This window comes from Solanum dulcamara, chromosome 11 (genome assembly GCF_947179165.1).
Source record: "Solanum dulcamara chromosome 11, daSolDulc1.2, whole genome shotgun sequence".
Lineage (NCBI taxonomy): Eukaryota > Viridiplantae > Streptophyta > Magnoliopsida > Solanales > Solanaceae > Solanum > Solanum dulcamara.
This window is the reverse complement of record NC_077247.1, coordinates 62,300,650-62,409,680: the sequence shown is the minus strand read 5'-3', so window position 1 is coordinate 62,409,680 and position 109,031 is coordinate 62,300,650. Positions and strand designations below refer to the sequence as shown.

General features: G+C 34.7%; 19 protein-coding genes across 24 annotated transcripts; 11 read left to right on the top strand and 8 right to left on the bottom strand.

Moving 5' to 3' along the window:
• Positions 1–2,431: 2,431 nt before the first annotated feature.
• LOC129873033 (AUGMIN subunit 6-like) lies at positions 2,432–12,248 on the top strand. Of its 2 annotated transcripts, XR_008762641.1 has the most exons (14): positions 2,432–3,028; positions 3,149–3,205; positions 3,359–3,453; positions 4,032–4,182; positions 4,730–4,855; positions 4,970–5,126; positions 5,278–5,338; positions 5,418–5,715; positions 6,119–6,244; positions 9,727–9,888; positions 9,973–10,219; positions 10,297–10,758; positions 11,565–11,697; positions 11,797–12,248. XR_008762641.1 is itself a non-coding variant. In XM_055948022.1 (13 exons), the coding sequence occupies exons 1-13, from the start codon at positions 2,813–2,815 to the stop codon at positions 11,603–11,605; spliced, it is 2,199 nt and encodes a 732-aa protein (XP_055803997.1). In that variant the 5' UTR covers positions 2,432–2,812; the 3' UTR covers positions 11,606–12,248. The 2 variants fall into 2 exon arrangements, 1 of the variants encoding a protein (XP_055803997.1); XM_055948022.1 differs by having other exon boundaries at positions 11,565–12,248.
• Positions 12,249–14,020: 1,772 nt separating this feature from the next.
• LOC129872896 (serine/threonine protein phosphatase 2A 57 kDa regulatory subunit B' theta isoform-like) lies at positions 14,021–20,789 on the top strand. The gene is made up of 3 exons (XM_055947846.1): positions 14,021–14,389; positions 14,783–16,218; positions 19,984–20,789. Exons 2-3 carry the CDS (start codon positions 15,007–15,009, stop codon positions 20,341–20,343), a joined length of 1,572 nt encoding a protein of 523 aa, XP_055803821.1. The 5' UTR covers positions 14,021–14,389; positions 14,783–15,006; the 3' UTR covers positions 20,344–20,789.
• Positions 20,790–21,468: 679 nt separating this feature from the next.
• LOC129873771 (probable carboxylesterase 16) lies at positions 21,469–25,806 on the top strand. Of its 2 annotated transcripts, none has more exons than XM_055948944.1 (2): positions 21,469–22,619; positions 25,020–25,806. In XM_055948944.1, the coding sequence occupies exons 1-2, from the start codon at positions 21,772–21,774 to the stop codon at positions 25,561–25,563; spliced, it is 1,392 nt and encodes a 463-aa protein (XP_055804919.1). In that variant the 5' UTR covers positions 21,469–21,771; the 3' UTR covers positions 25,564–25,806. The 2 variants fall into 2 exon arrangements, with proteins under 2 accessions (XP_055804919.1, XP_055804921.1); XM_055948946.1 differs by having other exon boundaries at positions 21,471–22,619; positions 25,023–25,806.
• A 1,047-nt stretch (positions 25,807–26,853) lies between these two features.
• On the top strand, positions 26,854–41,983 carry LOC129872064 (uncharacterized). Of its 3 annotated transcripts, XM_055946918.1 has the most exons (19): positions 26,854–27,293; positions 27,490–27,834; positions 29,456–29,701; positions 31,285–31,475; positions 31,557–31,728; positions 32,365–32,502; positions 32,581–32,758; positions 32,869–33,014; positions 33,266–33,442; positions 33,547–33,657; positions 35,404–35,523; positions 35,606–35,762; positions 36,277–36,440; positions 36,545–36,631; positions 38,593–38,921; positions 39,291–39,348; positions 39,551–39,690; positions 40,897–41,170; positions 41,410–41,983. In XM_055946918.1, the coding sequence occupies exons 2-19, from the start codon at positions 27,511–27,513 to the stop codon at positions 41,740–41,742; spliced, it is 3,345 nt and encodes a 1,114-aa protein (XP_055802893.1). In that variant the 5' UTR covers positions 26,854–27,293; positions 27,490–27,510; the 3' UTR covers positions 41,743–41,983. The 3 variants fall into 3 exon arrangements, with proteins under 3 accessions (XP_055802893.1, XP_055802894.1, XP_055802892.1); XM_055946919.1 differs by having other exon boundaries at positions 26,854–27,834; positions 40,921–41,170; XM_055946917.1 differs by having other exon boundaries at positions 26,854–27,834.
• Positions 41,984–42,487: 504 nt separating this feature from the next.
• Positions 42,488–44,627, top strand: LOC129874225 (putative E3 ubiquitin-protein ligase RING1a). The gene is made up of 6 exons (XM_055949483.1): positions 42,488–42,871; positions 42,999–43,081; positions 43,154–43,398; positions 43,482–43,531; positions 43,625–43,699; positions 44,042–44,627. Exons 1-6 carry the CDS (start codon positions 42,663–42,665, stop codon positions 44,538–44,540), a joined length of 1,161 nt encoding a protein of 386 aa, XP_055805458.1. The 5' UTR covers positions 42,488–42,662; the 3' UTR covers positions 44,541–44,627.
• A 553-nt stretch (positions 44,628–45,180) lies between these two features.
• Positions 45,181–47,493, bottom strand: LOC129874224 (glycosyltransferase family 92 protein RCOM_0530710-like). Its single transcript, XM_055949482.1, has 2 exons — positions 47,060–47,493; positions 45,181–46,869 (listed from the first exon to the last, which is right to left on the bottom strand). Exons 1-2 carry the CDS (start codon positions 47,214–47,216, stop codon positions 45,368–45,370), a joined length of 1,659 nt encoding a protein of 552 aa, XP_055805457.1. The 5' UTR covers positions 47,217–47,493; the 3' UTR covers positions 45,181–45,367.
• Positions 47,494–56,358: 8,865 nt separating this feature from the next.
• Positions 56,359–57,877, top strand: LOC129874066 (transcription factor MYB20-like). The gene is made up of 3 exons (XM_055949293.1): positions 56,359–56,768; positions 56,972–57,101; positions 57,201–57,877. Exons 1-3 carry the CDS (start codon positions 56,636–56,638, stop codon positions 57,721–57,723), a joined length of 786 nt encoding a protein of 261 aa, XP_055805268.1. The 5' UTR covers positions 56,359–56,635; the 3' UTR covers positions 57,724–57,877.
• Positions 57,878–58,687: 810 nt separating this feature from the next.
• On the top strand, positions 58,688–61,472 carry LOC129875043 (uncharacterized). Its single transcript, XM_055950475.1, has 4 exons — positions 58,688–59,004; positions 60,321–60,428; positions 60,626–60,690; positions 60,781–61,472. Exons 1-4 carry the CDS (start codon positions 58,915–58,917, stop codon positions 60,926–60,928), a joined length of 411 nt encoding a protein of 136 aa, XP_055806450.1. The 5' UTR covers positions 58,688–58,914; the 3' UTR covers positions 60,929–61,472.
• Positions 61,473–62,549: 1,077 nt separating this feature from the next.
• On the top strand, positions 62,550–66,527 carry LOC129874485 (uncharacterized). Of its 2 annotated transcripts, none has more exons than XM_055949775.1 (9): positions 62,550–62,833; positions 62,929–63,456; positions 63,781–64,152; positions 64,239–64,297; positions 64,437–64,511; positions 64,914–65,013; positions 65,105–65,167; positions 65,959–66,069; positions 66,226–66,527. In XM_055949775.1, the coding sequence occupies exons 1-9, from the start codon at positions 62,765–62,767 to the stop codon at positions 66,385–66,387; spliced, it is 1,539 nt and encodes a 512-aa protein (XP_055805750.1). In that variant the 5' UTR covers positions 62,550–62,764; the 3' UTR covers positions 66,388–66,527. The 2 variants fall into 2 exon arrangements, with proteins under 2 accessions (XP_055805750.1, XP_055805749.1); XM_055949774.1 differs by having other exon boundaries at positions 63,778–64,152.
• Positions 66,528–67,067: 540 nt separating this feature from the next.
• On the bottom strand, positions 67,068–67,912 carry LOC129873531 (uncharacterized). The gene has a single exon (XM_055948645.1). It carries the CDS (start codon positions 67,743–67,745, stop codon positions 67,149–67,151), a length of 597 nt encoding a protein of 198 aa, XP_055804620.1. The 5' UTR covers positions 67,746–67,912; the 3' UTR covers positions 67,068–67,148.
• A 2,647-nt stretch (positions 67,913–70,559) lies between these two features.
• LOC129874029 (cystinosin homolog) lies at positions 70,560–73,182 on the bottom strand. The gene is made up of 9 exons (XM_055949248.1): positions 72,844–73,182; positions 72,627–72,759; positions 72,186–72,275; positions 71,980–72,104; positions 71,663–71,705; positions 71,334–71,451; positions 71,165–71,214; positions 71,004–71,093; positions 70,560–70,893 (listed from the first exon to the last, which is right to left on the bottom strand). Exons 1-9 carry the CDS (start codon positions 72,960–72,962, stop codon positions 70,864–70,866), a joined length of 798 nt encoding a protein of 265 aa, XP_055805223.1. The 5' UTR covers positions 72,963–73,182; the 3' UTR covers positions 70,560–70,863.
• Positions 73,183–73,805: 623 nt separating this feature from the next.
• LOC129874987 (uncharacterized) lies at positions 73,806–77,291 on the top strand. Its single transcript, XM_055950403.1, has 4 exons — positions 73,806–74,347; positions 74,483–74,657; positions 76,399–76,676; positions 76,849–77,291. Exons 1-4 carry the CDS (start codon positions 73,841–73,843, stop codon positions 76,954–76,956), a joined length of 1,068 nt encoding a protein of 355 aa, XP_055806378.1. The 5' UTR covers positions 73,806–73,840; the 3' UTR covers positions 76,957–77,291.
• A 1,341-nt stretch (positions 77,292–78,632) lies between these two features.
• Positions 78,633–82,018, bottom strand: LOC129874988 (succinate dehydrogenase [ubiquinone] iron-sulfur subunit 2, mitochondrial-like). The gene is made up of 2 exons (XM_055950404.1): positions 81,239–82,018; positions 78,633–78,984 (listed from the first exon to the last, which is right to left on the bottom strand). The coding sequence occupies exons 1-2, from the start codon at positions 81,889–81,891 to the stop codon at positions 78,813–78,815; spliced, it is 825 nt and encodes a 274-aa protein (XP_055806379.1). The 5' UTR covers positions 81,892–82,018; the 3' UTR covers positions 78,633–78,812.
• Positions 82,019–83,717: 1,699 nt separating this feature from the next.
• Positions 83,718–85,747, bottom strand: LOC129874989 (protein NOI4). The gene is made up of 3 exons (XM_055950405.1): positions 85,602–85,747; positions 84,709–84,900; positions 83,718–84,014 (listed from the first exon to the last, which is right to left on the bottom strand). The coding sequence occupies exons 1-3, from the start codon at positions 85,608–85,610 to the stop codon at positions 83,991–83,993; spliced, it is 225 nt and encodes a 74-aa protein (XP_055806380.1). The 5' UTR covers positions 85,611–85,747; the 3' UTR covers positions 83,718–83,990.
• A 1,644-nt stretch (positions 85,748–87,391) lies between these two features.
• On the top strand, positions 87,392–88,932 carry LOC129872795 (uncharacterized). The gene is made up of 2 exons (XM_055947677.1): positions 87,392–87,567; positions 87,904–88,932. Exons 1-2 carry the CDS (start codon positions 87,392–87,394, stop codon positions 88,904–88,906), a joined length of 1,179 nt encoding a protein of 392 aa, XP_055803652.1. The 3' UTR covers positions 88,907–88,932.
• A 632-nt stretch (positions 88,933–89,564) lies between these two features.
• On the bottom strand, positions 89,565–90,383 carry LOC129874750 (mavicyanin-like). The gene is made up of 2 exons (XM_055950099.1): positions 90,089–90,383; positions 89,565–89,994 (listed from the first exon to the last, which is right to left on the bottom strand). Exons 1-2 carry the CDS (start codon positions 90,285–90,287, stop codon positions 89,684–89,686), a joined length of 510 nt encoding a protein of 169 aa, XP_055806074.1. The 5' UTR covers positions 90,288–90,383; the 3' UTR covers positions 89,565–89,683.
• A 1,913-nt stretch (positions 90,384–92,296) lies between these two features.
• Positions 92,297–95,651, top strand: LOC129874099 (very-long-chain 3-oxoacyl-CoA reductase 1). Its single transcript, XM_055949326.1, has 3 exons — positions 92,297–93,247; positions 94,313–94,382; positions 95,023–95,651. The coding sequence occupies exons 1-3, from the start codon at positions 92,610–92,612 to the stop codon at positions 95,275–95,277; spliced, it is 963 nt and encodes a 320-aa protein (XP_055805301.1). The 5' UTR covers positions 92,297–92,609; the 3' UTR covers positions 95,278–95,651.
• A 345-nt stretch (positions 95,652–95,996) lies between these two features.
• Positions 95,997–100,429, bottom strand: LOC129874098 (uncharacterized membrane protein At3g27390). Its single transcript, XM_055949324.1, has 10 exons — positions 100,019–100,429; positions 99,514–99,622; positions 99,233–99,425; positions 99,003–99,139; positions 97,562–97,850; positions 97,345–97,451; positions 97,101–97,236; positions 96,806–97,004; positions 96,476–96,719; positions 95,997–96,377 (listed from the first exon to the last, which is right to left on the bottom strand). The coding sequence occupies exons 1-10, from the start codon at positions 100,110–100,112 to the stop codon at positions 96,116–96,118; spliced, it is 1,770 nt and encodes a 589-aa protein (XP_055805299.1). The 5' UTR covers positions 100,113–100,429; the 3' UTR covers positions 95,997–96,115.
• Positions 100,430–104,904: 4,475 nt separating this feature from the next.
• Positions 104,905–108,120, bottom strand: LOC129873382 (protein LOW PHOTOSYNTHETIC EFFICIENCY 1, chloroplastic-like). Its single transcript, XM_055948465.1, has one exon. It carries the CDS (start codon positions 107,751–107,753, stop codon positions 105,525–105,527), a length of 2,229 nt encoding a protein of 742 aa, XP_055804440.1. The 5' UTR covers positions 107,754–108,120; the 3' UTR covers positions 104,905–105,524.
• Between the last annotated feature and the right edge of the window lie 911 nt (positions 108,121–109,031).

Here is a 109,031-nt window from a genome sequence, read left to right as displayed (position 1 = left end):
TTTCACAATGGAAAAAGTAATGGTCCACAAATAGTTTTTGTGTCGTTGTTTAAAAAATTCCCCATTTAAGAAATTTACACGAAAAATAATTGGATTTACATAATTGGAATAATAGAAAATTATTTTTTCATAAATTATGTTGGACAGACGTCATTTAAGTACAATATTCATTCTACATATTTTGTTAACATTTGTTGACCTTTTTTATGCTTCTATTGAGTCGAGGGTCTTTCGAAAACAGCCGTCCTACATTGGTAGGAGTCAGATCTGCGTACACTCTACTCTCTCCAGACCCCACGATGTGGGATTTCACTGGGTTGTTGTTGTTTGTTGTTGTATATTTTGTTAACATTTGTGTGTGTCTTGTCAAAATGATAAATACTACATTATTTTTCAAGTTACGTTGATAGCTGTAAATTTCGATCTCGTGCATTATAATACTTTTTATGCAATAAATTAAGTGCAAAGAGAAAAATTATCTCAAGAAGTTGAAAATAAACGAGGTGAAATGACCTCGGAGACTTTAGTATTTTGTTTATATTGTCAAGTAGACTATTTTATTCGTGACTTTGTCAATTGAATACTTAAATATTTTAAAATTCAATATTTAAAACTCTTTTCTCATTCGATCAGTGTACGTGTAATACGATTGATTACACATGAAATTTCACGTCATTTTTTAATGACACATAAAAAATTAAGTATTATAGAATAAATTAAATTAAAAATAGGTTGCTTCTAACTTTTTTTTTTAAAAAAAAACAATAATTATTCTCCATGTTTGCTCTAAAAATTTGAGCACCTATTTCATTCCAAATAACTAAAATTCTTTCCCATTTAACTTGAATTTTCAACTACAAGTTAACAAACACAAAACCAACAAAACCTAATCACAATTTCAAAGCAGAAGAGTGGTGGTGCCGGGGTGGGGTGGGGTTGGCATTGAAGAAGAAGAGGGGATTTGGGATTATTTTTTCCCCTCGTGTTTTAAAATCTATTATTGAAACTCTTCCAATTGTAATTGTATTCACATGCTTTTGAACACATGCAATTACACACTTTGTACAATTCATTCATTTTAATGCCACATAAGTTTGTAAATGGCCATAAGGATTTAAAAAGTTGAGTTTCATCGAAGTTAAGTGTTCAACTAGTAGTCTGAGTCAACTACAAGAGTCTTCCAAATTGAGTAAATAGTTATTTCAATACTATGTCATAATAAGTTGGAAAAAGCTAAATCACTATAGGTTTCTTTACCATTTGTTGGTAATAGAAAATTTATAATGTAAGGGAATTAAGTTATTTAAGATTTGAATGATTTAGATCCAAATAAAGTAAATTAATTATTAAAAAATTACAGAATTAAGTCAACTACAATTTGTTTAGGCAAACGAATTTATCCAGGTGCTAAACAAAAGTCATGGGGCTACATTGTTGTTCTATGAGTATTTTTCTTCTTTTTTGTACTTAGTTTTTTTTTGGTAGGGTTTATTTGGTTTGAAGGGAGAAGAAAAACATTTCAACACATATATCTACACATAAAATAACACATTGTTTGATATAAAGGATTATGAAAAGTAATTCATGTAAATTTAATGCAGTATTTGATTGATTGTTATAAAAAAACTAATCTATGCATTTTTCAATGCAATATTTGGTGAGGAATAATCCACACTACCACACATTAAGTTCTTATGTAAGTATTTATCTATTATGCCATGCAAAATAAAATATGAAATAAAAAGATATGTATCATTAATAGGATCAGTATTCGTATTCAGTAGGGGGTGGGATCAGTATTGTTTTTGAGGGGTGGGACATGGTATGGTACGGTATTTAAAATTTTGATATTTGATTTTTCAAATTATATCATTATCATATTAATATATTCGGTATGATTCGGTATTTTGAAGTTCGATCTTGATATTTTGCGGTATGATAAATCGGTAATCATAGTTTATTCAATTTTGATTAATTTATACTCGTACAATAGAGTATTATGACTTCGATAATTTAATAAAAGATCATCAATTGTATCGTACTAACACATTAGACATGTAAAAATATATATTCAAAAGAAAGTACAAATAACTCTTTTTTGTTAATCAATTACATTGAATATATATTTCAATCAAAATAGAATAGTCAAAATTTTCTATTTCTAAACATTTAGTTTATACTAATACTAGGTTGCATATTTGTTAATATTTTAATAATATATATATATATATATATATATATGTTATTTATGTAACTATATATTTCGATATGTTATTTCTAAATACTAAATATCGTATCAAATACCAAAAATATTTAAAATATATACATATATTATACCAAAATCATAATATCAAAATTTTTAAAATAATATGATAATTCAATATATATCATACCATACTCGCCCCTAATATTGGTTAGGCAAAACCAAAAATGGGGGAAGCAGAGATGACGAAATCGCATTGGCCGGCAAGCGCAGAATAATTGCTCATGATTTTAGCGGTGCTCGTTAGAGACATCCCTCCCACGAATTTCAAAATTTTCTTCAATCGGCAAAAAATGTGAGTACTTCCCTTTTTATCCAACCCGACCCCACCACAAAAGAAGCAGAAATTTAAAAATGTACCCCAAAATTTTAAATCCAACTCTTCCTTGTGATCCAACAACCAGGCCCTTATGTTAAATTGACTAATCTAGAAGGGCTTCTCGTTTGAAAGTTTACATAATTATTATACATTCAAATCGGAAATCCAAAAGACAGAGACGAGACGGAGAGTTGAAGCAAAATTGGGTGAGGAAAATTGCGAAGAGTGGAATGACGATGGACCGAGAGAAGGAGAGAGAGGTAGAGTTGGAAAGTGCAATGTACACCAACTGTTTGTTACTAGGGTTGGATCCATCCATCATCGGAATCGGAGCCGGTAACGGCACACCTCGCGTCGGACTTTTTCGTCATTCTAACCCTAAATTGGGCGAACAGCTTCTCTACTTTATATTATCTTCTCTTAGAGGTCCTACTCAATCCGCTAAGGTAATTGCTGCTTTTTGACCTATCAAAATGAACTTCTTAGCACACCCGTGATTCAGGCTTATACTTTCTATGTTTTTTTGGATGCTGTTGTTGTGTTTTCTTACTGCAAGATCTTTTCAGGATTTCGATAAGGTCTGGCCAATTTTTGACTCCGCACAATCTCGCGATTTTCGCAAGGTAATTATGTACATGATTCTCCTAAGCGGATAGGTCTTTTCAGTCTAAATAAATTGAATTGGATACACACAATTTGTATAGATTTGTTCAGAGTAGGTCTTCTTCTAGTGAAAGCTTGCTTATTTTATTTTATTTTATTTTTGGAAAGCTTAGGTCGTACAGGGGATTATAAGTGAGCTGGAATCACAAGGGGCACTGCCTAGAAGTAATTCGAGGGTCTCATCGCTTGCCACATGCTGTGGACCAAGGTTGGCTCATTGATGGCAGTTCAATTGATATACCACTCTGGTTGTGGTTCATTTTAATTATTTGAAGCTATCATTTGATTTTTCTGTATCCTGGTATTATTTATTCTCTGCGTTGTGTGTTGCAAACGGTAGTCCAGTTCAAGTTGATTCAACTCGGCAAGTAATTCGATCAGTGGTTAGTTATTACAATATTGAAAATAGTTGTCCTACAGATACCATAGCTTCTGTAAGGGAGTAGATAAAATTTTTGAAGTTTGAATTGCGCAAGGGTCATAAGAAAGTTCTTGCACCTGTGTAGCACTGAAATGCCCTCATTCCAGCCCGTCCTAATTAATTCCATTAATGAATGAATACTAATGAGTTTTCTGGTGCCTTTATCTAATTATTGAATTTCACAATACTTTTGGAGTGGGAAATGATTCCTCTTGTAAGTGGCAGAGCTAGATAGTAGTTAACATACTCGTATAAGTTTGATTAATACCCTTTAAAGTGAAGTTTGCATGCTGATGTGTCAAGAGTAAATATTATAGCCACTATATTACTTAATATTCATTATATATTTCACATGTTTACTGCAGGTTTGTTGAACTTCTATGGCAACTTTCATTGCATGCTTTGAGGGAGGTTCACAGGCGAATGTTTGCTGCTGATGTTGTGTCTAACCCCTTGCCTGCATCATTAACAGATGTAGCTTTCTCACATGCTGCCACACTACTTCCTGTAACCAAGGTCTCTCTTCTGATCCCTTCCATCCGCTAGGCTTCTAAACAGATCCATTTTTGATATCAGGGGTTCTTGTGACCTTGAAATCTAACAGCTTAATCACTTGAAGCCAAGGTTTTAGTTTTCTGCATATTTTAGATGCAAGGCAGCATATGATGTGACACATATGATATGACTAGATTTTCTTTCCTAATGTGGAAGCTATTTACTTGTATCACATTGGCAAAAGAGCTTACCAGTAGTCTGTGCTTAGCACTGATTGTTATTATGCTTGTAACTGGTAGAGTTGCTGCCATGTGACCAGGAGGTCATGGGTTCAAGTCTTTGAAACAACCTATTGCAGATATGCAAAGTAAGATTGCGTACAATAGACCCTTGTGGTCGGACCCTTCCCCGGATCCTGCGCACAGCGGGAGCTTTTGTGCACCGGGCTGCCCTTTTTTTTCTTTGCTAGTCTTGAAGCTTCAATTCATATGTATTGCAGACACTATCACGATTCATATGAGAAATTATTTCTAGTGGATGGATCTAATTGCTGTCTCTATGTGAATAGGCTAGGATTGCTCTTGAAAGAAGAAGGTTTTTGAGTAATGCAGAAACAGCAGTTCGTAGACAGGCCATGTGGTCTAATTTGGCTCATGAATTGACAGCTGAATTTCGAGGCCTTTGTGCTGAAGAGGTGAAAGAAAATCTTGTTACCTTTCTTTGAGGACTTGGAGTTGAATTTTTAGCCCCTTATTCACTGCAGTAAATAATTGTTTCTGAGGATCATCTTTGATCTCCTTTGTCTCAGGCTTATTTGCAGCAAGAACTGGAAAAGCTGCAGGATGTGAGGAATAAAGTAAAGCTGGAAGGTGAACTGTGGGATGAACTTGTATCAAGCTCAAGTCAGAACTCACATATGGTTCAAAGAGCTACCCGTTTGTGGGACTCTTTGCTGTCTCGCAAGAGTGCGTTCAATCAGTATCTCACTTGTCAATTATAGCCTAATAATACTATGCTATTAGCGTGCTATTGCAGAGTGCTTCTCTCAGTGATCTTGCAATGTACTAGAGTTTTGTACACCTGGCACTTAATTGTATTATGTATATATTTATACAGATCAACATGAAGTTCTTGCCTCTGGTCCGATAGAAGATCTTATTGCTCATCGTGAGCATAGGTAAGATCACTTCCATTTTCTCTTGGGTTTTAAAACCTGGCTTTGCCTTCATAGTGTTTTATTATTTCTTATCATTTAGGTATCGTATCTCTGGTTCAGCTGTGCTCACAGCTATGGATCAAAGCTCTGTAGCTCCACCACCCGATTTAGCTTCTTCACATCCAGCTAATAAAGACCAAGCTGAAAGATCACAAGCAGATGTGAATAGAGAAAAGCATGCAAAGAGTTCAGATTATTCTCATATTCAAGCAGACGATAATGCATTTTCTCGAGTTGATGAGAGAATTGCAAAAGGCCAACCTACTGTTGATATAGCAGAAGTTTTGAGGCGTTGGACACATGCTCTACAACGTGTTCATAAGCAATCCCTTCAACTGGTATGCTGATTCTTTTGACTTGAGATTCTATAAGCCCTGTCAAGCTCTTTTTTTTCTCTCCATAAATTTCAAGCTTAAAACATCGCCTGGCAGTTTACATAAATGTTTGGAACAATTTTCTTGTTATGTGGATTCAAGTGGTCCAGGTGAAGCAAAACCTTTTTTTGGGTGGGCCTAAATACGGTGCAAGAGCTTTCAACATCTACTGTTTTGCGATGTCATCGAGCACCATGTCTGCTCCTATTTTGGATTTTACAAGTAGTTAACAGGAGAATCTCAATGTATTAAACAAGAGATTAAAAGGGTTTAAACCTGTTTTTACACTTTGGAATTCATTTAACAGTTTGAATCTGTATTTGATTTTAATTTCATGCTTTCTTTCTGGTACCACCACTATTTGCAGGCAAAAGCAAATGATGGAGAGGGTCCAGAGCTTTTGAGGAGTTCACATGATGGTGGTTCTGGTGCTCATGCAGAGTCCTTGGCTGCAACTCTTGCCGAACATAAGCAGCACCTTGCAAGCATACAGGTCTGATATTCAGTCTAATTTGGTTGCACTTATGTACTATTATACATGGACTCCGGTGAGAGTATTATTATCGATGCATATAATTCAATGAAAGCAAGGTGGTTGGTAAGCATCCAAGGTGTGACCTAGTGGTCAATGAAGTAGGTTGAGAACCATGAGGTCTCATGTTCAAATCCCCAAAAAGGACAAAAAACATGATGTGATTTCTTTCCAGTTGTCCTAGCCTTAGTGGACAAAGTTAATTGGTACCTGTTGTTGGTGGGAGGTGGTAGTGTCACGACCCAAAAACTGAGGTCATGATGGCACACATCTCAAAACCCAATCTGATGTGTAACCCTAAAAATAAAACTCATACAAGACTCCCAAAGGGGAAAGTGATGCCACGATTTAAATAAAAAGAAGAAAAAAAAACAATGAAGAAATTATCCCAAAACCTGGTGTCATAAGTATAAAGAGCATCTAATACAAGGTTCGAATCTGAAGATACAACATAAGTCTCTGAATGATACAAAAGACTGAAAAATAAAGATAGACTAGTGACGATCCGAATTCTGGGACCTCACCACTAATCTGAGAATACACAATCCGCTAGAATATTAACTGCCACGTGGGGTACCCCGACTAGTATCTGCATCAAAAAGGGACACAGAAGTAGGGGTGAGTACAATTCACATGTACTCAGTAGGTTTTAGTTGACTGAGTATAAGGAATTAATCAAACCTATGAAATAAACTAAGGAACGCATCCACCTGCATACAGAAAAGTCCCACTCCGGCATCGGTGCCGCCAATTTATATATATATTGACGCGAGTAAAGTAAACCCATAATAACAGCTCATAATCACAATTAACCAGATAATTCAAGCAGCACAAATATCAATGCAATGCAATGCAATATGATGATGCAATGATGTGGTGGTACGGTGGAATCAAGACTGTCGCACAGACTGTCGTATACACCTGCTGAGCTGTGCTACCAAGCAAGGCACATGGGGGTCTTGCAGACCATATAACTCAATCACAATATCTCATTATCCTTGCCACCTCCTCGTGGTCAAGGGATCACAATGCATCCACTACCCTGCCGGAAAACTGCCTCGGTCAGGGACTCAAGATACAAAGGTTAGGATCACAATGCATCCACTACCCTGCCGGAAAACTGCCTCGGTCAGGGACTCAAGATACAAAGGTTGGGATCACAATGCATCCACTACCCTGCCGGAAAACTGCCTCGGTCAGGGACTCAAGATACAAAGGTTTAAAGGTGTTTTATTTTCTTTCTCAAAAGGAATTTCCATATTTCTCAACTTCCCATGTTTCATGATATGATGAATGAGGATGAATGCATCAAAACACATATGCATGGAAGTAATAATCAACTCACATGTGGTATAAGGTTCAAAGTTCTCAAAACTTAACCTACACATGATATTCACCCTCAATAAATAGTAACGGGAAGAACACACTTTCATTTAAATATTCACCCCTTTCTCAACAATATTTCAATACTCAAGTATGCTCAAAACCCCAACTCAATCTCTCAGGCGGCATCACAAGTCAAATAATATACTCAAGCCTCTCTCTTAGGCAAATCATAATTCACATGCTCTCAAAGCAAATAAGATAACAAATAAGGCCCCCACACGGGCTATGTAATACAAATAAACCCCGTCACGGCAACACATTAATAAATAAGCCTCCACACAAACATCACAATATATATAACATTCTCAACTCATACTACAACCCCATCCCAAAGTCTATAACATATGAATGACTAATTACCCCATCTCAATCTCAAAGAAAGATAGCCAAACCTACCTCAATTGCCGAAACCGCACTCGAATACCTCCACCGGACAAGCAACTCTCGAATTCAGCGCCCGGAATGACAACCCACTATCAACAATGAAACATACACGTCACAAGGAGTCCAATGACACCCATATTGATAGGTTTCGGAACCGGGGGTAAAATAGTCCAAAAATTAACTATTTTCGAAAAGGGTCAAATCTGGAAATTTATTGAACAATCCCATTCTATTGGTAATAAGGAACTCATGGTTGAAAAACCCATAAAAATAGAGCTCAAAACGAGTTGAAAATCACAATTTTTCCTTAAATTCGGATTAGGGAAGAAACAAGAATTTTTGGGGTTTGAAACTAAAATTTAAGAGTTAAAATCGTCAAAAACTTAATGAAAAAGGAAGGTTTTAGGTCAAAAATCACTTACCCAACACTTTGCCTCGAAAATCTCTTCTCAAATCACCTCAAGGAGTTCAAGAACTCAAACAAATGATGAAAACTATTGAAATGGGAAGAAAGGGGCATTTTCTGCCCAAAAAGTTACTGTTCACGCGTGTTACTGTTCACACGTTTTGTACAAATTTTTGAAAATCACCCTCAAGATCATTACAGGTAGGTATCCCGTGATATTTGTCGAGGAAAGCTGGCCCGGACATCAAGATTATTAAAAAAAAGGTGGTTGGTATAGTTGGGTATTGTGATTTGTCACATTTCTCTACTTTAAGTACCCCTCTAATCACCCCACAAACAAGAAAAATGAAAGTGAAGTAAATGATTCATTTTATTTCCAGAAAACTGTTTGAATAGCTCAATATTTATCTTGACCTAGCAGTATTTTGCAAGTCAAGCTTGAAATATATAATTGCTAGTATTGCTATGTCTCAATTTAAGTCCTTCTAGCTTCCACATTTTTTATTGAATATATTCTTCTCCTTTTGTGGTGGGAAGCATCTTTCCTTAAGTATCATTGTTTTTTCATAAGGAAAATAAATTCCACATTCCATATTGGTACAAAATTACAAATAAACTGGGTTACATGTTTGTTCCAGTGGGGTCATTTTGTGGGTTGGGTGGTTATTCTCTTCAAAGTGTACCTAGTTGTCAGTGTCCCTGTCCTATCTTCTTTTTTTTCAAACTTTATTCCTCAAGTTATGTTGATTTTGTCACTCTTTACTATATTATCCACAGACAGGTGTATACCCCCGTCTTTATTGGTTATGTACTGTACATTTCTGTCAAATCTGGAAAGTGGTCTTTCTCTCATTCACACCTGCATGAGGTGCTGAAAATATTCAATTTTTTTCTTTGAAGTTGTAAACCTTGCAAAGCTTGAGCTTCAACTTGAACAATTATTTCAAGCTGAAGTTGTGCTCTGGATATTCCACGTGAAGGTGTTCAAAGCTTTAACATTCACACAAATTTTCATCTTCGGGAAGCTTGTTTTTAAAAATGTACAACTATTCAAAATCAACTTTAACTTCCATTTCTTAACAACTTCAAGTTCAAACAATGTTTTTCCAACTTCAGCTTCAAATGTTGTTGAACAACTCCTATACGACTTCAGTTGATTACTTGACGAATTTAAATAATTCTTCCTGTCATTCTCATGTAACTAAATTATTGATAATATTACAATTATACTGTTGAAAGTTTATGATGTAAATTCATTGATCTCTAGGTGCTCATAAATCAACTGAAGGAAGTTGCTCCATCCATTCAGAATTCAATTTTAGAACTTGCAGAAGAAGTTAGTAGTATTTCATCCAATTCTTCTAGAACGGCCAATTTTCAGGGCAGATCTCATTCACCGGTCCAAGCACAGAGCAGTGGGAGGACGTTGGTAATGTTTTGTGAAGCATTTTGTGGGACTTCCTATTACCTTCGTGAAACAAAAGAAAAACCTAAACTACATTGATTCTAACAGGAACACAGCGATGATGAGGTATCTGACATGAGCTCAAGATTGTCATCCATGCAATTTGAAAAGACATCAGCCAGTCCCACTACTTTGAAGCTCCCACCTTTGTTTAGTGTAACACCAAATTCTTCAGGAAAAGGTGGTGCACAGAAGCGACAGATCTCAGCCCAAACCAGCCAAATTGAAAATATGCCTGAGAGGAAGTCTCTGGATCAGCAATTTTTAAATAATTCCTTCGATAATCGTCCACAAGGTTTTTGTTCTGCCTTCTGAATGCGTACATTGATTTCTTAATTGCTAGACTTAAAAATTTATTATGTATTTTTGCAGATAATGATACAAGCTTTGTTCAAAATCTGAAGAGATCTGTCAGAGAAGCTGCACTTTGCTCCCAATCTTACCATCAGGGATCATCTCAAGACAATCGTTCTGATGATAGTTCTGAGCACTACTTTGAGCCTGTCCCAGGCTTAGGGTTTTCTCAGCATGGAGATAGGGCAAACTTGTTGAGCAGAAAAAAATTGTTTGTGTCAGAACCAGATTCATCATTTTTAGGGACTGCTGCACCAGATAGTCATATGAACATCAAATTTGATGGAATACCTGACTTATTAAATGATCTGCAGTCTGTGGATGACTATGATGGTTTTCTTTCAACTATGGGTTCAAACTCTTCATTTTCTGATGCACATAGGTCATTTCATGATATGGAGGAGGCTCAGGATCAAGTATTTTCACCTCCTCTGCTTATGGATGCATCATTGTTGGCAGATTCATATGAGGATTTACTTGGTATGTTTGTTGCAATCTTTTACCTAGTAGATCCATTTTTCCACAGTTTCCCATGCTGATTCTCTGATGCTTAAACCTTCACGCTATATCCCTGAGTCCCTGAACGGTGGTTCCATGCCGTAACTGATAACATGGAATGATGATGTTTTGAAATCATTTCCTTTGCGTGATGTTAAACTCTTTCTGGATAAATAACCCTCTTTGGTCACTTCCCTTTGAGAGATAGCTTTGTCTAGAATGAGTCGCGTTTTATTGCTCTCTTCCCAGTGCATATTTATTTAGGCTGTTCTTCTTATTTGTGTGGAAGTTTCAAATCTTTGTTCTTCTTGGAGATCCATGAGCTGTTCTTTGCTCTTGATCCACAAAGGCAACCTGTTTGTCAAAGTAGAAAAAATTCATTAGCAATACCACATGCATTTTTGACAAACTTCCCATTCCTCATTGATACTTGTGAGAAATATTATTGAATTGTGTCTCTACATTATTACATTGAGACCCTATTTATAGACATTACATTAGACTCCTTTCCCAAATAGGATCCTACATTATAATTTTTTTTCCAAGTAGGATTCTATATATTATTCCTATTTCCATTCTAAGTAGGATTGTATATACTATTCTTGTTTCTATTCCTATTCTAACAATACTTACTATTGAAATGGAACTGGTTTGTTTTTGCACCTGTTAGTAAAAGCCCTTTCTGGGACCCATCACCATTTGCCTATGATATCTTCCGCAATGTCTTCTTTATTGCTCTACCAGGATATCGATAATGTAATGTTTTAATAGAAGTCGTACTGTTGCAGCACCATTGTCAGAAACTGAAACTGCTTTGATGGAGCATTGAGATCAAACATTGGGTGATGTTGCTGCTCAGCTTTGAAGAGATTGCTTGGAAGCTTGTACTGCCAGCCTTTCTGTTGTTGGAATACCCTCCTCGTACTAACTTCCGTCTGATTGTGTGATTTCTTGTATTTTTCATTGCTTCAAGTGTCTCAGCCTTTTATCTTTTGCATTTCATTTGACTTGGAGGAGCAGAGGGAACTGAAAATCAGAACATTGCTCAGTAAGCGTGACCACAGCCGAGAGAAGATTTTGATGTGCTTACCCTGGTCCTGTCAACGTGAGCTTGTTCTTCTGCAGGAGATCGGCAGGACTGCTTCAGACAGTTGTGGGCTGTATGTATATTGATGGGTAAAGAAATTTTATCTTGCTCCTGATTGATTTCTTTTTTTGTTTACTCTGTAACAATTCGATCTAAGGGGAGCCTTGGAGTAACGGTATAGTTGGTTCCATGCTGGTTCAAGCCCATTGATGCTTGCGTCAGGATAGACTGCATACATTATATTCCCTTGGATCCCTGAATCATGTGTGACCACGGAATCCTTTGTACACTAGGCTGTCCTTTCTTTTGTAACAATTCAATAGATACTGTTGAAGAAGTAATTTATCTGTTCGTTTGTTCTATAATATGGTATATATTTATTCAATTGCTGTTTGATGAAATATCTGACTGAATTTTTTGTACTTATTTTACCTAAATGTTTTTTACTAAAGGAATCTCTCCTTGTTTCCTGTTTATTTAACTTAAATATGTTTGTCCATACGAATCTCTCTACAGAGTGATATGTTTTGGATATTGACATGTTGATTTTGAGAGCTTGGGGCCGGTATAGTCGGTCAGTAATTTTGTGGATAATAAGGCCAATGACAGTAACTTCCACCGACTTTCCATGTGTAGATCCCTTTCTCTATCTGGTTTACTCTAATAGTCATTATCTTCAATGAATGCTCCTTTGCTTAATTGCTTCTGATAGGTTGAGTGTGACCCACTTTCATTTCTTACAGTTTTACATATTAGCACAAAGTCAGTCTGATATGATAACATTATGGGAAGAAATAGAATGCCAAATGATTGAAAGCAAGAAACATATTGTGCTGAATTACTGATATAGTAACAGTTAAAGCCCATGGAGGAAAGTCTTCAAGCGTGAACGAAGTAACAGTTGGATGTTATAACTGAATAAAATATGGACCATTCAGATTTTATCTTTGGGAGGATATAACCTTTGAATGCCCTTTTATTTGATTCTGATTGGATGATTAATTTCTGACCCATATTCTTCCCATATCTCCAAGTAATATTGCGAGCACTTATGCCTCTTGTTTTTTACACACGGGCGTACGTGAAATTTGAACACTTAAAAGGGGAGTAGTTGGAGTAGGGTGTTTAAAACTGAATCATAAACCGACAATTCAAATTGAATTAATGATTTGGGAGTGATTTAGAATTTATAAATAACAAGTTATTGATTCAAGAATGGATTGCTTAACATATTTTACTTGTGCAATTCTCCTCTCCCCCTCACACAAATAAATAAATAATACCACTTTTCACCCAACTACCATTGCCACCACTGTCTACCAAATTGTATTCTCCGGTGGCAGCAACGATGACATCTTATGAGTTTAGGACTTTCTATGAAAAGTCACTGATGGAATGCATTCTATAATCGATTCAGTTAGATAGGTAAAAAACACCGATCTATTTTACTCACTTTTTAAGTCAAATTGTGCAAAAGCCGAATCAAATCACATGATGAGCTAGTTTGGAGCTTAACTGTATTAGTTTCTAACCCTAATTAGAATACAAAGCTTGTTATAATTGAGATTTTGATAATATTACTCGCTTTTTTACCTAATAAGTTTCTCATTTTTCCTTTATTTTTGTTTTACTTTTAAGTGGGATAAACGCAGAATTTTCCGTATACGCAATCCATCCACTTTCTTCTTGTTCTTCCAAAATGTCCTATTTAACCCTGACTTCTATGCGAGTTTGTCAAAATTCAAAAATGTCAAAATCCAAAGGTGAGAATAATTACGGCAAATGGTTTTGAGGTTGAAATGACTAAATAAGAATATGGCAGTAAAATAACTCTTCTAATTTGAAATTATCTCGGAGAATCTAACTAGTGTTGGTTGGCTATTAGAATTTTTCCCTAGTTGGTGAGAGTTATTTTGTCATAATTTAATTTTTATAATTATTAGAGTTTTAATAATAAAAAATATATGTAAATTATCTTAATTTTTTAATTTTATAAAGAATATTGAGTTGAAGTGTTATTTTGATAATTAGTTGGTGATAATTCATATAGAAAATACGCACATAATTTGAAATGAGACTAAAAAAATAATAATATTTAAGTATGTTTTTCAACCTTGCTCTAATTATTATAAATCTAAGAAGAAAAGAAAAGGAGGTAAAAAAATTAGAGAGAAAAGCAAATATCATAGGAAAAAAAAGAAGAGAGAATAATTGTAGCTAACCAAACACATCCTCAGCATCATAAACAACAACCAGAAATTGCTTTTGTCTAATCCCATCACACACCCCTTTCCCTATCTTTCCTCAGTTGGGGCTGTTTTTAGATTTCGATCACTAACCCCAACTCTGTAAAGTTCCAATCTTTTCATTAACAACTCATTTTTATATCTGAGTGCTGCTTTTTGATCTTTATTGACCTACTTTTTTGTGATTCTTGGAAGGGTTCCGTACATCATTTGCCCAGATCTTAATATTCTTTGACCTAGCTGAACAGCCCCAAGTCTTCAGCTAAAAAGAAGAACAAAGGTTTAATGCACCTCACCCATTCTTTTTCTGGTTGACAGCTAGCTAGCATGGATAGCTAAGATTTTTCAGTTTTTGATTCAGATTATTGATGCTTGTTTGTGAATTAAAATAATTTCCTGCATCTGGGTTTTGCCTTTTACACTTTTTAGTTCACCAAGAATACATCTTTTGTATTGTTAAATGGAAGTGCACATCATATTTTCTCCAGAAAAGATGGATTTATAGGCTTCCTGAAAATTTCGTATTTCACAGAACTTTCGTAGTGTGGAGTTGTTTACTTACTTTATCAAGAGAAAATAAGTAAAGGGATTAGGTGACAAGTGTTGATGTTTTTAGCTCTTTTCTACATGAGATTTCTTCATTTAACTTCCTTTTTTGTTATTTTTTTTTCAGATGAAAAGGAGTTTTATTCGTCTAGCCAGACGCGTCTGTGGTTTCATGTAGAGCTTGTATATTGGTTTTGGGTGGTGGAAGATAAGGATTTGGGGTGGATGAGATCTGCACTGGCTTGCTAACAATTGGTTTTGCTGCTTAGACCTTTCAGATTGATGAAAGTTCTGTTTCGAGAGTGTTTCAATCAGTAAAACATTACGACCAGAAGATCATATTTTCAAGTGATGATCAAACAGATACTCAATAGGCTGCCTAGAAAGCCTTCCAAGTCAGCAGAAAATCGTGATGGAGGAAGCTCTGCATCACCGTCAAATGCTTCAACTAGTTCTAGAAGCAGTGATTTGTCTAGTGCGCGGTCAGGAAATTCAAGTACCACTACTGTTTCAGGAGTCACTTCTTCGACTTTAGGACCGAATCATGGAGATAGGCCACCACAGGCTGCAAATGCTAAGGTGAATGGAAGTGCAACAGTTTTTCCGTATGAGACCTTGCCTAGTTTTAAAGATGTACCAAGTGCTGAGAAGCAAAACTTGTTCATCAAAAAACTGAACTTGTGCTGTGTGTTATTTGACTTTACTGACCCAACAAAACACTTGAAAGAAAAAGACATCAAGCGGCAGACATTAGTGGAGCTTGTTGATTATATTAGTTCTGCGAATGGAAAATTCACAGAAACTGTCATTCAAGAAATAATTAAAATGGTGTATTTAAATCTGTTCAGGCCTCTTACTCCTCAACCTCGTGAAAACAAAGTATTGGAAGCTTTTGACTTAGAAGAAGACGAACCCTTGATGGATCCTGCATGGCCACATCTGCAAATTGTGTATGAGTTCTTTCTCAGATTTGTGGCATCGCCGGAGACAGATGCAAAATTGGCTAAGCGATACGTTGATCACTCTTTTGTTCTAAGGTTATTAGATCTCTTTGATTCAGAAGATCCAAGAGAAAGGGAGTTCTTGAAGACGGTTCTGCACCGCATATATGGAAAATTCATGGTGCACCGCCCTTTCATTAGGAAATCAATCAACAATATATTTTACCGGTTTATCTTTGAAACTGAGAAGCATAATGGAATAGCAGAACTTTTAGAAATTTTGGGCAGTATAATCAATGGATTTGCACTTCCACTGAAGGAAGAGCACAAGTTGTTCCTTGTTCGAGCTCTTATTCCACTTCATAAACCGAAGTGTGTATACATGTATCATCAGCAGTTATCTTACTGCATAACACAATTTGTGGAGAAGGATTGCAAGCTCGCTGACACTGTCATAAGAGGTTTGTTGAAATATTGGCCTATCACAAACAGTTCCAAGGAAGTAATGTTCTTAGGTGAGCTGGAGGAGGTTCTAGAAGCAACTCAGCCTCCAGAATTCCAGCGCTGTATGGTGCCTTTGTTTCATCAGATCAGTCGTTGTTTAAGCAGCTCACACTTTCAGGTGAGTAGTTCCAGTTATTTGGTATTTTATTTCTTTTCCTTCGCTCTTTGCCTGAAATAAATCATGGTTTGCCTGACTGAACCTTGATATGCTTTCTGAATATGATATTGAATAAACTGTTCATTAGTACAACACCTTTTATGCAAGGTATATGTTTAACTAAAATAGATGTCAGGTGCCGGTATTGCACATCTATCATGGTTGTTGCCAATCATCTATGATCAAGTTTAGGTTGAAATTGGAATATGGTGTAAAGTCCATTCTCTGTTTCAAGCATTTTTGTTATTTTGGGACAATGTAATAAGTTAGTTAATGTTAGCTGGAAAACTTGGATATACGAAGTGGCATACAAAAGAGTAGAGGACCCGTAGAAAAACATGGTTCTCTAAGAATTGCAGCCAATCATCTACACTAACAGGGACACGATAAGTGCACCAAAAATTCACCTAGAACAAAAGCCAAGCCCTTAACTTCACAAATTCATTTTAAATACCTTCAAATGTTCTTCCATTCTTCTTTCTCCAAAGTATTATTGCAAGGTCCAAAGGAGCTGCATCCCAAGCTCAGCATCTTCTTCTCTTTCTTCTGAAGTCCGTTGTGCATTTCACCATTAACTGTAATCAGCATTGACGACTATATTCCAAGCTGATTTTGCATGGCAGTGCACCAGTGAGTGATATACATCCTTTATTGACCATGCGCACAAAGTACTAGTTTAAATAATACGATTTCCTTTTTTCTCGGTTTTTTTCAGCCATTACCTTACTTCTAACTAAGTGAACTGAGTATCTTTTCTGACACACTGAGAATCTAAAATGACAGGTGAACCCCTGCATCGTCTCTTTTTAAGTAACCTGCAGTAGTAGGACTTCATACAGAACAATTCATTCCCTCTTCACTTCCATTTCCACGTGGCCTGTTCCTACCGTTTCATGTTTTTGCTTTTGTAGTATGCCATTATGTTTTGGAATATCCTATCTCCATATCATGTAGAGTTATCCTGAGCCTCTTATGCTGATAAGCTCCGCTCTTGTGTCCTGTAAACACGATGAATCGTCATATCCTTCTAACTCAATGTATTATACATGATCTGGAAAGCAACTGTCAAAGTATCATTGCATACTACTTGTGCTTCTAAAAACTGATCCTATTTTCGTTCCCAACAGTAAAAATGATGTTGTTGCTAAACTCTTCTCTCCCTTTATGATGTTCCACATTCATAGGGTAATGAGATGTTTCTGGTCCTCCATCCCCCTTTATGCGTGCCACTCTTGAATGCGATCACTCTCCTACAAAGCTTGTACCTCACTGTCTAACCTCCAAGGCCACCTTATTGGAGATGTGACCACCTTCCAGTTCATTAGCCTTTCCAACTTTTTGGTGACATTAGCCCGCACATGCATGTGAGACATGTTATATGTATGGATGCTTGATTGTTGATCAATGCCTCCTTGAATCAAAAGCAATGATATTGTTATCTTCCATCATTGAACCTTGACGTCTTTGGCATTTTCTTCCTTCCCATTTTAGGGTCAAAGAAAAATCACTATACCCATTTTGGCTGTTCCTACCATCGGTTATTCCTGGCATCAGTTAGATACACATCAAGATATGTAATTTCAGCGGACAGATTTTTCATTAGAGTGACTGAGTATATCATCCTTTGGTCTTTAACTGATTTACTCCATTCATTATTATAGATCAAACTTACAAACAGTTGTGGATATTTTTAAGCTGTGTTGAGAACAGCTCAGATGCCAAAAGATCAATGAGAAATATCAAGTTGGAGATGAATGATTCACCCTTCATTAAATCTAGTGCAAACTTTATTTTGCATCAAGTTTGTACTTTGAATGAAGCTTGTTGAGGTTTGGGATTGATGTAAAAAATTGCCATAATCCTGGTTTTTGAAACAACTTGCTTTGTTTTGAGGAATCTTATTGTTGAAATTTGCTTTTAGTTACTGCAGTAAATTTTAGCATAATGAGTTGCTTTGATTTAGGATGAATTTGAAATTTGAATTTCTATTAGGTTGTTTTAGTTGTTGAGATTATTTAGCCTTTTTGAATTTTTGTTATGCAGATTATGTTTTCAAGTTGGCTAATTAAAGCCCTTCTATGCTTAATAGAATCATTGAGAGACATTTTAAACGCTTTTTTGCTGCCCATCTTTTAAAAAAACCAACAGTAGTATCAAGAGCCTCATTGATTTACAGGATCGGTGAGTTCTTCTCAAGAACTATTTTCAACCAATTTTAACCCGTCCGGGCTATTTTTAGCGCACAAACTACCGGTACCATTTTTTAACCTATTTTCAACCATGACAAACAAATTTTCACCGACGAAAATTATCTAATTTGCCCAGTAAGAATGAAACCATATTTTGAAACCTATGTTTTGGGATGTTGTGGTGGAGGAAAAATCCTTGCAACAACTCATTGCAAATCCTATCATTGTCCAAACACTTTCAGAAAAGCTAACAAACAAGACAATATTATTGAGAGTGTTTTTTAAGCACAAAACCAAAAGAAGAAAAAGAAAGATAGAAAATTTTACAAGTTAAAAAAAATCAAAATAATTAAGCACCAACAACCAAAGCAAAAATTGAGGAGGAACATTTTTTAAGTTGCAGTAACTAAAGCAAAGGAGTGTTGAAATTTGCCTACAGTTACTGCAGAAATATTTAGCATAATAAGTTGCCTAGGTTTAGGATGAATTTGAAAATTGAATTTTCTGCAGATAATGTTTTCAAGTTGGCTATTTAAAGCTCTTCTATGCTTTAATTTTTTGCTGCTTTATCTTTTAAAAAACCAACACTTACCCTGGTTATTTGAAATTTTTTTAGTCTCCCGCTTTCAGCACTTTAAAAATATTCTGTCTGCATACCAGCTCTACGGCAAGGTATTAGTGCACCAGCAATAAAGTATGTGATCATGCAACCTTTGATAATTGTCACGATCCTAAGCCTGACTTTTGCAATGCAATCATGTTCGTAAAAGCAATAAAGTTTTACTAATGACGAATTTTATCATTGTTGGCTCACAAAAAGAACAGTGATCATAAGGTAAATGCTAGAGGAAGAATGATTATGCACTAGTTTTATTTTTTAAGTAATAAGCACCAGATTTCACATACCTTTTGGAGAGTTTGGGTATGTTGGTGCATAGTCTACATGGGCAATTCGTCAGAAAAGTTTGAAACCTAATCCAGTTGAACTTTGCTCATACAAAATCCATGGAGAATGTGAAAGGAGAAGTGAGGTTCTTCAGAATCCCTTAAGTTCTTGAGCAGGAGAAAATATGCTGCTCCTTATCAGCCTAGTAGGAATGAATAAGAGACTCTTTTTTCTGTTGAATTGTATTTTCCTTCCTGCGTTTGCTACTCCCTCTTTCCAAACATACTAAAAATGAGAAGGGGAAAGTCTGGATTGCCACAGAGAGAGAGTTGCTTTTCAGAAGTTCACTTCTATTTATGTGGGTCAACAAGCAGACTAAATTTGCTGCATCTTGATGGCTTTTCCTCCTGCTGGATATAACTCTAGTTTGCTGTTTTTCAGTTGTGCCTAATGAAACAACTTGATATTAAATAACCGTACAACTTGTGAAGGGACATATTGGCTTTCATGGCTGTGAATCAAATAGAAAAATGATCAATCAACTGAAAAAATAGTGTGCTTGTTTAATGGAATGAGATGGACTGGATTAATTTGGTGATGTAACATCCGCCAATGCCTTTTTTCTAACCCTCTTTAACTTTGCATCTTCAGGTGGCTGAGAGGGCCTTGTTCCTATGGAATAATGATCATGTTGAGAACCTAATCAAACAGAATTCTAAAGTTATACTGCCGATAATCTTCCCTTCATTGGAGAAGAATGCTAGAGTCCACTGGAATCAGGCGGTGCAAAGCTTGACATTAAATGTCCGCAAGATCTTCTCTGATATTGATTCTGAACTCTTTGAAGAGTGTTTGCAGAAATTTGAAGAAGACGAGGCCCAAGAAGAGGAGGTAAAGATGAAACGTGAAATGACTTGGAAACGGTTAGAGGAGCTTGCTGGAATGAAAGCTGCAAGCAATGAGCCAGTGCTAGTTTCTCGTAGGACAACACCTCATTCACCATCTGGCTAGAGATTGAATCTTACTGTTGCTTTTCCCTTGATCAGCTGACCAGTATGCTAATTGAGGAAGGAAACTGTGAATGCGTCTCCTCGTTTGTTCATACACCGAGACTTCCTGAAATTTTTGCTTTCCCAGGTCTCACTTTATGGTAACACAAATCGAGTTGGATACCAACTCTATGCTCATATAGAGGCAAGGACTGTACATATGGAATGGTGACACCGGAGAACCTCAAGATTTTATAGTCTGCAGTCCACGTGTGGCTGGAGTTAATTTGGTGTTTGCTTTGTTGTTCAGTATGATGAGATTAGAAAAACATCATACTTCAGGTATATGTCGTAAGTTCCTTTAGGCTGCACTTGAATCTCTGTACTGTCAAAATATATGCTTTGACATTGCAGCTTGGCATGAAATATGTAGATAATTTTGATAATATTCAAATCAAGTTGACATAATTAAGTTGCAACGTTTAAGTAGTAGTAGTAATTCTTTTGAATTCACACACTGCTTGCAATGATTATTTTAGAAGTTTCCTTTTCATTCGTTGTAATGAAAAGAGTGCATATGATCAATGTATGAATGATAGCTGATGGTTTTGAAAGATTTTGACTTTCAATTCCTCTTATGCTTTCTGTCGCCAAACCCAGCAAGAGAGTTCAATATTTACTCTCTCTCTGCATAAATAATATACGTAATTTTTTTTTATAGAAAGAAGTTCGAATGAACCGTTAGCCCTTCTAACTCTGAGAACAACACGCAACATAATCAAAAGAACAATACTAACTAATTATTTATAGGCGCCGGCAATCTTCTTAGGGACAATACAAATAATCAGCCTATTAATATTTGAGTTCAATAAATGTTGTGGAAGCAATACAAAGAGACGGATACAACTTTTGAGACTCGTAGGGTTAACATGTCACAATATGTATGTGATTATAAAAATTAAAATAATTTAGACATGCATTATTAATGAATATTTATATCAAATCCTTGATCAAGTAAAAATTTAAAGATAGAAAGTGTATTTTTATAGTAGTAAAAATTTAAATTAAGAATTGAGTTGGTAACTTGTTATAAATATTGATGCAATAATGTATTATCCGAGTATTAATTAATTAATTATGAGACAAATCTACCGCAGACGCCGCAATTAATTAGTCCCAATTTTCTAGAAATGCTGTTTTTCCAACACGCATAATTTTACTGCTACTGCTAGCAATCCATCCTTGCTCCTCCCTTTTCCTCAATCTCAATCCATTCCCCAAAACCCTAAAACTAAAATCAATTCAATTCAATTCATATTCAATTTACACAAGGAATTGTTAGATTATTAATCACGTGTGTGTGGGGTTCGGGGGAAGGAGGCGGGAACTCTTACGGGGGCCTGGGGAGAGTGATAGCGAGAGCGGTGGAGCTAGAGGGAGGAGGAGGGAAATGCCAAGCGTGGCCGTGAAATTATACAGTGTTTTCTTCAAGTTTATGTTAAAGCATCGGTTGCAGAACCGAACCCAAATCCCCGCCGCGGGAACTTCTTTCGGCGTTACGTCACGTCCCGATGAGGAATCTACTGCAGCTTCAAATCCTCTTTTCACCGACGGCGTTGCCACCAAGGATATACATATAGATCCCACCACCTCTGTTTCTATCAGAATCTTTCTTCCAGAGACCTCTCTTGGATCTCCAGATTCTGATTTAAGGGCACAATCTAAATCTAGGGCTAAGGCTTCGACCCGATTACCCGATTCTCTCTCAGGATCGGATCTACGTAGAAACAGCTATGGGGCTGCTACCACTGATAATGTCGCCGACAATCATAAAAGAAATAGTTTCAATCATAGGAGAAATAGCTACGGAGGCAATGTGGATGATCTTGCTTTGAAATCTGAAAATGGGGTTTATAGAGGATATGCTCCCGCGGGTAAAAATTGCAGGAAGTTGCCGGTGATGTTACAGTTCCATGGTGGGGGATTTGTGAGTGGGAGCAATGATTCGGTTTCGAATGATTTCTTCTGTAGAAGAATTGCAAAGCTTTGTGATGTCATTGTTTTAGCAGTTGGATACAGGTTATCTCCTGAGAATAGATACCCAGCTGCATTTGAGGATGGGCTGAAAGCTCTGCATTGGCTGGCGAAGCAGGCCAATTTGGCTGAATGTAGCAAGTCATTGGGGAACAGACGTGGAGAAGCAGATATGAAAAAATCTGATTCTCACGGGCACATAGCGGATGCCTTTGGAGCATCAATGGCGGAGCCATGGTTGGCTGCTCATGGAGATCCGTCGAGGTTAGTTTGGCCCTATTGTCTTATTCAATACTTGTTGCCTTAGTTTTAGTTTTTGACGTGGAAGCATTAGATGTGATCTTTTTATCTGTTTCAGTAATTGGTTCAATGAGCAATTTTATTTTAGATTTGATCAGAAATGTGGGCACATGTATAGCTGTGAAGAATGAAAAGGTAATATAGCATAATCTAATTTTGAATAATGGGGTGGAATCCATATTATTAGGTTGGACATTGCAAAACTATCCATTCAAAGTAGGTGCAGTGACTAGAAAGGGCCAAGCAATATTTGAGACACAAATGCTTACTTTTGGGCCTCATGGCTAGTGGAATTTCACCTGCCAATTTTCTAGCTTTTTCTTATGATATCATGTGGTTACGAGTTGAATTCCATATTGAAACAAGTGCATTTTGTCTTGTAAATGGGTCATTGTTCTTGTAGTCCTTTGAGCAATATTAGGAGTTATAATGTTAAATAGCTACTCTATCCATTTCCTGGAAGGGAGGGAGTTTTTCCATGTGCTGATTTTCCTGTAATCTACTGATTTTTTTAGGTATGACTGGCAAATTCAGTTTCTGAATATAAGTGTTCTTTTTCTTCTTTTTCTTTTTTTGGGTAAAAATAGAAATGTTTTTGATGCAGGTTTTGGTTGTCTTTCAGTACTTGTTTTGAATGTTTTGGGAACTTTTATCAGTTTGTTTCTCATAAAGATGATTTATTTAAAATTGTTGCATGATTTGATTCTATTGTGTGTTATTTCTAAATCTATGACATTGATGAAGTAAGCTTATCATGGTCCTATTCTTTTGTCATACTATCTTGGATCCTACTATAAATGACCAATTTTTCTCTTGGTTGTCCTAAAATTATAAGTTTAGATTGGATTATGCTTATACTGTATATATTATGTCGAATTTGATGTAACATCTTTTTTGGAAGAATTTGATTATCCAATTTAAGATTTAATGCAACATGTGGCAGTAACCCAAGTATAAACTCATTTAGAACCATTACACAATCCATGTGGGACAATTATACAACTAAACACCTCCTCTCTCATGTAACTGATTTGTTGGTTCAAACATGGACTTGAAAAGTAAAGTCGCTGATCTGTGAAATCAGAAATGTAACGACTAAAAAACATTACTCCCCCGTTTCAATTTGTTTGTCCTACTTTCCATTTTAGTCCGTTTAAAAAAGAATGACTCTTTTCTTTTTGAGCAACTCTTTAGTTTCAATTTTCCACATAGCATGTTTAAGACCACAAGATTAAATGACGTTTTGGTACATTTGGCATATTTTTAATTTAAGACCACAAGATTCAAAAGTTTTCTTTACTTTCTTAAACTCCGTGTCAAGTCAAAATTGGACAAACAAATTGAAACTGAGGGAGTATTAATTGGAGGAATGACCTTTACCAAATGCTGGCTCTATTATCATGTAAAAAAAAATTGAGCATCCAACCTAGAACCCCAAGGCAGTGGGTGGAGTAGCTCAAGACCTTTATAAGCCGCTTGAAATCCCTTAAATTACCCATGCGGGACAACTGTATAACTAAATTCTTTCAAATTGACTTCTTTACTTTCTTTCATTTGAAAATAAAGAGCTTCACTCCAGCTTTCCTACAAAAATGAGCTGTCTCCATGAGTATACCATGAAGTTTACATGTGAGCCAACCCGATAAAGTGAAACGTAAGGATGAATAAACCACAGCATTTTATACGAAAATTCTGCAATCCTTTCACGAAAATGAAATGGTGGAATGATGTTCCCCAACTTGACACACTTCTTTACAAAATTTTCAATATACTATGCATATCATTTTGTTCTTAAGCACACAAGAAAATTGGGTTATTTTTATAGTACCGAGGGGTTAATAATTGATGCTTTTTACAATTTAGGAATAATTGCGTTTTTGATCATTAATTATTAGAAAATCCTAAATTTGGTCATTGTGATATCCGATTGAACATGTTTAACCTCCAATTAATATAGTTGTACCCTTTTGGTACACATTTTGGAGATTTTTAATAAACTTCCTAATATAAAATCATGTGGCCAAGAATTAATTCTCTAGGACAAGGCTCTCAGTTACGTGGTGATTAAGTTCCTTGTGTCACGAAATGAGGAGTATACACTGGTAGATTTGTGTTTGCTTGATGAGTAACTCGTGCTGATGTCATCTGTAGTTGAATGAAGCAGCTTTCTCATGTTCAGGTTTTCTAAAGTTTCTGTACACACCTAAATAATACTCTTTTTTTTTTGAGTCAAACCTAAATAATACTTTCTTGTGCTATTACCATGACAAATTAAATATCCTCCTTTTTGTTTCTGCGTGATAATGTTAAATATAATTATTAACTTTCTATTCTTGTGTGTCTTTTTCTCTCCATATTTTCAAGTAGGTGTGTTCTCCTTGGAGTGAGTTGTGGGGGAAATATAGCTAATTATGTGGCCCGGAAGGCAGTAGAAGCAGGCAACCTTTTGGACCCAGTCAAGGTGGTGGCACAGGTCTTGATGTATCCATTTTTCATTGGCAATGTTCCAACTCATTCTGAGATAAAGCTAGCTAATTCCTATTTCTATGACAAGGCGATGTGCGTACTTGCCTGGAAATTATTTTTACCTGAAGGAGAGTTTGACTTGGATCACCCTGCTGCTAACCCACTCGTCGCTGGGAGAGGAGGACCTCCATTAAAACGAATGCCCCCAACATTGACAATTATAGCAGAGCATGACTGGATGAGAGATCGGGCTATTGCTTATTCAGAGGAACTCCGGAAAGTAAATGTTGATGCTCCTGTTCTTGAATATAAGGATGCTGTTCACGAGTTTGCAACTCTTGACATGCTTCTCAAGACCCCTCAGGCTCAGGCTTGTGCTGAGGATATTGCCATCTGGGTAAAGAAGCACATTTCACTTCGAGGTCATGAGTTCTCATATTGAGTTGGATAGATGGTCTTGTATAGCAGCATCTTTGTGACAAATGCTACTCGCGATTTGAGGTTTACCATATATTCCTTGGGATGTTTCTTTTGTAGTATAGATGTGATTGCCAGAAAATAGGGTTTAGCTGAGTTTTGACTTTTGAGCCACGAATTCCACCTGTACGTGTTATCCTTGTAAACATTTTACCTGTATCAAGAGATTTCTTTCCTTAACAGATAATGGAAGAATGTATTCTGCTTAGTGTTTACGGCTTATATTTTATGGCTGGATTACAGCAATACTTGACTTTAAAGAACTTTTGACAGTACTTTGTATATAAAAGTTCTTCATGAGTCTGTATTGTCAAGGAGATAGTTCTGAAGGCAAGAGTTTTACATTGTCTTTGACCTGTGACAGTTGAGTGATTGTGTCCCAAATTAGTGTTTAAGAATTGGTTTCTGTTGGAGCGAACAAAAGGGCTCGATGTTTCTAATGTTGTCTTTGTCAAATTGCCACATGCGTAACACCTGATTTTGTCATTTTCAATGTCGAATTGATTAACTTCCAAGCAATTAAGTAGGTAAAAAGAACGAAACAAATGAATGTCTGCATTCATTGGGGATAACGCTGCACTAAATTTAGTACACTTCTTTTTTTAAAAAATATATATTTTCTATATTTCGAGAATATTTGAAACCATATTATTTCATTCACCAATTTGGTACGAGAAAAATATTCTCCCATTCATTTTTATTTATTCAGTTTTAAAAATCAAGAAGTAATTTTTATCATTTTTATTTATTTTAATTTTACTATTAAATATTATATTTTTTATTTCTTAAGAAATATGTCAAGTAAAACATGAATCAATAAAGATGAATGAAGGGAGTAATAATTAATGGGGATAGTACTTTTTCCGTTAAACTTTCTTTTAACTAAGAAAAGTGAATTTATCCGATTTATTTTAGTGGCATAAAAATAATTAAGTTTATATTCAATTCTTTAAAAGTGTCGAACAAACTAAATAACAAATATAGATTTTAAATATTTTTTATTTTATTTGAAATTGTTAATTATATATTTTTTGAAATCATGTTCATACTTAAATGTAAGTTTAAAAGCAGAAAATGAATTGAAAAATATGTTATAAACTATTTTTTTTCAAATTAAATTTGATTTACAATTTTAATGGCTAAAGAGAGTAATGACGACACTAAATGAAGTGTAGGACGAAAATGGTAAAACATCAGAAACTAATGATAATGATTTGAAGTGCTAATAATAATGTCTTTAAAATCGCTAGTGTATCTACTCTTTCACAAATGCGTAAATCTCCAAATCGCCGGTAGTTTCTGAAATTATAATCATTCGATTCCTTTCCCTTTCTAATTTGATCTCCACTTCTTTTCTTCCCCTTTCCATTTTTTCCTTTCTGTGTTTTAAATCTTTTTCCTTCTCTCCGGATCTGACAAGATCCTATTGATGAGCTGATCTTGTTGTACATGAAATAAATGGGAGAGTACAATTAAATTCCTTATTGCCTTGAGTTTTATCATAAATCTGATTTCAGACATTGCAAAGTTTATGTTTGTACACTGAGACGTCTCACAACGCCTTTCCTAAAATTGGGCTTCATTCCCTTTTCTGGAAAGGCACAGACTTTCTTGTTTACTTTACATTCTTTCTGTACCTCGTGTTGTCAAGATTATGAAAAATCCAATTCTTGTTGCTACTAGATCTCCAATCAGGTACACCTTTATGGTCCTCCTTTCCAACTAAAGAATGGATTTTTTCTTCATTGCACTATAGGAAGCTTCAGTGCACATATCCTGTTTGTAGATTGTTCCTAAAAGACAAAAAGGCCCAGGACCCAAATTCCATTTTTCACTTTTTTGGGGGTGAAAGATCTATGTACTGAGCGTTACATCTCGTGTAATTTATTAGGTAGGTAATTGAAGGATCAAGATGAAGTGGATGGGTGGTAGCGTGAGCCAAAACATGGAAGGTTGTAAAGCGAAATTCAGAGTGGTTGCGTTGGTTCTACTTGCTATATGCATAGGTCTAGGAGGTCTTTATAGCATGATAAAACCCATATCTAATGGTTGTACCATGACATACATGTATCCTACTTACATCCCTGTACCTACACGGAAGAATGTGTCGTCCACGAAGTACGGATTACATCTATACCATGAAGGATGGAGAAAGATTGATTTCAACGATCATCTTAAAACGCTTAGTGGGGTTCCTGTTCTTTTTATCCCTGGCAATGGTGGAAGCTACAAACAGGCAAGTTTCTTATTTATGTCCGCAAATCTTGAACAGTATTGCCATCATATATCTCTTTAATTGTCTGAAATCTTCCACCTGGGAATGTATCAATGCATTACTAATTCCAATTATATCGAACGAGCATATGTGTGCATTTAGTCATGACAGCTGAGCAGATACAGAATATACGATGTTGATGAATGTTCAGAAAAAGTCTTATATCCTTGAAACTGTTTTTATATTATTTTGGCTCTCTGAAAGCATAACACAAGTTTTTTCTGGTTAATTTATGCTAAAACTATTGTTTACTCCGTGACTGCATGAAATTAAACCGTCAGAGGTGGTAATTAATGAAGTCTAAGTAAATGGTATTTATGTGTGAACCAATTAAGCATTCTTGGTTTCACGGACATTGGTACAAGTAAAAGATTGTAATAGTGGAAAAACCTACAAGTTATGGATCTCCCCTTTTTGTTGGGGCTTTACATCAATCAATTGATTCTAAGGTAAGCACAAAAAGTGCTTAATAGCCAAAATCAACGTGGCGTTTCTGCTTCTAAGCACTTTTGGGTTGACCATTTTTTATACTATTTTAACCAACATGGGTTTTGGTGAAGTGGTGAAGTGGTGAGACTGCTCGAACCCTTAACCAGAGGTCTCTGGTTCGAGCCTCGGGTATGAACAAAATCCTATTGGGAGCGCCCTTTAGTGCGCCATTCGAATTTAGTTGGGACTCCTATGCGGTTTCCGGACACCGGGTGTGAAACCAAAAAAAATAAAAAATTATACTTTTTTTTATTATCAAGTTATTTCTTTTTTTGGGTTGACCTACAATTCGTAATTTATTTGTTATTCTGGAATTATCCTTTCCGAAACAAAGCCCCTAACACGCTCTCTGTTCATTTCCGCCTTTCGTCTTTCTCTCGACTGTGCATACTGCCTAGCCATTTTTCATCTGCCACTCTAGTTATGATAAAATAATTTATAATTATTCAAATAGTCTTATCTAATCAATTTAAAACTTAAAGTGAATTCAGGCATAAATTAATTCGTATTTGAATCAAGTTGGAATTAAGAATCTTGCAATAATCAATTTCTTTCAAGTGTGAACAGATTTAAAGGCATTCAAGTTACTTTAACCGAAAAAGTGTTTGATACCAAACATATCAACGATTTACTATCAGTTTTCAGCACTTCTACCCAAAAATGTTACTGCATATTATACCAACTTTAGCACTTAGAAGTGTTTTTTAACACTTGATACTTATCGGCTACTTTCGATCAACTAAGCCAAACGGGTTCCAAGCCAAGAGCTTTTCAAAGAGTGTATTTTGGAAATCGAGTTGCTTCAATCAGACAACTTGCTTTTTCCTATCCATTTTAGACAAACCTGGTTCGGAACCATCTCTTTTACTAACATATTAAAAAAAAAGTTTACTTGCCGCGACAGCTGTTGATTGATAGACTTATTCTAGAGAAAGTGGTGTGAAGGTTGCACTCGTGCTTTTAGCTAGATATTGTTTATTAACTGCTTGTTATGTGAATATATAAACATTATAATATGTGTGCAAGACATGTTACTGAATTAATTGTTCTTGCTTTTGGCTTTGTTCCTGATGCTTTTCAAATGCTTTAACAGGTGAGATCTGTGGCTGCAGAATCTGATAGGGCTTATCAAGGAGGTCCTCTTGAACGTAGCTTTTACCAAGAAGCCTCTTTAAGTCTCGGAGAGGGAGTAGATTTTGATGTCACCAGCACTCCTTTACCCTTTCAATACACATCCATGCTTGACTGGTTTGCCGTGGATCTTGAAGGTGAACATTCTGCAATGGATGGTAGAATTCTTGAAGAACACACAGATTATGTTGTATATGCCATTCACAGGGTATAGCTTTTCTTACTCAAGTAAAATATCTTATTATTGACATTTGACTTATGCAACATGATGTCAATCTTTATTGCGTGATTCCATAGCTTGTCCAATATAACACAGAGATGAATACATGATGTTTTCCCGTTGAAGGGAGAAGGTAAAAAGTAAAAGATGAAAGTAAAATTTCAAGTTGATTAAATTAATACGGTTCACCTTAAAAAATTCTGTAGACAATAGACTGGACTATTTGATGTTATGACAGTGACATACTTCTAGAACTTTTTAATGGATATCTGCAAGTCTGAGGGTTCTGATAGGTTGATGATGCATGGTTATTTTCCCACACATTAAGAGAGGAAAGATCCAATATTACATGTTTATTCTAACTAGTAAGCATGTATGATGATACTCACATTTTCTAATAAGCAAAGTCTGGAGATCAAGGACATAACTTACTGGGAACACATTAATGAAAATATACCTTTTTTCAGATCCGAAGTGCTGATGCAATATACTTGTTAAGAATAATAAGGGTTTTCTTTAATTTGCGAGTCTATAAGTTATTATTCAAGTTTGCTTCCATTGAGAAAGAGAAACCATTAGTTTTATAGGTTGGTAAATAACTATGTGGCTGGGGAAATTTAGAAAAAAAAAGAGGAGAGGAACTATTATAAGAATCTAGAAATGCCATTTTCAGGAACGGTTGCCAAGGTAAATCTGCATAGAGCATCAACAACAACAACATACCTACTGAAATCTCACAAACAAGGTCGTGAGAAAGCTGTATAAAGCATCAAAAATGAAAATTGAGGGATATATCAATACCTATGAACTTTATACTTTTCCTATCCTTATAGAATAATGACGAGATGATAAGCAATGATAAACATAAACGTTTTAACTTTAGTGACTCTGCCAATGGAAACCCCAATAGCAGCTTATAGATCAAACTTGATTGGAGACCGATAAACAGGTTTGGAAATGTTGTTCAGATGAAAGTTATTTTTTTGGAAAATATTTGTGTCAGGATACCTGACTTGGTTTTATCATCATTTACTGATTTCTTTGCCAGTAATGTAGATTAATCTAGTCTTGGAGAATTTGACATCTCTGGTACTCCAGTATTACAGCAAGTAGGGGTTATGTTACACATAGACCACCAGAGAGTAATGCAAGAAAACAAGAAGAATTTTAAGTGATGGAGAGTTTTATTTGAGTTTATTCTTTTATTTATTCAAAGTTTAAAACTCGCTCATTTTTGCCAACTTTCGGAAAGCGTTCAACATTTTCTACTCTTTTGGATGCAATCTAGACCTTTCATATGCATGGTTAAAAAAAAAGGCCAGCCCAGTGCACAAAGCATCCCATGTTAGCAGGGTTCGGGGATGGGACACACCCCAAGGAGTTTGATGTAAACCTACCCTTTCATATACATGGTTATTGTCATTAAATAAATTCAGTCCCAGGTGAAGGTTGAACACTTACTGTTCTACATTTTATATTCCTCTCTTCTTCCTTCCCACTCCTCTCTTTGTCCCATTTTATGCCATGTAATTTTCATGTCTGTGTTTTTATTTACATCTTCCTGCTCTTAGATTTTGGATCATTATAAAGAGTCCCACGATGCACGAGTTAAGGAAGGTGCGGCTGTGTCTAGGAGTCCTCCGAGAAGTGTGATATTAGTTGGTCATTCCATGGGTGGTTTTGTTGCTAGAGCTGCGATTGTCCACCCACATTTGAGGAAATCTGCTGTTGAAACTGTTCTGACACTTTCTTCTCCACACCAGTAAGTTGCTCTACTCGTGGAAGCTATTATGTGGTTAGACTGATGCTATAAAGTAACAATTCTTTGTGGTGCCTTCCCCAGGTCGCCTCCTCTGGCTCTGCAGCCATCACTTGGTCAGTATTATGCACGAGTAAATTATGCATGGAGGAAAGGATATGAGGTCCAAACTTCTCGATCAGGGCATTATCTGTCTGATCCACCACTCTCTCATGTTGTTGTTGTCTCCATTTCTGGTGGTTATCATGATTACCAGGTACTTGTTCTATTTGCTTTTACGTGTTCAAGGTTGGAAATATGAATTATAGTTGGCAACTACAAATGTAAGCCTTATAACCAGTATCATTTCTTTTCCTGATGATTCCAGTAGGAAACCTCAACTCTCCTCTTCAATCAAAATATCTTCTTGAAGTGAATGATTATTAGTTACTTTTAGAGGAAACTCGATAAACATAATATATTTATGTTCATGGGTTTTACTTAGTAACTGTCATGCTATTTCTGTTGAATGCACTGCTCTATTAGCTAGAAGAGGGAAGTAGCTCTACAACTTATTCTCTATCTTGCATACTGTTATTTCATAATAGATCTTATTCTTTAACTTTAAGTTATCCTTTACCTTTCTCTATATAATTGAATTATACTTATTTCAATAATCAGGCCCTAATATAATGATTTGAAGTATACTTTATTTCAATGGTCAGGCCCTTATATTATGATTTAAGTATTCTTTATTTCAACGAGCCACATTTTATCCCCTACTGCTGTCTGTGTACTTTGTTCTTTGGCTGTCGTTCTTTCCCTTGCCCCATCAGTTCCCTTCATGTCAGCTAACAGCTACGCATTGCTTCACTAAATATTTAATATTAGCTTCTATAACTTTTCATTTTAGGTCCGATCAAATTTACAATCCCTTGATGGTATTGTGCCTCCTACCCATGGCTTTATGATTAGTAGCACAGGCATGAAAAATGTGTGGTTGTCAATGGAGCATCAAGTTATCTTGTGGTGTAATCAGCTCGTTGTCCAAGTAAGTCAATTTTTTCCTGGGAGTCTCCAGTTGAATTTGTAGTCAAATAGCTTTGAGTTTCAATATCAACTTTTTCAGGTATCACATACTCTTCTTAGTCTGATAGACCAGGAGACTGGTCAACCTATATCTGATGTTCGAAAAAGGCTGGCAATCTTCACAAAAATGCTTCACAGTGGGATACCTCCAAATTTTAATTGGTTAAAGCAGCCACAGCTGCCTCATATACCAATTGAAGAAGGAGAAGCTGAATCTGGTATTCTCATCCCCAACAATGTTTAAAGTATACGAAAATGCATTTTCATGCTAAATGTATTCTTGTATATGGCACCAATTTGGTGTTCTAAAAGGTGAATTGTGGTGCAGGATCTCAAGCACACAAAGTATATTCTTGCCCTAATAACATCCATTGGAGTGATGATGCACTTGAAAGAGATTTATACATTGAGACAACCACAGTTACAGTTTTAGCAATGGACGGGAGAAGGCGGTGGTTGGACATTGAGAATTTGGTCAGCTTCCTTTTATGTTTATAAAAAGTTAACAATGTTCATAGCACGCTTGGTTGCTTTGTTGTTCCCCCTCTATTTTCAAGAAACAAATGCTTGCACTCTTCTGCGAAAAAGGTCACAATATTTGAGGGATTCCTTAACTTTGCCCTAAGGACTAAGAGTTTGAATGCCAGCAACCTAGAATGTGTAGTATAAAATAATGCTATTTGTCCAGTTTATAACTTATCTTACAATCTTACTTGCATACTCAGGGGTCTAATGGCAAAAACCATTTTGTTTTTGTCACAAATCTTTCTCCATGTTCCGGTGTACGACTGCACCTTTGGCCCGAGAAAGGAACTTCAGTTTCCACTTTGCCGATTAATAAACGGGTTTTAGAAGTTACATCAAAGATGGTGCAAATTCCATCTGGACCAGCTCCAAGGCAGGTACTTAGTCGTGTGCACTGTCTGCCAAATGTTCTAAAATAAGATGTTATATGAGCTAGTTTGATTATTTTGAAATTTTTTAAAAGGTGCTGCGTTTGCAATAGGTTGAACCAGGCACTCAGACTGAGCAGGCACCTCCTTCTGCTGTATTTTGGCTGCACCCAGAGGATATGCGTGGCTTCAGATATCTGACCATCTCAGTGGCACCTCGCCTGGTACTTGTTAAACAGGATTTTCAAACATGCTTTAGCTTCTGTTTAGTCATGATACCTGGTTTCTTGGGAGTTATTTGTAATAGTTCTATCTGTTAGATGTTATTACCCATTAAATCTTTTATAATAGGAGATAGGACTTTAGTTTCTGTACTTTATCAATAAAAGATAAAAGATCTTCACTTGCTTATGCCATGTTAAGCAACCTAAGATTTCAGCTTCCAATGTTCTCTCCGAATTGCTTTATGTATTTACCTTTCGTCTTCCTCTGCTGAAATGTCTTATTCAGTATCTTCTTTTCCTTTCCTGATCACATTCATACGTCCTGTTTTTCCATCTGTCTACACAGCATGGAATTCTATCCTTACATTAAAAATAGTAAAGAAAGATCTTAAAAGCTTTCTGGTTGTTCTCACTATTTTGAAACAAATTTCTATTGCATTCATTCCGTATGCACACAAATAGAGATAACAGTGATGTATACAAGGTACCTTTCTTTCAGTTCAACTCCTCTATATTCTCCAACTCGTGGTTTCTTCCTTCATTGTTCTTGATGGCATAGATGAGACATTAAACAATATGAAAACAAGTGGCCAGAGCTGTGAAGCCAACCTGCAATGCAATAAGAGATGATCAGTATTCTTTTCAAAGTCTTTGCACATGCAACCCCATCAACATATATCCTTCTTTTCTTTAAATATCTGCCTTTGTAGATAGCATTCGCCATTCAGCGTTGCACACTAAGTGGAAAAAAACTAATTTTTTAGATGCTTGTTGTTCCAAAATTGTTTGCAGACCTCTCTCTTATCTTCTCTTTCTGATAGCTCCATGTAGTAGGATCTTGCTGTGAGCAAAGTTTCTTTTTAAGATGCACGGTCTATAGTCAATGAGCTAGCCTATACGTGATTACATCTTCAGAGAGTCAATGTTGTTGCAGTTCGTATGTTTCCTTCTTCCTGTTTGTTGTTGAGCCCCTGGAATTCATATTTTGTTGTTTTCTGAATTTTAAACCAGTCTTCTAGTTTTAATGATGCTTGTTACATCATTTAGCAAGGTAAAAAGAAACTAGAAGGTTCTGTGTACAGAAACCAAATTTTAATTGGGATCACCACATCGAACAAATATTTGGTGTATAATCTTCTATGAGAGGTTTGACGAAACATTGACTTCAGACCTGTATAGCTCATATGGATTCAAAGATATTTGTTTGAGTAATTGCTTTTCGCTAGAGGTACTCATTGAAATGTTTTTTGTGCATCATTTTTTAATCACTTTCTTGAAAAATGTATTTATGTAAAAAGCCATTCATTATTGTTTTCTGTCTGTGGTCATGACTCATAAGTCATTACTATCCATCTTTATCCTCACTAGTCTATCGATTTCAATATTTTTGACCGACATTTTCTAATTAGGTAGGTAGCGGGGAAGTCACTGCAGAGAGCAGCATATTGAAAATTTGAAATGGATGTAGAGTAAGGGGTTGAGGCTGTTAGGATCTGTGGGGAGGACCATTTCTTTCTCAATGTGTTTTAAATAGAAAATCACACCTTTCCTCTGCCTTTGACGGAAGAGTTGCCGACAGATCCTCATTGCAGTACTTTATATATATTCATGAGCTTTTGTAGTGCCACAGTGCAAATTTGGTCTTGGAATAACATTTCAGATGGAAACTTCTGTTTCTCATTGTGTTGATTGTTAAATGTGGTTAGATCCTGGCTTTTCATCTCATGATGACTTTATGATTTTCAGGCTGTTTCAGGAAGACCTCCACCAGCCACTTCCATGGGAGTTGGGCAATTTTTCAAACCAGAGGATGGGGAAACAGCCTTATCTTCTGGGTCATTGATTCGGTCTATGTTATCTCTAAAGGTTTGTGTTGGGTGGAGAGGGTGAAAAAAAGTTTTGAACTATAACTACCTTTTAATACATTATTTTTGGTTCAAATTTGCAGGAGATGATGTTGATTGAGGATCATCCTCTTGCACTCAATCTGTCTTTCTCTGTTAGCTTGGGTCTCATGCCTGTGACATTGTCTGTCAAAACAACTGGTTGTGGAATAAGAAAGTCAGAGTTCACTGCTGATGAAGCTGGAGAGATGGAAATTGACAGTAAGGGTTTCTCCTATTCAACAAATAAGGCATCTTATACTGTTTCTGTTAATTAGTAAAGCATTTTGTACTATTTTACTTGGTATTGTGTTACTTTCCAGCATCTTCCACCAATCCCTCCAAATTCCATAAATTTTGGTGGTATCGACGTTTGAGGAATTTCTTGGAGGGAATTTGAAGTGTTAGTTCCACATTCCTTTTGCTAAGTAAATGCAATAAGGTTTATGTTTTCTCACCTCCCTTTAACTGCTATTCAATCTGCTCCATCAAAGGGATCTTTAAATAGAAGTAGTTGTATAATAGCAATAACAGGTAAATCACATGTATCATGCACACTTTCAACTTGCCACCTTTGTATGTAATTGAAGGAAACGTAACCAGGTCAAAAGTAATTTTTTTATTTCATTCAGCTGAGTCTTAATCTTACCAAATAAATGTTCCATATATAAGATTGAATGTCTCAGTTTTTGTTATTTATTTATGCTGCTAATGTAAATTCTTCTTTTGGATGTAGGGCTGTGTAAACTTCGCTGTTTCCCTCCTGTAGCACTTGCTTGGGATGTCACATCTGGTCTTCATATTTTCCCTAATCTGTTCTCAGAAACAATTCTTGTGGATTCCTCTCCAGCACTCTGGACTTCCAGCCTAGAGTCAGAAAAGACCAATGTTATGTTGCTGGTATTATAACAGACCCGTTAGTTTCTTGTTCGGTTAGAAAGTTGAAAGACTGCTGCTCTGTTTCTTTACTCTTACATGACTTTGTTTTTCCAACTTATGTGCAGATTGATCCACATTGTTCGTACAAAACAAGTATTGGTGTTAATGTAACTGCTGCAGCTAAAAGATTTTCGCTTTTATATTTCCCACAGGTGAATGCAATTTTAAACCCATCTCATAGCTGGAAGTTTTGTATACCATGCAGTCTGAGACTTTGCTTTTCATGTGTATATTTCTTACATTTCATTCGCAGCTTAAGCATCAAACTGTTATAGGATACTGATGGTGGCATAGAATCTCCCATTTGATTTTGATTCCCAACTATTCAAATATTTCATGTTTAAGAGATTCTTCCATGTTCCATTCAGTTGGGATACATTCTAACATTATACCTCAGAACACTAGTCTTCAGCATTTCACAATTCCTGCTGTCTGAGCTTATATATAACTCCTTATCTGTCCGATTTTTAGTGAATACCTTCATGCGGGACTTACTGATGAAATGTTCTGTAAACCTTTAGCAAGTTCAAGATTTCAGATTTTGGTTGTCAGGTTGTGACATGACCTTTCCGTATCAATCTAATATTTACCTCAGACATCCAGTGATAAATTTAATACTCACAACACTGCAAATCATTTTTGTGGCCTGTCACTCTCAATACAATTTAAAGGCTGAAGGTATAGTATACTTGAAATGACAAGTTTACATACTTTTAATGGCAAACTTGGAAGAGGAAACCCGTACACACTACGAAAAATTGTATCCCTTGTTTCATTCATAATAAAATTTGTTACAGTTATTTTCTTAGTCGAGGCCCAGTTCAGTTGATGTCTAAGCAATCTGCAATCAAGTTGTTACGAATCATGTAAAGCTTCACAGAGTTTAGGATGCCTTTGATATCTCATTCAACAGTGGTTTCTTTCCCGACCTTTTAAGCACTTTGTTGCATTCTAATTCCTTTATGAAGAAAGAATGAAATATGGTATTGTTGTAGGATCGGTTATCAAAAAAAGTATTGTTGTAGGATCCTTCATCAAGCTTCATAGTCAAGCATGTAGCAAAAAATTATTCTCAGTGATTAAATGGTGTATCGAGTCATATATTCCTTTTCTTTGTATAAGTAAAGTTCTATGATCATCCGAAGTCTGTTCCATGCATGTTTCTGGACTTACAACAACTACGCCTCAATTCCAAACAAGTTGGGGTCGGCTATATGAATTCTCAACTATTACATTTAAGTTCAACTCATGTCATCATCATACAAATAAAAACAAATATAAATTTAATACATATAAATAATAGTGATAATAGTAATAATATTAGAAACTCTCTAACAAGAATCTGTTTATCCACTAGTAGATATCACCCATATGGATATTTTTATTCCATTGTGCCCTATCTTTTAGCTAAGTCTGTGTTGTCTTTCGATACAACTTCCTTTGATGTGATTTAAGGTCTAACTCATCCCCTTTTTAACACCATCTCTCACCATGGCTTCACACCTATGGATTGGTGCATCTGTAGGTCGATGCAGGACATGACCAAACCACCTCAAGCGACCTTGTCTTATTTTATCCTCAATCCGTGCTACTTGCACCTTCTGACAAATATGGTCAATTGTAATTTTGTCTAATCATGTATGATCACACATCCATTTTAGCATCCACATCTCTCCAATACTCAACTTGTGGATGTGTTGGACTTTAGTGAACCAACATTTACTACCATATAACATTGCCGGTCTTATAACTGTACTGTAGAACTTACCTCTTACTTTAGTAGGCATCCTTCTAGCACATAACACCCGGTAGCACTTCTCCTCTTCACCATTCAATTTTAATTCAAGAAATTACATCTTTCATCTATCATTGCATAGCCTAAATATCTAAGTTGTTTGTATGTTTCTTGACTGATATATCAAAATATCATCAATGGTTCAATTGTTCTGTGCCCGTTCTTTTGTAGTAAATCAGGTTTATTCTTTTGTTGGATGTCTGCAGTTCTTATAATTGGTGCTGATCTTTTTACCATGCTCCTTTGTGTAGGTATTGCTTCTTTCTTCATTTTCTGATTATTAGGTTCATTGTTATTTGCTGTCATGGACCTGTGCAGATTACTGGTTTTGCAATTGCTGTTGTCTTTTTTGCTTTAATGCGGCAAGCACGGCAATGGGAGCTTGACCTACCCATACCTTCACTCCTTTCAGCAGTGGAATCAAATCTGCGGATGCCATTGCCCTTTCTATGTTTGGCCCTGCTGCCTATCTTATTTGCTCTAGTACTTTCCTGCCTCATTCCTCAACCCCTTCCTGCAGCCATCAGTTTCATCACTGTCTCAACAATCTGTTACTTATCTGCAAATGGAGTGGTGGCTGTGCTGATATCAGCCTCCCAATTGTTATTCTACATTAGTGCATCTTTACATGTATTCATCAAGAAAAGGTTAGTTCCTCTCTCTTGAATATATATACCACATTTATGTTGTTAAAGATTTTCATACAAATGACTGATATCATTTATTAGTCAATTCATGGATCAAAGTTTCATGTGCTGGTGAAATTCAGTCTTAATCTCAAGGGAAATTTCTAGTCCCCCTACTCCCCCCCCACCCACATCGCCCATAAACAATTAAAATACTTCCATTCAAGGAGTGTTGCAGACCTAAAATAAATAAATAAATAAATAATTTTTTGTGACTGCTCTCTAACAGTTTAAGCTTTTTCTTAAGGTAGCCACATAATTTAACAGAAACCTTTATGAATGCAAGAAATTCATTACCAACTGAGCTAACGGTAATATAATCCTTTGCAGGTCGCAAACACGAGGACATAACTTTTCTTCTCTTTTCACTGCCATCCTGTCATACAAGGTTAGTTTAATTGCGACGTTGTAGCTTGCAAAAGCATAAGTTTGTAAAAGGCTGGATTTTGTACATATATTTCAGAATTGAAATTGAATGGAATCTTGCATTCCTTGTCCTCTAATCTTACTAATTGTCAAAATTCCTAAATTTAGTTAAAATTTTGGCCATGTGCTTGTTTTCTTAATATAAGTTTTTCTTATTGAAACAGGTAGTCAGGATCATAAGATTCAATCCATTATTTGTTATGACACTTGTCTCTTTGACCCTAGTTTGCTTCGCTCATCCAGCATTGGGTCTTCTTTTGTTGGTCATTTCTCATGTTGTGTGCTGCCACAATTCCCTGTCCAGGTACATCCCTAGCTAGCACCCTTTCTCCATTTTTCTGTAGTGGTCTTATGCTGTGTATTAATTTGACTGGGTTTTCCAGAAATATAATAACTATTCAGTTGGAGCTGTTGGCAGAACTGAGGGCCATTTCATGACCATTGATATTGTGGCCCTCCTGTCCAGACAAAAGTTTTTCTCCATATCCAATATGTGTGTGATTTCTAACCAAATTCTGACCTATTCAGAACTTTTGAATAGATTAAACATTTGACCACAAGTCATCGAACTCAATAGATAACGGATTAGAAATAATTGCTTCTTCCTTCTGTTTATTTTGAGGGGCAGGGGTTGTGGGAAGAAGTGACATTTCACATTAAAATTGATACTGGAGCAAATGTGATGAGGAAATTGTTCAAAGCTGAAGGCAACCAAACAAAAAGCCATGAAGTGCTAGTTGGCTGGAGTAATAGGTGACTAAGTCAATTACTTTGACCTCTGTTTAGCAAAACTTAATAGAGCTCCCTTCTAGTTTGAGAAATGTCATAGACCTCCACTCGTTAATGATTTAAGTTAGTTGCATTGATTTCTGACATACTTTTACCAAAATAGCCCCCTTTTGTGAGGAATCTTAGGCAACTTCACCTAATTGGGTTGAGAAGAGCAAATAAAAATAAAAATGAATCTCATAGTATTATTCTATATCAAAAATATGAATCTCATAGTATAATTAAGCTAAACTAGTTAAGCTTGAATTCAGCAATTCACTTTCAGTAGTCAAATTTATCCAAATTTCTCTTTTTATCTTCTCATAGGATCTAGGTAAATGCAATAATGTTGGTCACAAAATATTGGACAGAAAGGTTATCATTGCTATCTTGGTAAGGAAAGGTCCTTGTAATTACTTATCTGTAAAAAGGGGGTGAGGTGAAATATAAAAGTAGAGTGGAGATTTATTATATTTCACAAACTAGAGGGTAGGTCCAATAAGTTCCACTAGACCACAGGGGTGGTCTAAGCCCCTGGAAAGAAAAGGATGATGGGAAAACGAATAGAAAGTCATTAGTATGAGACATATTAAAAAAAAATTGGAAAGTGCAAAATTTTATGCTCATCAAAATTCACATTTATTCTACATTTACTTGTTTATTTAGTTTTTGGCTCTGCTAATATTTGATATTTTGTTATAACAAAGGTAGTCTAAAACCAATTCTTCTTGTGTGTAAACAGTTTTTTGATGGCTTCATTTCGCAGCCATACCCAGACTAAGGAGTTAATAGAATCTGAGAACAGAAGTCAGAGTGGATTGGAGCAGTTCATACCCCAGTATGATGGTGAAATCAACACGCATTTCCCTCAGAAGTTGAGTAATTCCAGTAGTCTGGACTCAGTAAAAAGCTATGGTGATACCCAATTGGAGATCTTCAATCATCGGCATGGGTTGCTTGTATTACACTTGCTTGCAACGCTGATGTTTGTCCCTTCACTTATGGCGTGGATTCAGGTATTTCTTTTCTTTCTTTAGGACCATGAGGATTTTACTGCCTTGTGTACGTCTTTTGTCATTTTGGAACCTCGTCACTTTGCACTGATAAATTGATAGAGCAAATGCTCTCAATCTCTCAGTCTTTTTGACAAAGTAATATACACTATTAATGTTTGGGCAAAAAAAGAATTTGTTGATTGCTCGAAATAATTGGAAGTAGCATAACATTTTCTTTTTTGGTGTATGCTTGCACACAGAGAATGGGGATCGGCCAGAGCTTGCCGTGGTTCTTGGATTCTGTACTTTGCATAGGTGTTTTGCTGCATGGTGTATGTGACTCAAAGCCTGAGTTCAACTTCTTCTTATTTCCTTTTCCGGGCATCCAAATATGGGAGATAAACCTGAGCTTTGGCTATCTTCTTTCTGGATACTTTTCCTATATTTGTGGCTTAGCCTTGGCTCCTTACAGAACATTTTATCCCATGGCTGCCATTGGGTTCATATCATGTGCTTTTAGGATCATAGAGAAGAGAAGTAGGGAAAAGGGGGAAATGTACCATCACCGTAGGAAACACTCTCATAAACACTAAAGAAAATACTATCATGTAATTGCCATTAATAGCAATGGTTTTTCACACAGAATCCTCTTTTGTAAGATATTGCCACGTGCAGAATGTTCTGCAAATGTGAGATGTACTAATTGACATGGCTTTGGTGCCTCAATTTTGAAAATTTCTCTTTTTGCTTGATGGATGTGTAATGTGACTTTACCACCTTCATTTGGGAGGAGTAGAAATCTGTTTAGTAACGGAGCTTTCATGTATTTTATCAGCGTATGGCTCAATTATTGTCTCATCTTATTGTGTCTGTAGTTTGATCTGGCTTCGATTCTGTAGTTCACCACCAGCTTTGATGTGTGATTCAATCATCATATTTTGTTGCAAACGTGTTATGGTCCAGAATTTATGAACTTAAAATTCTGGATTCATCTCCCAGTGTGAATGAAACACTAATTCGTCTGAGGATAGCCTCGGATTTAAAAGATTGCTCATGTTTTTTTTTTCTTTTAAGTTAATGCTAAAAATAGACCATGTTAAAAAAGATCTATGCTAAGTTTGAACAACAACTCACTATAATCTCACAAGTGGGTGGTGGGAAGGGTAGTGTGTACACAATTTTACTCCTTATCTTATGAAGATAGAAACATTGTTTTCGATAGACCATTGGTTCAAGTATAGCATATCAAACATTATGAAAAGGGGAAAAAAATCATATGAAAGTAGCCAAACAGAGACGAGAATATAAGCAAAAGCGTACTGGAAAATGAAAAAAAAAAAAAAGAAGCAAAAAAGAGATACAAAAGGAAGAGCTCAGGATACTGCATGTACCATAACACACCTGATCGGTGCTAATATAGCCGTTACGCCAAACCAAAATCAAAAGAAATATGACCGTTACTTAAAACCCTAGAGTCTTCATCACGAGAGAGAGAGAGAGAGAGAGAATTAGGATGGTGAACGAAGCAGGGAATAATGGAGACAACAAAGTTGAAGGATTGTTCAGCCCCAAGTTCCGATCGGTGGCTGCTATGGCTGGTTGGGATGAAGAGGCTCTTCTCATTGCCAGTCTTGTTGTCGAAGACACCCCCGATCGTCTTCCTAAACAAAAGAAACGTTCTGATTTGCTGCATTTCAAGACTCCCCCAACAAATTCAAGAAGGTATGAGTTTTAGTGAATCCAATCAATTAATCGGATAGATCGCCTGTACTTTCTTTGATTGGATTATCAGTCACTCCTTTTTTTGTTTGTGTTATTCGGAAATGCTTAAAATTTGTGATCTTTTCAGGAAAAGAAGGGCTCAGAAGAGGAGCCCTGCATCCATAACTGCGACTGTTCTTGATCTCGACGAAGATGACACTGCAAAGCAAGGTAAAATCATGGATTTCAAGAAGAGCTTGTGTTATGAATAATGGATTGTATCCTGATGTTGAAGTTCTGCAGAAAGCGAGAAAAAGGAGGAGGCTGAATCAACATCCATTGAGAAATTAGACAAGAAAGGAGCTGAGGCATCGGAAGAACAGGGCTGTTCTGTTTCATCTTCTAGTAAGAAGATAGAATCAAAATCCATTGAGAAAGCAGAAACGAAAGTAGCTGAAGCATCGGAGGAACAGGGGTGTTCTATTTCTTCTTCTTCTGCAGCAGCATTTCCCTCCATTGATCGACTTCGTGAAGAGCTTTGTTGCGCTGTAAGAATTATAATCCGTTCTTATTTTCTTCTTGTTGTTGGTCTTCCTATTTCAGTATAAAAATGATTTCTTTGAATTTGCAGATTTGTTTGGAGATCTGTTTCGAACCGAGTACCACTCCTTGTGGTCACAGGTACGATCTTAACGGCATCCTCATCAACATAGATTCATAAATCAATATGCGTAGACTTTTTCAGTAATTGACTCTGACTAATTATGTCTGTAGTTTCTGTAAGAAGTGCTTGCGATCCGCTGCTGATAAATGTGGAAAGAAATGTCCCAAGTGCAGGCAGCTTATCAGGTACTGTTAGGATGCTTTTTCATTTCAGTTTGCTCCGTAAAAATGTTATACTCCCTCCGTCCCAAATTTATTTGGCATCTTTCACTTCCTTATATTCAATTTGACTATTCTTTGAAGCTAAATTGGATTAGATCAACTTTGTATTTTAAAATTATATTTTAGATATCCAAAAAGTATATGAAAAGTACTATGTTGCAAAGTTTACGTAGTTTGGATCTCGAAAAGAAAGTGTCAAATAAACTGAGACAGAGAGAGTAATAAATAAGTTTGAAAAGGATTAATCATGGTGCTTCAATTGTTTCAAGTATGACATATTCATGTTGAACTTGACCTTTTTTGCAGCAATGGTAGATCATGCACTGTAAACACAGTACTTTGGAATACAATTCAACTGTTGTTTCCCAAAGAAGTAGAAACAAGAAAAGCAGCTGCAGATTTGAGTGGTAGAGAAGCTAAACGTCAAAGTCCAGTAAGAGCTGTTGCTACTCATTCTAACATCACTAGCAGCAGAACGACAAGAGTCCTGCTACTTAACAGTCCAGAATCTGGTCCTAGTAGTCAAGAAAGAAGAAATTCTCGCGCCATGAGAAGACAAAGTGCCCGAGCTTCTGGAATGCCAAGCAGAAATCGAGACAATAGCTCGAGGAGGGTGTTACCAATCCAGGACGAGGATGCTGCATTGGCGCTAAGATTGCAGAGAGATGAGTTCATGGAATCCTTCAGGACAAGAAGTTCTGCTGATGAGCAGTACAGGAGCTCCCTTGCTCTAGCCAGAGCAAATTTGAGGGCTATGGCATCAAGAGCCATTAACATTCGTGTTAGAGGAAGCCGTGGATCATAAAATTTTGTATTTTTTTTTTCCGTTGCACTTGGAATTGTGTTGTCTTATATTAAGAAACATATACAGGTATTTGTTGAAAAACTGAAAGGGTGGTCCTTTAACTCCTCATGAAGTACCCATTATCCATAGCTAGTTGTAATGTTTTGAAAAACTGAAAGGGTGGTCCTTTAACTCCTCATGAAGTACCCATTATCCATAGCTAGTTGTAATGTTCTTATATCAAATACATCTTTTGCTTTGTTATGAATGGTTGTTCTTGTCCATGCCAGCATCTTGCAGATCAAGTCAAAAGGATCAGCAATGATGAGATAATGAAGCAATATATTACGTTGATGGTGGCCCAATGAATTATATATCCAATAACTATAACAGCAGATATACGAATAAGATAATACTATTGGAGACGGGATTCTATTTTTTTTCCTTCATTATTTTGCCTCCAGAGAGGATAAGAGAATGTTGGATGAAGGAATTGAAAAGCTTATAATATGAGAAAGAAGTCATCACATGTTCCCTGTACCTACTAACATTCTGGCAATGCTCAATTATTTGCTTTATAATAATTTTCATTGCATCACAAAGAAATGCAACGTTAGGGATGCTAAAAAATGGTTTTGACTTTCACCGACACAAGTACAGGTACATTAAACAATCAACTTTCATTTTCATATTACCTTTGTTTGTGACGTAAATTCATGTACAAAAAGAATATATCGACTATTACATGTACAAATAAAATAGAAAAAAGAAATGAACTCCCCTGTATCCTCAAAAGTCAGAAACTTCTGTTGCGTCTTAAATTAAATAATTTCAGGCTCCAAGTCATGTCAGTGATTTTGCCAGGGTAACTTGCCAGTGTTCGGGTTGGTGAACATCTCTGCTACTCGATCCTTAAGGCCAGTGTCAATAACTTCACAAAACCGACTAGACCAATCTGGTGGTTCAACAGCTCGTGTCCCTAATCCCGGGGCACGATCCTTGGACCCAACATTTTTGTCCTGTTGCCAATCAGAAACATAAGTAGCCACCCTCCTGTAGAACTTCTGCTTGAACACATTCCAAACTTGATACTTGTAATGGTTAATCACCAGCACATTTCTATCCATATTGGCATACCTAAACTCAGACTTCAAATGAAAATGGTGAACCACATTGATTAGTGTTGAATTCAATGCTTCCGGTTTCACTATACTCTTGTGCCTCTCAGGTGCAATCATCCTGCAATTGTACCCCATGGTGACCCCTTGTGTCGGGAGATTTTTGAGACCGGATGGTCCAAAATTATGACATGACACCCGCAACTCAGCAACTTTACTCTTTGATTGGTCTCTTAATATGTCAAGCAATGACAAACCAGTAGGCAAGTGGAAGAACTCATCGACATCCATAAAACCAACCCACTCACACACATCCCTAGCTCGTAATGCACAATGAGCAAAACCTGCCTCTTGAGTCTTGATCCAAGGCCAAATATGTCGGGTCACATTTATGTTCCCATCCATCGATAATACCTTAATGACATCATCAATATCATCCAAGCTGTTATTATCATATATAAACCAACGTTGTACTCCGATTCTAGTATGGTACATGATCCACTCTTTCAAGAAGCTGGCCTGGTTTCTTAACATTGTGCAGACACACATATGGTGCTGTTTTTGACCTGGCAAGTTAAGCTCCAGACGGTGTTTAGGACTCGCTATGGACTCTAAAGGCTCCTTACCAATCATTCTAACAGAAACCTTAATGGGCTGATTCATGTTACTAATATCAATAAACCTCTGTGGATTATTAAGTATGCTCATTGGGGTATAACATCGAACAACTTCTTGAGCAACGGATACAACATCTGATTGTAACACGAATTTGGGATTCTTAACATCCCAACCATAAACACACTTGAATTTTGAAGCGTTCGATAGTTTTCCACCACGAAGATTAAACCCTTTGACAAACACGATGGTCGTGTTATCGCGATCGATCATCGCCTCATAGGCCAACGAATTCCACCGGCGTGATGGACCAATTGAGAAGGTGTAACCGGTGGGCTTGACGGAAAGTGACGTCAGCACTCCACGTGGCTTAATCAGGGGACAACGAACAAGCTGTTGGCCCAATAATTCATCGTTTTCAACTGATTCAGGAGATTGATAAGAGTCAGGATTAAGGTAGAGGCAGTATAGGTCATATTTGGTGAATAAGGGAGTTGAAGGAGGGGTTTTTAGGAAAACAACAGCCTCGTCCGGGAATTCGACGGTTTCTATAACTGAGATGTTCTGTTTAACACTGGCTAGGGCCGTAGTTGCCTCCGGCCGCCATGGATGAAACCCTGTAGCTCGCAAAAACGGAAGATACTTTATTATATCTAATAATAATCAAATTAGTATGATATTTAATGTTAATCAATCATTATATTTCAAAAATATTAACCGCTCCCATACAAGCAAACAAATAATTACGGCTATAAAAACTGGATATAATTTAACAAAGTATAATTAGTAGAGAAGCAGGAAGGTTACCTCGAAAGAAGAAACGAAGAGAAGAAAAAGTAATGGCAGCACAACAGAAAAGAAGAAGAGTACACCATAAGAAAGATTTCCTCGGAATTTGAACTGCTGCGGAAACGGCACGTTTCTTACGATGATGCTTGATTCCAAAGAAAGGAATTTGAGCCATACCCCACGATGTTAATGATTCAAATTGAGCAACCCCTGGCGATGATGATCATCGTCTTGGTGTAGTCGGGTTTTGAGCATATTAGTCGCAGAATTTATACGTGGTCAAATAGTCTCTTAAGTGTTTCTGCCAATAAGAAACAGGTTACGAGGTCACCCACTTCGTTGCAACTTCCTTCTTTTGATTTATTTTATTTCAATATCAACAACTAAAAAATAAACACTCTCTCTTTTTCTAATCAGTTTTTATGGTTTACTAGAAACTAGAAACTAGAAACCTCCCCCAGAAAAGAAAGTTCAAGACTAAACCAAATAATACGGAAACAGCATCAACTGCCACTTCAGCTGTTTCTTTCAATGGATTGTACAAAATTCCATTTTTGTGGGATCTTTAATTTGATATTTATGTACTTTCAGTTTTTGATGTGTACAACTTAAATTTATATAAAATTAAATAAATAGGCATATGTATCTTATGTGGCAATTTCCGTATGTCTATTTATTTAATTTGATAGGAATTTAAGTCTTTACGTATACACATTCAAATTTAAAGAACATAAATATCAATTAAATCCAAACTAAAAAAATATACAACAACAAATCCAGTATAATCTCACCATGTAGGGTCTGGGGAGGGTAGAGTGTACGCAGACCTAACCCCCATCTTGAAAGGTAGGACAGATGTTTCCGAAAGACCCTCGGCTCAAGAGAGGAAAACAAGATAAAAGGTCAGATAGGGACAAGCATATCGAAAACAAGATGAAAACAAGAAATAGCAAAAGTGAGAAAGTCATGGTAGAATAGTATGGAAAGAAAGAGACATTAACTAATATAAATAAATAAGATAATCAAAGTACAACGGCCCCACACCTATAAACAACAATACAATGCAGAAATCAAATGGCAATAAACAATGAGCAGAACTACAACTACTATGGTGTAAGGATAAGTCACCTAGTCTTTTATCCTAATTTGAGTCCTCCACAAAAGAAATTATAGTGCGCTAATGCGCTTACTAATAGGGAAGAATAACGAGACTATGTACTAGCCTTCTACCCTAATGTGGGTCCTCCACACCCTCCTATCTAAGGTCATATCCTCGGTAAGCTGTAACTGCGTCATTTCCTGTCTAATCACCTCTCTCCAATATTTCTTCGGCCTACCCCTACCTCCTCTGAAACCATCTATGACCAACCTCTCACACCTCCTCACTGAAGTATCTGTGTCTCTCCTCTTCACATGCTTAAACCATCTCAGTCGCATTTTTCGCATCTTGTCGCTCCCGGTATGCCCATACATCCATCTCAACATTCTCATCTCGGCTACTTTCATCTTTTGAACGTGAAAAACCTTAACTGGCCAACACTCCGCCCCATATAACATAACCGGTCTAACCACCACTTTGTAGAACTTGCCCTTAAGTTGTGGTGGCACCTTCTTGTCACATAGCACATCGAAAGCGAGCCTCCATTTCATCCACCCTGCCCCAATACGATGTGTGACATCGTCGTCAATCTCCCCGCTGCCTTGCATGGTAGACCCAAGGTACTTGAAACTACTTTTCTTTTGGATGGCCTGGTCACCAAGTCTAACTTCCGCTCCAACCTCCTGAGGTGTCTCACTGAACTTGCACTCTAAAAAAATATGTTTATTTATTATTATTGTTGTTGTTGTTATAGAATAAAAAGGGCCAAATATATGAAGAGCCTCTCTAACTTGCCCTCATTTTTCATTTTGACAATTTATTGTTCGTCTGGTACTCAATGACTTTTTAAGAAAGAAACTCGACGCACTTTCGTTAGTTATTTTTGACGCAAAAATACATAGAAGTTATTTTTCACGCAAAAGAAAATTATTTTTTTAAAAAAAATCCATATTCATCCGTTTATTATTAAATTTTTACGAAAACTAACGGATAGACATCGATTTTTAAAATGCAAAAATGCAGTTGAAAAACATAAACAAAAATAAAGAAATTATAAAATTAATATATTGTGTTTTAATGATACATTGAAGATAGAGTTGAAGGGTTAAAATGGAACAATGCTATAATAAAGTACCAAAATAAAAAATAAAAACAAATTAAAGGGGTATTTATGTATTTGGCCAATGTAGATAATTGCGACACATAATTCCTCACAGACCATTCTTTCGTCGTTGAAAAATAGTACCATAAACCAAAATTAATAAATTAAAATGACGAAAAGGACAGGCATGTTTATTGGACTAGTTTAGAGCTTAGTGGGTTATCAATTTTTCAGAAAGACAGAAAACTTTTGCATCAAAGACTTATTTTTTCTTTCAAAGAGAAAAGTACAGCACTACTGTTGGATTTCCTATCTTTGTAAAGTTTTATAATGAGAATAGTGATAAGGTCGATCCATTTAAATTCTGATTTTAGTTTTAAAAATGCTTTCATATTAAAATTTATCCTATGTTTCATTTCGAGTTAGATTAAAAACATAAAATTAAACGGAGGGAGTAAGAAAGTAGTAGTAATAATTAGAGGGAAAAGTTTGGTATATTTAAGCTACAATGTTAGATATGGTCATTATCAAACTTTAGATGGATCAACATTAAGTAATTGTCATTTGAGTTGCATGTGTCATGATTGAGATTTTGATTAGGCTGCCCTAGAAACAACTAAGAGGAAAAAAGAAGAAGAAAAAGAAAAAAGAACAGCCACTTTTACGGTTTTATCCCTTTCATCCGGTCGAATTATATCCAAAAAAAGCCGGCGGCCGGCCTTAAGACGTTATCAGGGACCACATTCCTGGCGGCTGATCCACGGACTCTTGATAATGATGGGCCTATGATATTGGGCCTTGTGCCAAAACCCCAAACTCTTGTTTCGAATATTATTAGAGCAAACAAAATAAATATCATTAGTTCAGGATTTAATTATGTGCCTTTATTTTAGTATTAAAAATTACGTTTTATACGATATTTACTTCGCCATCTTTATATAACTGGCGCATTCAAATACATGTATCTCGAATACATGTGGTAATTATGTGTAATTTGTTTTGAATAAATTGTATTCAAGTGTGAGTTGCATGTATCTGAGATATACTAACTCTCTCTCGTCTATTCCCTATGTATCTGTATTTCAGAAGGTATATGGTATCAAAGATACACGAATCTAGTATTAAGAGATACATGCTTACTCTCTCACTCGCCTCTCTCCTATCTCCCTAAATATTTGTATTTCAGAATATATCTAATATTAAAGATACATGTATCTAACTTGAAATCTGAAGAAATGGTGTATTTGTCTTGAAATTTGATATAAAATTATTAATTAATAAGATAATATATAATTATTTTAAACTATAGAGTGAATTAATATTTATGATAGAAATATTTGTGTAATTAAATAGTTTTTCCATATAATATGTAATCAAATGAAGTAATTCGTAGTGTGGAAGAAATTTACAATATGAGTGTACGTAACTCTAACATCACTTAATTAAACTATTAAAGAAGAACAATTATTATTTGTTGGACTAAAAGCAACATATAGGATATGTTGTAAAGCAGATGTTGGACACATTAAATGGATTGACTAATATATGAAATGCAATTGATTAGAAATTTGACATTTGACTCTTGACACTAAAAGCCGCCTCGTGTGTTCCATGTCCAACTAGAATTGGAAATTTCCATTTTTTATTAGTTTATTAATTTGTTGTTCACCCCACGTTGTGGAATTTCATTGAATTTTTGTTGTTGTATTAATTTGTTGTTCTGAGAGAAGATCGAACTACTTTTCTCCGCGCTAGGTGGAAAAGTGCAAATACCACCCCATTCTAGGGCATTTAATTGATACATGCAAACTTTGAGTAGGGATGGAAAAACGGGGGCGGGGCGGTTATATCCCGCAAAGAGTTCAAATCCGTTCTGTATGGGAGAATTTGTTGTTTTCAATACGTCTTACCCCGTTTCAGGTAAATCCACCCGGCCCACACTACGTGACTTCTTTAACCAAAAAATATTTTCTATTTTAAATATATATGATATCCAGATAAATGAGGAGTAATATATATCAAATTTTCATAACTGTTTTTTCGGTTAATATTATAACGATGAATATTTCCATATCAATTTTGTGAAAATTTGATATTTTCCCTTACTTCTTCGCCCAAATCCAGTTGCCATTAAGTTATTCTGTCATTTTCGTGAACATATATAGTGGAGTAATTTATATATAATAGGGAATCAATAAACTTATGCCAATTTTCTGTGAAATAGAGAATCAGTCGAGGATAGCTCTTAATTATAGGATATTAATGTATTTAATTTGAAAATTATAAGTCAAAGTTTAATATGAATAGGTTTTCAAAATCTAATTAATTCTATTAATGTAAAGAAAACATATAACTCAGGAAAACATTATTTTTGATGACTGATAAAAAATAATAAATAATATTTTCGGTAAATCTGCAACCCACTTCGCCCTGTATTAGGGGTGGCAATTGGGCATGTTGGGTCAAGTTTGGGCGGATCATAATTGGTTAAGACAATAATTGGGTCAAGACTCAACCCAACCTAAATTTGTTTGGGTCAAAATGGGTTACGTAATGAGTTATATAACGGGTCAAGACCCAATCCAACCCAATTTTTACTAAGCTTAATTATTTTAAACTATTTTAGTACCTCATAAAACTATTCTTTTTCTTTATTATGGTGTCTATATATAACATATCAAATTGAAAAAAAATAAAAATTTAACAAGATTTCTCATGAGCCAATTCGGATTACATGTCAATCCAATTTTTAATAGTTGAAATAGGTTGAGCTAATGAAAGGGTGGGTCAATAACCAACCCAAACTTAAATGGGTTGGGTGGACTGAGTTTGATTTTGCCACTCCTATACTACTTCAAACTTTTAAAAAAATATATTTCAACCCGCCTTGCTCCACTCTGCCCCGCATAATCTTTAACCCACATCCATCCTGCATAGCCTTAAACCCGCTTCGCCCCACTCCATTGCTATCCCTTTAACTTTGAGGTTATCGTTTGTAGTTATATTAATATTTTTAATATTAGATATAACAACAATAACTACATTCAAAGTTCAAACAACCGAAACATTCCTCTGTCATTACATGAATTTGATATTGGTCTTTTGGATTTAAGTAGTAAGCATCAAGTAATGTAAAGATTAATTGTTACACTATCATAATGCTAGTAGTTTAATTTATTACAGTATGTTATCTTTTTAATTAGGTTGTCAATGTTGTTTACCAAAAAAATATATGCCTGCAATTGTCTTAATAAGTAACTTAATTATGTCATTATCTTTTCACTGTTGTTGGTCAACCGATGTATATAACAAATAAATACAAATAAAAGATGCTTGGTTGTATGTGGAAGCATCAGTACTGGTGTGTCTTAATTTTGTTCCCATGATTTTGTCAACAATTTCCCAGTAAAATGGAAGTTTGCAAAGAGACAATGTAGGGTTATTTATGAGTCACTCATCTATCGATATATCCAATGATTACTCCACTCCAATGATTAATCGGCATCACGTGTGTACGTACTTGTTCTGTTTTTTTGTTTCTCACACATTTAAATCTGTTGTTACTGTCGTTTTGGGTCCCTAGTAGCGGCCCTGCCCTACGTACGTTTTATCTTATATTGGTCAAACAGGGGAAATTATGGGTATATAGAGAGTAGAGACCACAAATAATAAATACAAGGTATAATTTATTAACCTATTCATATTTATTAGATGTTTTTTTGAAATTTGAACACTATTAAAAAGTAGTACTTTTTTAAAATGTTAAAGGTTTAGGCGGAACAGTATAGCTAAATTTAATGTTGAATTTTTAAAGTGATAATTATTAAAATGATTAAAAACTAAAACATGCAATAGTAGCTAAATAAAAAGTAAGATGAATTAGATAAATAAAGCCTGGATTTTGACATTGATGGTTGACAAATGTTGTTGAAAAAGCCATGAGATTGGTGTGTTTTGCAACTATGGAATTTAAGGTTACAAAGTATGAATATGATGTTCGTGTTTTCTTCCGAAATCAGATGATCTTTCAATAAGAAGATAAGATACTATATATAACTAAATTTCAGGAAACAAAATATATCCTGCATTCATAAAGTCCATTAATTATAAGTTATTTCAGTTATATATTAACAGCTGACAAAGATCTTAGACTTTTTCACGATGGTTAGATTTTTGATCGATCATGACCAAGTGAATGCATGTCCATATTTCCAGAGCTAAACAAGCTCATCGAAGCGATACTGAATTCTACCACGCCATAACTCCGAATTTTCTATGAACAAAAATCACCCTTATCAGTCCCGTTTCAAGAATAATGGTCGATATCATTTGTATTGAGCCATGCTTGACGTGTCCTTTTGCCCACATGTCGTCTTCTGATTCATCCACCCATCATGTTCAGTTTTTACTCCATATATACAGGAGTAATACTTATATCTTTATAATATTTCAATCTTTAATTTTAGAAAGAGAAAATGGGGAGGTAGTTCTCTCTTCGTGAGGCAATAAACGAACGGTCGTTGGTGGAACGTGTCGTGAGTAATTCATTAACAAACTAAAAACTGCTCTCTTAATTAAGTCAAATCAATATAATCATTAGCGAATAACTAACTTGCATGCATGTATTACATGAACTCAACATTCTCTTAATACTTTTTCTTCAAATAATTAATAGAGTAGTATTTGTTTTATTCCTTAATTTTGATGATAATTATTTTAAGTAGAGATATTAATTAATTTCCTTTTGGTGGAAAAACAAATAAACAATACATGTCATAAATGGATCCTTTGATGTCAAAAGTTTGATCTGAAATTCCGCTCTTTCTTTAGTTGGATCTTTGACGAAGCAGCTAACTTGTGCAAATTGCAATTGTTCAAAATTGACTGCTCTTACTATTTATACTTTTTCTCCGTAAGCATACCCAACTGGACGAATCGGACGGATTGGCTACCAGAGAAGCCAAATCCAAATTTATTAGCACATGTTGTTTGTATCAAATCAGTAAAAATAGGATATTTGTTCTTGAATTTGATTACCAGTAGTATTTTAGGTAGGTATTTAATGATAAGGATGTTGGGAAAATGCGGATTAACACTAAAATATATATGGTCAAAATAATAGAAATAAAATCGAAAAATAGTGACACCAAAAATTTTAATTAGGTGGAAACCCTTTTAAATAAGAAAAAAACCACGGGCCATGAGGAGCAACTGATATCACTATAGTAAAAAAATTTACGCTGGATAGTCATGAGTACAATACTCAAAGTGACCACATCACACTCAAAAGGAATAACAATCTTTTGATTTTCCACTTTACTAAAATATCGCTCACATTATATTTTTCTTCACAAATTATTTTCTTATAGTCTATGAAATACCTCACTTTTACTCTCTAATATTTTCTCTCTCTATCTTGATTGTATAAAATGAGGAGCTGAAGAGTTCCTTTTATAAGAATTCTTCCCACCAACCTCGCCACTTTCTTTGACCAACATTTGCAATTTGCAATTGGCAAGTCAGGACCAAACAAAAGAACAAGCTTTACTTTTGAAATTAATGGGGACTGGACCTATAAATCTCCCCCTCTAGTCTCATTCACTAGAAAGAGGTATCTTTTATTCTTATTTGGAAATTATCATGATTTTTTAGATTTAAAATTAATACTCTTTATTTATTGGTGATTACACTATTAATCCACTTAAAAGCCAACTAAAATAATTTTGTATAGCAAATGTACGTACAAATAATTATTAAAGCAAGTTGCTTTCTATAACCTATTAATCTTCAGTGATAGTGAAAACTCTTCATTTTAATTTTTGGATCAAATCAATTATATCATCACATATGGTTCCCCCATTTATGTATGGTTAATAGATGGATTCCATCAACCTATTATATTAGGCAATTATTAAGTGAAAAAGAAACTCTATATACTAAAAGATTCTTTAGTTGCGTTTGTCTAGTTCTTGTTTGAACTTTGAAGAAGCATCTTGTCATATAACGAGACCATCCATCTCATTAACCATCGATGTGAATTTTTTTCATTTTTCAATAATTTAATTTGGAGGTCCAATATCTTTTAAGATCGATCCTGCTCGAATATCATGTAAAGAAACCACTCATTTTATTAACTATTATTGTGAGACTTTTTCATCTTCAACACATGTCAAGTTTGGAGTTGTTGGTTTTTGATAGTGAAGAGTTCAAAGTTTATAAAATATTTAACGGACAATTATTAAATCGCAACAAACGAAAGCACTAAACATAATAATTGTAATGATAATATGGTGTATCTTCTGTATCTTCCCCTTTAGTATAGTAGTACTTTGAATTGTATTGAATGGATGGACAAATTAAAAGGAGTTGGCCACAACGACAAAACAAGCCAGCTTTTAAGGGACCATTTAAGGGAATCTCATCCATTTGAGTATTATAATTCAACCAGCCATCTTAGTATCAGAAAATGTTATTCAGGAAGACTTCCTGAGTAATATGCTTTAGACAATTCTTAATAATTAGCTTGCTTTACATGGGTCGTATTATAATACAAAAAGGATTGTTATGCATGATACATTTATCATATAGAATTGCTATTTCATATTTTGCATAATTTAAGGTTATTTTTGTCTTTAACCCTATATATTGTTGATCGATAATACATATATTCTTATCCCACATTCTATCTTGTATAAGATAGTAAATGGATTTCTATACAAAGGTAAATGGATTTTCTATACAAGTTATGTCAAAATTAGTAATACAACATTTGGAGATTTTCAGTATTAAAGAAGCAGGATGAGGGTTAGTCTCCTCATCTCTTTCAGGTGCGCTATGTGAATAGCTCTCTAAGTTCCAACATCACCAGAAATCCTTTTCGTTTATTTACTTTTTTCGATATAAATTAAACTTCTATTAATACCAAAAAATAAATATTATCGTAGTATTAATAATGCAAGATTAAATTTTCTGGTACTTTGAACCAAACCACACTAGAGTTTAAAGGAAAAAGCACAAAGAGAGGATGACTTTTATCAATTTTTAAAATATACTACTTATATGATTAGCTAAGAAGCTGCCATGGCAAAGTTTGATTGTGATGGTGGCTCCCCACTTTTTATTAATATATGTAACACATACTCCATGCGCATCACCTTTACAATTTTTTTTTCCCTATTCAATCATGCATTTCCCTTCTTAAGCAGCACATCTTTTTTGTTCTATGTCCCTTTGCTTATCTGTACGCATCTTTTCTTTGCTTCGAATATAAACTTCTTTTTCCTAAGAGAAATGATTGTGGAGTAATAATTAGTACTAGTACCTATATATGTGGACTTCTTCCTATGTTTGCTAGTTTTAGCTAGCTTCTCCAATAGTGCAATAAGTTAAGAAAATGGGAAGGCAACCTTGTTGTGATAGAGTTGGATTGAAGAAAGGTCCATGGACTATAGAAGAAGACCATAAGCTTGTCCATTTTATTTTCAATAACGGCATTCAGTGTTGGCGAAATGTTCCCAAGCTTGCAGGTATTCTATTCTATTTTAGTTATTTATGATCTTTCATGTGCGAGCCTGATTCTTTCTCTTGATAATTTGTCAGTATGGTGAAACTAGAAATCAACTTGTGTATTGTGTGATCATTTTATCTAAATATTTAATTTTTATATGACTACAATAGTCTCCTAGCTAAAATATTCTCAATTTTTACGCGCCATGAATATGTGGTGTAGGCTTGCAAAGATGCGGAAAAAGTTGTAGACTGAGATGGATTAATTATCTGAGACCTGATTTGAAAAGAGGTGCGCTATCTGAAGCAGAAGAGGATCAGATTATAGAGCTTCATGCTCGTCTTGGTAACAGGTACTGTATTCATATACTGTTTTCTGTTTAATCATCTGATATCTGAAATTTACTGATTCGATTAATTCTAATATTGTTGTATGCAAAAAAAAATTGTAGGTGGTCTAAGATAGCATCGTATTTTCCAGGGAGGACAGACAATGAGATCAAGAATTATTGGAACACTCGGATTAAGAAGAGATTACAGCTTAAGGGAATAGACCCTTTAACTCACCAAGCAATTGACAAGGAAAAATACCAACATGAACCAGATGATAAAACAGAGTTGTTGTCAAGAACAGAGACATATGATAAAAGAAATGAAACAGAGAACTTCATTGAAAATGCTAATGATATTTCACTGCCAGACAATGCATACCACAATATGTTGAGTGAAAATATTAATGTGGACTTATGGAACAAAAGTTGTAAAACTATATCCACTTGTTATAGCCCTTCAATTTCTTTGGAAGCTGAAGAATCTATCAATTTCTCAACAACATCAACTGCAACTGAATCATCAAGTAATGTAGCTGCACCCGCGGAAGAACAAGAGTCTATACAACAATGGATGGATTCGATTTTCTCAAGTGCTGTAAATCAACTAGAAGAGGACCTGTTCTTCTTGAGAAAGTACAATTAATAATTGTGCAACTTTTCATTGTTCCTCCTTGTTATTTATTTTCATATTTATAGAATTGTTCTCCAAAAATGGAAAGGGAAAAAGAAGTACAGGGAGACGAGTTTCCTCTTCGCTACTTTGGCTGTAATTTATATTTCTTTGTGCTATAGCTTAGAGAAATTTTAATCGTAATGTCTAAAAAACTGTCGTGATGCTTGCTCTAACCCAATCTGTAATATGAGTTGCAAACTGTTAATTCGCCTCTATTAAATGGAATGTCAGCGTCCAGGGACGGATGCAGTATATCCGCTATGATGTCATTTGAACTCAATATTCTCAACGTGAAATATAAATTTATATGTGAAAAATCGTTAAAATTCCAATAAGTATTAGATATGAACTCAGAATTTTAAGCACAATTAATTTAGTGGTAAGAAACTTATAACTCGAACTTATGAGTAAGAAATTTATTACTCGAACTTATGAACTCAAAATTTATGCACATAAAACAATGTTCCGTAATTCAATAGATAAAAGCTAAAATCACAAAATTAACTGCAGCAAAAATAGTTGAAAGCAGGAAGGATATAACAGAAAATGTAGAAAACAAGTTGTAAGAAGCTAAAATAATAAAAAATTATAAAAAGATGAATAAAGACTCTTTATAAAATTGGAAAAGAAAGTTCTTGTAATAATTAACTACATCAATTATTAAATTCTGAACCAATTTTTTTTTCCTAAAAAGTAAAGTGCAAAAAAAGAAATAAAGTACATTAAAGGCCAGCATTTTTATTAGGCCACCGTTTAAATCTTTTTGCTATTTTTAAAAGTTGTGTAAATATATTTCTGAAAAAATTTTCTTTCGAATAATGCTAGACTCGTGGCTTCTATTTTCTGGTATATTATTCAATTTTACAGAGAAAATATTAGAGTAGCTCTAGATCATGATTTAAAAAAATTTTCATAAATTATGAGAGAAAAGGCTATTAAATAAACAAGTGTCCCAAAAAGGGACCATAGGCGAAAATTACAGTTTGAAAGGCCTAAAGATTACTGGGTCCAGGAGCTGCTCCACAATTAACAGCCCATCTTTGCAATCAAGCGGGTCAGCATCACGATTCACGGGGCAGCCGTGAACCCGACCCAATTTGTTGGTGTTCGGATCCTCCTGAGAGATATAGTCGTAGCTCGTCGGGGAGAGAGGGGGAAGAAATGAATGTGATCGGGAAAGGTGTTCGAAGCATACACACCGCAGTTGACTCTCCACGACTCACAAGATTTGCTCTTCAACCTCCTAAATTTGTATATATCTCTAATTTCTTCAATTGTTTGTCTTGAAGTACTTAATTACTAGGTTTACCCATGATGTTGTATTCTTCAAGTTCATATTTTTGCCTATAATGTTAGTTTATTTGGGTTTGTACACAGATAAGAATGTTTAGGAAGTCTTTTAAAGTAAACTTTTAGTTTAATCCATGATGTTGGAGGTTTCAAGTTTCGACCTTTACCTTATAATGGCTTCATAAAAAGAGTTAAATTGGGTTAAGAATTGATTCCCGTGGTTGATAAATTTGGGGTCTCAAAGATCAATTTATGGAATTATTGTGGGGAACTGCATTTGCTGAATTGGTGGTATTAGCTCATAACCGAACAATCCAATGCATATTTTATCAACCCGTTACAAAATGTTTTATGCAAATAAATGGTGTTATACCATGTTAGATTATTTTTAACTTGCTTTTACTTTACACTTGTAGCAATGAATTTGCATGTGAATAACTGAATTATTGCTTTCAATCATTCTGGTTCATGTTGAGTTGAGCAACTTCCTCTTCAATACTAGATGTGTTATTTACTAAGTAGGGTTGATGGAAATCTATTTGAAGATAAAACATGGATAATACTCCATCGTAAACCTTCATCTTTCAGGCTTGTCTAGAAAAATACTCCATGCCAGACACTTCAATTGTTTTCTTTTTTGAATATAGTGAGTTGCTGTTTTGTTTTTTGACAAGGAATTATTGAGTTGGTTTTGCTGCACATTTATCTCATTGATACATAAAGTTTCAAAGGATTGTGTTTGAGGCATCAAATGAATGTCCACCTTGTTCCAGTAAACTATAGAACCTGTACTCCTTTCAGGGATATGTCAATATTGATGTGTACATAGTAGCATTATAAGCTTTGGTTGGCAGTAAGGCAGTTTAGATTCAGCTGGACATTCGAGGCCCTAATTGTGTATTCCGTTGAAGGATAAATATTTTCTTCTATTGTTGCCTGTTTCATGTATGATGTGTATGCCACATTTTTCTAAACTGCACACGAGATTCCTAACATTTTTCATGAAAATACTTTTGACGGTATGGTTGTGTTAAATGGAAAAAATAGGTTTTAAAGAGCCCACATATAGTTGGAGAAAGGCGATGTTAGAGTGCTGCTTTTTCCAAGAATTTTAAAGCATGAACCTACTTATAGTCACATCCTTTTATGGATTTTGGAGACTGGTTTTATGTATCTCTGGTTGCATCAATCTGGATTCTGCCAAGTGTAAACCTGTTTACTATATGCTTCCAGTATTGTGAGTTCGACGTGTCTTATCACTTGGTGAATCTTTTCAGGTAGAGGTGGAGTTTGAAAACGGCAGTCTGTATAAGTTGTCAGCTGAGTATTTGAGAATATACAGTCCCGCTGTTGATAGTAAGATCAGATCAATTTGCGGCGAGAAGGTAACTAGAGGAACCCTTTTCAGTTTTTTTTTTACTAGGATATTCTCTTTGCAATCTTTGAAAAAGAAGATGCATGAGTTATTGGCATCGGAGTTCCATCAACAAACGGGTTTAGTATGTTTTAGTTGTAGCTTAATTTTGGCCTGTGAACTTATTGCACTATTTTGCGTTTTCCAATTTATGTTCTTATGTATTAGGTCATATCTGGTAGGCGTCATGTAGGAATTATGTCTGCAGAACCTATTGGAAATTATGGAGTGAGGTAATAAGAGTGAACAAATATTTGTGTCTTAACAATATAGTCTCATTTTTTTTTGGTTATTTCTCAGTCTCTTGATATGATTCAACTTAGGTTATTATTTGATGACTTACATAAGACTGGTATCTTTACATGGGACTACTTCTACCATCTTGGAAGTAACAAATTCACCCTCATGAGAAATTACATCAGAATTCTGAAGAAACATGGACTAAGCCGGGATCCACCTAGACGAAGATGACTATATGACGTGGCCTTGAGAAGGCTGATTCGCACTATTTAAGCTGGAAAACATTCTCCCCACATGCTCAGAGTGAAATCGTGACATAAAAACATGCTGTTGCAAATATTTCAAAGACTAGCTCTTTATATGTTATCATATGTTCAGTGGAATTTGTGGCGTGCTATACTCGAGATCTAGAGATTGAACATGCGACACAAAAGAGGTCATTAGTTTCTAAGGAACATAAAGGAGGCTCTTTGTTTGTAATTTTGATTTGAGAAGCATGTTGGTGTTGCAGAACATGCTTGATTGAATGGAAGGAACAGTAAACGTGGCAAGTTTGCTTTTTTCTGTTTTCTTTTACTTTTGTCAAATAGAGGATTATGAATTATGATAACATTATGGGCTGAAAAAGCCCCTTTTCATGCACTGTCTCAATCGATGGCAGACGCATGATTTGTAAGGTAGGGTCGTATTTGAATTGAAGATGATGAGTCTATAATGAACTTTTGTAATTTTTTATGATATTCTTTATTGATTTATTATACAGTAATAAATATTCATAAAATAACATTTGTTAAAACACATAATTAGATTGTTGTTAGCTGATTAATATATATTTAGCTTGATATGGCTCTTTATGTGTGATTATTTCCTAAAGTGAAACAGCTATGATGAGCTACTCCAATTTTACTTGAAAAAACTGATGTTATAACAACTAGTAGTTCAGCCTGTAGCCTCTTACATTGCAACAAGTCTGTTGCTTCAAACAAACACGTATTTCTCCTACCAGTGAAAACGATTGCAGCCAGAATGAGAGCTAAAATCTGGGTTACAGATTCGCTTGAATCAATAGCATTATGTATTTATCTTAAGAAACTTATTGAATACATCAGTAATTTAAAAAATCAGAATCACAAACTTCAAAAACTAAATTTGCTTTTAGACACAACAATGATATCTCTAAAATTATATCAAGATTGCGTGTAATTACCTCGTAATTTTCAGAATCAGATCCATTCCATCTTTTGTTTTACTTTTAAAAAAAAACTGTGGTGCCACCATATGGTATGGTCTACAATTAAAGCAAAATATACGTAGGATTTACCAAATATTGACTTTAGACACCATAACATAGCAATGATATACCTTCTCAAAATTTGTAATTCATCCGTTTAATTACTCCGTCCATTTCTTTTTACTTGTCAAATTTTGACATACCTATTAAAAAAATAATGATTGATATAGTAAGTTTATCATTTTACCTTTATTAATTGATAGTAGAATTTTGAAAATATTTACTCACTACATTTTTCAAAAATACTAACTCAATATAAACAAATTGAGGATATAATTTAAAAAAAAAAATTATCATTTTTTGATTTGTCAAAATTGACAAGTAAAACAAATAATCAATTTAGTAAATATTTGATAAATAAACAGAAACAAAAATAGTATTAACATGAAATTTTGATTTTCACAAATATTTATAATCGATTAAAAAACGAAACGACAACAAAACCAAATTCGAACGTTACTAAGGTTAAGTTCAAATAATGTGGGCCCCATTTTGGAGTTGAAAAAGACAACCTTCCCTTGGCCAAATCGAAGCACTTGGCCTAAATTTAAAAAAATGACACCTTTAGCTTCTTCTTACTCTACGAGTGGCCTTTCTTCAAACAACGTGTATCCCCTCTTTTTCATTTGAATTTCAAATTTAAATGCTGAGATCCAAAACAGAGAGACAGATAAAGAGAGATTACATGCCATAAAAAATCATTTTATATAACGGCAGAATAATTATTCTATTGATTTTTTCAGGTTTCATTCTTGTTTTTATCTTGCAGACTGAAAATGGAAGATTCAGCTTGTCTTATACATGCTTTCTCTTATGCTTCTGCTATACCCAATGAAGTAAAACAGGTATAAACAAAAATACCCCACTGTTTTATTTTTCAAGATTCTTTTGTTTCTTCTCCTTTCTTGCTGATTTTTTGGGGATGGAATTGAGTATACAGGGGAATCCAGTGCATGCACTTGGGGAGTCAATTTCTTTTGGGAGATTTGTATCTGAGTCATTGGATTGGGAAAAATGGTCAACTTTTTCTCATAAAAGATATGTAGAGGAGGCTGAGAGGTATGCTAAGCCAGGCTCTGTTGCCCAGAAAAAAGCGTTCTTTGAAGCTCATTACAAGAAAATTGCTGCCCAAAAGGCTGCAGCTTTGCTTGAACAAGCCAATCAAGAAAACCCCAATTCTGAAATCACCAAGAATTCAGCCCCTGATTCTGCTTCGCTTGTAAAACCCCGTGTAGAAGCTAATCAAGAAGAGGTCCATGAAAACCCTGATTCACTAACAACAGATTCCGTAGTTAAGGTTGATGTGGAGGAGACAGAAAATGAGGCCCCAGTGGAGGGTCCTGGTACTCCTGAAGCTACAGAGAAAGAACCATCAAACCAAATTGAGAATGGTGAAACCCAAGAAACAATTTCAGGATCTGAGATTAGTGAAACATCTCATACTGAGAAGCCTTTGCTGAAAATTGAGGTAAATATGTGTTCTGTACAGTACTTTAGCCTAAATTTGAACTTCTTAACCATACCAATAGTGTAAGAAACTGTGTCTTTATGAAAAGTATAGTAAGTCTTTATGAGAGAATTTATATAGATGACCCCAATTAGTTTGTGATAAAGTCTTAATTGATTGATCCATCGATATAGACAACTGCATACCCGGTGCAATCCCACAAAGTGGGGTTTGAGAGGTTGTTTCCAATAGAACCTAGGCTCAAGAGAAAACAGTCCAAAGCAGTCCATTGTATTGATGATATACTGATTTCTTGGAACTGGTTTATCTCATTTGATTCAGCAGAGCTCCAGCTCTAAACTTGAGGATGATGCTGCATCAGTGACAAGCAAGAAAAAATCTGCTTTTTCTTCATTCAAATCAGCAGTCTACTCTAAAAAATCTAGAGTTCCACCTTTGCCTACGAGGCATAACATTCCTCTTGATGTTGATAAAGAGAACAATTTTACTCCAATCACAACTAATTCTAATTTGGACTTGATGAATGAAATGAGATCAACCCCAAAATCTTTGAGCAAGTTGATCAACTTTACTCCTGCCAAAGAGCCACACAAGATACCTCCTCCACCTCCCTTCCTCAAGAAGGAAAGTTCAAAGGTTGCTCCCACTACTAGCAAGGCATCTAAGAAGTGTGCAACTCCTCTTAAGACTCCTATGGTAAATTACCTCCTCTTGTTTTAAACTCCTTTTTCTAAATAGTCTTTCTTGGTGTGCCTAAAGTTTGCTTCACTTTTCACCTGCAGGCAACATCAAATGGTGCGTCAGATTGTCCCATGACAACGCCATCTTCAGAAAGCAGAAGGTATATATTTCCCAATATTGTCTAATTAAAACTGTTATACAAGCTTTCTGATGCAAAGCATTTCATTGGTTCCACTGAAACATGGTTCTTTGATTTTCCAACCTGCACCGCTCCAATTCGTGTATCTTCCTATTTACAGGATTAAAACACCAATTCATCCCTCAGCTTCAGGAAGTAGAACAGCAGGGCCTAAATGGAACATTTTGTCTTCTGTGTAAGTATCTATTTCATGATGACTCTAGATTCAACAAGAGTAGCATAATCATTTGTACGTTTGAATGAATCGTAGTAGAAGGTTTTTCTCTTAACTTGTAAAAACTGCTAGTTGAAGGTTCAAGCTAAGAATAACCAGGCTGTGCCATAATTCAAAATAAGTAGATTTTAGTGGATACAGTTTGAACACTTCTCCAGGACAAGGAGACTTTTTAAAAGAGAATCTGAGAGACGATTGTTTCTACTTGAATTTAGTTATCTCCGCACACACCTAAGTATATTGGTGTGTGATGTGTCAAACTATCATGCACCAGGACAATGATAATTCTTTCTGCAAGTATTTGGTTATAGAGTACATAATTGTGTCGTTGGATCTCGCTTACCTTTGGTGTTCCTTGTTCAGTTCCAAGTCTTTCACAGCCTACCGAAACAAATTACAATCACCAACTTTATCCACTCCTTTCCCTTTGAGGACAGAAGAAAGAGCTGCACGAAGGAAACAGGCAAGTATACATTTTAAATACTGTGGACTATCTTCTTTGCATTATAAAAACTATTTTCACTCATATCTTGTACTTCTGCAAATACTTTCAGAAGCTTGAAGATAAATTCAATGCCAAGGAGGAAAAGAAAGTTCAACAACAAACCACATTAAAGGTTCAACTCCTAATGCAAAACTTCCTTTATGGCTTGTAGAATGTTTCTCTTTAGAATGAATTCTGCCCCACCTACTTTGAAAAGAAGGAAAACAAAGAAAAGTAGTGTGTGAACCTTGACTCGCTTTGCTTAAGAAAGAGTCTTTGAGAGTGTTTACGGGCAAAGTCCCACAAGGTAAGTTGAAAAGCTATTTTGGGTATAATATAAAGATTTAAAGTTGTAGTGAAAGGATCCAATGCAATCAGTTTAATTGTATCCAAGAACGGAGCAAAGGTTTTGAAGGAGGTCGGGTTGAGAGGGGGTTAATTCCACTGCTGAACATTAGGGTGGAAATAGTACATTGCAATAGATGCTTTTGGTCTTTCCACTAGTAACCAATTTTGGGAGTTGAGATTTTCTGTTCTTTTCGTCCATATTTTGTTTTTTTCTTATGATTTCTACTATAATCATAAGGTGGCTCTATATCATATAAAAAGATTAAAGTTCTAACATGTAGTATTATGTAAAATTTCCCTGAAATGTATGCAAATGCTTTGCACTATCTTCTGTAATACTATCCTACTATATAAAAAGATTAAAGTTCTAACATGTAGTATTATGTAAAATTTCCCTGAAATGTATGCAAATGCTTTGCACTATCTTCTGTAATATTATCCTACTATGCATGCACATATATAGTTTTCACATCTTTTGTATTCTTGGTTCTCTGGAGTAGTTTCCCTTGCCATAATTTCTAACATTTGAGTTACATCTTAAATTGCAAACTCATAACAACAAACTCTTGCTTTCAGGAGAAAGCAGGAACGGAGCTTAGGAAACTTCGTCAAAGCTTTTGCTTCAAAGCTCGCCCCCTGCCTGATTTCTACAAGGAAACAGAAACAACAAAAGATCATATAAAAAAGGTAACCACTACATTGTATTATATCTTCATTATTCAGATATTCCTAAAAACCACTTTCATCCCCTTTGTCAAAATGCATCCTATCTTGTTCAATGACGACTATGATCAACATTTTCTTCAGCAAAAATCCTACTATATATGGTTTACTTTGGTGCAGATGCCAGTACCACAATCTCAATTGCCCAAACGTGGAAGAATGCCATATCCCAGCTCAAAGCAAGGCTTAGTCTCGAAGCCAGCTTCTGCATCTTTGACGAAGAATGACTCTTGCAACAATCCAAGAAAGCAGACTAGTAGGAGTATAGTAGTGTCTTATTAGAATGCGTTTCAGTTGAGCATTTCTTCCAAGCGAATGTTTTGGAGGTGTATGAATGTCTTTCCTTAATATGATTTAAGGAGAAGCAACTCCAAAATCTTGTATAAAAGCTATCTAGAGGTAGAAATATCAAAACCTTGGGAGATCTGGAGTGACCATAATTGTATACGGTATCTAGTATTTACCTTTCATAAAACGTGAAGTTTCATTTCTACCAGCTTAGGTTATGTGTTAACTTTCTCAGAAGCGTGAACATATTACCCTATTCGTAAATTTATATTAATCGTACAGTTGAATTTAAACTTGTCGCCTTATGGAGCACTAGGCTAGCATCTTTGGTTCCTTTTAAGAAGTTGTTTTTATAAGGTATATTGAGAATTTTTATCGATAAACTGTAAGATTCGGTCGTACTTTGATTACATAGGCCACTAATTGAGGAAGGGTGGTGCACAAAATAAAAACTCTGACGAAGCAACGAGTCGGTTGTGCGGTGCATCTTTTAGGATAACAATAAAAATGTTGTCGTGGACAATCATTTTCTTATACGACACAATCATCTTTTTGTTGACATAAAACAATTAGAAAGATGCTTATGTATATTAATTAAATACATATGAATTAATTATAAATTAGAAAAGTAGTTAAGAGTAAATGCATATGATCAATTTTCTGACAAACAAATGCCATCTGAATGTCGTAATATAATTCCAATTTATTTGACAGTAAATACAATTACAGAAATGTACCAATTGAAAGGAACCGAATTAGATTCCTTCCACAACACACCAATCTTCATCTTCTTCAACATTTTCCCACACAAATCCCACTTCACAGAAACTCATTTTTTCTTCATCATTATCTTCAATCTCCTCAATCTCAACGCCGGTTGCCGGCGACCAATCGGAGTCAACTACCAATTCCTCATCGCCGTAACCTTCATCGGCGGTATCGTAGTAAATTTCATGATCATCATGATCCATGTAATAAGAATAATCACTATCCAAATGATCCAAAATCCCAGTAGCTGAAAACCCAGAAAAACTCAACCCAGGCTTAGCATCAACAACTCTCCAAGTAACCAACGAAACAACGTCGCCGCATCCCTTTAACTTTTGTGTTCCCTTAGTTTTGTCTTTGGATTTTCCAGCAGGATGAATATGGCAGCTGGTGCACCTTGGCCTACCGCACTTGCCGGTGAACTTGGAATGGTTACTGGGCTTAGTTGGGACCTTTGTGAAAAGTCCAGCGGTTGGTGGTGAATTGGACTTGTTGTTGTACCTGGGCTCGGGTCTTGGGTTCCATGGGGAGGGTAAAATTGGGTAAGTACGGACCATCCCGTGCTGGCGACCTTCTCTCCTCATTTTTTCACAGAATTGAAGAGAATGAATTTTTATTTTTATTTTTGAAGGATCAGGAAAAAATTGAGTTTGGAGAGAATGATTTGGAAGATCGAAGAGCTCAAGCAGTGAATTGATTTATATATAGAGTTTTGGAGGTGGGAAAACTTGGGAAGCAAGGTGTTTTCATTAGTCAACTGAGGACATGTTCTCTTTTCTTTCTTTCTTTTTTTGGGTGCGTGTCTTCCAAGCCTAAGTTACACAATTCCCAACAACTCATGGCAGCTTAGTAAATTATCTAGTTTAGATTTCCGTAATAAGAAAATCACTAAAGCTTTAGTAAACTTAACTAACGAAACTTTTATTTTCAAGATTAAATATGAATTTTTTTTGTTAGAGAGAGAAAAATCTTTTATCATTTTGTCACACTTCAACAAAGTATGGAGATAAAAAACTTGAAATTAATTTAGGTAGAGTACAGAGCTTCTACTACTTTTTGTAACAATATATGTTGATTTAGTGTGCATATTATAGTTTAATTTTGAACTTTATGCATAGATAAGTTTAACAGACAAATTCCATATTGTTTGGATTTATTTTTGCCTTAAAAGGAATTAGCAGTCTAAGATAAATTTTATATTTTCTCAAATATCATATAATATTCTGCTATTATCATCTTTTCTAAAGCTCGAATTCAAATACTATATTGTAAGTCATATATTAATTATAAAGAGTTTAAAATTAGAAATTTAATAACTGTTAAGTTAATCATTTATACACGCTCATTCTTCTTCGTTGTTGCTGCCAGGCCCAACAACTAGTTGGAAATACTAGAAGGGCATGAGGGAGAAAGAAATTAATTTCATTAAAAATGAAAAAATATAGCAGTATGACAACATAGAAATTAACGTTGTGAGTCAAAAATCACCACAACCAACTTAACCATCCTCCAAGCTAAGAAACGGTACAAAAATAAATACGGTATCTTACTGTCAAAAAGCTTTTTGGCTTGAATGTATAATATCATTACTTTTTAACAGAAAATTGTTACCTGATTTCTCGAGTGCTTCTCGAGCTGCAAGAGGGGGGAAGTGCACAGACGGTAACTGCCATAATATTTACACTATAAATCTAGCTAGATACATGTCACATGCAAGTTTTCTGCTTCAAACAGATGAATATCTAAAAATTCCTTTTTTTTTTTACAATCATTATTAATGGAATTTTAAGTATTGTGTAAAATGCTTAATTTTATCATCTAACTTTTGAATTTTAGGAAAATCACAAAAAATTCGAATTTTTGAGAATTTTCTTTGTTGGATATGATATTCGTTGTATATGCTCAATTTGGATTCAATGACATCATCAACTTGTTCTCTTTAACAAGGCAAAACAAAGTAAAGTTAGATAATATTGATGTGAATCAGGGTAGTTGCATTTATCGTGATACTGTTTTGAGATAGTTAGAAAAATTATTGAACAAATATATGATATTTGGTGAATCAATAACCATAGAGATGGTAAAGGATGACTGATTAAGCTGATAATATATATAACTCTGTGTTAGTCATTTGTTACATTGTACTATCTTGGGTTTTCTTATTGAAAATGTTATTGATAAATATGAAAATGTAAGTAGTTTATTTCAAAGTTCTTAAACAGTAGGTAAAGTTCTAATATCACAAACTTGAAAATTTTAACCAGAATTTTAAATAATTTGAAAAGGACATTCTATCATACCTTTTATATAGGTTTTCCCATTATCTAGTGCTACTCAGGCGCAACATGATTGGGTCAAAACTATATATAGAATATCCGACAGATCAAATCAAATATGTCTTTAAATTGTGACGCAGTAGTATTGGTTTTGTTTATACAGAAAGTTTGAAATCAGATCATTAAATAGTGTGTAGGCTGTCTACATAGTAGTTATGGCTAACACTACTATTTGGTGAGATGGGAGTTACATTTTCATGTTACAAGTTTTTTCTTATAATTTATCTATTGCTTGAGAATTATTCGGTTATAAAATCTATCTCTCTCTCTATATATATATATAAAAAGAGGAAAAATATAAATAAGGTGATGTGACACTTCTCTATGGCCTCTATTCATATTTATTTTTTTTATTTTTTTTTGCCTTTTTTTCTTATTTAAATCAATTATTTTATTGTAAAAGTATATTAATTTATTACAAATAAAATTTTTATTAATGGAGGAGCATTTACAACAAAGACTATTCACATGCCAATTTATGTTATTATTAAAATTAAAATAAATTTCCTAATTATTATAACAATATAAATAAACACGTGTTATCTTTTTTGTTTTCTTTTCTTTTTTCTCCCTATTCGTTCTTTCTTTCTTTTTTAATTTATTTATAGTAAATTTACAATTTTTATGCTTATTAGCATGATAGTTCTACTTATTTTTATTTTTTTACATTTATATAATACCATTTAAGTTTCTGAGTAGAAAAAAATATTTACTAAATTTAAGAATTATTAATATGCCTTTTATTTTACTTATCATCAATTTGTCGTATTTTATTAATTATTTTCATTAAAGCTATGATTTTTATTTGTAAGAGAGCTTCTTTTTTTTAATGACTGTTCGTAGCACGGTCAAGTACACTATTAATCCTCTTAGAGAAGTGAAGGGAGTCATAATTTCCTTGCTAAGAAATAACAACATTATATATAAACGAAGGCTATGAATTACTGTCCATAATAAGTGATGCTTTTGCATTTTCAATTTGATTCAAAATTTAAAAGTACTTGAAGTTGAAAAGAGATATTTGGTAGGCAAGTGTTGGAACATGGGAAAAAAAATGAAATTTATGAAAAATTTGAAATACTCCTAAAACAGTTTTCAAAAATTCTCTGCTTGAAGTTAGAAAAATGATGAAGCAAATTCATAAACAAACTACTTATTGATTCCAAATGTGCGTGCGAATTTACAAAATATGATGGACTACATCTTCTTTAACTATGTTTCAACTCAACGAAGAGTGCTGGTACACATTCTATAGATTCAGTTTTCCTTGTAAACTTCTATTGTCATCATTTCTCTCCACCAGAAACTTGTAAATAAAATTCCACTTAATAACTCTGTTTTACAAGCAACTGAATAGAGGCAGCAATCAGCGTCCCTCAATGTCCCTCTGTTCCTCCTGAGTAATACATGAAGAAGTATCATATTTATGCATATATAACCGATTTTTAGTATCATATTTATGCATATATAACCGATTTGAGTAGTGGATTCTCTCTTAAGTCTTACCACATCAAATTTAGGAGAAGCAACTTCTTTCCTTGAAGGATATAGCACATAATGTTGCACAATGAAGAGAATGTCAAAGAATATCGACACCTGCAACATTCATTTGATCAAAAACAAAGAGGATTTGATCACGAGATAAACAATAGATGAACATTTCATACCAGTGACAACAAAGTCTTGCCGATGTTTCCATAAAAATTCACCCAGGAATCTGTAGCAAAAGTAGATCAAATAATTTATTAGGCACATATACACAAACATTCTTAAACTAGGATAAAAACTAGAAACTGCATATAGGAAGACTATATTAGTGAAGAAACAGAAACTCACTTTGATCTATAGATTGCACTGCCATCTGCCCGTAATTCGTTAAACCTCCAAACAAATCCAGCAAAACGTTGCCAATACTAAAACCAATCGTGCTCTTTCGACGGAAGTTCATAATAGCCTATAGATTTTCCATAGCCAAAATTCTTAAACCAAGAAGCAGTGGAAGAAAATAAATACTAAGAACTATGTCAAAGACGCAGACTACTATAGACATATATATATCACAACAATAATTGAAACGAAAGAGCACAAAATCAGAAGCAATTGACAAGGAAGAGAGTTTTTTTTTTCCAAACAAAGCAAGAATTTCAAGGGATTAAGCTATTTACCTGGGGAATGTACTTGGTTACTGTCATAGCAACCTGCAATGCGCTGCAATTATGAGAAAGAAGTGTGAGATTTTATCATTATACTAGATTCACTATAACTCAACAAAAATTAGTTTTGCCAGAACTAAAATATTATAGCAGGTAGAGTTCAGTGACCATACGAGAAACTAACCCTCCCCAAAAAGAGTCGAGAGACTGACAAATAACTACTAGAGTATCTATTATAAGGAGAATAAAAAAACTACTAATATTCGATTAAACATGAGAAAAATGCGTGTTAACACAAGTAATTGTGGATATAAAAGAAGGTAGCTTACTTGAAACAGGACACTAGCCATAGCCAGGAATGCTTAGGGATACCCACAAACACACAAACTGCAACACTTAACCAAGCAACAGATACAACTGCTATTGCAGTTTTCGAGACTTTCTGATTTCCGCGCTGAAAAGAAATATATGTATGTTTATGAGAACTAAATTAATCATTTGAACTGAAAAAAGCAAACAAGAAATGTACACTTACATCATATATAAAAATCTGAAACAAGGTAAAGGCTGTTAAAAGAACAGCATGAGTAGAAAAAGCCACATCATTGGCAGCTACAGGTATCATCTGAAGTTAAACAATAAAGGTTAATTAGCACAAAAGTCATTAATAAAATAGAAGGGAACTTGACATTTTATCCTTCAAATAATTAATTAGTTAAATTGTGTACCTTTAATCCCTGTATTTGTGATAAATTTTGTACTTCTTTTCTATACAAAAGACTCAAAATGCAATTTTTTTTATGAATTAATTGCTCAATGTGTTTAGTCAAATATCCTACAGACCAAATTCAATCTGTGTAACCCTTTAAAACATAAATGAATGATAACTGCAACAATGTAACATTTGAAGCAACTCAACACAACATCAAAACAAACATATGTGTAACAACAACATATATCAACGCAAACAATTAACCTCATTATTGCCATATCGATGATGGTATTGCCTTTGAACAGCAGAACTGAAGAACATGGAAGCATTGTAGATGAGATAAGACGAGTGCTTCGTCAAATTCAACACCACGAAATCAAAATTCAATCCCACCACACTAAAAATAAAAAGAAAAAAATTATTCAGAAACTGAATTTTAACCAAGAATAAAAGAATTTGAAAAATAAAAGCACAAAATTACCTTTTCCTACGGAAATTCAAAATGACTTGAGGATAAAAGCTAATGGACCACGACACAAATGCAACCCATCCCAAAACATTGTACAACACTTCCAGCGGAAGTGAATTCCAAGAAGCCATTAAAAAAAAAAACTACTCAGATTATAGATTCCTTGAAAAAAGAGGCACAATGAAATCTTAAATATTTTGTGTCAAGTCTATATGTAGAAAATATCGAGTATGGGGCATGTCATCAACTATTTTGATGCTACTCCCAATGTGACTTTGAATTGCAGTTGGGGGAGTCACGTTTTAGGATTTATTGTAATGAATGTACCCCATATTTCCTCCTTATTCATCTCCCTTTCTCCCATCATCTATATTTATCCCAAAGTGCCTATTTACCCATATGAAATTGCTAAGCTACAAAATAGGATGTCTAATTTGAAATTAAACAAATTATACTTTTGTCCATTACTTTCTATGGTGTAGGCCACGTGTACAAAATAAATATCAGATTCTAGAATCATTTTCGTTGTTACTTCTATAAAATTTATTTATTTATTTATTATTACACCAAATAATGTTTTTGAAATCTAAGGTTAATTCAGCTAATCCAAACGAGCTTTGAATATCATCTAAGAGTGGCAATTGGACGGGTTGGGTGAAATTTGGACAGGTCAAATTAGGTCAAGACTCAAATCAATCCAAGTTTGTTTGGGACAAAACGGGTCATAACCCAACCCATTCAAATTTTACTAAGTTTTAATTGTTTTATTCGTTCTTTAAAAATATTTTAGTACCTAATAAAATTATTATTATTTTTATTATTATGATTTTATATAATGTATTATCAAAAAAAAAACTAAAAAGTATTTTGACAAGATTTCTCACTAGTCTTTTTTGGGCCTGAAGAATAAATTTGGGCCTAAGTGTTATATTGAAGCCTGTTTCCCGTAAGAATTTATTGGGCCCAAGCCCAAAACAGAATGGTCCTCGACTGAGCAATAGCAAATTCAATGTCTTCAGCTGCATCGAGCATCTCTGTAGTAGCTTCGTCTTCTCTCCGAGCTATGGCGGCTGAAATCGTGAGAAGAAGTCTTAAAGCATCACACTTTTCCTTCTTTAGAACCCTAACCTCTTTCCAAACTCGTAGTTTCAGTAACTTGGCAGCCTCTGTACAACCTGAATCTGATGGTCCATCTTCATCATTCACTTTCTCCGCGGGCGATGGAGAATCCAATTCTCAGAGGAAAACAGAAACCGATGATAATATCTTCATAAAGGGTCCCAAGAAGGATTCTTCGTCAAAAGAAGCGGAATCTGTGACGATGCCTATGTCCTTCATGACTGGATCAATTGTGGGCAAGAGGTTTTATCAGAAAGTGACGACTAGAGAGGCTGAAGATGGGAATGGTTGGAGTGTTATGCTTGATTACCGTACACTTAAAACCCCTTCTAAGCGCCCTCTCAAATGCCCCACTCTTGCTCTTGCTAAGGCTATTGCTGCTGAATGGGAATACCAGGTGCTCTATCCCCCATTTCGTTATTCATGTGTTTTCTGTGTATATGTTATATCCAGGGAATTTGGAACTTCCATTTTTCTTGATGTTTAAATTGTGTGTTTTGCTACCCTTGTCCTGAAAAATATTTTGGTGTAGGAAGCAGATGGGATCAGGCCCTTTACTATGCCATTAATGAAACTTTCATGTACTGCACTAGAAAGAGTTCCACTGACGCGTCACAAGATAATTGAACATTTGATGAAGAAATTCCCTCAAGATTTAGTATTCTGTCGTGCTCCAGGGGATAATGATCTGACAAGCGGAGTTCTCGGTATGTTATTTTGCAAAGTGTAATTCTTTTTATCTGCTCTCAGAATGTGCTCTCAATATTTGCTTTTCTCATGAAAACGGTTCCAAACATGTCATTTGGCTGGGCAAATTTATGGTGATCAAGCTTTTGTTTTTATTAAGTGGCAATAGTAGTGGTCTGATAGAATTTTAATAAGTTTTTTGCTTCCCAGCTGTCCTCATTTTTTAATTAAGAACGGGAAATATATAAATGATTAACAATGCAGATGTCCTATTTGTATGTCTAGATTTCACCCACCGCTAGTGTCAGTCCTTTGCCGAGGATATACCATAGTCCATACTGCTGTTAGCTTGTTTGTTTTTAGTTTGGAAGGAGGAGTGTTTTGCTTCTTGAGAAAATGGTTAGTAACACTAAGAAGTAATAGGAGTCTGAAATTTATATCAGCCTCTGCTAATCTCCATGTGAACTTTTTTGATTGTGCTCCTAACTCTGGTATCTGGACAATGATCTCTGTCTGCCTATCTTCATCAACATCTGACCTCATGCATCTTGAAATTACATGGTTAATAGTTTCTTCTTTTTTTCCCATGAAGGATTTGATCTTAAATAATGCTAATTATCTCACTAGCTTTTTGCGACCATTTTGTGATGGCACAATTCTGCTGCCCCATATTATAGAGCTATTGCAAATTTTGGAGAACATGACCGTAACAATAATACAACATTGATTTTATAGCTCTAAAATTCCTTTGCTCCTTTTACATGTGAGCTACCTGCTCTTCCAGAGATTCATTTAGCAGTATATTACTGCCCACCAAGCACACTGCTCCCTTGGTAGAAAATTGAACTCTCTTCAAGGTTTAATTCAATGAACTGAAGAAAAAATTATGATGGGGCAAATGGTACTAGGGACAGTGTGAGAGTTTTACCAAGACTACAGGGGTAGCATGAAGAGACTAATGATCGGACATGGTTTGACAGGTGGTTTGAATAGGGTTGTGTTTCCAGTGGCCTTCTGACTTTTGAAGGATCTGATATGATGTAGGAAGAATGAAGACCTAATAGGATCCACAGGTGAGAGTTATGAGAAGGTTCACTGGAAGGGCTGTAGCATAGGAGAAGGGGAAGAGGGATGAGGGGTCTTGGTTGACTATGGGGGATTTCGCCACATCTTTCATATTGGTGGAAGGAATTAATGTTGTGACTCTGGTTCCAAAACAAAAGATAAAACAAAACATCATTTGAGGGCCACTTATTTTTCAACATTATTTAAAGGTATGCTGTATTTCTGTGTTGATGGAGCTAGGGAACAGATTCTTGGATGATGAATATCAGCACCCCTGAAGATATCGTTCTATTCTAGTCTCCTCATTATATTTTAAAAATCTGGTGAAGTCTCCTTTTGAATTCTTCCTGGGATGATTTTGAAACTTGCTACTTAAGTATCCGATAGAGCATATTACATATTCAAGTGATCCTAGGTTTTTGTAACATTCTTAGATCCCCCTATAAATGGAATAAGCTTTATGCTCAGAAGTTTCATCTATTTGGCTAACTGTGAAGTGGCCTAGAATTACTTTCTGCGCTGTTATTATCACGAGAGACAGAAGAGTTAGACTCCAGATTCTGAGTGCAATTCACTGGTTTAGTATATGCTTACCAGCAATCCTGCAGTACTCTTTTGTTTATATGGGCATATCATTCAGGTTTCATAATATTCGTACTTTTCGAATATTAATCTTGACAATTCGAAATCTCACAGAGCGTCAAGTGGAGAAAATTGATCCTCTTCTTAAGTGGGTAGAGTCAGAATTTGGCTTCAAACCCACTGTGCACACCAGTTTTTTTGGTGGCAAGCAAGATGGCGGTCTTGTTAGTGCGATTGAAAGCATTCTCAAGAAAACAGATAATTGTGAACTGGCAACAATTGATGCAATTGCTTCAGCTGCACATTCGTTAGTCATTGCACTTGGAATTTTCCGTGGTAGATTGGGGATTGAGGAGGCTATTGAGTTGATTAGGCTTGAGGAAGATTTGCAGGTTTGTACACAGTCAATTTCCTTTGTTCATCTTTTCTAGGACTGCATGTATCCTATCTAATACGTGAACAGCCAGGGCTGTTGTCTATCATTTAGTAGTATCTCTCAACATAATAGATGTCTGCGCTACCAAAACTCAAGTTTAAGTGCTCACTTTCTCTGGCTTCTTACAGGTTGACAGTTGGGGTCTTGTCGAAGGCGGTCATGATGTTGATATTGCAGATTTAAGAGTTCAGATTGCTTCTGCTGTGGTGTTCCTTGGACTTACAAGGAGGGTATAAATTTGGTAATTGTTTAGTGAGTTTTACATTCTTGTGTATCTTTAGTACATTAGCTCAGTACCCATAGGCTATAGCATATCTTATAAACCCAAAAAGTTGAAGTCAACATGTGGGTGAGTTACATTAAACTTACTGCTTTCACAAGTACGAAAGATGCTATCTGGGGATAAACCAGATAACGATGAATAATGAGCCTATTTTTCTGAAATTGAATACACTTCTTTGAACGTAGCCCTTCAATTTTGAGAAGCGGGATGTAGTTCTGAAAGTCTTGTATCTCTTTTTTTTGTGCTTTTAGGAGCAGCGAGATAGCCAAATGCCTTTTTTATTTTTAATTTATAAGTGCCCAATGCCTATTATATTGTCGTGAATGTTTAGTAGTTAGTCCTTGTATGGATATTAAACGACTTTCTAGTTTTTTTACTTGCTTATATTTTGAGACATTGGAAATCCATTTATTCAGGGATCTTCTTGATACCCCTGACTTCGGGTGCTTTGTGCTTTCCAACAAAAGAATCCCAAGTACCGAATGATCTAATTTTGTGACATTTGATAGTTATTGATGTATGCTGTAAATGAAGAGAGCAAACAAATCCTGCACAACACTTCTTTTACATCTCTTATATGCAGTCTAAGTCTAACCTATTTAAAAACATAATTAAAAGAGGGTTCCACTCGTTGATAAGTAGATTTCTTCTTGTTTTGGCTGTACTTGAGTAATACCAGGGGGAGCTCAACGCTCTTCACGGCAGCACTGGACGCAGAGAGGTGGCTGCTTTGTGATATCACAATAGCAACAGGCTATATCGCAGTTGCTATTACACCCTATTATATATAAATATAGAAGAATGAAGTGGCAAGATCATTAGTTCATCACTCACCTAATGATAAATTGTGAAAAAAGATGAAAGATATATGAATTGTTTTAAGTGGTAACCTGTTACTGTGAAGTATTGAGATGGTTCCACAGTTTTAGTGTCTATGAGAAAGGGAAGGCGAGTGCTTGTTCCAACAATTGTACTCATAATCACCATAGAAACCAGAAAGCTAACTACTACTAACAACTTCATTCCTTTTCTTCTGATTATTGGTTTTCATTACAGCTAAGTGGTGGGGGTTGTTATATATATATATAGTAGTATAAAATGATCTCTCTTAATACTATTCTACTTTAGGAGTTTGAGCAAACCTCGTGAAGATTAAAACTATTGAGTTAATGGAGATCATCCAATGCTTGTGCTAATATAAGTACTATATCTACTGTTTTTAATCTTCAATCTAATGTATAATCAAACGGTCATACTTCTCACATGAGTAAGCCTTTCTTTTCCCATCTCTTAATTGTCCCAATTGGGATTGGTTTCCACGTATTTTTGCTTCTTCCTCGCATGAGAAATACCAAGTACCGAACACAAATGATTGTAGCAAATAACTTAGTCAACTCCAACAATGCAACACAACTGCTAACATCGCACGGAACTATAAATTACCACAACTTATCTAACATATCCTTGGTACTTGGCAGGAGGGATAGTGTTCTTATTAAATATGAACATTGGACAACCAAATACTAAGGGAAGCACAAGTAATCCCTCCTAGAAAAAACATACACATTAGCTACACGGAACTTATAAGGGAACACAAACAACACGCGTTTCATGCATTATGGAGCAATGTAATTGAACATAATACTGTATTATATTTCAGAGAGATGCACCTTTCATCTCAAATTCAAGTATAAAAAGATCTCAGAGAGCATATTACAATCTGTGCATACATTATTTTGAGAAACAACCTCCTACTGGTCCTTCAAAATCAATCTCAGCAAAAGAGAATGGAAACACTACACTGCAGGCTCAAGATGTCATCTCCAGCTTCTTGATGTTCTGAATATGCTTCGCAGGATTTAATCCCTTTGGGCAAGCACGAGAACAGTTCATAATAGTATGGCAGCGATAAAGCTTGAATTCATCATTAACTGCATCCAGGCGCTCCTGAGTATATTCATCACGGCTATCCATAATCCATCTACATTTAAAAACAAGAGATAAACCTCCGTCAAATATGGCAAGTATGGGAATAAAGGATAGTAGGGTTAATGGGATAGAGCAACTTATAAACAATCCAAAAATTCTAGAGAATCAAGGCAAGAACTGAAATTCAGAAATCCAAAACTCTTACTCCCTCGTCATGCAAATGACCTAGGTAGATAATGCTGTACATCTCTGAGCAAGTCAAGTCATATAACTCCAAAGGCAGTTGGGACAAGATGTTAACCGAAAACATCCCTTGAGTTCGGCCTCAGGTATTAGCATTCATCTAATACTCCCTTTGACACAATCTATTCCCAGGTTTGTAGAACTGAATAGAAAAAGGTCCCCTTTCATCTACTTTTTCTGTCATTTTTTTTTTTTCAATGACAAGCTGTCCCAAACGTGATTTGAACTTTTTCCATCCTCACTTGAAATTTCCACACAGAGAGAGAATAAGAAAAGACTCCTAACACTTACTAATGTCTTTGAACCTTACAAACTAATCAGCGGCGGCCCCAGGATTTTAGTATCATGGTGCTCAATGCCTTTAAATGTAGGCTGTGACACACTTGAAATTTTAAGGTGATTTAGTCGAAAAAACATAATGATTATTATCATTACAAATAGAAGTGTTCAAGAGAAAAAAAAAAAACCAAACTGAATTGATGTATTAAAAAAATCGACATATTCTTTGACTTGATTTGGTTTGGTTTTAAATTCTTAAAAATGACTATTGATTTGATTCAATATTAGAAAAGAACAAACCAAACCGACTATACAAAATAGTAAATTTATGACCATGAATATTATTCTTACAAAAAAGAAATTCACACTTGAAGAGAATCTTCTATTACCCCTACTTCATTAGTAGGATTCTCCCATTCATATTCAGTGACAAGGAAAAAAGAAATATGGATAAGCAAAGACACAGAAAAAGAAAGGGAAAAAGTTTATAAGGAAAAAATAGAAGGAACAAAGAAGTATGAATTCAGTAAGGAAAAAAGAAGCATAGATAAGCTTAAAAACAGAAGGTAAAAAAAAAGGGAAAAACTCTCCAAGAGAAAAAGAGAGTAAAAAAGTACAAAAACATAACAGGAAGATGCACAAAAACAAACTCCGGTTAATAGTAAGATTGATCCCAGACACAACACATGTGGGGACCTTTCCTCCACCCTCTAAACCAGTGCACCCAACCTCTCATGTGCTTTGGGTGCTCACTGTGCCTCTATGTACAAAATATAATTAATTTCCTATAAAAAACACACCCTATCAGTTGAGATGATGGGTGTTTGAGCACCCACTGGACATAATGGAGGCTACCCCTGCAACTAATATGAGAGTTGAAAAGCTTATGGTTCTAGAGAGACAGGATCAGCACAATAGGAGGGGAGTGGTCCAAGAAGGACAGTTAGTTGTCAATTGGTGGTGCAGGCAGCAGAAGGAACGAGAGAGCTAAAACCTAACTTTTCTCTGCACATTAATTAGATTTTTTATGAAGGAAAGCAGAGCAAAAAAATTAACCACACGACAGTCAAAAAGATGAAAGATGTGTTGTGTCTAAAATGAGACGTATATCTTAAGTTTTGAGTCAAATTAAGATGCCATAGGTTAGAAACAAGCACGAAGAAATGAACCAATTAGGGATTAGTAAGTTGAGAAAATTAATGTTTCAAAGTTGTCTAAGATGAAATAACTCAGAATAAGATTACCAAAACTACCATTGAAGTTGCACGGTTTAACCATAAAATATGATCCTTCAGCATATGATTCATCAAACTTCTACAAAAAGTTTTTTTTTTTTGGGGTCCAACTGTGTTTCAGCTCACAGAAATGTCATTCATTTAGTATCTAAAAGGCACACGACTTTCTTAATCTGATACAATCAATTCAAATAAAATTTATGGCCAGCCTGTTTCATTTATAAGTACCATATATTTGTTGCACTTCCAGAAAAGTTACAATATTACTGTCTACAGCTATCTTTCTTTTTCATAAACATGGAGTTTGAGCACCTAAACTAATTCCATGGCTACCTGCTAGGTTAATACCTTCCACCAGCACAGCTGCATGCTGCATAGGTACGGGGTAACTTAACTCTATCCACCAATTATAGGTATATTTAACTTCATACTTGATCCAAATGCAACCAGAAAATAACAACCAACAAACTACAGCACATCAATATAAGAGTAAAGGCAAAACCAGGAAGAGCTTGACATGAAAAAAAAAAAGAAGCAAACAAATATTACCTGTTGGCATGGAGGAGTGCAGCGGGACCAAGATAAGACTCGGGATTCCACCAGTAGCTAGGACACGATGTGCTACAGCAAGCACAGAGAATACACTCATACATCCCATCCAACTTAGCCCTATCGGTCTTGCTCTGCGGTATCTCCTTCCCAGGCGTTGGTGCAGGTGTCTTCCTCTTAAGCCAAGGCTCAATCGACTTGTACTGATTATAGAAATTAGTCATATCCACCACCAGATCCTTAATGACAAACATATGTGGCAACGGCGTAATCATCGATTCAGAATCCGACGAGATCTTTGTCAAACAAGCAAGTCCGTTACATCCGTCGATGTTCATAGCACAGGACCCACAGATCCCTTCTCTGCAGGATCTCCTGAAGGTAAGTGTAGGGTCGATTTCATTTTTGATTTTGATTAGCGCATCTAAGACCATAGGTCCGCATTCGTTCAGATCGATTTTGTATTCTTTGAGTTCAGGTTTCCCTGGATTGTCTGGAGTCCATCGGTAAATTTGAAATGACTTGAGATTAGGATTAGATTCTACCTGCTGCGCTTTGGCATCCGAAGCGTGAGCTCGGGCGACGAGTAGCCTCGCGGCCGGTGATGATGACTGAACCCTAGAAATCGCTCGTCGGATTAAACCAGTCGCCATTGATGAATGAATAACTTGGGAAACCAAAGACGGGATAGGTTGCTATAGAGAAAGTTAAAAGAAAGGGATTTTTATATTAGGAAGAATATTGGTATAGAATGACGGAAATGGGCATATAAAAAAACCGACATTAAGAGTGTTTCGTCGACTAATAAGCTTTGCCGTGAACGAGTTGGGATCTGTGTGGAACATTGATAACCATTAGATAATTGCTAAAGTAACGTGATTGGCTCCTTTTAGCTTTTCTGCATGGGCGACGACATTGTTTTAGTCAAGGAGATAACAACAAGAAGATATTCAACAGTATACCATGTAAATTTATAATAAACGAACAGAAAAGTAACAAAATAAATACAGCAACTGAAAAATATTACTTTGATCGATTAAAGTTCATTCGTAGGTCGCGGTCGTGGATCATTTGCTTACCGCAAACATTGTCACTTTTACTTGGTGTTTAATTATGTTATGTGTCATGAGGTGATTCACATTTCAAATTGACTATTGATACTTTTAAGGGTATCATTCTAAAAGTTAGAAAGTTTTCATTGCGACTCTCCCGGGTATAGTTAGAAAGTTTTTGGATACTTGTTATGCTTTTTTTATTTATTTCTACTGATTAGACATAAGCTCATACACTTAATACTGAGTTTAATTACCTGATAAACTACTCAATAATCAATATATTCTATTATACTAAAATTAAATTTACAATCTCTATTAGGTAGTAATAAATAGTGCAAACTGAGATGCTGTGATTGTATTTTTTATTTTCATTTGAGAAGTTGTGGCACTGGATACTTGAGGGAATATATTAATTGATGTTTAAATTTCATAGATCTTATAAAGAATATTGAATAATGATTGACAGTAGCATGATTTATCTAGACATGATTTTACTTTATTTAGATTAGGAATTTTCTTGATAATGGTTAATTGCTTGAATGAATATTTTATTTGGATAATTGTGGTGAAATTGAGAAACTATTAAGGTAATTTGACGTGAATACTTTGTCAGGATGTTCATTTTTTTAAGAAGAAAGAAACTCAACTTATTAGCTCAAAATCAAAAATTCAAAATAACCAAAGTTCAAAACTGAACTTAAGAAAACCTATCCAATCCAATTTATTTGGAACGAATTCAGATTTTAGTTCTTTTGTCCGCAAATCGAAGTTTTCATATTCAATCCGAACAGTCAGAACGCCCACCTGTATCCTCTGGCTACTGTCCTTGTTATAAGTTATACCAACCTTGAGTAAGTTGTCATGAACTATCAGAGAGAGGGAGATACTTATTTTCTTTTGAGGTTAATTATTTTTGTAAACTGACAGCGTATATCATTATATTAAGTTGACCTACCGCAACATTTTTTTTTTAGTTTCCCACCCAGTGTTCGGTACTCACATTGGAGTCCGACTAAATTTGGATTCGCACCGGAAAGTTCAAGGGGTAAAGCACTCTCTAACAAAGGCAACTCCGTATCCAAAGGGACTTGAACCCGAGACCTTTTTGGTTAATGATGAAGGAGTACTTACCACTTTACGACAACTCTCTTGTTGGTTAGCTAAGGCAACATGTTAATCTTTATAACAAGTGTATAATATATAATATCCTAAAAATGACTTCCTTCTCTACTAGCAGCCAACCCTGATGGAGTCAAGAGGCAAGTTTCATCATTATAATGTACAAGATACATAATCCATGTAGCTGCAGAACGTTCAAATATTCAAATTGCGCAAGTAAAACCACGCATTGAAAATTTGCTCAGAGGACAGAGCGCATAAAAGATATATCATTCAGTGTAGTGATCATGTTGTATGAGAGAAGTGATAAAAATGGACAGAGTGATCGACTATGCTTGTGGAGTACAATACATTAGCGTGTTTGTGAAAGTTGATCGACGATTCCCCTGGATACATATATTGGGGAGTAGACTACTATTGAGAGAGACTTCAAGAAAACCTTATATGCAACAACAACCAATAGAGTAAAATACAAACAGAAGCTGCAGCACCCATTCTCCCACTTGGCAGATCATTTGTACTGCAATATACGATGGCCTAAAAGTCTCATAATTCACAGCCACCGAAACATCCTGCTTTCAGAAACAGCAAAACCTTTTTTTCTGCATACATAGTAGACGTTAGAATCGATTCAATCAAATCAATTACCATCAATACTAAACTAGTTGGAGTCTGAGTACTGTACGATGAACATGTATCTTTAGAACGTTCAATAATTAGATTATATATCTAACATCAGAAATTCTTTACACATCCTACTAACAAGATTACAAAGACTCCTAACAAACATTGAACATGACGTTCGTGGTATATCTATTTTTCGTTAAGTTTCAATAGATCTGGTTCTAGTTTCCAAGAAATGCAATTCAAATACATATCATGTCACCACAAGACAACTATAACCTAGAATAAAATTGTTCGTGAATCTCACATTTTTTCCTACACTGACAGACAAGTCTAGAACCAAACTTAAAAGGAACTCCTGACAAATATGTAAGCAACAACAACTAGCCAAACAACAACAACATATACAGTATATACCCACAAGTGGGGTCTGGAGAGGATAGAGAGGTTGTTTCCAATAAACCCTCAGCACAAGGAAAGCAAAAAACACAACATTTATGAAGACATATGCAATAACAACAACAGGATAGTAAGAAAATAGGGTGATACGAGACAACAAGTAGTAAAAACAACAACTAGACCTTAACTCTAAAATGTAATGTTTTTGAATGCTTGTAGCACAAAAGGAAGAACTTTTACTAAGATTTAGTAGTTGAGGGTATGTATATATACCCTGGGTTCTTGCTGATAAGGGTTAGGTTGTCCATATGCATAGTCATTCCTGGGCGTTTGTGTTGGTGCTGCACTGCTATTAGCCTTCTTGTCATCTCTAGCCTTAGCAAATATGACAGTGAATCCATCTGCCGAGGCCGGATTATTTACATCCCACTCCCCGAATTTCGGCAATGGCCGACCTTTCTCTTGCTGAAAATGGTATCAAAAACAGAGAAATGTAAGTTAACCATACGCAAACAATAGCCTTTCTTTATGTTCCTTTGGGTAAATTAATGTACTATAATTTTTCAGTCTATTTCAAAAAGAATGAAACTTTTTTCTCATTTTACTTACAATGACATGTTAAAGCTATAGAAATGACACGACATGTTTAAAACACCAATTCTAAGGCTAGGTACTTTTTGATATATGTCAAAAGGCTCGTCTTTTTTCCCTTAGAACTTCTTGTTAAGTCAAACAACTCCAACATGTGATTTTCTTCCAATCTTTTCGATGAACAATCAATAAAACATATTTGTTAAACCGAAATGTGATATAGATTCTTAACTAAACATGCTCCATCTCGCTATAAAAATCAAGCAAAAAATACACAAAAGCTTGTTGGTGAATCAAATACAGCAAGGCAATTGGTAATATAAAGGCAAATAAGGTTGGTCTTAGCCATGCCATATATTAACATAACAATCATATACATTTGAAACAATTTTTCCTAACGTCTAATTCATTCCAGGAGAAATGTGGGGGTCGGGGTTTTGGATTTTTACATATTCTTGAATCTCATTATATTCCATCGTATTCAATAGCATACAACAAATTCAAGAACGTTCACGTTCAGAGGCATAGGGAATTCATGATAAAAACAAAAGAAAATGGAAAAGAGAGAAACTTACAGAATTCATGAATATGCTATTTTTCTTGTAATTGAATAGATGAAAGGAAGAAGAAAACAAAGAAAGAGAGAGAGAGAGGGGGGATGATCAGAACGAATCATGAGGGAGAGGACAATTAAAGGAGTGGAAAATCAAATTGCAAATTAGTTGTTGCACCCATGACACACCCATTTTTTAATTGAATAATAATATACTCTAAGAAATCCTAAAAGTCAAATGCCCCCAAAAGTCCCCTGTTGAGATTCTCCGTCCTGTTTGAAAATTGCAATCTTTTTAAAAAAAAAAAATATTTTTTTTTGTGGCCAAAAGAGATGAATTCGTAAAAATCCAAATTGAAATATATATATATATAAAAGAGAGAGAGGATTGGACTGCTTTTCTGGACGGCATGGAAAATTCCAAATTTGTACGTATCATTTCGTGGTGTGATTATAGTCATAAAAATATAACTTGTTCAATCCGTTTAGATGTAGAAGCTTAAGCTGGATATATATATTAGTTGATCATTTTGGTTATAATTTAAGTTATAGCTTGTTTGGTCAGGTTTATATAGGGAGCAAAAAAGTGTTTTTTTTTTTAGAAATGCTCATTTTTTAGAATTAAGATGTTTGGTTAAGCTTTAGTAGAAAAAAATGAGTGTTAATGAATAGCAATGTATACCGTTTTTCATAAGCTAAAAGATAGTTCTTTACGAGAAACACTTTGAAACATTGGGGTAACACAAATTGTTGATCTAATAATGAAAAAAGATTAATTTTTAAAAAATTATTAGCCAAACATAAATTGTTGCTCTCCAAATTTTTTTTAAAACGTACAATTAATGAAAAAATAAAACTTGGCTATACATTTAGTTATAGTAAAAACTTTTATTAATTTGATTTGGTGATAAAAAAAAACTATAAAAGCAAAACAGATAAATAAAAATAAGTTTGCATTAGGAAAAGTGGTAAGATTATAATTCATTATTTAGCTCAAATCAATAATATTTATCTTTATCCAAATAAATATTGGACGGTTTACGATCAACTTATTTATTGAGTTGACATGTCCAACGTCGGCCATTCATTAATCATTAAAAGAATTGCTTTACAAGTATTTTTACTTTCTTATGAATGCGACAGCATTTGGAGAATTTTATTTTATGATCAAGTGGTCTGAAGAAATGTTCTTGCAAACCCAATACTTATTTGAATATTTTCTTGTGTTGTTTCTTTATCAAATCTCGTGTGTCCCTTCAATTTTTTTCCTTTTTGAGAAAAGACACTTTCCAACTACGTTAAAAAATTCTTAAAATCTTTCTGTTTAAAAAGGAAAAAGTTAAAACTTTGACCAATCTAAATTTTGGTCAGAAAATGAGAAACCATGCATTTGAAGTTATAAGAATAACCAACATTGGTATGTGGCAGGATGGTCATGCCCAAAAATAGTTCTTTGCAACGTGCGAATTTGATACCCCGATGGAAAACCCAACCCGTTTACCATTTCCAGGTAATTAACTTGGAAAAAACTATATATCTTTCATAAGGGTTATTGTCATATACTGGTCAAATTGAAGACATAAAGCAAATTGGGAAATACTATAAGATAATGTTTTTTGAATAAGCGTGGGTGCACGAACACTTCACTGCTACCTCTATAAATTATGGTGAAACTACAACTCCATACTCCCATTATTAGCTACTCAGTTTTCCTCTACGTTATTTATTTATTTATTGTCCCTTTAGAAGATCATACCGTAGCATACTGTCTAAGAATTTGTAGCAAAAACTAAATAAGTTACGAAGTTGAAAATGTCAGACGATTCGGGGCTTCGTGATCAACTACTGGAGAAGAATGAAATCTCCGATAGTTACAATCAAGTTGATCAACAGAGTGATTCAACGACAGTGGTGGAGGAACAGAACAATGAAATCTCCGATAACCCTGACAATTCAGACAACGGTTCTCTGCAAACCAAAGACTCCAAGTATGTGTATTATAATTCCCTGTTCTTTAAACTAGAACCATAACTAATTAATCGAAAGTCTGATCGACCAACCCTTAAACTTGTCAGTGAACTTCATTTAGACATTTGCACTATAGTATATTCCAATTGATCAGGTGTTTAATTGCTCTAATAGAAACATTTTATCATATGTTTAGGTGTTCAATTAAAATTGTTTGTAGTTCAAATGTCTAAATAAAATTTACTGATAACTTGAAGGGACTATCGATGTATTTAGCCTAATTGAAATTATGAGTACTGAATGTATGTATGTATAGATCCAACTGATAATATTTCTATTTCTTCTGTTAATGGCAGAGGTAGTAGCCCTGTTGACACGGGAACCGCATGGGTTTACAGAGATGAAAATGGAAAACAGTTTTTCGAAAAGCAATTAAGCGAAGACGACATTACTGGAGATCACTTAGAGATTCCCAGGAGATTGGCGCATTATATACAGAGTTTGAAATTACAACGGCGCGTTGATGCTGGAGAAAAAACACGAAAAGTCAATTTGGTATGCGATAATAGAGACAATGAATGTTATTATTTCACTGGACAATGGAAGGATTTCGTTAAGGAAAATCAATTGAAAGCTAATAAGGATTTGGTACTACTTGAGATTTCTCAGCAATTCGGCCTTCGAATCGGATACACTTGTGACCAAAAAGCTATTGACATGAATAACCGTGTACTCCTCAGGCGTTTGTCTAGAGCTGATGTAAAAGGCCTATACGTAAAAAAGTTGTGTGAACGATATTCGTATAGTCGTGGTGGTACAGGATTAATAGAGATAGAACCAGTTGTTGAGATGAAATTATGTTCGCAAATTGTGTACAGATATGGTGGCCGTACTAAAGGTGTAATGTTCATACAGCTACCGAAGAAAGACGTTGAAGAGAATTTGGGCCGTGACCTTCCTCTTCCTGCAGCAGGCGGAGAAATTGCTCTGCCTTTATTTGATCCAGTGGGGAACAATTTGGTCGAAATGAAATTATTGCATACTGAGATGGGTGATCAATACCATCTTGGAGGGGCATGGGAAGTGTATGCTGCAAAACATGGCTTATTAATTTCTGATACAATTTTTCTTGACAAGGTAACCGTGCAAACGGGAAATGATCATGATAAGCTGAATACTGCACAATTTTCGTGTCACTATGAAATCACTTATCAGAGACGAAGACGAGGAGGCACTAAAGATCAGAGCGGACCAGCAGGGCCTGCTAATTCTGTTGAAGATGTAGCTCGTGTTCGTGAATTAAGTGATTCATCTGAATATGTAGGTGATTCATCGTGGCTCCAATATTGCACTCCATAATTTCAGTTATGGGCCAGCTTTTACCTCATGAGACCCGATCAAGTGCCCATTCCAGATTATATATCTTGTTTTTTCTTCTCAAATTTCAATGCCCTTTTCTCTCTCAAGTCTTCCTGTCGTGAACTCCATTTCAGTATTGATTTATTGATCTTTAATTCTTGGAAGCAGATTTAAAGAAGAAATTAAAATATGCTAAAGTACTTTTTTCGATTCTATGATATATACTTAGTTCTGCACGCTTATAAGTTGAAATTTATCAGGTTCAACAATAGTGCATTGCCAAACATAGTTCATAAAACTCTCAACACATTCTGTTAGCGATACTTAGCAATCTTATGGTATGTTCTGAGGTGATGCAATCATGGTTAAAACTATGACTTCCCATTTTATATAATGGTGTTTAATTGAACATACAATTAAAAGGTAAGACCTTTTTGCACACAATCCGTACGGAAAATTAAGGTACTGTACATATCCTTTGAATGTGTAGACTTAAACTAATTAAACCATGTAAGAACCGATATGATTCAGGGTAAGATGAAAAAGTTCAAAATTAAGGAGTTCTCATAGAAACGTCACACTTTTTTAACTTGCTAAAAAGGAAACAATGTCCTATAAATTGAAACACGTATCAATATAATCTAGAGAAAATAAAAAATAAACAATTTCAACGAAGTATGTCTATTCAGAAGAAAAACAATGTACAATTAACAACTACTAAATTAAACTAGTGCGAGAAAACATCAACAAATTGTTTAAATTAAAGATGTAGCTAAGCTAGTAGACAAGTGCAACGAAAAGAAAGAAGAGAAGGTGAAGAGCGCAAAGTTGTTGAAAGATTGGCAATGAGAATGCTGCATCAGAAGTAGCTTCATCATTGATCACATCCTGGACCATAACCCTTACGATCATTCGTTGTCCTCGCTCACAATGTCCCGCTGCTCCACTCATGAAATAGAAATAGCCAGAATGCTCCAACGTGAACATCGTGTTCCCAGTGTTGGAAAAGAAATGGGGCTGCGTTGAGTTGCATTTCTTGTACTCTTTATCCGTCACCTCCATCACTGAATCCTTCTTGTACTTGAAACCTAAATCCATAGCCAAATTACAATACTTTAATTAATGCCACTTCATGCAATATCGTACATTTAATTTGTGCAAGTAACAAGTTAAAGTGCTTACGGATAGTGTCGCCGATTTTGAACCTCATAGCGGAAGCCCAGTTGTTGTAAAAAATGGTGTCATTGTCGGGAGGAACTGTCCAACCAGTAGTGTCACCAACTTGGAATTCCATGGATGAGGCACTCACAAATTGAAGAGAAGACGCAATACTCAAAATTAATATTGAGATGAACACGTTACCAAAACATGTCAGAGCCATGATATCACACGAGTCCGGCAATTAATTTAAGAGGCAAATTTTGGGAAGCTGCTACAGATAATGAGGAAACGAACTTAGAAGGAACAGTTTAATTTTGTGTTTAGTGTGATAGGGGATCGAGCAGTTAGTTCAATTAGTTTTAATATACAAGAATACGTGCACATAACAATTAACGTGGGTGGGGGACGTGTGGGAGGAAAATATGGAAACTTGAAGGTGGTGGACTTATTTTTTACAATTATGGGTTTTTCTAAAAAAACACATATGTCAATAAACTTTAATGAAAAAATTAACTAAATACAATAACAACAACAACCCAGTGAACCCTGAAAAAATTAATTAAATATGTAAAATATTTCTGATTGAGTGATTTTGAGGTTATAATAAAAATTGAGTGACTTTGTAAGAGAAAAATATTTATTTTAGCAGTGGCTTTAAAGTTATAAACAAAAGTTTAGTGACTTTCTGAGAAAAAAAATCTTTAATTGAGTGACAATCTATATTTGTAATATTAACTCTCAAAATAACTTAAACAGTTATCCACTATACATCTCTTGTGTTTTGCAATTGCTCCTCAAGTGTAACTATGTTCAAACATATTGAGGTGGCAAATTAAAATCAACTCATTTATTAGTAATTAACTTGCTCAATTTAAATGAATTGAATTATAATTCATTTGTAGACTTGACCTAACAAATATTGTATCGTATCAAACAAATTAATCAAACAATGTAACTCAACTGATTGAAATATAACTTAAACTCAAACATGAAAAAACAATTTTTGAGATTGAAAATGATGTAAATTTAAAAGAATTTAAGCTAATAATTTAAGAAAAATATATTAGTTTTATAACTTTCTTTTTCAAAAAATTAAAATAAAAGGATTAAAGGAAGGGATACATTTGGTCATGACGGATGAGTTGGGTTATAACAACTTAATTGACCTATCTTGTCTCAATTAATTTTGACTCACTTAAACTTTTTAGATCGATTGAATCACAAGATATTTATTAATATGACCTAATTTACCTATTTGTCACCTCTGTATTCTCAATTTTCCAAGAGAAGTCTATTTTTGAATACATCCACAAAACTGTATAACAATGGTATACTATTTGTATTGTGTATGATTAATGAGTCATACAGTTAAAAAAAACAAAAAACTAGAATAAGTGTAAAGGTAAATAATGAATCGAGAGAACACAAAAATTGAACAAAAGGTGTAAGGAAAAAGTATAATTAGCACTAAACAAAAATAAAAGTGGCTTATAATAAAATATATTTACATAAATAGTCAATTGAATTCATTATTTAATTCAGAACTAAGAGACATTTTTCATTGATAAGCTCCAAATTAGCTGTAAGTGTCTAAAATACGCTTTCTTTGCACGAGAAAAGAAAAGACTGGAATGAAAAATAAGAAATTATATTTGGGGAGGATATGTAGATAACCAAACTAGTAATTTAAAATTATTGGGTTCTATTTGTAAATTCCAGAAGTTATCTCTCAAGCCGTCCAAAACTTTGATGATTGTATATTAAATCACATCAATACACATTTATTATATTCTTTATGTTTCCAATTTATGTGAACGAGATTCAAATTTTTAGAAATTAAATTCATATATTTGAAATTTATGTAAAAAATATATTATAAATCGCAATAATTAATAATTTAAAATATTTAAAAGGTCACATCAATAAAAAAGAAAAACTTGATAAATGCGTCATATAAATTGAGACGAAGAGAATAGTTATATATTACATATCCGCTAATTATATTTATTTAAACTATTAAATATGCAACTATTTATATTAATTTTTTAAAAATATTTCTAAGAGTGTGGCCTAGTGATAAATAAAGTGATTGAGAGTCCTGAGATATCAGATAGTATTTCGTATAATTAATTGAAATATGCGAAAATTAATCACTATCACTAAATAAACATTATAAATTGAGGGAGTTAGATGTAGTATTCCATGACGGATCACCTAAGTCGATAGCACACTAAATTTTGTTCATCTAACTTCAACTAACTTACTATTGAACTTTCCATAATGTAAATCTCTGCATTGACCTTAGAAAAAAAAATTGCCATTTAGACACCCTATTAAATGGCCAACCGCGGCTGCCTAACCATAGCCCATTCTCCCAGCTGTGCCGAATGCTCATCCATGTGCATTAATAGATTGCGTTATTAACGCTCAAAGATTCAATCTTTAGATCTATACATATATTACTTTATTTTTTATCTTTTTAAATATAATTAATTTTTTTTCTTATTTTCTAGCAAAACTACTGTTTCTGCTCCACTCAAACATGGAGTCTTGCATCTACCATCAGCTCAAATCTCAGCCTTTATGGCTTCTTTTTCTACTTTCTTTAGGTTGTTTGAAACTCTTGTGTTTTACACTCATCTTTCTCAAATGGGTCTATGTCAATTTCCTCAGACCTGCTAAGAATCTTAAGAAATATGGGTCGTGGGCACTTGTTACTGGACCTACAGATGGTATTGGAAAGGGGTTTGCTTTTCAATTAGCTCGAAAAGGGCTTAATTTAGTTCTTGTGGGTCGTAACCCTGATAAACTCAAGGACGTTTCTGAATCGATTAAGGCCAAATATGGACAGACCCAGATCAAAACAGTGGTCGTTGATTTCTCCGGTGATTTGGATGAAGGGGTTAAGAAGATTAAGGAGACAATTGAAGGATTAGATGTTGGGGTTTTGATTAACAATGTTGGGGTTTCGTATCCTCATGCTAGATTTTTCCATGAGGTGGATGATAAGCTGTTGGCTGATTTGATAAAAGTTAATGTGGAAGGAACTACAAAGGTTACTCAAGCTGTTTTGCCTGGTATGATTCAGAGGAAAAGAGGAGCGATTGTTAATATTGGTTCTGGTTCGGCCATTGTTATCCCATCTGATCCCCTGTATGCTGTTTATGCCGCTACTAAAGCGTAAGTTCACACTCTCTTTAGCTGCTTTCCCCCCTCTAATTTATACTAAGGAATTTAGTCTATTGTTAGTTTTGAGGTCCTTTTGGATTGAATGATTGCACCTTAAGTTTAAACTTATTAGGAAAAAAATGTAATAAAGTTATACATAAGTTGATAGACTTTGAAGCCAACTAGAAATTTGTAGAAAATCTTAAATGTAAACTATATGCTGATATTCATAAAGTATGTGCATATGGATGGATTTCCAAACACTAAATTTGAGTGGAGATCTGATTGCTAATCGAGACGTCCTCATCTCAGAGATTTACTATATCATTGGATGACATGAGAATATTGATGTCCTCTATTTTTAAAATGAGGTCAACTTGTTCCCGGGGTGAAGATTCATGAATTTCTGTAAAAACTGAATTGTTTCTGGACACGGGCAATTGGGGTTTGAGGTACTCCCACAAGGCAATGACATCCGAAAATCCTACAGTGACTGTGCCCCTTAATTGTTGCTCCTCTACACACTCTATTTCTTTATGAGCCAGCATGACCCACCAGTTCCCACTGCTGGCCTTCATCTCCCCACAAACTAATAATGTAGTGTATTAATAAGAAATTGGAAGCCAGGGCATTGCTGAAATTTGAAGGACGACAAACCTAAGAAATTGGAAAATAATTCTTCATTAAGAAATGGTTTGACAAGCAGTCTATAGACTCTACAAAGTTGCGGCCATGCAATGCAGGAGGAAGATTATCCCAATGAAAGATAACTTTAGCTGATTGAGTGGCCGAATGTAATATAAAGAAAATAATGATACTGAAAATGAAAGGGGGTGGGGAGATTGTTTTCCGGTAGTTGGTACTGAACAAAGCTTGATATATCATCAGGTGAAATTCATTCTGACCTTTAAGCTAATTTGAGGCACTGATGATAGTTTTGCATTACCACTGGTTCCTTGTTTTAAATAATGACAATGTTTTAGACTTCTAGTAAGATTTATATGTTTAAGCATGAAACAATAGTTGTTCCCTAATATTCTTTGGTGTTGCATTGAACTTTTTGGATCTATTTTTCAGATACATTGATCAGTTCTCCAGATGCCTCTATGTAGAGTACAAGAAGAGTGGAATTGATGTGCAATGCCAGGTATATGTTATGCCCTTGGTATTACTGGCTTTTAATTCAGTTCTCTAGATGCCTCATCTGATGATCATTTGGATTTACGGGCTTTTGATCTCAGTTTCTTGTCAATTTTGAAAGTTGTAATCATAATCTTTTTTATGCTGGCGTACAAGTCCCATCTGAAATTCCCTACTGTGTTATGTCCTATTGCCTTGTCTTTTGCTTCTTGATATATTTATTCTACAACACAGAAGTACGGAACACATTTTAGGAGCATACAAATAGTCTTGTAAAAAATCTTAAAATTGGCGCACTAATGGATGTTTGGCTGTAGAGTTCACTATGGCTAGTTATTCATTATGGACGAACGTGTGAGGCTAATATGGGAGAAGTGTAGGTTGGGGGGACATTGAATTTCTGAATACTTGTTATGCTGAAATATATAAATAAAAATTTTACTTTTTCAACTTGGCCTTCTATTATTAAGCATTTTGAGTGATTTTTTGTAGCGAATGAATTTGTCTGTTGGCATCTAGCTCAACTTCATGAACAAAATGCATTTAATAAGATCTTGTTAAAGTTAGAGGACATCCTGACATCCTTGGTTACATTATTTTTAAAATTTTCCACTGATACAACATTATTTGTGGTTTTCCAAATATAGGTGCCGCTGTATGTGGCAACAAAAATGGCGTCAATCAAAAGATCTTCATTTTTTGTTCCCTCGACTGATGGTTATGCTCGGGCTGCACTGCGATGGATTGGTCATGAGCCAAGGTGCACACCTTACTGGCCCCATTCTCTTCTATGGGGTTTGCTATATTCATTGCCAGAATCGATGGTTGATGCTTGGCGTCTTAAGTTCTGCATTGGAATCCGAAGGAGAGGGCAGCTGAAGGACTCCAGGAAGAATGAATAGAAAGCATCTCCTTTACCTCATTCCATATCTTAAGTCTGATTTGTAGACATCTTCTTTCTGTTTCTATTTCCAATTGGGTATTGCTAGTTATGGTAATGCAACAAGAAACTTGATTTCGTTCTACTCATTAAACAAGTCCCAGTGTTCTTGTTGCATTTTTTAGTTGTAGGCTGATTGAATCAAGAGCAGTCTAAAAGAAATTCAAACTCTCAATTCCACACTATGTCTAGCCAAAAGAATCATTTCCATAGCAAGTGAGTCAGAAGATACTGTTTGTATTTATTCGTTGAGTTTGATGTTGCAGAATGAATTTTCAGTATGGTGTTTATTTCTATGAACCAATGAAGTACCCTTGCATGCTCTGGGTTTGCTAATTTGAATCTTACCATTACAAGATCAAAATATAACTCCTGTGATTTGAGTGAGGTTTTCTGTAAGTACTGTTTTGAAAACATTGGCTAAATTATTACAATGGTACATTCTCAGCCTTGTTCTCCCTTTAAAGAGAGGAAAAAAGAAAGTTTTATCTAAGTTGCAACAACATATTTAATCAACTGATGCACAAATCCATAAACTTTGTCCAATTAAAATACAATTCATTTCCAGCAAGAAGAACTAATTATAGCTGTCAAAATAGTTTTCAATCGAAACCTGTTAACTGAAAGTGCAGACAGATTAAGCAAAGCATGCTAGTTTCTACCTATAAAGAGAAGCAAACGAAGAAGACAGAAATTAAATTCTTAAGGCCAATTTTACAACACATGCTCATTCTAAAGCATCAGCAGAGAAGATATCATCGTACTAGGATTTTCATGCAGATCCAATGTTATACATATTATCATTGAATTTCAACATCTCTATCAGAATCTACCAGTTGAGCCTCTTGATCATTCTTGCCATTTCTGGTCTTGAAAGATTTCTCGCTAAACATACGAACAAACATGCTTTTTGACCTGGGAGTTCTCTGAGGTCCTGCATCTTCTGATTTTCTACTATCACCATTCTTCTTGGCCAGTTCTTCTAAGATAATCTTGATGCTACTCTCAAAGCGGCGCTTGAATGTTGGATATCTTGATATAGATTTGGTGATGCCTCGTAGTCTTAATGACAAAATCAGGAGAGTTAATACAAAAATCAGAATGCCATAAGTGGTAAAAAATAAAGTATCTATTTTTCTCGGGAAAAAAAGGTTTATCACCTTCGAGCTAACGCCTCAAATTCAGCTCGCTTCAGTTCAGATTCAGGTGGTGATCCAATATTTGAATTCCTCAACCTCTCAGGATCACCACTAAACAAAACCAAGTTGCCAAGGTACTCCTCCTCGCTGTCAGAAAGATTTCCGGCTTTGATCTGGTCTTTGATGATCAAGAGTGGATTGAAAAACCACTCAGAGAAGGTATCTCTGGGCCTGTTTGTGCTAGTTATTTCAGTGCTGCCATCTCCTGCATTAAAAGAAGGTTTACATGATCAGTCTCTTTCTATAATCCCAATTTTCTATTGAATTGTCAAACTTGCATATTTGACTTACTTAACAAAATACCAGCACTGTTGGCTTTTACAGACCGTATAAGGGTCTGAAGGATGCAATAGGCAGGTAAACCAATGCTAATGATTTGACCACTATCTTTATTAGACTTGGCATCTTCAATGTCTTTTTGTGTAATTAATCCTTTAGATACCATGATTTCGCCATGATATTGACAGCCCTTGAATAAGCCATCAAGAAGCTACAGTAGTAATATATGTTGAGCGCAAATTAGCACCAAAATTCTCAGCCAGGTATTGGCGAAGCATCACAAAAGCAAATTACTTAAAAAGTATACCTCCAGGGGCTTCAACTCGAGCAAGGGGGCATTGATGGAGTTTGTATCAGATGGTGGATTTTTGAAAGAATCAGGCCTTGAGAAAGAACCTGCACGAGAGCTGGTCCTTGATGCAGTCTTCTTTCTGTAGTGAGGCCTGTATGAATACCACAGATATATGGAAACTATCAAAATTATTTGAAATTAAATATAGTTTTGTCAATTATCACAGTTCTGGAGGTCTAAAGGTTGTAGTTATCAGAACCTAGGAAAGCAGGACCCTTCTGGCATGTCTAGCACATCATTGCTATATTCATCATATAGGGACAAGGAAGCAACGATATAGCAAAGCCCTGACCAAATAGAACACTCCTGAAGTAGAAGGCATTGGTAAAACTTTAGCAGTTCCGGAAATGTATAAAAAAAAAGAGGCAATTTTGAGGTCTTTGAAGTAAGGAGTTGGAGAAGAAAAGGAACAAAACCTGATATACAACTACTCCTGCATAAGCACCTAAAGGGATACTTGCTAACATTGATCCAATGAATGCACCAACAACAGCCATTGGCCAGAGTAAGATAGCAAGGCCAGCAAACGGCACACAGATTGACTCTAAAAAAGGCCCTTCTCGGCCTATACAATCATGAAACAAACGACGCCACCCCTTGAAAAGCATGTAAGGGAATTTGCAAACAGCAATTAATGTGATCATTGGTATGTCAACCACGAGTCCTAGTTCCACAGCTATTAGCGCCAAAGGAATATAAAGCACCCTGCAATAGATTGCATAGTAACTTCTGAGCAAAAAGAAAATCTCTCATGAAGAATTTATACCCAGCCTAACAACCAACATATGCTTGCAGATAAACAGCATAAGTTGAATTCATGAAAATCGAAGAACATTTTTGTTAAGGAAAACAGGAGGCTTTTTAAAATGTCCCAAGTGCAAAGACCTACAACATGCAACTTTAGACTAAAAGAATTATAGCAAAGTACTGAAAATTTCCAAAAACAAATGCAGCCGTGTTTCTGTTTGTCACAAGAAGGAGATTCTGACTTGCTGACAAGTAGAGTAATAACATATAGTATACCATTATTTCTGTTGACATAAGAATATGGAGATTTGACTACAAGTAGAATAACATCTTGACCTCATCCTGATTGACCTAAGATAGCTATAAACCCAGGAAGTTGATGTTTTTCATTTTGTAAGAATTAAGAGAAACTAAATAAGTGTTTTAAGGCTTCACGATTTTCTGAAAAATCGTTGACAGTATTATTAGCAGAATATGTGGTAGATGTAAAGATGCTATAAACAGTAAGTATATACTTCTTATCTTTCTTTTTGTATAGTTTGCCAATTTAGTAACAGGGATATATTTTTTGGGATGAACTAATACAAAAATAGGTCGAACATAAAGGGAAAGCTGGAGTTTTGAAAATGCCTCTGAAACAGAAGTTAAAATATATGAAATGTTGAGAACATCCACGAAGATAGGGGACATTAAGATTCTCCATTTATGTTTTCCTTTTAAGTTAACCATCATACGAGATATTCTCTCATCTGTTGTTCACATATGATAAGAAATGCCGTGCAAGCTTCGGTAGCTAAAATTACACCACCATACAAGATCCTCTCCCCTGTCATTCGCACATGATAGGAGTTGTCAAGAAAGCTTTGAGGTGTAGGCTTCAATTGACAGTGAAATAAAAGAAGAGCATGCAATTCTCAAACAACGGCAAGCTGCTTTGTTGTATATTTCCAGAACAAGATACAATTCACTAACTGAGTTGACATACTACCTAGCTATCTGAAACTCACTAATAATGAAAGATATAAGGTATAGAAATATAGAGAAAATTGCCCAACTTCAAATTGGATAAAGATGGGAAAAAGAACTTCGAGATAAACAATTCAACAAAACCTGATCTCATAGTATTTTCCATCAGGTGGTCCTTGAAGTCGCAAATCATCCATGATTGAGAAATAGGAATGGTATAAGACATCCTTCACATCCCTAACAATGGTAAAGCTTCCTTTCACTGCATCCCAAGTCCCATCCTACCATCACCAGTGAACCAATTCACAAACTCAAAAGGCAAAATGAGAGATAAGATATAAACAGTGTAGGAAATAGGAACCATCAATACATACATATATACTATGATAGAAGGCATTAGTCTTCTTTCCACCCACAGCTTGGAAAGTGGCAAACACTGGTGAAAGGAAGCCATAAGCTACCCCACCAACAACGCTACTTGCAATTCCAACAAACGGCCAGAAATATAAAATAACAAGAACACATATGCTTAGCAAAGATTTTAAAGCTGGACCTAGTTGCTTTGTGCTGCAATTCATCAAACAAGGTGGAAGTCACTAAAGAGTATCTTTAGACACATAAGGTTTACCATGATAAAGATAGCTTAAAAATGCACCTCCATAGACAGTAAAATGTATAGAACAGGTGCACTGGCCAAAGACCCAAAATAAGGGCAGAGTTTCCAACAGTGACTATAATGAAGATGAAAGGGCACAAAATGACACCTGCAAAGAGTAAGTGGCACAAACCTGTCAATTCTATTCATAATCAATGGATTAGCTTTGGAACAGTAAAACAACTTACCCAGTGTAATCCCACAAGTGGGATCTGGTCTTACCCCTACCTTGAGAGATAGAGAGTTTGTTTCCAATATACCCTCGGCTCAAATAAAAGCATTTTAAAGCAACGGAAATGAAGAAACCATGACAAAATACCATAGCATTCTTACAGAGGAACAGTAACTACAACAAAATAATAGCATAATTAAGTAACAGAGATGAATAACAAGAAAGTACCTGGGCTTTGGAACAGTACAACAAAATGAAAAATGTATGTTAATTGAGAAAAAGGAAAGAAGAGACAACAGTGAAATGTTAATAGGAGTGTAATTGAAGAAGAACCTTTCAAGACACCCAAAATAAGCAGGCCAATGAAGTAAGGTAAGAAACAAATGAAGTTCCACACAGAAGCCAGAAACCCCCTTGGGGGTTCCATTCTTATGCTTAGCTAAATCAAGAACCGCCCGATCTTTACACAATCACTAAAATGGTACAACCCCTTTTCACAAGCAATTAAACTTGGAAACTGCAACCAAAAATCTCAGATTTTGCTTCTCAAAACAACACTTCTTGACAAGAAGATCCAGTCTTTTTGGGGAAAAATTGAGTCTTTCAGTAATCAGGACGTAAAATGGAAAGAAAAAAGAAGATTGATATGGGTTTTGACTTGGATTTATGAAATTGGCTAACTGTCAAAGTTATTGGGAAAAGAGTAGTTACCAATAGCGTTTGGAGTTTATGGAAAAAGAAAAGATTTAAAAAAAAAAGTTGACAGTGTTTGGAAGCAAAGGACACCTTTTCAATTATATAGATTCCTTGAGAAAATGACCAAAATAGCCCTTAATGTATGAATAATGTTTTATTTTGATCCTTAATGTATTTCATTTAATTAAAATAATTCGTATAACAAAGATATTTATTTTGGTCCTTAATATATTTTACTCGCTTAAAATGATTCTTAATGTATTACAAAAGGTGTTCATTTTGATCTTTTATCCTAAACCTAATAGATTTATATAAAAAAAATGTTAAATTTAATTATGAAACCGACGTGGCTAACAAAATTCACCATTGTTGTCTTCTTTGTTAGCTCCAAAGAAAGAACTCCATAAAATTTAATATCATTTTCTCCAGCAAAATTTACCATTTTCTCATTCCTAAAACATTATTCCACTAACCTGATAAAAATTCATGTTTTAAGCCAAAAAAAATAGTAAATTTTGTTTAAAAAAATAGAGACAATGATATTAGATTTCATGAATTTTTTATTTGAAACTAACAAAGAAGACAATAATAGAGGATTTTTTAAGCCACGTATGGTGCACAACTAAATTTCACATTTTTGGGGGGATAAAATCTGTTAGATTTAGGGTAAATGACTAAAATGAATACCTTTTGTTATACATTAAAGATTATTTCAATCAAGTGAAATATACTAAGGATCAAAAGAAACATATTTGTTATAATATTTGTTATCCATTAAACACTATTTCAATCAAGTGAAATATATTAAGGATTAAAATAAAAGATTAACCCTACATTAAGGACCATTTTGGTCATTTTCTCTATATTCCTTTATATCTTTTTTTTTCTTTTAATATAATAAAATATAAAACGGATAATATTTCCAGCTTTGCTGAAAGTTACAGTACTGGAGTTTTGTGATTTGAGATTGAGACAATTTTCAGTAGCACATTATCTTGTTGGCCGATAATACATTTTTAGAAAAATATTTTTGGACATCTAAGAAAAAAATGCATTAAGAAAAAAAATATTTTTAGTGTGCAAGAAACTTGACCAAACATACTATTAGTTGAATTTTTAAGATAATGCATACATATTAAGAAAAATATTTAAGGATAAAATTTGAATCATATTTTTTTTTATTATCTTTTTGTTTAATCAACCTGATAAAAAAGATTAAATATAAAATCATAAATACAGAGAGTCTTTTATTGGAGTATGACTTTGTAAATAGTATAGTTTAACTTCTAGAAAATTACAAAACTTCATTAATGGAAAGAATAAATATTAAAAAAAATTCAAATATTTATCTTAAATTTTGAATAATTCAACTACTTTAAACAATAAAAAAAACCTCTAAAATTTCAGTTAACGTGAAATAAAAGGAGTATAAAATAGTTTAAATTGTCAAAAAACACAAGGAATCTTTTGGTTTAGATGTACTAAAAAAAATAGTTTTAGCGCTCAAAAAACTAGGTTAAACATACTATAAAATATTTTAGATTGTTTTAGTGTTCAAAAACCACAAGAAAACTCTTGATTTCTCAATACGACAATACTTTTTGTTTGGTGAAACACATAAGACTTCAATTCACTAAAAAAAAAATACTTAATGAAGCAAATGCTTGATTAATGATGGGGGTGTTGGTTGTCAAACGATTCAGATCTATACTGATATTACTATATATTAACAGTAATGATACTGTAACACTGACAAGAAATTATAGTGATTGTTGGAAGTTTTATAACATTATAGTATCAAAGTTTAATATTTAAATTATTCAATGAATTTGTATTTATATGTTTGTGAAAACATTTTATAAAATGAAATAGTATCAGAGTTCCGGGATTTTTTTTTGCCATATATGGAGAAAGAAGAAATTATTAAAGTATCTAGAATTGTCAATTTGTTCAAAAAATTGCCATATATGGAGAAAGAAGAAATTATTAGAGTATCTAGAATTGTCAGTTTGTCCAAAAATCTTCAGTATTGAATTGTTATAATAATAATAATAATAATAATAATAATAATAATAATAATAATAATAATAATAATAGTTTAAAAGGGCTAGATATTAGACGTCGAAATATAATATGCCCTCTAATTCATATTAAGTAAATTGTTGAGATTTTTTTCGTAGTTCAAAATAAATAAATTTTTCAAAGTTTAAAAAAAGTTATCAAAACTTTTATCCATATTTATCCTTTCTTTTAATAAGGTTTTAACTGCTTTACATTTTCCAAGAAAATAATTTAAAGAGAAATAGAGAAAAATAGTCTTTTATTTTTATTCTTAAATATATTTTATTAATGAATATGTCATATCCTAATAATTCCATTAATGTAGACTTGCATGATGCATGGACTTGCATGATGCATGGACTCAGTACAATAGAGTCCACTGGAGGAGTCCGTTCCAAAATTTAATATTTAAATTATTAAACGAATTTGTATTTTTAAGTTTGTGAAAACAATTTATAAAATGAAATAGTATCAGAAACATTCCGGAAAAAAATGTCATTATAATTGAAATGGAGAAAGAAAAACTTATTAAATATCTAGAATTGTCAGCTCTAAAAATTCAATAATCCTTTTAAAAATAAATGATATTGTTAGCTTTAAATACATCATTTAAGAAACTACTCATTACTAAAAACCAGAAAATAATACATATTTTTACTAACTTGCTTCTAATTAATAAAATTTTGAATAAAAAGTCTTTCAACTTATCATCAATGTTAAGAGAAATTTATAATTATTACTATGAACAAGTAGCATCTTTTTTATATAAAAATTTTTAGTCATATTCATGTTTTAGGTAAAAACATGACAAAAAAATCTGCTAGTGATAAGGGTATATTTTTATATTAATAGCGCCAGCCGCCATGGCCATGTGTAATGATGCCTAGACAACTTGTTTTTCTGAAATGTTAACTTACTTGTCATCTGCTCCCCAATAATGTATGAGAATATATCCGTTTTTTTAAAAAATAATCATAAAGATAATATAAAAAAATTATTAATAATTTTTAATTTAATAAAATAGACAGCTAATATACTATTAATTAATATGGGACGAAAGGTGTATCTAAGACAGAATATCAGACAAATTTGTATGCACATAATATTGTGGTCCTTGATATACAATTACTCATTAAAACGTAAATAATACAATTATAATAAAAGTGATTTTTTTTTCTCGAGTTACAAAAGAAAAAGGCACATCCAAAGAACCATCTAGAATTGTGGCGAATGAATAAAATTTATGTATCTTTAATTAAATATTTGAATTTGAGTCTTTATTTTGATATATACGAGTGTAAACAATAAATTTTTGAGCCGAAAAAAATAAATTATCAAGATCAGAAAATTGGAGTAAGAAAGTGTAATATTTGATTTCAAAATGTAGTGCATATTACAATCTCTATGATAATCCTCTAATTCTTCAAATAATATAAAATATGTTGGGCTTGAATTTGAGTTAGAATCAAGGGCTTGAACAGCTTGATATTGAATCTTCGTCTTCAAATTTGGATTTGAATTATTCGTCACGAACACTTGTACGATTATGACGAGTAATAAATATGAACAAGTAACTTGATCTCGAACTTTTTTTATATTTGTCTTCGTTCTTGATCATGAACTTGAACTTAAATTTGATTACTTGAACTTTGTAGCTTTGTAGAGAATTTGCGGTCTTTGATCCACGAACTCTCTTCTTGCTTCTTATTCTTGCAAAAAAAAAACCTCTAAGAATAATAAAGACCCCTATTTATAGTTGTAGGGAGTGGTATGAGGGTATGATTTGATTGGTTGGTTTGAACTGACCAATCAAATTTCTTTGGTGAAGAGTTTTAATTTGATTGGTCAAAACATGTCACATATACACATAACATTATTCTAGTGACTCATTTAATTTAACTTAGATTGCCACATAACTTCGACACGTGACATGATTTTAGTGGCTTATTTAATTCGACTTGGATTGCCACATAATTTTGGCACATAGCATAATTCTAATGACTCATTTAATTTGACTTGGATTACCACATAACTTTGACACATGATGTGCTTTTAGTGGATCATTTATTTGACTTGGATTGCCACATCATTTGGACTATTTTCTTGAATTTAATATAGTCCAAATTAATTTACGAATTTAAATTCAATATAATTTTAATGTTTACGACGAGCATTGAGAATAGAAAAAAAAAACTTAGTAGAAAGTATTTTCATTTTAATGAGTTCTATACTTTAGAAAGCATTCCAACCTACAAAAGCAATCTTTTTTCAGAAATTCGCTCCTTTCGTTATTATAAATGTAATGCAAAAGATCAAAACTTTATGATGAAAAAAGTTTTTATCTTATTTAAAACTTATGTTAAATGAAATGAAATTATATATCGACAATATTATTATTAATAAAATTTTGTGATCAATTGTAGTATGAAACATTAATAATAATTATGTTCAGATCAACCTGATCGCCAAACACTTATTACCTTCATGTCCAGCGGGGGATCTCTTTTTATTCTATTACCTTCATCACACATTCACTTTATCTTCAATAAATACCTACATCAAACATTTGTCAACTGAAGAAGCTACGCAAGGAATTGATTCTAATAAGCTTTTTGGTGGTTGTACTAGAAGAATATAATATGCTTCCTGTCAGGCTGCAATTCTATGGAAACAACTCAAAAGGACTCTAAAAGTTTCAACTTTCAGAGTACAAAAGGAAACAATTAATATTGGCGGATACTTTCCAGACATCCAGCTTCTTTCTTTAGGTAACATTTTGGGCCCTTCTCTGAGATAATTGAAATAGAGGCAGGCATTACATTACAATGGAGAGGTTGATATATGGACATGGCCAGATAAAAGGCGAATATGCTTCAAACCAGGAAATTTCTAAGAGGTAAACGGTAAATGGAAGAGGCCTCATTTTGCATCTAAAGTCAATCAGAGTTATCTTACAAACAAAAGGAAGAATATACTCTTTGTTGAAAGCAGCACAACATATAAACACTGAGTTGTATACCTTTGAGTTGGGTTTTCAGAAGTAGATCTACACGCACAAGCAATATAAATTAAAGTTGGGCTATCATGTTCCTTTTGTCTGAGCAGTAAAAATTTCTTCCCTGTCAAAGGGCCTGCTTCTTCTAGGAACATCAGCTATATTACAGAATTCTGACAAGCTTTTCCTGATTTCCACTCTTTTCCTTTTTTCTGGTGGACGGGGGCCAAGAATGCTGAGATCAATAGTCGCACCATATGCCTGTGTAGACAAGAGGACTGCATCATAAGCCTTTGTAGAAAGACTCAGGCCTTCAGTTAGAGCCCTCACATACAACTCATATGCTAGCCTCGGCTTGCCATCATTCCCGAGAGCCTCAATTAGCATTTCATAGCTAACCTCATTGGGGGTTATGTTTTGAGTTTTCATACGCTGAAACCACTCGTATGCAACACTTCCCATACCATTCCGAGCACATCCACTGATAATAGCATTGAATGTAACAACTGTAGGCTCAACTCCAGTGGAAACCATCTCCTTGATGATAGAATCAACTATGTTAAATTTCCCTTGAGCAGTGTAAATTGATGCCATAATAGTATAGGCATACAAATTTGGCTCGATGCCCATTTTGATCATATGTTTCCATACCTGAAGGGCTTCATCATAGAGCTTACCTTTCTCTAGAGCACTGAGCAATGCTCCATAGGAGATAACTGTTGGTTTTTCACCTTTCTCTACCATTCTCCTAAATATCTGCACTGCAGCAGATGTTTCTGAAGCCTTGGAACAGGCAACAAGCACGGCATTCCATTCCCTGCTGCTGGGTTTTAGCCCCTTCTCTTCCATTTTATTCAGCAACCTAACACCCCATCGCCAAATACCTCTTTTTCTGGCTGCACTCAGAAGTATGTTAAAATGAGAAACTATCAGTTCATATGACATGTTGTTTGGTTTTGGTCCCTTATCCAACAAATCCTCATAAATTTCAAGAGCTGCCCACCATTTTTTCGCCTTACCCATCAACCAAATAATATGGTTGCAGACGGATAAGCTAATCTCTGTATCTATCTCTCTTATCCTATTATACAGTTCTTTTGCTACAACATGATGTTCTTCACGGGTACATGCCCACACTAGGCGTTCATATTCTGCACGACTTAGTTGGAGCCTAGCCTTATCCATATCCGTTAGTAGTTTCAGAACATTGGTGTTTGCGTTTTCACCCTTTACCAGCCACTGCCGCATCACCTGGTAGCAAATTCGAATTATGTAATTCTCAAGCTTGGCAAATTCATACTCCCAGTTTTCTTCCTCAATATTTCCAATTTCACCATTTTGATATTTCTCTCTTGTCTCGACAAAGAAAGTTATAGCACCAAATCCATCTTCAAGTCTCCGATAAGCAAACAAGGCAGTGGAATAGGATGCAGGACTAGGAGAGAGTCCCTTCTTTGGCATCCGTCTGAAAAGATTGAGAGCTTCAAGTTCCCGACCTTGTTCTATATAAATTCTCATTAAAGTATTGTACGTCACAACATTAGGCTGCACTCCTTCTGAGATCATATCGTCCATGACTTTATCAACAAAATCATACTTCCCCGCCTCCTTTATGGCGCCTAAAAGACTGTTATAAATGAACACATTTAAGCTAATAGAGCCAATATTATCCTTGTTCCTCCTCCTTAACCACTCAACAAGTGCTATAGCAGAATTCAGCTTCTTATCTTTACCAAAACCTCTAATCATAGATGAGTAAACTTGAAGGGGCAATTCAACCTTATCCTTAAGAATTTCATCTACCTCATCTGCAGTTTTGACAAAGTGCAAGCTCCGTGCCAGAGCTCGAACATCCACCTTCTCGCCTTTAACTCTCCCTGCCTCTTCCTCCTCACTTCCAACATCACCATCATCATCATACTCAGCATTGTGAGTTAAGTCCCCCTTTTCCTCCAATTGAACACAATCGAAACCCTCAACCCCACCTTCCCCTCTAGTGAAAGATTGTGAATTTTGTTTTCTTACATCACAATCAATAGCTTTCTCTTCAGAGGCCTGTGTCAAAGCAAAAGATGGGCCAAAAGAATCCTTCTTTCGGCAGCGAAAAGGAAAGAATTCTGTTCTCAAACAAAAATCTTGATTTCTAAACTTAGGCTTGTTGCTTGTATACCTAAGAGTTGTGGATACATGATCAGAGTATGCAAGAACCCGACTTTCATTTCTCCTCCATGTAAAAACTGAACTAGAAGATGAAGCCAACTCTTGTTCAGAGATAAGGCAGTTTGTTCTTGAAGACCATACATTTAGATAAGGCATTTTGTTCAGAGAAACTTAGCAACGGATGGGGGGGGGGGGAAACACCCAAAATTCAGATTTTAACTAAACATTGATGATTGAATAACCCCACAAGATTCTTGATTTTTCAAAGATAAAACAGAGGAGCAATTACTCATTATAATCTTCAAGTGTTCAATAATACGTCAAGAATCAAAAGAACATTACCTTGAAGAAGAAATTATTGCAAAAAAATTGAACTTGATAGGAATTCAGAATTGGGTCTTTACTGATTTTGGAAATTTGGTTTTGGACCATTGCTGATGATTTCTGGTAGCCATTCAATTAGCTGTGAAGTGCAAGTTAGTGAGGTGTACAAGTAATTCTGAGGCTGAGAAAATTATGCTGACATTTTGGGACACCAGTGTCTTAAGGAGTTTAAACTTAACAGACCCACTGGGCTGAAATTAGTTTGGTTTGAAACTCGTTGAACTAGTTAAGAGTAATTTGGGCTCAAATGATCCATACCTACAAGTTTGGTTCATTGTATTGGGCCACATATCAATTCTGGCATATAAAATTAGAAAAATTACGCGAATTTACAAACATTATTAGTTTATTATTTAATGTAGTTATAGATTTACATAATTACGAATCACGTATAGTATAATGAAATTTGCTATTATACAAATTTAAAGTCTCATGTACAAATCTGAAAGTAAATTTAGGGGCTCATATATAGATCTCTAAAGCAAATTCGTATTTTCTTTTGTATTTGTATATTTCGAGGCTCAGATACAAATTATTGGATGCTCATATACAAATTACTAAAGCAAATTTGTATTTGTATATATAATCTCTTTGAAAGCCCAATTTTGTAGAATGCACCGAGATATACAAACGAAAATTGACATAGCAATTGAAACTATAGCTATTTAACGTAATTAGAAAAACTATAGCTAAGGAGCCTAATTACATTTCAATTCTTTGCTATTTTTAAAAATTCATCTATAAAATTGTATGTTTTGCCCTTCAAATGAGTCAGTTTTTAATTTTTGCTCTTAAAAATTCAAATGAGTTAATTTTAATTTTTGTTATTTAGTAATCGAACTTATATCTAGTGGAGCGTAAATGTCCGCGCATACTTGTGGAAGATTATGATATGAAAATATAAACTTATGCAACCAATAGATAGTGACAAATAGGAATAACCGAACCACGTCTACAAAATGCAAAAAAATTAATTTGTTATGAGGGCAAAAATTAAAAACCAACACAAACCAAGATAAAAAGTGCAAATGATCCTTTATAGAAGCCTCG

Bases quoted from the DNA above. Each gene is read 5' to 3' on its own strand.
- LOC129874989 (XM_055950405.1), bottom strand. The intron at 84,015-84,708 runs GTATATATACAT...CTATGTATGCAG, and splicing joins CTTATCAGCAAGAACCCAGG to AAAAAAAGGTTTTGCTGTTT.
- LOC129874029 (XM_055949248.1), bottom strand. From the start codon at position 72,962: ATGGCTTCTTGGAATTCACTTCCGCTGGAAGTGTTGTACAATGTTTTG. The intron at 71,706-71,979 runs GTAAGCTACCTT...TCATAATTGCAG, and splicing joins TGGCTAGTGTCCTGTTTCAA to CGCATTGCAGGTTGCTATGA. The intron at 70,894-71,003 runs GTAAGACTTAAG...TGTATTACTCAG, and splicing joins CTTCTCCTAAATTTGATGTG to GAGGAACAGAGGGACATTGA.
- LOC129874988 (XM_055950404.1), bottom strand. From the start codon at position 81,891: ATGGCGACTGGTTTAATCCGACGAGCGATTTCTAGGGTTCAGTCATCA. The intron at 78,985-81,238 runs GTAATATTTGTT...TTTTAAATGTAG, and splicing joins GCACTCCTCCATGCCAACAG to ATGGATTATGGATAGCCGTG.
- LOC129874098 (XM_055949324.1), bottom strand. From the start codon at position 100,112: ATGGAACCCCCAAGGGGGTTTCTGGCTTCTGTGTGGAACTTCATTTGT. The intron at 97,452-97,561 runs GTTTTGTTCCTT...CTTCTACTTCAG, and splicing joins CAGGAGTAGTTGTATATCAG to GAGTGTTCTATTTGGTCAGG. The intron at 96,378-96,475 runs GTGATAAACCTT...TTTGTCATTAAG, and splicing joins TTTGAGGCGTTAGCTCGAAG to ACTACGAGGCATCACCAAAT.
- LOC129875043 (XM_055950475.1), top strand. From the start codon at position 58,915: ATGAATGTGATCGGGAAAGGTGTTCGAAGCATACACACCGCAGTTGAC. The intron at 60,429-60,625 runs GTAACTAGAGGA...CTTATGTATTAG, and splicing joins GATCAATTTGCGGCGAGAAG to GTCATATCTGGTAGGCGTCA. The intron at 60,691-60,780 runs GTAATAAGAGTG...GATTCAACTTAG, and splicing joins ATTGGAAATTATGGAGTGAG to GTTATTATTTGATGACTTAC.
- LOC129873771 (XM_055948944.1), top strand. From the start codon at position 21,772: ATGCCAAGCGTGGCCGTGAAATTATACAGTGTTTTCTTCAAGTTTATG. The intron at 22,620-25,019 runs GTTAGTTTGGCC...CATATTTTCAAG, and splicing joins GCTCATGGAGATCCGTCGAG to TAGGTGTGTTCTCCTTGGAG.
- LOC129874987 (XM_055950403.1), top strand. From the start codon at position 73,841: ATGTCTTCAGCTGCATCGAGCATCTCTGTAGTAGCTTCGTCTTCTCTC. The intron at 74,348-74,482 runs GTGCTCTATCCC...ATTTTGGTGTAG, and splicing joins CTGCTGAATGGGAATACCAG to GAAGCAGATGGGATCAGGCC. The intron at 76,677-76,848 runs GTTTGTACACAG...GGCTTCTTACAG, and splicing joins GGCTTGAGGAAGATTTGCAG to GTTGACAGTTGGGGTCTTGT.
- LOC129873531 (XM_055948645.1), bottom strand. From the start codon at position 67,745: ATGAGGAGAGAAGGTCGCCAGCACGGGATGGTCCGTACTTACCCAATT.
- LOC129874066 (XM_055949293.1), top strand. From the start codon at position 56,636: ATGGGAAGGCAACCTTGTTGTGATAGAGTTGGATTGAAGAAAGGTCCA. The intron at 56,769-56,971 runs GTATTCTATTCT...TATGTGGTGTAG, and splicing joins AAATGTTCCCAAGCTTGCAG to GCTTGCAAAGATGCGGAAAA. The intron at 57,102-57,200 runs GTACTGTATTCA...AAAAAATTGTAG, and splicing joins CATGCTCGTCTTGGTAACAG to GTGGTCTAAGATAGCATCGT.
- LOC129874485 (XM_055949774.1), top strand. From the start codon at position 62,765: ATGGAAGATTCAGCTTGTCTTATACATGCTTTCTCTTATGCTTCTGCT. The intron at 64,153-64,238 runs GTAAATTACCTC...TTTCACCTGCAG, and splicing joins CTCCTCTTAAGACTCCTATG to GCAACATCAAATGGTGCGTC. The intron at 65,014-65,104 runs GCAAGTATACAT...AAATACTTTCAG, and splicing joins GAGCTGCACGAAGGAAACAG to AAGCTTGAAGATAAATTCAA.
- LOC129874099 (XM_055949326.1), top strand. From the start codon at position 92,610: ATGGAGTCTTGCATCTACCATCAGCTCAAATCTCAGCCTTTATGGCTT. The intron at 93,248-94,312 runs GTAAGTTCACAC...TCTATTTTTCAG, and splicing joins GTTTATGCCGCTACTAAAGC to ATACATTGATCAGTTCTCCA. The intron at 94,383-95,022 runs GTATATGTTATG...TTCCAAATATAG, and splicing joins GAATTGATGTGCAATGCCAG to GTGCCGCTGTATGTGGCAAC.
- LOC129874224 (XM_055949482.1), bottom strand. From the start codon at position 47,216: ATGGCTCAAATTCCTTTCTTTGGAATCAAGCATCATCGTAAGAAACGT. The intron at 46,870-47,059 runs GTAACCTTCCTG...TGCGAGCTACAG, and splicing joins TCTTCGTTTCTTCTTTCGAG to GGTTTCATCCATGGCGGCCG.
- LOC129873382 (XM_055948465.1), bottom strand. From the start codon at position 107,753: ATGCCTTATCTAAATGTATGGTCTTCAAGAACAAACTGCCTTATCTCT.
- LOC129872795 (XM_055947677.1), top strand. From the start codon at position 87,392: ATGTCAGACGATTCGGGGCTTCGTGATCAACTACTGGAGAAGAATGAA. The intron at 87,568-87,903 runs GTATGTGTATTA...TGTTAATGGCAG, and splicing joins CTGCAAACCAAAGACTCCAA to AGGTAGTAGCCCTGTTGACA.
- LOC129872064 (XM_055946918.1), top strand. From the start codon at position 27,511: ATGAAGTGGATGGGTGGTAGCGTGAGCCAAAACATGGAAGGTTGTAAA. The intron at 31,476-31,556 runs GTAAGTTGCTCT...TGCCTTCCCCAG, and splicing joins ACACTTTCTTCTCCACACCA to GTCGCCTCCTCTGGCTCTGC. The intron at 32,759-32,868 runs GTATTCTCATCC...ATTGTGGTGCAG, and splicing joins AGAAGGAGAAGCTGAATCTG to GATCTCAAGCACACAAAGTA.
- LOC129873033 (XM_055948022.1), top strand. From the start codon at position 2,813: ATGACGATGGACCGAGAGAAGGAGAGAGAGGTAGAGTTGGAAAGTGCA. The intron at 5,127-5,277 runs GTGCGTTCAATC...ATATTTATACAG, and splicing joins CTCTTTGCTGTCTCGCAAGA to ATCAACATGAAGTTCTTGCC. The intron at 9,889-9,972 runs GTAATGTTTTGT...TGATTCTAACAG, and splicing joins AGAGCAGTGGGAGGACGTTG to GAACACAGCGATGATGAGGT.
- LOC129874750 (XM_055950099.1), bottom strand. From the start codon at position 90,287: ATGGCTCTGACATGTTTTGGTAACGTGTTCATCTCAATATTAATTTTG. The intron at 89,995-90,088 runs GTAAGCACTTTA...CTATGGATTTAG, and splicing joins CAAAATCGGCGACACTATCC to GTTTCAAGTACAAGAAGGAT.
- LOC129874225 (XM_055949483.1), top strand. From the start codon at position 42,663: ATGGTGAACGAAGCAGGGAATAATGGAGACAACAAAGTTGAAGGATTG. The intron at 42,872-42,998 runs GTATGAGTTTTA...TGATCTTTTCAG, and splicing joins CCCCCAACAAATTCAAGAAG to GAAAAGAAGGGCTCAGAAGA. The intron at 43,700-44,041 runs GTACTGTTAGGA...CCTTTTTTGCAG, and splicing joins AAGTGCAGGCAGCTTATCAG to CAATGGTAGATCATGCACTG.
- LOC129872896 (XM_055947846.1), top strand. From the start codon at position 15,007: ATGATCAAACAGATACTCAATAGGCTGCCTAGAAAGCCTTCCAAGTCA. The intron at 16,219-19,983 runs GTGAGTAGTTCC...TTGCATCTTCAG, and splicing joins TAAGCAGCTCACACTTTCAG to GTGGCTGAGAGGGCCTTGTT.